This window comes from Neoarius graeffei, chromosome 1, assembly GCF_027579695.1.
Source record: "Neoarius graeffei isolate fNeoGra1 chromosome 1, fNeoGra1.pri, whole genome shotgun sequence".
Lineage (NCBI taxonomy): Eukaryota > Metazoa > Chordata > Actinopteri > Siluriformes > Ariidae > Neoarius > Neoarius graeffei.
Window position 1 is genome coordinate 1,536,612 of NC_083569.1, and position 144,179 is coordinate 1,680,790.

The 144,179-nt window shown below is 42.9% G+C and overlaps 1 protein-coding gene and 1 long non-coding RNA gene across 6 annotated transcripts; one reads left to right on the forward strand and one right to left on the reverse strand.

Moving 5' to 3' along the window:
* Positions 1–8,577: 8,577 nt before the first annotated feature.
* On the reverse strand, positions 8,578–11,560 carry LOC132890688 (uncharacterized). Its single transcript, XR_009655229.1, has 2 exons — positions 11,261–11,560; positions 8,578–9,153 (listed from the first exon to the last, which is right to left on the reverse strand). It is a non-coding gene; the product is annotated as an uncharacterized LOC132890688 (long non-coding RNA).
* Positions 11,561–11,684: 124 nt separating this feature from the next.
* On the forward strand, positions 11,685–100,379 carry LOC132890661 (nucleolar protein dao-5-like). Of its 5 annotated transcripts, none has more exons than XM_060927738.1 (36): positions 11,685–11,941; positions 22,373–22,447; positions 22,785–22,865; positions 43,831–43,911; positions 43,982–44,044; positions 47,602–47,652; positions 47,754–47,828; positions 55,825–55,875; positions 55,982–56,071; positions 56,710–56,790; positions 56,860–56,922; positions 60,238–60,288; positions 60,371–60,445; positions 62,367–62,417; positions 62,500–62,574; positions 62,872–62,952; positions 66,390–66,440; positions 66,520–66,594; positions 70,274–70,333; positions 72,442–72,492; positions 72,575–72,649; positions 74,867–74,947; positions 83,271–83,333; positions 83,438–83,512; positions 84,223–84,303; positions 84,380–84,442; positions 84,723–84,782; positions 87,163–87,195; positions 87,428–87,481; positions 87,581–87,640; positions 88,174–88,224; positions 97,524–97,586; positions 97,683–97,722; positions 97,830–97,881; positions 98,040–98,493; positions 98,899–100,379. In XM_060927738.1, exons 1-36 carry the CDS (start codon positions 11,927–11,929, stop codon positions 99,457–99,459), a joined length of 3,162 nt encoding a protein of 1,053 aa, XP_060783721.1. In that variant the 5' UTR covers positions 11,685–11,926; the 3' UTR covers positions 99,460–100,379. The 5 variants fall into 5 exon arrangements, with proteins under 5 accessions (XP_060783721.1, XP_060783739.1, XP_060783731.1 ...); XM_060927756.1 differs by having other exon boundaries at positions 11,686–11,941; positions 55,982–56,056; XM_060927748.1 differs by having other exon boundaries at positions 11,686–11,929.
* The last annotated feature ends 43,800 nt before the right edge of the window (positions 100,380–144,179 follow it).

Below are 144,179 nucleotides of genomic sequence, written 5' to 3' on the forward strand. Positions count from 1 at the left end.
TTTGTCTGGCTGACTGGCGACTTTCCTCTTCCATCACTTCTCTTAACAGGTTCAAAAAGGTAGGGGGATTACTGCGTCGATCCCTGATTTTTAACTGAAGCAACACAAGTTCAGAGGTGGATCCTCTAATAAGCTGCTCTAACCGAGCGCTGTTAGCAGCGCTGACTGGTAAACCACCTCCTTGTACTACTTTGACAAGGGATCTCTCTAATCTTCGCAAGAACTCAGACAGGCGTTCACCAGGCTGTTGGTGGAGAGCTCTGAACGACAGATATAGTTCCTCTGCAGACTCTACTGTACCAAAAATGCTTTCTATAGCCTCTATGTACTCACACGGGCTAGCATCAGGTTGAGTCAGGCGCACAGCTTGAATGATCTCGAAGGCGGGCCCTTTGAGACTTTCCAATATCCGACGTCGTTTCTCTTTGTCTGAGCACTCACCTTCCTCTACTAAGAGTGTGGCTTGCTCCAGCCAGTTGTCTAAGGATTCCTCTCCAGCTGAGGTGGGACGGACCCTGGAAAATGTCCTCAAACGTCTGTAGGAGTGGCTGTCGGACAGTTTATTTGTTCTATTCATTACATCACCGACTGCACGAATGATGGCTTCTGGGTTGCTACTACCCTCTTTTGTGGGGGTGCATAGACCCTGGATGTCCTCTAAGGTTCTCCCCTCACTCTGTAGAAAGGTAAACAATTTATCTTCAAAATTATCGAGCTGGGGCTCAATATAGTATACTGTTTTCCAACTACTGCCACCACTTATGGGCATTATCTCAGGTGGGATTTTGGAAGGGTCTATCTCTTCACGACACTCACAAAACACCATTAGGGATTGTTGTTGAGGGTGAAACATTTTTCCCTTAACTGTAACTTTCCCCAAAGCTTTGATAGTCCCTGCTGTTTCTTCAATATCTTCCCTTGAAACACCTTTAGGCACTCCATATAATAGAAGGGCATGTTTGACATCTACTGACTCTCCTTTACACCAGTTAACTAGCTCAAGTTGTGATGGACTGCTTGTTTGGCCTGCCATTATTATAGTTTGTTTTAATTACTGCTCAGCACGTTACTCTTACGTTAAAGCTCTGCTAAAGTGGTGGGGTCCAGTTACTTTTTAGTTGTCTAGTATTTAGTTTATGTTATGATAATCCCAGCGGTGTGTGGGTGCAATCAGTTAATTATTGATATTAAGTGATCAATCTCGTTAAATCAGTCTCATTAAATTTTGAAGGTCAATAATTAAGATGAATCAATCCCATTGAATCGTTTACTTTGACTCGTTTGAATTGAATCATACCATAGAATCAGTCTCATTCAGTGAATCATTTAGTGACTCGTTCAATGAATCATCTAGTGAATCATTTAGTGAATCGTTTAGTGAATCATACCATTAATCCTGGTGCTTAATAATAAATTACCAAACAGCTAAATTATGGTACACTTCCAAATTATTAAGATCACTTACCATATTATATAACATTTACACCCTTTTGAATTCTTTGAGAAGATTGGGGACTTCAGATATTGTTCACAAATAAACACAGTTTGTTTAATAAATGAATTTATTATACAAAGATAAAAATAATAAATCAATATATACAAGCAGTGAGGTGTGTGTGTGTAGGACTTGACCATGTGTTTAGCCTCGTGTAGCTAACTACATGTGGTGGAGGCCTAGCTTGTTGCTAGCTAAAACAAAAGAATGTTATCTAAGTAGAACAAAGGATTAGCTCTGTGTTTAGCCTCGTGTAGCTAACTACACGTGGTGGAGGCCTAGATTAGCCTTGTGTTGCTAGTATGTGTTTGTGAAAGGCCCTATGGCCTAGCTAAAGTGTGTTTGTTAGGCCTGGTGAGGCCTACTGAGCACGTGTGGCTAAAGACAAAAGGGAAGCTATCTAAAGTGTATCAGGCCTGGTCAGGCCTGTTGAGCATGTGTTCTCAGTAACAAAAAGATTCCACACTCATAGCATTACCAAACTCACTGAAACCTTGATAAAGGTCAAAATGTATGATAAGGAAATGAAGGTGTTAGTCAGAATAAGAGAGAGAGAGAGAGAGAGAGAGAGAGAGAGAGAGAGAGAGAGAATGCACAACCTATCAAACAATTGAGAGAACATAGAACCAAAAATAAATCAACACGCTGCGTGTCTAACAGTGTAACATAAACCTGGGTTTAAATTCACACTATTTCAAATAAAAGCAAATTCCTAAGACTATCCTAATTATGCCCAAATGCCAAAATCTTACTTAATCCTGCCTTTAGCAAGATATGAAGAACTATTCGCCGGTGTAGTTTCGGGCCTCGCCGTGGGAGCACGTGAGCCGCTCGTGATGGAGGCGCAGAAAACTTTCGGGTCCAGCGGAGCACTTGGGTGGTTCCTGTAGACAGCAGAGGATTCTTGGTCCGAACCTCAGCGTTCGTGAGGAAAAGTCTTTGATCAGAATAAGATGCACAGCGCTTTTGAGTTAAAAAGGATTCAATCGCTTCTTAACTTTTAACTGCCTGGGCTGCAGTCGTGACGTCACTTCTAATGCAAGTAAACCGGTTGTAACTCAGGTTGAGTTTAAAGATCGCGCGACTCTAGAGTTTACCTTTGCCAAGGGTAAGAAAATCGCGCTGAGTGATGGATCTTGCAAGAAAGAAGACGTCTTTTTGAGTGGAGAGCGCCTCTTTTGGTGCGTCTAGATTCATTGAAGTCCGGACACGAGAGACAAAGATGGCAGAGCTTCCGCTTGGATTTATGCGTGCATGGCAGACTGACGTAGATGATCCCGCCCACGCGTGACGTAGGTCACACGGAAGTTGCCTGGGAATTGTAGTTCTGACACAAGATGGCGGCATGATACCTACAGTCCCCCTTTTGGTCTCAGGGGTATGACGGAGTCGTAGCACTGAGAGCACCGTATCGTATCATCGCCGTGTCCATAGTCCTTGAGATAGACTTGTCCTGTGCAGTTCATGGTGTCCTGCGAAGACTGTAAACTTGTGAGTTCCAGTAAGACAGTTGGAGACAGAGGCATTTTGGGCATATAATCACTATCTAACTAGATCAATATCACATCAAAAAAAAAAAATTAAACCTTGAACATGAAACATGTAGTGTTCAATTTCTTATGCATAAAGAAAACAAGAAAAGAGAAGAAATGAAGGAAGGAAAGAAGTATTAGTGTTTGGGTTGGCAAACCTAATCTTCTGGGAAGGTGATAGCAGTGGGTGGTCTGGCTAGAAAGCGTGCGCTACTGCGGCTGGCTGTCGGGGACACAGACCATCTTATCTAGCTAGGCGTGTAGTGTTATGTATGGGTTGCCTGGGCAGACCCAGTGGATGTCTTTAGTGAAGGTGCACATCTCTAAGTTTTGTGGATTCACAAAAGTGAGGATAGCACTGCCAAGACTATATGCCAGGTGTATTTGCGATGAATACACACTAGTAATAATAGCGGATTTTAGTATTTTATCTACTATGTCATACTGAAGGGTTATTACTTCATTGGGTTGGTGAAGTCTGACCGGGAATGTTAGTGTACGCTTATGGTTGAGTGATGCGTACAAGCTAAGTGGACAGGATGGGCCTAGCTGTCGTCCACCCCCTTTTGGAGTGAGGACTGTTCAAAAGGTTTGATTCGATTATCATGGAAATCGATATGAAAGCGTTTGATTAGGCCTAGATGTCCTAATGCGATACGCGACGGGGAACGGTTTTCCCACGATCGAAAGGTCTCGACCAGGGTGGTAGGAACTTCTCTGAGATTCGGGCGTAGTAGGCTTTGTGTCCTTCTACTCTCGAATCGAGATTCTTTTGGGCACCTGTAAAGGTTGACTGTAGGTGGCGTCGTAGGTCGGCGACATGTTGATGTGCGGTGTATGCAATCGCGACGCTCATGGCCTCTGGTTTGTATAGGAGATGCGGGGGAAGAACCGACTCTCGCCCAGTCATCATCCCAAAGGGTGTGACTTCAGTGGCGCAATGAGGGGTGGGCCGAATGGCCCTTAGCACCAAGGGAAGTTTCACGTCCCAAATTTTACCATGGTTTGTGATATACTTTCGCAGCATGCTCACAATGGTTTGAATGGCTCGTTCAGCCTGACCAGAGAATTGAGGGTGGTACACGATATGGAATTTCGCCTCGACGCCTAACATGTTCCACAGCGCAGCCATTACACCAGCAGTGAAATGGGTGTCTGTGTCTGAGTCGATGGATAGAGGGAGATTTTTGCCACTAGGGGGAGTCGCGATGTCGGGTGTTTCGACATCGAACTCGGTGTGCAAAGACATGAACTGAGGTTCATACGAAATTTGATCTCGCGTGGTGCTCAGTTGATCGGTGTTCGCACTAATCTCGTCGCAACGGTTTTGTGCATATTTTGTGGGATACAACGACTGTGGGGTGTTGTTTTGTGTGAAGTTGACTAAGTTTATGTCGCAGGGCTTGGTTGGGATTGGGTCGCCTTGTGAGAGCCGTGTGTCTGAGAAATGGTGGTGAAGACTTTAGCGCACATGAGAGGTGCGTCTTGTGTGGTTGCCTTCGCCACCAGGGGGGGCCCTACATCCTGACCCTCGCCTGCTGTTTCAGAGGGATCTCCTCCCCCTTTCACGAGATATACCCGTGGTTCCTGGCCTAGTCATGCCAGCAAATAGCTTTTTGCCATTTTTCTTGGGCTCTTTTGTTTTCTCTGTTGAGGGGTCTGACGTCTCCTGTAACAGTTCTTTAATCTCAGCCAACTGGGCTTTTAAAGAGTCCAGCTCTGAGGGGAACTCACCAGGTTGGTCTGAGTCACTGTGTTGGTCGTCTCTACCCTTACGTTTAGAGCTACGGTCGGAACGCTTCTGCCGTTTCTGGTCAGAGCGGGGATGACGGTTTTGCTGCCAACCGTTTTGTTCCCTACGACCCTTTTCATGTGATGGGCGATTGCCATAGTCACTGTGGACTCGCCCTCGGTCCCTCCTGGCCTTACCTTGTCGATTTTTCCACTCACCCTTGTGATGGTTCGGCAAGGATCGGGCTGGACCGGAATTTTTGCAGGTGGGTCCCCCTTTCGGTGCTTCACCTCCTTCTAAGGTTAGCGGGGGCTTGTCCTCACCCTGGAGGCTAAGGACTCTGGGTTCATCATCATTTCTGTTTGCGGTTTTGACAATGGTCTCCCAGGTCATCTGGGCTAGTCGCCTAATTTCCCTCATCGAATAGCGACCTTGTCGACACGTCAGTGTGACATGGGTCCGCACGCTTGGGTGGAGGTTATGTAAGAAGAGAGATATGAAACCTCTATCTTCTTCCAACCCTGGTGCGCTACTACCTTGGAAATAGGCAGTACGTAGCCGTCTGTAATATTCACGAGGCGCCTCAGACTGTTTTTGTTTGACTTGTAATGCACACAATATCGCGGAGGTTTCGTCCGTGTATGGCGCATATTCTTCCCTCATGTAATTGCGAAGTTTCGAATAACTATCGCGAATGTTTGGGGGTAGTGTCTCTAAAAAGGCACGAACGCTACTACTGGAGGTCTTCCAGATTAGTCTAAGTTTTTCACGTGTTGTGGCGTTCGGCAGGTCCATCAGGCATCGATCAATTCCTCGTAAATAATCATTTACGTTTGTTCTTTTATTATCGGGATCGAATCGCTTGATATCTTGGGCAAGTAGGTCAATTTGCCGTAAGCGAAGGGTTTGGTGCACGTCCTTGTGCAACCTTCTTGGCTCTTCTGAGCACTCACTATCTAAGCTACTCTGGTGTTGTTCCCGTTTCGCACTAGATTCATAGTCTGATTCATCTGGAGATGGATCAGGGAAACTGAAGCGCACTGACCTAGGTGTGCTACGGGCCTGGGCTCGGGATGAGCGCAGGATGGCTCCATCTTGGCTACACAACGACGGGGTCGTGTAGCGAGTTGATGGAGTTTGGCGGGATGTCTGGTTCTCGACCAGATCCTTTATGGTGTCCGGTTCGGACGCCTCTTCCCGCTCTGAGCTTTGGCACATTGTTGGGGGTCTTTCACGCCCCTTGCGCTGCTCTTGGGGGGTCTGCTCCTGGGCAGCCCTCTTAGCAACCATTTCGGCTTTCTCTAGCCGTTCGGTGCAATCATCAAGGGAGGTCTTCAAGAGCTCGCACTCCCTATGTAAATCATTATTATCGGCTGTCAGCTTGGCGTTGCTGGTGGTCAGCCTTTCAACCTCTCCGCGAAGGCATCTGATTTCTGAATCAGCATTTTGGAAGTATGATAGGAATAGCTTACCTAGTGCCGCTTGGACACTAAAAGTTGTTCTTTTTGGATCTTTCATATGTTTGTTTGAGTTATCTAAGTTGTTTTGGCATTCACTCTCACCCGTGTACTTAATGTTTGCCTTTTCGGAGGCAGAGCAGTGAATGAGGTCTGCGATGACCTCAAGGAGAGACACGTCTTGAGCGTTGTCTTCCATTTTTGAGACATGAGGGGATGCCATTTTACTTAGGCTGGATACTAGATAATTAATCAAGTTAATTATTAATTTAATCATTATTAATTAACTATGTAATTAATTAATAAGGTTTATTGGGAAAGGCTCTCTTATCCTAAGTTGAATAGGTTATGAGTATTTGTGATATGGTTATCACGCTACTGTTAACCGTTTTAACACACCTGGGGATATACCTTAGCAGTTGCTGAATCAATTGAGTTTATTTGTTGTTGAACAATATTTCAAGAAGTCAACAAACCAATCTTCCTCACACGGGGCACCAATTTAACTGTGGGTGCAATCAGTTAATTATTGATATTAAGTGATCAATCTTGTTAAATCAGTCTCATTAAATTTTGAAGGTCAATAATTAAGATGAATCAATCCCATTGAATCGTTTACTTTGACTCGTTTGAATTGAATCATACCATAGAATCAGTCTCATTCAGTGAATCATTTAGTGACTCGTTCAATGAATCATCTAGTGAATCATTTAGTGAATCGTTCAATGAATCATTTAGTGAATCGTTTAGTGAATCATACCATTAATCCTGGTGCTTAATAATAAATTACCAAACAGCTAAATTATGGTACACTTCCAAATTATTAAGATCACTTACCATATTATATAACATTTACACCCTTTTGAATTCTTTGAGAAGATTGGGGACTTCAGATATTGTTCACAAATAAACACAGTTTGTTTAATAAATGAGTTTATTATACAAAGATAAAAATAATAAATCAATATATACAAGCAGTGAGGTGTGTGTGTGTAGGACTTGACCATGTGTTTAGCCTCGTGTAGCTAACTACACGTGGTGGAGGCCTAGTTTGTTGCTAGCTAAAACAAAAGAATGTTATCTAAGTAGAACAAAGGATTAGCTCTGTGTTTAGCCTCGTGTAGCTAACTACACGTGGTGGAGGCCTAGATTAGCCTTGTGTTGCTAGTATGTGTTTGTGAAAGGCCCTATGGCCTAGCTAAAGTGTGTTTGTTAGGCCTGGTGAGGCCTACTGAGCACGTGTGGCTAAAGACAAAAGGGAAGCTATCTAAAGTGTATCAGGCCTGGTCAGGCCTGTTGAGCATGTGTTCTCAGTAACAAAAAGATTCCACACTCATAGCATTACCAAACTCACTGAAACCTTGATAAAGGTCAAAATGTATGATAAGGAAATGAAGGTGTTAGTCAGAATAAGAGAGAGAGAGAGAGAGAGAGAGAGAGAATGCACAACCTATCAAACAATTGAGAGAACATAGAACCAAAAAATAAATCAACACGCTGCGTGTCTAACAGTGTAACATAAACCTGGGTTTAAATTCACACTATTTCAAATAAAAGCAAATTCCTAAGACTATCCTAATTATGCCCAAATCTTACTTAATCCTGCCTTTAGCAAGATATGAAGAACTATTCGCCGGTGTAGTTTCGGGCCTCGCTGTGGGAGCACGTGAGCCGCTCGTGATGGAGGCGCAGAAAACTTTCGGGTCCAGCGGAGCACTTGGGTGGTTCCTGTAGAAAGCAGAGGATTCTTGGTCCGAACCTCAGCGTTCGTGAGGAAAAGTCTTTGATCAGAATAAGATGCACAGCGCTTTTGAGTTAAAAAGGATTCAATCGCTTCTTAACTTTTAACTGCCTGGGCTGCAGTCGTGACGTCACTTCTAATGCAAGTAAACCGGTTGTAACTCAAGTTGAGTTTAAAGATCGCGCGACTCTAGAGTTTACCTTTGCCAAGGGTAAGAAAATCGCGCTGAGTGATGGATCTTGCAAGAAAGAAGACGTCTTTTTGAGTGGAGAGCGCCTCTTTTGGTGCGTCTAGATTCATTGAAGTCCGGACACGAGAGACAAAGATGGCAGAGCTTCCGCTTAGATTTATGCGTGCATGGCAGACTGACGTAGATGATCCCGCCCACGCGTGACGTAGGTCACACGGAAGTTGCCTGGGAATTGTAGTTCTGACACAAGATGGCGGCATGATACCTACAGGTGCCTCCATTTATGTAACCCAGGTCTCCTGTTTAAGGATATAACTAAATGCTGAGGGAGACTGGGCCTGAGTTCGTAAAGTAAAAGGTTTACCCCTTATATCTGAAAGTTATTCTAATTTTGCTAACTCACTAATTTACAGTAAGGACCACCACACTGTTTTAGAAAAACCAAAACCTTTACAGGTATTTATTTACAAAAAGACAAAATGAAAGCTGTTATAAAAAAGTAAATAAGAATTTTTTCAAACACAAAAATAAAATAAAGTACAGGGTCTCTTTAAATGGTGTTCCGTACGTCAGGTTCTAGGAACTCTGGTTTTATACCCTACAAACCAAAACTAAAATAAGATGTCCCTGGTCTCAATTTCCTTTAACTTCAATAAACTCAAAATTCACCTGTGGGCCCACACACACACACACACACTCCAAATAACCCCAAACTCAGGTTGCAGGCCTGTGCCGAAGCTCGGGTGCGGTGAGACCTAAAACTTTTTGGTCACTTCACTCAAGAGCATAAACTAAGAAGCACGTGCAAAGTCAGTAATGTACTCACAAATCCAAATGAGGGACAAAAAGGGATAGCAGAGGATAGTTAATGGCGACCACAGAGGCCGAGGGCAGTCACAGTCCACAATGCAGTCCGCATGCAGCAACGAAGTCCGGGAAAGAAAAAACAGCAGGGTCCATCCACCAGCAAAACTCGTCTCAATCTTGTTTTCACAGCGTCCATCTCCTTTAACGGCACAAAAGCGAATTGAGCCACAATATCTGAGCTATAACATTCAGTTATACCCGAACGCCAGGTCATACTTAGCGCTAGCTTATTTTAGCATCGGGAAAACAGCAGACATGGAATGTTACGTTAGCATAGCATGTATCCAAACGCATCTTTTCAACTACAACATGAAGTTACAGCTCAAACTAAAAATGTACATTATATTTACCTTCTGTAATTCACAGAAAAGCACATACACACACAGGACCACGGGTAGTCGCCCTCGATGGTAATTCTCAAATGTTTCCCACAATTCCTTCGCTTCCTTCAGGACTCTGACTGAAAAAACGCTCCGTCACTCTCCGGTTCAACTACGCTTAAAACCACAGCGTGAACTTCCCGCCCCGTTCCAACATAACTGCATGAATTGGATTGGCTGATTACTTGCTTCTGACCAATGACAATGCAGAAATCAAATGACTGACATACAACTTAAAGGAAAAGTTAGATTTCACAGTAATCGCACTCGTGCTCAAATCAATTTCTCATCTTTTATATAACAGACCTTTTTAACCATATATCTATTTATTTATTTCTTATTATTTATTTTTTCTGTAAGTAGCATAACTTATTAAATCATACATATATTTATTATGTTTTATCCAAAACATTTTTTTAACCTAAATATTATGAACTCTTTAACACTCTTTTTAACAAAACTAATATACATATACTAATTTTTATGAACTGACTTTTAAATGTTACACAGGGTTACATATCTATCTATCTATCTATCTATCTATCTATCTATCTATCTATCTATCTATCTATCTATCTATCTATCTATCTATCTAGTGTTCCAAGGCCATGATTATGGTAAAACCATAATAAATTGCAATGGAATTGAATTTATTGACTGGTTATATAATGACCTTTCTTATTTTAACATAAGATACGTATTTTAGCCCTTAATTTGGGAAATAACTGGTACCACTGAAAGCAAATAAAAATAAATGTATAGTTTATTCACAAATGCACTCTATAAACCATAAGCATATTGAGTTTGGGTCTTTGCTATCACCAACATGCACCAGAGTACAGGAAATCACAAATACTAGATAGAAAATTGCCCCCCATTCAACTACACACCCACTTTTGGTGAAGGGTATGACTTTCCGAAATTTTCCCTTATTTTGAGTTAAGAATCTGGGAAATATCCCTTTTTTTCAAACCTCAAAGTTGACAGGTATGACCCACAGTCAATTTAGAGCCAACAATTAGCCTAACCTGCATGCCTTTGGATTGTGGGGGAAACCCAGGCAGACATGGAGAGAACATGCAAACTCCACACAGAAAGGCCCTTGCTGGCTGCTGGGCTTGAACCCAGAACCTTCTTGCTGTGAGGTGACGGTGCCACCCGTCATAAAACCCAATTTAAAAAAAAAATCCAATCAGGTAGTAATTTTTGAATGTTCATGTTTAATTTCTTCAACAAACACTGTGTTATTTTATGACATTCTGAAAATGAAATTTGTATGAGGAAATGTAAAGGATTTGGAAACAGTGACATGAAGTCAGGGGCGATTCTAGCATCTGATCTTTGGGGGTGCTTAGCCCCCAGAGCTGACAGAGGCACCTGGCTTGAACGACAGTGTTCCCACGTTTATTCCGCATTTAGACTAGACTTAACTAGACAAGAAGACTAGACAAGACTAGACTTATGCAATGTTTTAACAGAAACTGACCCAATAAACTATGATATCTACACATTTACAACCACTGACACAAATATTTACGTTATATTTTTAACTAAACAAGACCTACTACTGCATTTGTAATGTTGGAGCTATTCATTTTGAACAGTGGTAATTGTTAATGTGTTTACAATTGTTTACAACAATTAATTAATTAATTAATTAATTAATTAATTAATTAATTAACATTAAATAAAATTGACTAACACACGGTGGTCTAGCATCGTAGCACTCGTACAGCTCTGCACAAAAGTATCTCGATATGGATGATAAATGTCGTTTTTATCATTCTGTTCATAGACCAGGGAACATCAATATTGCATTATGCATATTATTGTGTTGTGTTTAACAATTGTAACTCCAGTCCGTACCTTCACATCTCGCTATGCCAGTAATACTCAGGTGCTACTTCGAGTTCCTCATCGGCGTGGAATCCAGTAAAAAAAAAAAAAACACCATGTCGTAGCAAGCACTCGTGCGGACAGGCAACCCAATCAGAGGGGACGCAAGGAGGAGAGGTATTTTACTGGTCATAGAACTATCACATAACAGGTGAATTCAAGAACACACACACGCCCGCGCACACATTCACTGCGGCGCAATGAATTAAATAAGTGCCCTTGCGCACTGCGCAATGATTGCGCAGTGCGCAAGGGCACTTATTTCTGAAAATTACGTCCAAAAGCAGTGTTTTTGAGGGTGCCGAGCTCATTTTTGGGGGTGCTTGAGCACCCCCAAAAATAGGCTAAACACGCCCCTGCATGAAGTCAAGAAGAATGTGGTCAACACGAGTCCCAGTCAGTAGTCATGATTCGTGGCCTCTTTGGCCTTCCACATGAAACAGAAGGCGTTTTCCAAACCCAAACAGGCGGATTATTTGCACCGTGACATTCTTTCTTCAGTGGGAATTTTCCAGTCAGAGAGAAGGGCTAAGAAGTGCACACCTGCAGGGGCCACACCCAGAGGAAGAGGCGCACTGACTTCCAGCTGAAGCTCACTCCGGTCCTGTTGAACTCGTGGTCAGGAAGAGCTGGAAGATGGTAAGAAGGCGGGTGGGTTTCTCTCTTTTCTCGGCGCTTGTTGTGGGGAGAGTGGCAGTAGTGAGTGGCAGTGGGAGCAGTGGGAGCAGTGGGCGGGCTCAAAGGCTTTCAGTCCCAAACGGAACTCCACATTTAGTTCTGTTTCCTGGCAGCGCGTGCTTCAACCTTGAGGAGTCACAAAACCAGTTTAATGCGGTTTGTTGGCTTTAAGGATTGAAACGATTACAATAAACAGACAGATCAGACACTTTAACCGGAGTTTTAATCCAAAAACAAATCGCTCATCACAAACTTCTCTCTGCCTCACAGTCTCTCGGATGACATTGATATTGGGGCGTGGTCACAACCGGTGTCAAAGCTGCTCTTAGCGGTGTGGCCAACAGCAATAACACTCCCATAAACATATGAAATATACTTTGTATTAAAAATTAAATAAAATTACATTATCATGATGTAACTGAGCCTGTACACAGTAGTGCTTGAAAGTTTGTGAACCCTTTAGGATTTTCTATATTTCTGCATAAATATGACCTAAAACATCATCAGATTTTCACACAAGTCCTAAAAGTAGATAAAGAGAACCCAGTTAAACAAATGAGACAAAAATATTATACTTGGTCATTTATTTATTGAGGAAAATTATTCAATATTACATATCTGTGAGTGGCAAAAGTATGTGACCCTTTGGTTTCAGTATCTGGTGTGACCCCCTTGTGCAGCAATAACTGCAACTAAACGTTTGCGGTAACTGTTGATCAGTCCTGCACACCGGCTTGGAGGAATTTTAGCCCATTCCTCCGTACAGAACAGCTTCAACTCTGGGATGTTGGTGGGTTTCCTCACATGAACTGCTCGCTTCAGGTCCTTCCACAACATTTCCATTGGATTAAGGTCAGGACTTTGACTTGGCCATTCCAAAACATTAACTTTATTCTTCTTTAACCGTTCTTTGGTAGAACGACTTGTGCGCTTAGGGTCGTTGTCTTGCTGCATGACCCACCTTCTCTTGAGATTCAGTTCATGGACAGATGTCCTGACATTTTCCTTTAGAATTTGCTGGTATAATTCAGAATTCATTGTTCCATCAATGATGGCAAGCCGTCCTGGCCCAGATGCAGCAAAACAGGCCCAAACCATGATACTACCACCACCATGTTTCACAGATGGGATAAGGTTCTTATGCTGGAATGCAGTGTTTTCCTTTCTCCAAATATAACGCTTCTCATTTAAACCAAAAAGTTCTATTTTGGTCTCATCCATCCACAAAACATTTTTCCAATAGCCTTCTGGCTTGTCCACGTGATCTTTAGCAAACTGCAGACGAGCAGCAATGTTCTTTTTGGAGAGCAGTGGCTTTCTCCTTGCAACCCTGCCATGCACACCATTTGTTGTTCAGTGTTTTCCTGATGGTGGACTCATGAACATTAACATTAGCCAATGTGAGAGAGGCCTTCAGTTGCTTAGAAGTTACCCTGGGGTCCTTTGTGACCCCATCGACTATTACACGCCTTGCTCTTGGAGTGATCTTTGTTGGTCGACCACTCCTGGGGAGGGTAACAATGGTCTTGAATTTCCTCCATTTGTCCACAATCTGTCTGACTGGATTGGCAGAGTCCAAACTCTTTCGAGATGGTTTTGTAACCTTTTCCAGCCTGATGAGCATCAACAACACTTTTTCTGAGGTCCTCAGAAATCTTTTTTTTTTTGTTCGTGCCATGATACGGTACACTTCCACAAACATGTGTTGTGAAGATCAGACTTTGATAGATCCCTGTTCTTTAAATAAAACAGGGTGCCCACTCACACCTGATTGTCATCCCATTGATTGAAAAGTTTGGACAGAGGGAGCAGGGTTTGATGAATTTCCTGTTCGAGCATGCCTGACTTGACAATCGATTAAAAGTTCGTGTTTTGTAAGTGTGTTCGAGCAGGATGATCACCATTTCAGGTTTGAATTTCCTGGAATATTTTAGAACATTTCCAAAATGCTTATTTGTGCCTGCTTGGCATGACACATACACAGCGGGTTTTTTTTTTTTAAATTGTACACAATGCCCATAAAAAGTCAACCGAGTCATCATCATGAACAGGATTAACTTCTCAAGGTCATACATTTGCCCCATTTGTGTTTGTACGCTATTAACCTATGAGGTCCGCTGAACGCAGTTAACATTTTGAACTAAACTGGTCCATGCTCTTCTGCATGAATGCAATGTGAAGAGGTTTTATAAGACTTGGTATAATTTTAGAACAAAGTGCACCGTGACAGAAAGCTGAGCTGATCGAGGCAACAGCAGGTGGAAGTTTCAATCTGTTGTTTGTGACCTTGACGACTATTACACGCCTTGCTCTTGGAGTGATCTTTGTTGGTGTACCACTCCTGGGGAGGGTAACAATGGTTTTGAATTTCCTCCATTTGTACACAGTCTGTCTGACTGTGGATTGGTGGAGTCCAAACTCTTTTTAGAGATGGTTTTGTAACCTTTTCCAGCCTGATGAGCATCAACAATGCTTTTTCTGAGGTCCTCAGAAATCTCCTTTGTTCGTGCCATGATACACTTCCACAAACATGTGTTGTGAAGATCAGACTTTGATAGATCCCTGTTCTTTAAATAAAACAGGGTGCCCACTCACACCTGATTGTCATCCCATTGATTGAAAACACCTGACTCTAATTTCACCTTCAAATTAACTGCTAATCCTAGAGGTTCGCATACTTTTACCACTCACAGATATGCAATATTGGATCATTTTCCTCAATAAATAAATGACCAAGTATAATATTTTTGTCTCATTTGTTTAACTGGGTTCTCTTTATCTACTTTTAGGACTTGTGTGAAAATCTGATGATGTTTTAGGTCATATTTATGCAGAAATATGGAAAACTCTAAAGGGTTCACAAACTTTCAAGCACCACTGTATGGTTTGTGTATATTTTATCATTAGTGCTATTATTAGTATTTACATGTTTATTAATAAGTATGTAGTAGATTTAACCGTATCAGTAGTAGCAGTAAAATGTTTTCTCATCATTGGCAGGTTGGTTAATAATCATTTTGTATGTTTACATCATCCATCATCACAGCTCAGGGGTGGGTTTCCCAAAAGCCTCTTAACACTAAGAGCATCTTTGTTCATTGTGCTGCTCGCTTGACCATTTAATGACGATCTTTGTGCTGTGATACTTTTGTGAAACTTGGGCCAAGCCAGTCAGTGTCTTTTCACAATACAGAGACAGTTTCAGGTTCCTTTATTTGTATCTGTAGGCAGATTTGGCTTGCAGTTGAAAATAAAAAGGCATCCATTCACACGGTTTCAGAAACCACAGACAACAACAGATCAAACAGGATAAAATGCAACAAAAAGATAAAGGATAAGAATGATTACAGTGCTATTCAAAATGTTAACTACATATTAAATATCAACAACACAAATACACAACCAAACCCTAAAATGAGAACAATCTAAAAATTATGAGCAAATAATATAAGTACATGCTCCATGTGTGCTCATTGCTTCAGATAGGTTAAATACAGAGGAGGAGTTTCACTGTGCTTGAGTGTACATATGGAAAAAATAAAGGCTTTTTCAAAGTGACCTTGTGCAATTTTCTACAGCTCATTTAACAGTGTGATGGCAACTGGAACAAAGCTGTTTTTATACACCTTGGGACTAAAAACCTTTGTCCAGAGGGGAGAAGCTGAAACCTTTGTGTACCGTAAAGGGTGCAGGTTGTCATTGAAAATGGTATTGGCTATCCACTGTAGCTGTCCAGTCCACAGGGACGTCAGGTTCAACTGGGACTCACAGATCAGCTTACTCGACCATTTCACAATTTGATTGAGAGTTCTTGTTCTTTACAGAGAGACTTCTAAACATGACACCAAAGAAAATGATAAAACTGATTCAATAAAAGCATGGGGGGGGGGAAAGGTCATCATGGTTTTATCAACGTGGAAGTACAACAGTTTCCTTGGGCGGTGTAGCCGCTGGTGTCTCTTTTTACACACAGCTTCACAATTTTCTTCAAAGTTCAGTTTTGAATCAATAATTGTCCCAAGGTATTTGTAAGATTCCATTGATTGACCATTGATGGTTGACGTGTGTGGGCATGTTTTTTCTAAAATCAATTAACATTATTTTCTTGCTTTAGATATGTTTAATTGAAGATGTGACTCCTCACACCACTTCACCAGGTCTTCAATGATCAGGCTATGGTTGCTTTAATTGTCCTAGTTACAAACAAAGGAGAAGTCATCCACATACTTTACAATGGTCCTGGCTAAATATTTACTGACACATGTTTGTGTAGAGGATGAAGAATAAGAAGGGTGAAAGCACACATCCTTGTGCAGGGTTCTGACTAGACCAAAATATCAGCATAGTGGCACCAGTCATAACAGCTGGGGGTTCTCATGGGTTCTGCATGCTCGGGGATGCATTCTAATGCATTTCCTGGCATTTGTGGGTCTCCCTGAAAGTCACCCTTTTTTTGGTAATATTAATGAAACTTTTTTTTTTTGCCAAAGTTGCTGTGATTTGTTTTTGATTGAATACTTTATTAATATTCAGTGATATTAGTGACATTTATGGAAGAATAATAATAATAAAACAACCAGTTGATGTTCACCAAATGTCAGTTTTATTTACAGCTTCAGCCATTCAATTATAATACATGACTATCCAGATCTAACTCGGGGACCGGCGCGGATCACATGCATGGCGCGTAAGTGCCTCTTAACACAGATGGCAGTTTACTACAAACACAGCATAAGAAAGAAGGTAAACCGGACTAGCATGATCAGTGACAATCTCCACATGGAACTACTTGGGCAGCTATGCACTGGGCGCTTACGTGGACGGGGAGTGGAATATGTCCGAGTGTAGAACGTTCGCATGGTCATGTGCTGTCGCCACCGTGTGGGGATAACAAGAGAAAATTAAACAAAAGAAAGCACAACTTTATCACACACTTGTGAAATTCCTCTCTGCATTTAACCCATCTGAAGCAGTGCACACATGAGCAATGAGAGCGCGCGCGCACACCCAGAGCAGTGGGCAGCCATGCTAACAGCGCCTGGGGAGCGGTTGAGAGTTAGGTGCCTCGCTCAAGGGTACCTCAGCCCAAGGCTGTCTCATATTAACCTAACCACATGTCTTTGGACTGTGGGGGAAACCGGAGCACCTGGAGGGAACCCACACAGACATGGGGAGAACATGCAAACTCCACACAGAAAGGCCCCTGCCGGTTGCTGGGATCGAACCCAGGACCTTCTTGCTGTGAGGCCACTGTGCTAACCACTTGCACCACCGTGCTGCTCAAAAGACCACATTGTAGTGGCAACTTTTACAGGTGGGTTGGCAATATTGTGGGCATAGCAGTAAGGAAACATTGTGTGTTGGCCCAACACGCTGAAAAGGCCTCATTAGAACCCTGTTGTGAGGAGCCAGTGGAGGAGCAAAGTTGGCAAAATTCCATTCACCCTTACTCTGAGTCTCATCTCATCATCTCATCATCTCTAGCCGCTTTATCCTTCTACAGGGTCGCAGGCAAGCTGGAGCCTATCCCAGCTGACTATGGGCGAAAGGCGGGGTACACCCTGGACAAGTCGCCAGGTCATTGCAGGGCTGACACATAGACACAGACAACCATTCACACCTACGGTCAATTTAGAGTCACCAGTTAACCTAACCTGCATGTCTTTGGACTGTGGGGGAAACCGGAGCACCCGGAGAAAACCCACGCGGACACGGGGAGAACATGCAAACTCCACACAGAAAGGCCCTCGCCGGCCCCGGGGCTCGAACCCAGGACCTTCTTGCTGTGAGGCGACAGCGCTAACCACTACACCACCGTGCCGCCCTTACTCTGAGTCATGTTCATTAAAAAGTCCAGAATCCAACCTACAAGGTTCATATTAAAATCAAATTGTTGTAAAAGCTGATTATCTAGAATGTGGAGTTTGAATTATGTTAAAAGCAGAGGAGAAGTCAACAAAAAGAAGTCGAGCATGAGACCCACTTCCCTTCAAGTGTTTAAAAAGCAAGTGAAGCAAAGTGACTGGCATCCTCTACTCCTGTGTGGCCTGTAAGCAAACTGCATGGGGTCAAGTGTATGCTCAGTTTTTCTTAAGCTTTCTGACTATGCCAGTCTTTCAAAGTTTTTCATTCAGTTCGATGTAAGAGCAACAGATCTAAAATCGTTGAGATTGGGGAACCAGGACCACTACAACATCCTTCCAGACCTTTGGTACATGATGTGTCAGTTACGTGACTTTTGCTTGTGAGTTTACTTCCAGTGAATGAAGTGGTGGTCGGGCAAACCAATTTGGCCACGGTTGTGCAAAGAACTAATGAAACCGTCTCTGACTTTTTTTGCAGTTTAGAGGCCAATGCACAGTCAAGATACCTTCAGAAAGTTGCTCTTTGCAATGCAATAGATCCTTATGTGTTAACAAAGAAGGATTTTTTTTTTCCTAGGAGTTGGAAAATTATCTGCGCTCATACAGCTCACTGTTCAGTCTCCTGTGCTCCTCTTCCATACAAACATACATTCTCACATATATAAAGATCTGTCTGGCATGCATCGTGTCCTGCACGGTCAGGCTCCTCCTGGATTCCTTGTGGTTCTGGCATCTTGAAACTCAAGCAAGGCCTCAGCAGCCTCAGAATGTTTGTGCCTTTCGATTTGTGATTTTGCTCATTCTTCACACTCTTTACTGTCCTCCAATTGCTATTTCACTTTATCATGTCCTAAGTTCAGTGTAGGAGCCCAATGTACATCATCGTCCTTGTAAAGATTGCTAGGACATTCTGATAAACAAAGTGAAAACATGAGCATTAGTTTATAATATGATGATCAAACAGTAAGCAAAAACACATCTGAGGACTTGAGCGTCTCCTGAACTTCAAAACACCACGAAATAACGGAAAACGGTGAGAAAAGTCATTTGCGAATCCAAACTAAATAAATTGGAGGATATCTGTGACGAATCTCAGTCATCCAGGTACATAGTAATCTGTGGTTGGTTGAAGAGAGCAACTGGACTTGCTTGAAGATACTTGAAAATGTTTCGCCTCTCATCCTAAAGGCATCCTCAGTTCGGTCTGACTAATAGGGAGTATCCAGTATTTATTCTCTCATTGATCATCATAGAATCCGAATCAGAATGCTGATGGCTGCATTGTAGGTGGCTGATATGTTTCTACGCACTTTGGGATGAAATCCCTATGAGAGGACTTCCAGAAAACTGGCAGACATCTTAGCCAGAGAGGATCGTTCATTTTTGTCAACCTGGAATGACCATCACTGAACAGAGGTGGGTGTCTATGACATCTTTTAATCAGCCACCTACAATGCAGCCATCATCATTCTGATTCGGATTCTATGATGATCCATGAGAGGATAAATACTGGATACTCCCTATTAGTCAGACAGAACTGAGGATGCCCTTAGGATGAGAGGCGAAACGTTTTCAGGAATCTTCAAGCAAGTCCAGTTGCTCTCTTCAACCAACCACAGATTAAATGAATTGGAGGAATTTACAAACCTTTCACAAAGTGATCACTGCAATTCTTCGACTTTGCTCCCTTCCATCACAGTGAAAGGTTCAAGAGCCACCTTTCTCATGATCTTTTGGTCAAATCCTGTGCTCTTTTCACCCTTTATCACTTCACGGGGAACCCGGAAGAAACTTGAATCAATTTCATGGTTTGTTTGATTCAAGCAGCCCAAAACAATGCAAGTGTAGGGCATTTTAATGACTAGCAAGGTGCCCCATTGATGGTAAAGCTTTGTGAAGAGTGAGCTCAGCTGACCACCACTTCATGTCTTGCATATCTAATAAGGCAGATGTGACATCGGATGCAACCCAGCAATTAAGAGCACTAGCAAACTCTATATCAGACTTAAAACCCTCTAGAGAGAGATGACTGCTGTTTCCTTGCCTCTGAAGGCCCACTATGGTTTTTGTGCTGGACCAGGCTGAGCCAAGGTTGTTTATGAACATCATCTTTTCAAGTTCAGTCTTGTAGTTCTGTTTGGCTTTTAAAATTGAGTTTTCAGTTCCTTGGAAGCTGTATGCAAATCAGAGACTACTCCTTGCTGAAAAGTCAGCCTTTTTTTCCTGTATGCAGGACTTAACAGAATTATTTACTTCTGGTTTATTGTTAGGATGAGTTTTAACTTGTTTACAAGGCATGATCATGTCTTTACAGAAGGCAGCACATGAACATGTTACATCAGCCAGTTCATGAGCAATTCCAGCGTTATGGATGTGACATTTGGACTCAAAATGGCAACAACTGACCTAGTTAATTTTTATTCCTTTCCAGTATTTTAAAATTTGTTGTATATTTTTAAGACCTCTCATATTGGAGAAGTCATAGGAAAAAAAGAATTCCCATAGTACATTTAGAACTCTAGAAAATGCCAAAAAAGACATGCGTTATGGATGTGACGGAAAAAATACCCCATTTCCAGGGTGACTACACATATTCATCAAACTCTGTGAAATTGCAAACAAAATATCCAAATGCAGGCATGCATTTAATAAAGGAGTCTTAGCTGAAAATAAAAAAAGCCTTTGTTTAAAATATTTTCTATTTCAAGCAGAATCTAGGAAGAAAAAATCAGCGTTATGGATGTGACATAATTCCGTTATGGATGTGACGCATCTGAAATAGACATGGCATATGTTTAAAAAATCAGCAATTTAACCACCATAACCCTTTGAAAAACTCTCTAAATATCAGCTAAAACTATCAAAGTTCTTAAATAATATTTAGGATGGCTATTGTTTTGCTGTTTTGTGGATTTTAGCATACATTTCTGTGGCTTGTGGCAATAATATAGAATTGTACATGATCAAAGTTGATTTTAGCTTGGATTTTACATTATAAGAAAGAAAGACTGGCAGTGACAGGTTGGTTACAAATTGGTTCAACTTATTCACATCTGTAAAATACAGGCCTAGGTGATATCTCTGGGAGTGGTTTTGATGTATTACATGTTGCTTTATTTTTGCATGGTGAGGTTGACATTTACATGGAATTGCCCTCATCCAAATCACCACCACAGAACTGTTTAAACATGTCCTAGCTTGTACAGTCATTACAGTCCTGTAGGCACATCATATGGTAGATTTTTCAGCCAAATTCTTTCTCTTTGGTCTGTACTTTCTCCCTGTTTAAGACAGTTGTATAGGTTGGCACACAGTTATGATCAGTTGAGCCTAGCATGGGAAGTAGGATTGACTAATAGGTGTCTTTTACTGAGCCATAACAGAGATCAAGTGTCTTATCATGCCTAGTTGGACAGGAGACATATTGATAGTTTATTAGTGTCTCTTTAAGGGAGACATGATTTAATATCACCCAGTTTGGCACATCTGGTGAAATTGACTGCAGTCTTTGTACCACATCAAAGATTGCACTGGAGGAAGAGACGGCATTTGCCTTCGGGTGTATGTACACTGTTGTCATAAAGATTTGTGGAAACTCATGGGAAAGGTAAAAAGGACGTGGTGATGCAGATAAAAGTTTGATATCAGACATGCAGATGCATTCTCTGACCGTCACAGAGCTACAGTATCATTTGTTAAAATGTACACACATCCCACCACCTTGTTCCGGCCTCTCAGTCCAGACGGAAAGGGGCTCCAAAGTTGTGAATGAACAGGTCGCTGTCCTGATCCATGTCTCCTTGAAGACCAAGATGCAGCATTCCTGAAAATCCTTCTGGAACTGGACATGTCCCTGGGGTTCGTCAACTTTATTCTTCAGAGACTGGACATTCCCCATGATCATTGACGCATAGTCTGAGACCTCTGCATTTGCTTCACTTCCTCTTCACCCTTGTTGAGTGACAGGTTTCATAGGAGTCTCTCCAGATAAAGTCTGGTAGCTGTAGTGTTACATCTATCCTTCTAGGTAGACTCTGAGCTCATTTGCAGCAGCACTTCTCTGGTGTACTGTATTCTGGCTCCGTAAACTGCCCTGCCACCATTGTAGGTAATTAGTAGGCATAATAAAACCCACAGTGTGACAAGGTAAAAACAATCCATTTTGGATTAGCAGCATAAGGAGCACTCGACATACATTAAAACACTAAAACCAGTTTAAAATACCAAACGCAAGGACGCCAAAAGTCTCACTGCTAGTCGTTGCATGCGTATAGGCAGTTTCAGCTCTGCTCACATTTACATCACTTGTGATATGCAGGAAGTCTGTAAAAGTTGAAAAATTAATTTAAAAAAATCTGAAAATGAATAATGGGAAGCAAAATGGATGACTTTCGTCTCTTGGTATAAAGCACACTTCCCCCTGTTTTTCATCTTTAGAAAAAAAAGAGGAGTGCTCAGTTAATAGTGCTTGCTATCTGTGAGTGCATGGTACCTACAGTACACTGCTGTGTGTCTGATGGCATTCGTTTCTCATCTACAGGAAAAGTCAGGAGGAGTGCTGAGTGGCATTTTCAGACGCTCTCCCAAACCTGCTCAGAACTGCGCTGATGGCCAGGTAGGAGAAACATCTGTACATCAGAAAAGCAGAGAAAACGCACACTCTACCTGCATTTCACTGGTCAGAAGTGCACTTAAGAGTGGAACTGAAACAACAGAATTTAGTTTCTAAGTGTGGTGGTTTTTAATTTTATTTGCTGACCGTTCAACTCAACCTCTTTTTAAACTTTGAATATTAAATGCATTTAAAAATAATTTAACAGAACTGATCTTCTTCTTCTTATTCTTCTTCTTCTTATTATTATTATTATTATTCTCTTCCTCTTCCTTTCACTTCCCAATTTCATTCTCTTCTCTTTCCCGTCTGTGAATAGCACTGTGTGTGTTTTGTTCAGGGTGATGGGAGCTCAGACATCACAGAGAAGAAAGAGAGAGCAGATGAAACCCCTTCCATCCCTCCAAGACCCAGTGAGGAGGTACAGTGTGTTACAGTATAACAATGAAAAACATTGTGATGTTACAGATTTCTATTCATCAGGAGTTCAGAAACTCCATCACACTCCATCTGAGTGTGAATCCAACTGACACTGATCATAATCAGGTGCAGCAGATACAGTATTTACTCAGTTTCTTCAACGCTCTCTCTCGCGCCATGTTCACACTAGCAAGAAACAAAACTGTGTGTGTGTGGGCGGGCGGGCGAAACAGAGCTGCGATTTCAGTGACATCGGCGTACCATTCCAAATTCACTATAATGCTGGAAAGAAGAAACAAATCAAAACAGTTGGCTTTAATGTGTCCTTGGATGAAACCTATGGCACATGGTGCAGCGTTTCTTCAGCTCCCTGTTCACAACTTTAGTTCCTACCTGCAGTTAGTTCCCATTTATTTATAAGCGTGATTTATTCTCCTCCTGTCTTCTATGACCTCTCACTAATGTGTCCGGAAACATTATGAAGAAAAATGAAGTTTGGAAGGAAGTAGCAGAGATCATTGGTGTCTCTGGTGACTGGATTTACGAGTTAGTTCACTTTGCTAATCTAATCTGAGACTGTAGCGAATACGAAGTTATGCATATATCACGTAAATTAAAAAAAAAAAAATCACGCTGATTAGTGATTACTAATTTTGTGTTTAACTAGTTAGTGCTTTAAATCCATATAGCTCCTACTGTTTCTCATTGGAACTAAAAATACATGATCTAGGCCACACCTACAAGAAACAACCAACATGAGTAACATCAGCTGGCCAGTGATGATGGTTTGTTTTGCCATAGTTGCACTTAACAATTGGTAAAAAGCTGCTATGTGAAACTCCAACAGAACTACTGGCCTGAGTTAAGGTTAGCATAACGTAATGTAGCCTACCATCAGTCAACAAATCTCAGAGGGGAGGTTGTGATCGTCCCTGATGGGCTGCTGATCACGTTCTGATTCTGAAATGCAGTTAACACACTAAGCAATTCCTACAGCATGCCTGCAAGACACCACTCTAACTTCCCCTTCTCCATTTATTAATGTACCTTTGATTTGAATGAATTATTGAGTGCATTCTTGTAATGTGCAGTGCTTTATACCTGTTATCCAATAAACCGGACAGCGAGTGCTCTCGCTCCACACACCCTAGTGCTGCTTAGGCAAGTCAGTTTATTTGTATAGTGCTTTTAACAACAAACAATGTTGCAAAGCAGCTTTACAGAAAAATAAATACTTTAAACATATGAGCTAATTTTATCCCTAATAAATGTATTCATCCCTGATGGTAGCAAGGAAAAACTCCCTCAATCGACATGAAGAAACCTTGAGAGGAACCAGACTCAAAAGGGGACCCATCCTTTCACTGGTGCGTCATTTGCAAGCGAGTTGGCCTTTTTTTTTTTTTTTTTTGAACGTTGAGTGCGGAGTCCTTTGTGAGTCTTTTTTTTTTTTTTTAAATGCTACACATCTGCACAAAACTTTCTTTAAAGCATATACGCAGAACCATGACCTCACTTTCATTTATAAATGCCTTGAGACCTCAAGAATGGCACAGGAATAGTTTTAAGCATTAACAATAAATCTAATATAGTAATTTTTACAATTAAAGTGATTTTATATCGGTAGCGGTCTGAGTGAATGACCTTGACATCCGTAACGTCACAGCAGGAAGTCTATCGGTCTCATCGCCATTTCCGCTATACTAAAAAACACAGCGCTGACTGCAACTCCGATCCTCCATTTTGAGCTAATTTATCGCCATGCCATGTAGATTTGTTGCTGGCGGGTGCAGCAACACAACAGAAGGTGGATTTTGCGAGAAGTTCACAGGCACATTGGGCACCTACGAAGTGGTCTCTCCTCTGCTCTGCACATTTTACTGAAGACTCCTATGAGGCCTCTGATCTGTTGAGGAGCGTTGGCTATAAGCCTGTATTGAAAGAGGGTGCAGTACCAACAATTAAAGGAAAACTACAAGAAAAGGAAAGTATTTATTTATTTTTAAAAAAGGAAAGTAAGTTCAGTTGCACCAGTTCTACTGGAGCGTGAGCCGAGGGTTGTTGCTAAAACACGGAACGGAACGGGATGTGACCTATTGCTCGGGCAATGACCTCCCTGCGGTTGTTGCTAAAACCGGTGACGTCCCGTCCCGGGTTTTAGTAATTGCCTGAGCTGAGCAGTAATAGCGGAGTACTCAGTATGGTGAATGAATGGACCAGCTGTCTGACTTCTCCGCTGGATATTGCTGCCATCTCGCTCTTACGTGAAAGAAGCGAATGAACGGAGAACTGAACAAACAACTGAAAGTCAGATTGTTTCAAAACAATTGGCCATAAGATTGGCCTTCAAGAAGCGAAAACACAGACGGGTGAGCTCTGACTCTCATTTGGATACAAAACAACAAAAACATGTTTACCTGCATTTAGATTAATACATGTGTGACGCCCCAGTTTGCCTGTGCTGGGTTCGTCACGTTTCCAGTTCCGTTTGCCAGTGTTATTGGCTCTGTGTTGTGTCTGTCTTTAGCTTGCAGGGGGAGCTTTCCAGTCCAAGTGACATAGGCTAATTGATGGCATGATTGGGAGGTGGATAAATATGGGCCTGGCAGTCTACTGGGGGCTCTCCTACTCTCTCCTGGCTATATCATGTTGGGGGCCAGAGCAGGCTGCGCTTGACCCTTTTTGCTTTACTTTTGCAATACACTTCATTATGCTGATATACACTACAGTTTTGCTTTATCTTTCATGTACTGACTTTTGTATATAGTTACTTTAATAAATGTCTTTTGTTAATTGTGCAACGGCGTGGTCTCCCCTTTATGTTGTGGCTGCCTTGAGCCAGGCGGGCATGACATATGGGGGCTCGTCCGGGAGTTGATCCAGATAATAATTTTTTTTTTGGTAGGCTATGATTGGTACTTTGGTGGTTACGGAACGCATAGTGAGGTACGTATTACGTAACCGACGTATTTTGTGAAGGAAACGCATAGGCATGAATTCGTCCTGCCTGTTGGTGGGGAACCACGCATGTTGCATGGTGTCTTTTGTGTGTGTGTGTCGTGGTAATTTGGCATGGTTGAGTGCAGGTAGAGTTAAATGGTCCAACCTTGTTTTTTTCCCCAGTAGTGTTGCAATTTGCGTAGCAGGATAAACATTTTTGGAGCCATCAGTTATCTCCGGCTTAGAGCGCCGTTGCACTGGGGCTTAGGCTGCAGAACCACTGTGCCTGGGCCGAGGACATCGCCGTGGAGATCCGGGCTGAATTGGCTTTGGTTGGGGCAGCTCGTCTCCAGCGATATCGGTGAGTAAAGATCTTGGCTTTTGGGCATAGTGTGAAGACAGGTTAGTATATTGGGGGGGTAAATGTTTAGACACGGGGAGGCTCCTTAGTTTGTTTGTCTTGTTGCGTAGGCTGTAAATGGTATTTCCTTCGTTGGGAAGGGTTTAGGTTGGATATTCTGGAAGATCGATTTGTAGTTTCTGTGAGTGTTTGTTTGCTAAATTGGTGAAGTAGATGAGGTTACACGTGAACTTTATGATGAGCGCAGTGGAGGCGTTTTTGGAAGCTCCATCTGAGCGATTGTTGGTGACCTTAACAAAAAATCAGCTGTTTAGCGTGGCTGATCATTATGAGGTAGTAGTAACACTTCCAAGGTCTGCTAAGAAAGAACAAATATTTGACTTTATTCTTGGCGGGTTGAAAGAGCGACAGGTGATCTCAGGGGAAGCTCCAGTCGAAACTAGCAAGCAGTTAATTGGTGCAGAGATATCTGTAACTTCTAGTATGTCGACTGAACTTACGTTTGCGCAACAAAAAGAGCTGATCGAGATGCAACTCGAGCAAAAGAAACTCGAAGCACAGGAGAGGGAAAAGGATCGGTTATTAGAGTTGGAAAAACTTAAACATCATGAGTTGTTAGAGAAGGAAAAACTTAAACAACAAGAGCTGGAGAGGGAGCTTCAGTGCACAAAGCTTAACCTGATCGCTGAGGGAAAAATGTCTGCTCGTGGGAGTAGCAGGGGGTTTTCTGAACTTTCAAGTTTATCGAGCATGATTTTAAGTTTTTACCCAAATTTAATGATCGTGATCCTGATGTATTTTTTTCGTTGTTTGAAAATGTTGCAGCAGACAGAGAGTGGAGTGACGAAGACAAAACCCTGCTATTACAAACCGTGTTGGTTGGGAAGGCTCAAGAGGCATTTATTGCGCTGCCTCCTGCCGATAGGAAAAATTATCAACGTGTCAAAGACGCTGTTTTAAAGTGTTATGAGCTGATCCCTGAGGCGTATCGCCAACGTTTTCGAAACTGGCGGAAAGGAGATAAACAGAATCATGTTGAGGTGGCTAGAGAGTTGACAACTTTTTTTTTTCATCGGTGGCTTACTGCGGAAGGTGTGGGTACATTCGATGATTTAGGTAATTTAGCTGTATTAGAGCAATTTAAAAACATCTTACCTGAACGTATTGCCACCTATATAAATGAGCACCCGGTTAAAAGTTTAGCAGATGGATTTGTGTTAACTCACAAAAATCAACTGCGTGAATACGTTCCGTGTTCTGATTACAATCGTCAGGAGTATCGCTCTCGCTGATTTAACTTGAGCACTCCAGTGAGGTCTGAATCCTTTACTCATAGTCGAGCACGGGAAAGTGATTCTCAAACCAAGTGTAACTATTGTTTTGAAGCGGGCCATTGGAAATGAGATTGTCCACTACTGAGTGCTCGCAACAAGTCTAAACTACGTGGCAAATTTGCTGGTTGTGCAGCAAAGAGTAGACCAGTTCCTGCAGTTCACGTTAAAGATGTGGTTAAATCAGAGGTGGTTTCAGCCATTACTCAAAAAACCTTGGAAGGTGAAAAGCCTAATGTTCCGGCGGAGATAGTTGGGAGAAATAGTGCATCAGATAATGTCGATTATACTCCTTTCATTTCTGATGGCTTTGTCTCACTAGGAGGCAGTGCCGAAAAAGTTCCAGTGAAAATTTTGCGGGATACGGGAGCTTCAGAGTCTTTTTATTTGTAAATCCGTTCTGCCTTTTTCTTCTGCGACAGACATAGGTAGTGTTGTTTTGATTCGTGGCATTGGACTTCAGTCGTTTTCAGTGCCCTTGCATAAAATCTGTCTGTACTCAGGTTTTGTAAATGGTCAAGTGACACTTGCTGTTCGCCCATCTCTTCCCATAGATGGTGTTGATATTATTATTGGCAATAATCTGGCAGGTCATTGTGTCTGGCCAAATCAGTCACCAGCACCGCCTCCAGTGGTTAGAACAGAGGTTAAGCCATGGGCGGAGCCTGATGAGTCACTCAAAGATTTTCCAGAGGTGTTCACTGCCTACGCAGTTACTCAGGCTATGGCTTGTGCGCAGTCAGGGGATACCGCTGATGTATCGAAGTCTGCAAAGTTCCTTGTCCCTGAATTACCAGTGCCCTTGTCTCACAGTGAAATTGTTGATGCCCAGAAAAGTGATCATGATCTTGTGAAGTATTTTGATATAGTTTCTGATTCTGATATGGGTTACGTGGTTCAGAATGGCTTGCTTTTTCACAGATGGTTACCACATGACACAGAGGTGGCAGATCCAGTGTTTCAGGTGGTGATGCCTGAGAAATTTCGTAGCGTAGTTTTTGAAAACTGTTCATGGGGAGGTTGATGGTCATTTCGAAGTGAAGAAAACCTACAATAGGCTGCTTCAACATTTTTATTGGCCGCAGTTAAAAAGGGATGTAGCGAAGTTTATCAAGTCATGTCACGTATGTCAGATGGCAGGTAAACCAAATGCTTCCATTAAACCTGTGCCTATGCATCCTATTCTGTCAGTAGGCACTCCATTTGAACATATCATTGACAGCGTAGGTCCGTTACCTCCGTCAAAATCTGGCAGTATCTACATGTTCACCATAATGTGTCAGGCTACGTGCTACCCTGCAGCGTATGCTCTGAAGAGCATAACAACAAAGTCCATTGTGAAGTTTTTATCTCAGTTTATATCCAGATTCCAAAGGTAATCCAAAGTGACCGTGGTTCTAATTTTACATCCAAGACCTTTGCTGAGGCGTCGAAACATCTATATATCAAGCATAATCTGAGCAGTGCGTATCACGTACAGAGTCAGGGAGCGCTCAAGCGTTTTCACGCTACACTGAAATCTCTGTTGCGGGTGTACTGCGTGGAGATGAAAAGGGACTGGGAAGAGGGCCTTCCATGGCTCTTATTAGCAGCACAGGCAGTTGTTCAGGAGAGTACGGGGTTTTCTCCTAATGAGCTTGTGTTTGCACATGAGGTGCGCACACCTTTGTCGGTGTTGAAGGGGGGACTTGGACAGCTCTGAGCCACCAGAGAATTTAGCTGAGTATGTGCAAGGGTTCCGACGTAAATTATTTTTGGCCTGGAAAATGGCAAGCGAGAACTTAACTGAAGCTCAAAAGAAAATGAAGCGATTATATGATCATAAGGCAGAAGTCAGAGTTTTTAGTCCAGGCAATCAAGTGGTAGCTCTACTTCCCATTCCAGGTTTGCCATTTGGGGCTAAATACTCTGGGCCATACTCTGTGGTTCAACAAGTCTCAGAGACCAACTACTTGGTATCCACTCCTGAACGGAGGAGATCGGTGCAGCTTTGTCACATCAACTTGCTCAAACCGTATTACTCTCCAGCATCTCAGGGGGAGGGTGATAAGGGTGAGAGTAGGCCTATGGGGGTTGCTGTGGGAGACGCATTGAGCATGTCTCAGATGGCAGCTGAGGATGTTTGTGGTCCGGATGATGCAGTCCTACAGGGGCGGTTAAATAATACTGAGAAGCTGGCTGAATTGGACAGCCTTCTGAGTCATTTGGAAGGGGAACAATGTCAACAGTTGAAGTCTTCAATTTTTGAATTTTCATCTTTATTTTCAGACACACCGACTTGTACCAGTCTAATCGAGCATGATATAGACATGGGAGACGCACAGCCTATCCGGCAAAGGTTCTATCGGGTCGCTCCGGACAAACATAAGTGTTTGGAGACCAGTGTTCAGTATCTTTTGGATAACGGGTTAGCTAAGCCATCATACGCCAGCTGGGCTTCACCGTGTTTGCTTGTTAGAAAAACGGATAACACCTATAGATTCTGCACGGATTATAGGAAGGTCAACGCAGTTACTAAACCAGACTCCTTTCCCTTACCCCGGATAGAAGACTGTATTGATCAAGTCGGTGCAGCACGATTCGTTAGTAAATTTGATTTATTGAAAGGCTATTACCAAGTACCACTCACATCTAGGGCTCAAGAGATTTCAGCTCTTATCACTCTGTCTGGTCTCTATTCTTATAATAGAATGAGTTTTGGGTTACGCAACGCCCCCTCCACTTTTCAACGGCTGATGAATAGGGTTGTTGCGGGGTTGGAGGGGTGCGCAGTCTATATAGACGATGTGGTATCATATGCAGACACCTGAGAACAGCACCTCGCTCGCATTCGTGCACTGTTTGAGAATTTGGTGGCAGCAAATTTGACAGTGAATTTGGCAAAATGCGAGTTTGCCCAGGCCACCGTGGTCTATTTGGGCAAAGTGGTGGGCCAAGGCCAGGTTAGGGCGGTAAGAGCCAAAGTTCTAGCAATTGATGCATTTCCTCCTCCGTCTGCAAAGAAGGAGCTTATGCGATTTTTGGGGATGATTGGTTACTATAGGAATTTTTGTTGTAACTTTTCTACTGTGGTCGCTCCTTTAACCAACCTACTTAAGGGGTCTGTGAAGTTTGATTGGTCTGCTGAATACCAACGGGCATTTGAGAATGCAAAGATGTTATTAAGTTCTGCTCCTGTTTTGGCTGCGCCAAGGTTAGATCAGCCCTTTCAGTTGCAGGTGGATGCAAGTCATGTCGGGGTAGGTGGCGTTCTGCTTCAGGGGGATGATGAAGGGGTCGATCGGCCCGTGGGGTACTTCTCACGGAAATGTAACAAACGCCAGTTGAATTATTCAGCTATAGAGAAGGAGGCCTTGGCTTTGATCTGGGCTCTCCAGCATTTTGACATCTATGTGGGGGGTGGCTTACATCCTGTTGTGGTCTATTCCAACCACAACCCCCTCACATTTCTTCAATCACTTCAGAACACTAACCAGCGCCTTATGCGGTGGGCACTTTTCCTGCAGCCCTATCGACTGCTTATTCGGCACATCTGGGGCAGTGAGAACGTGATGGCGGATGCACCGTCTCGGGCTCCGGGTGGGTCAATGTAATGTCATGTCTCTCTCTGCCTTTGTCTTGTCTTTTGTCTCGATCCTTCCTTAAATTGCTGTCCAGTAGAGCGTGGAGGAGGCTGGGGGTGAGCGTGTTCAGTCTGGGTTAAAGGGTGTCCACTTTTGTCCACTGAGTGTATGTTCACGGATGAATGTTGGAGTGAATGGGTCTTCCAGAGTGGATGTGTTTTCATGTTTGATTGTTTTGAAAGTGTTATTCATTGAGTTTATTATTTACTTGTTATGCTGTGGTTCTCCTATGGTTAAGCAGAGTCCCATGACTGTGGACCTCTATTCTTTTAGGGGGGAGGTGTGACGCCCCAGCTTGCCTGTTCTGGGTTCGTCACGTTTCCAGTTCCGTTTACCAGTGTTATTGGCTCTGTGTTGTGTCTGTCTTTGGCCTGCAGGGGGAGCTTTCCAGTCCTAGTTTTGTAGGCTAATTGATGGTGTGATTGGGAGGTGGATAAGTATGGGCCTGGGAGTCTACCGGGGGCTCTCCTACTCTCTCCTGGCTATATTGCATTGGGGGCCAGAGCGGGCTGCGCTTGACCCTTTTTTGCTTTACTTTTGCAATACACTTCATTATTCTGATATACATTACAGTTTTGCTTTATCTTTCATGTACTGACTTGTATATAGTTACTTTACTTTAATAAATGTCTTTTGTTAATTGTGCAACGGCATGGTCTCCCCTTTATGTTGTGGCTGCCTTGAGCCAGGCGGGCATGACACATGTAACTTGTATTGTGTGTTTGTTACCGGTATAAGATTATTTCATTTGCTTCAGAATGTGATTCTCAGTTCATCTGATTATTTAATTAGCCTTTTACGTTTTATCAGTGAAAATGCATGTACATGTATGTTGCGTAAGTTATAACAGCCATCCTGTTTTAATGAGGGTCAACCCACAATCAGTGAAGTCAAATCAGTCTTAGTTGAGCAAGTCGGTAACGGGATTTCTTCTTTCACCATAACTATTTATATGACTTTGGTCTATAGCTGTAAAAGGCCTCAGCCTTAAAACCAGTTACTGCAGTGATGTCACGCACTCAGGGCTGGCTGGCTCAGTGGGCCAGCTTGAATGCCAAATTTGCAGTCAATTTTAACTCTCAAAAATATATATATATTTTTTTATTCCTATTTATGCAACATACAAGAGTCAAGGATGGAGATGCTATCCACTCAGACCTTTATTTAAAAATAAAGGTTCTACGTATCTCCTTTAAAGTATCTGGAATTTTAAAATTAACTTAATTACCTCACCAAATACAGCCGAATTTCAGCAAATGCAACAGACACCAAAATATTAAGGAATGCTTACTTATGAAAGCACACACAATGCATTTCTGATTAAATTAGATTTACAAAACAGTGCCAAAAATGTCATTTGGTTAACTGGAAGGAAAAGTGTGATTTCATTAACCAGTAAATGTGATGGGGAGCAGGGCCGTAACCAGGATTTTTCAAATACCGAGGTCAAGCATGGCTGACAGCACCGAAAGTGAGGACAAAGGCCCTAAAGTTAGGACACTGTCATGTTACGGGGGGGGACTTTATTAAAAAAAAGTATGAAGTCAATATATATTTATTAACTTGGAACACCTATCAAAAAGAGAAATGTGGAAAATGATGGTCAAGACCATGTCAACAAGAAACAAAACATCACTGTAAAGTCACTGTAAAGAGTTGTGTCCATCTATAGACACTGAAAAAACAGTCTTTGCCATGCCATAGGCCAACATATTTATTCACTTGAAAATGACCATCAAAATGAAAAAAAAAAAGAAAAATCGAAAAATGAGTCAAGAAACATGTAGGCCTACTGTCATTTAGAGAGAATTTCTCTCTGTGGCGGTCTGTGTCCGCGTGTCTGTCTATCGCACCTTTCCCTCTGCTCCCCACATCAATGTCAATGCGACAGAGCTTGCAGAAGGCCAAGTGTTCTCCTTTTTGGCTCTTGCCGACAAAACGATGCTCTAAGCACCAAGCATTTTTAAAGGATGTCCTTCGTTTCGGCATGAGTATTGTTCAACAGCACGCGTGCCAACATTCATGGGTTTTTCCGTACAAACATTCGCACTGCGCGCGCAGCTCGGAGGAGCAAAAATCAGTCAATCGTGCGAGCGCAGCTTCTGAGTGACAGCAGCTTCCAGCCAATCAGAGGCTGCAGAGGCTCCATCAGCTGCGCGCGCAGCGCGAATGTTTGTATACGAGAAATCCCTGTAGGCTATCTTTGCCTGTATGTCATCGCAGAATAGCAAGTGTAAATAATGGGCGGGGATTTGTGACGATTGATGCAACGGTGGCGGCTGAGGGTCCGAAATGAGGACAAAATGTAAAAAGTGAGGACGCGTGACAGACGTCCGGACAGACGGCTCTAAAACCGGACTGTCCGGACGAAATCCGGACGAATGGTCACCCTAGAGAGCGTAGACTACACCCTGCCTGTTTTATCCAAAACCCAACTTCCCCGGCCGACACTAGTATAGGCTACGTCGCGTGACGCTGCGTTAGACACGGCAACGATATAGAGGCTGAGAGATTTCCGATGACATTAGACAAATGTGAATTTTATTGGGGGGAAATACAGATGACATGTGGATGTGGACGCTGCGTTTTACATTGATCACTGCTCGAATTCAGCGTAGACCAATTTTAAATTTCTGAAAAAAATACCGAGGACATGACCTCGGTGTCCTCAATGGTATTTACGGCCATGATGGGGAGGCAAGTATGAACAATCAGTGGTCAAAATATCACATATTAGTGATATGCTCCCATAGCAGTGGGAGGGGTATTCAATGAGAAGAGTAAAAAATTCAAATCCATTCAATGAGAAGAGTGAATACCCCTCCCACTGCCAACTCTTAATCCCAAAACAATAGGGCATACATTTTTTTTTTTTTTTTTTTTTTTTTTTTTTTTGATGGCCAGTTAATTGTCCAAATCAGTGGAGCAGATTTAAGTTTTTGTGCTTGATGCATTCCTACGATTTAACAGAATCACCACAAGTGACCAAAACGGTTTGTCACAATGGATAAGGTAATTTTTTTTTCACACGTTCTAACATGGTTCTAAAACTTCTCTTTGCAATATCTGTGTGTTTTTTAATTAAGAGTACAATCATGAACTACATACTGCATAGATATTATTGTAACTGAACTTGTGCTAAATACAAAAGTCATATGACTTTGAAAATACTGCTTAGATTTGTTGAAATTGATATCAGAGCATGCCAAAATCATTAGGGTGCCAGAAAAACAAATGAAGAAGAAAAAGGGGCCGGTGCACATTTTATTTACTCGAGAAGCATGCAAAGATTACACCACACGCATATCAACCAATATGCTCATAAATATTTACACTTACTCGAGTTGATCTTAGGCTGGATCGAGTTTAAGTTCAAAATGACACCACTCATCAGTGTCGCAGTCCTCAAGATCCAATGAACTGCTGAAATTGTCATTTGCTGTCCTGAATCATCCAAAGTGCCTCCTGAGCATCAAATTAGCGTGCCATCTCGTGACAAATTTTACCTCCAAACAGGTAGCCTAAACTATGACTGATATATTGTATCCTGTTTACGGTGGGCATTCCCACTGTGAAAGAGAAACCAATCGAAAGAGTGAAAGTGATTATCATGCTGTTACCATGTGAACAGCTTTTTTTTTTTAAATGAATGCATAAGTGGGCACTTAGCGCTCCAACTCCGGTGTGACTGAGTAAGGTGACAAGTTTTATCTCATCTCATCATCTCTAGCCGCTTTATCCTGTACTACAGGGTCGCAGGCAAGCTGGAGCCTATCCCAGCTGACTACGGGCGAAAGGCGGGGTACACCCTGGACAAGTCGCCAGGTCATCACAGGGCTGACACATAGACACAGACAACCATTCACATTCACACCTACGGTCAATTTAGAGTCACCAGTTAACCTAACCTGCATGTCTTTGGTCTGTGGGGGAAACCAGAGCAAACCCATGCAGACACGGGGAGAACATGCAAACTCCGCACAGAAAGGCCCTCGCTGGCCACGGGGCTCGAACCTGGACCTTGCTGTGAGGCGACAGCGCTAACCACTACACCACCGTGCCGCCGACAAGTTTTATGTTTCATCTAATTTAGGTAATTAAAAACCAAAACATTATTTAGCATTGGGCACATAGGAAAGTATCATCGTCGGCATCCGTCCGTCTTACTAGACGATGTGTCATCTCGCCTGTTGTGGACTTGTAGGGTTGCAATGTCTGCTGTGGCTGAACAAACCAATGCGCGAGTGGCAGTCCTTCCCGCACTTCTGACAGGTGAAGGTGGAGCATTCCTGGGCTGTTATAGCCAGTTTCCTCAATCTTTGTGTGACAGTTCGTATGGGTGGGTGGAGCACAGAAGGACGGCAGGCCAGAACTGAGTTCACAAAAACTCTTTTTATTGTCACTTTTCAGCAGCACACTCTCCCAGACACTCAGACACACGCACACACATCAGTCGTCTGGTTGGGGAGAGAGCTCCCTCTGCTCTCGTTCTCTCTCCTTAAATAGGGTGTGGTCACTGGGGAAGACACACAAACACATTAATTGACATCAGGTGCAGTGATTCTGCCACTTACCTTCCCTGACTCCGCCCTCCAGTCACAGACCGATGCTTGACCATGCCCCCGCTGCCACATACCCCCACTGCCCGACTCAGGCCGGGCGGCCGTCTGGCCTGCAGCCGACTCCCCCCCCCCCCCCCCCCTTTGACGGGAGAGGAAGTCCGCCACGACCATCTGCGCCTCCGGCCTGTGGATCACCTTGAAGTTAAAGGGTTGGAGTGCCAGATACCAACGGGTGATCCGTGTGTTGGCATCCTTCATGCGGTGGAGCCACTGGAGGGGCGCGTGGTCTGAACAGAGGGTGAAAGGGCATCCCAGCAGGTAGTAACGGAGGGCGAGGACTGCCCACTTGATCGCCAGGCACTCTTTCTCAATGGTGCTGTAGCGCCCCTCACGCACCGACAGCTTCCGACTGATATACAGTACTGGGCGATCCTCCACCTCCTGGGACAAAACAGCCCCCAGCCCTCTGTCCGACGCATCCGTCTGTAACATAAAGGGGAGAGAAAAGTCAGGGGAGTGTAACAGTGGCCCCCCACACAGTACAGCCTTTACCTCAGAAAAAGCCCGCTGGCATTGCTCCGTCCACTGGACCAGATCTGGTGCCCCCTTTTTAGTCAGATCAGTCAGCGGGCTGGTGACGTCCAAATAATTGGGTATAAACCTACGATAATAGCCAGCCAGCCCCAGGAACTGTCTCACCCCCTTTTTGGTCTTGGGCCTCGGGCAGGCCGCAATTGCTGCTGTCTTGTTAATTTGGGGACGCGCCTGCCCGTTGCCCAAGTGGAAGCCCAGATACTGTACTTCCACCCGCCCAATCGCACACTTCTTCGGGTTGGCTGTGAGACCCACTCGTCTCAGCGACCTAAGGACGGCCCTCAGATGTTCGAGGTGCCTCAGTCAGTCAGAATCTCTTTCGGGATTCCAACTCGGGAGATAACGCAGAAGAGTGCCTCCGCAATACTGCGTGCTGAGATATTGCGAAGAGGCACTGCTTACGGGAATCGCGTTGCATAGTCCACCAGAACTAATATAAAGCGGTACCCTCGTGCTGACCGATCTAATGGCCCGACGAGATCCATCCCAATGGCCGCTGGATTTACTAACTGGCATTCGCGGCATGCCGTACACCACCTACGGACATCGCCGTGAATCCCTGGCCAATAGAACCGGGCCATTATTCGGGCTAGTGTTTTATCCTGCCCTAAGTGTCCAGCCATGGGATTAAAGTGAGCCGCCTGGAATACCAATTCCCGACGGCTCTTCAGAATTAAAAGCTGCGTGACTCGCTCTTTAGTTTGAGTGTCCTGCGTCACTCGGTATAATCTATCCTTCATAATTGCGAAGTAGGGGAAGGACGGGGTGGCGTTTGGCTGGAGCGTTTGACCATCGATTACTCTCACTTGGTCAAATGCATGCCGCAGAGTCTCATCTTGTGACTGCTCTAATGGAAAATCCGCGAGGGATTCCCCAATAGAGAGGAGGAGCCGGCGGCTCCTCACTCTGACGCGGAGATGATGTAGATGGCTCTGTGACAGCTGCTCCCACCAAAGCGACACCGGGACCTCCCCCTGTTAAACTATGGCAGGACCCACTCTTCACTAGATGACTCATTAACTCCCCAAATCCCAGCCAATCAGTCCCCAAAATTATCAAGTGGGTAAGGTGAGGATTAACCGCCACCTTCACTATAAATTTTTCCCCTTGAAAAAGAATGTGGACCGACACTAAAGGGTAGTTATGAACATCCCCATGCACACACAACACCTTCACCAGTTGTGCTCCCCCCAATGCCTCGTCTTGCACCAGGCTTTGGTGGATTGAGGTCTGATTACAACCAGAATCCACCAATGCCTGATATGTATCCCCTTGGATACTCACCGGTATGCGATGCACTCCGGCCCGATCGAGGGCGGCCCCTGGCGCGTCGGGGATCCGAACCACCATGCCCACCTCCATTACCGAGCACTGTTGTTGGAGGTGGCCCGGCTCCCCGCAGCGCCAGTAAACCGGCCCGGGCTTCCTCTCTGCACTGTTGCTCTGGGGCTCACTCACCTGAGGGGGGAGAGACAGACACAGAAGGGAGAAACGGGCCGGCTGAGGTGGCACCGGCCCCCGCCTCCACGGTGGGGGAACGGGGTGAGGATGAGACACAGGAGGAGAGGGGGAAAGAGAGAGGAGAGGGAAGGAGAGGTTGTCTGCTGTCCTGCCATCAGGACAGCTGCCAAATGGCCCTCCGCCAGCTCGATTACCTGATCCAGCGATGCCAGGCAGTGGCACTGGACCCACTCTGCGGTTCCTGCTGGTAGGCAAACGATGAACTGCTCCAGTACCACCTGATCGATGATTCCCTCAGCGTTGCGGTTGTTGACCCTCAACCACCGCCAGCAGGCGTCCCGGAGTTGCTGGCCAAACGCGAACGACTGGCCGACTTCCTCCAAGCGCAAAGCGCGGAAGCGCTGTCGCTATTGTTCAGGGGTGCGCCCCATACGCTGGAGGACAGCCCGGCGAAGGTCTGCGTAGGCCAGCCGGCGGTCGGCGGGGAGCTGTAGCGCAGCTAGCTGCGCCTCGCCCATTAGCAGGGGGAGGAGGTGCGCTGCGCGCTGTTCCACCAGCCATCCCGAGGTCTCTGCTACCTGCTCAAAGAGCGTGAGGAAGACCTCGGGGTCGTCCTGCGGGCCCATCTTCGTTAGGGTGAGGTGGGAAGGGCCCGAGGTGGTGGACCCCGCCGACACGAGGAGGTGCCGGAACGCCTGTCGATCTTCCTGCTGTGCCAACACCAGGGCCTCGAACCATTGCTCTTGCTCCTTCTGGAGGGCAACTAGCACCTGGTGCTGGCTCTGCTGGGCCATGGCGAGGGCGTGGACCAGGTCGGCAAAAGGGGAGGACTCCATGGGGCTGTTCTTCTTCTGCACTCCACGTCCCGGTTTTTGGCACCACTGTGGCAGTTCGTAGGAATGGGAGGAGCACAGAAGATGGCAGGACAGAACTAAGTTTTGTAATCCTTTTATTTTACACACTTTTCAGTGGTCTCTCATAAACACATAGACAGACACTCGCGCGCACACACACATCAGGTGTCTGGTTTGGGAGAGAGCTCTCCTCTGCTCTCGCTCTCTCCTTAAATAGGGCGTGGTCACTGGGGAAGACACACAAACACATGTTAATCAACATCAGGTGCAGTGATTCTGCCACTTACCTTCCCTGACTCCGCCCTCCAGTCACAGACCGACACTTGACCACGCCCCCACTGCCACACCACTGTTCCCGGCATTTCTCCTGGAGTTGCCTGAGGGAGAATACCATGTCTATGGTCGACCTTTGGGCTCTGAAACCACACTGTGACTCTGGGTATATATGAGCAGCAATAATCTGTAGTTTTCCCAAGGCTACACGTGCGAACACTTTGCCAACTATTGCCAGCAAGGATATACCTCGGTAGTTATTGTAGTCCATTCAGTCGCCTTTGCTTTTATACAGGTTTATTGTGTTCGAGTCCTGCATTTCTTGAAGCACAGCACGTTCAGACCAGCAAAGTTTTAATAGGTTGTGTAGATGTTGGATAAGAACTGGTTCTCCAGACTTGATCACTTCGCCAGGGATACCATCACTTCGTGCAGCTTTTCCACTGGTGAGGCTGTTTATGGCTTTTGTGAGTTCATCTACTGTTGGTTCAGCATCCAGCTCTTCAATGACATCAAAACTGGGAAGCGAGCTGAGTGCTGCTTCCGATACAGTGTTCTCAGTCCCATATATTTCCAGGTAGTGTTCCACCCATCTATCCATCTGCTTGGATGTGTCCGTGATCAGCTGTCCAGTCCTGGATTTTAGGGGGGCTGTTTTGGTGTGGACTGGTCCAAAAGCTTTCTTCATGCCATCCTACATCCTTCGGATGTTGCCTGTATCAGCACATGTCTGTATCTCCAAGCTGAGCTTTGTCCAGTATAGGTTGGCACATTCATGGGCAGTGCATTGAGCTGTACCCTTGGCTGTCCTCAGTCTTTCCCAATTTTGCCTTGTTGGATGGTGCTTGAAGTTTAGCAGGGGCAGTTTGTTTGGCTTCTGTGACTTTGGACATCTCGGGCCAGGAGGCTTCAAACCAGTTGGCATTCTTCTTATTTCTTTTTCCAAACACCTTGACTGCAGACTCATGAGTGATGGTCTTGATAGAATCCCATTTGTCTGATGCAAGGTCATGATGTAAGTCTTCTGCTGAGAAGGCATGCCTCAAGGTGTCTAAGAATTCCTCTGCTTTAGCTGGATCTCTGCAGCTACGTGTTGATACGAGGGATTGCATCTCTCTTAGAGTGATGCATCTTCAGCTGTAATCTTATCTTGGTGCACACTAAGGAATGGTCTGTGTCACAGTCTGCACTGTGATAAGGTCGGGTTCTGAGAACACTGAGTGTCTAGCGTCTGGTGACAATGAGATCTAATTGATGCCAGTGACCTGATCTGAGGTGTCTCCATGACACTTTATGACCATCCTTGCTCTGGAAGAAGGAGTTTGTTACAAATAGGTTGTGGAAACAGCAGAGCTCCATGAGCCGTTGACCGTTTTCATTCATTCTGCCAATACCATGGTGACCTAGACAAGTTGGCCAAGCAGCTTGATCGCTTCCTACTCTTGCATTAAAATCACCAAGGAGGAGGAGGAACTCATTTGCTGGTACATTTTTGATAGCTGTGTCCAAGTCATCATAGAATTTGTCTTTGGTTTTTGGAGTGGCTGAGAATGTTGGAGCATAGATGCTCATGATGGTGGCAGGGCCTTGTGTTGTGGTCAGGAGAATCTGGAGTAGACATTCAGTACCATTTGCTGGGGGTTCTGTCATCTTCAGGAGGGAGTTTCTCACTGCAAATCCCACTCCATATTCTCTTGTTTCCTCCTCGGGTTTACCCTTCCAGTAAAAGGTGAAGTTTTCCTCTTTGACTGATCCGCTGTCTGCCAGCCTGGTTTCCTGAAGTGCAGCTATGTCCACTTGCAGCCTTGAAAGCTCCTTGTCAATGATGGCAGTTTTCCTAAGACCGGCAACTTCACACAAGTTGGTTGTTTGTCCAGGTTGCATAGTCCTAACGTTCCAGGTTGCAAACCGAAGATGTCTTTCTTTTCTTTATGTCTGGTGACTGGGTTTTATGGCCAGCTTGTCAAATAACAGGTTCTTCTGAGCTCCAATCACCCATTGAAGCAGGCTAGCCGTGGCAAGACAGCACCTAACTGACTGGGGGCTGCCCAGCTTGAGGCAGGCGGTAGCTGTCCAGTGGAATGCAATAACCCCTCCCACCGTCAGAAACGACCCCTGGCGCTCTTGTCCTACGCCAATTAGACTAGAGCTTAGAACCAGTAACTGCCGCTTCTCATGTTGTTTCTTTGTCCCAAGTGTGGTTTGAAGCTGGAGTGTCCTCTCCAGGTGACGAGCCTGGGCAGTGATGAGGAAGCTCTGGCCTGCCCAGTTTCCAGGACTTCCCTCTCGGCCTTCCTGATGATACCCAATGGAAAGGAGTAGACCGGTACAGATTAGCACCAGGTTGGCTGCAGGAGTTGCCAGGAGTTGTCTCTGTTGACTTCAGCCGTCTGTGGGGCTCCACTCCGGATTTTCTGTTGGGGTTTTCTCCCTTAGTCTGGTTCTCTCACCGAGTGACCTGCTAGGCAACGGGGCTATGTAACCCATAGCTGGGGACCTGGTACATGTGCATCAGGACATGTCCACACGCTGGTGGGCCTGCATGCCACATGTCTGGGGGCCAGATCTCCTCCGAGTCCTTTGCAGTTTAGCCTGGGGCTGCAGGGTGTCCAGTTACCATGTGTCGCCACAAGGAGGCACTACATAAGGCTTACTAATGGAGAGGCTATATACTGGCACAGGAAGGCTTACACACACTGCTCCCTGGTTCGCAGAACACTGCTAGCCATTTACGCGTCACATCAGTCATTGAGACACATCAAGTATAAAGTTTGTCAATATGTTAATCATGCTTGTATGATGATAACTTGAAGATGTTTACCTAAATACATGACCTCCTCATTCTAAACCTGCCAAGCTTTGCTAGTGAAGCTCTCGACCCCAGAAGGTTACACTCCTGCTGCTGTGTGCAATTGGCTGGGTCCACCCTGTGTCTACACTGTTTCTTATGGTCCAAAACACTGGTGCTGAAACAAAACTGTCTTTTCAGCACCATTGGGGTGGTAGAGCAATTAGCAACGCAATGTAGAAGCAGGGGGGATTCGTGAGCTACTGTCAGTCCCCCTACCTTAGCTTAGAGACCACCCTCTGCCGAGGCTTAGTCCAAAGGCTGTTTGCATCCCAAGCATTGGTGTCTTTGGCTATGGCCATCCACTGTATGGGTACGTGATCTGTGATCAAGGTAAAGTGGTGACCAGATAGATATTACCTCAGCTCAGTGATCGCCCACTTTATGGCTAGGGTTTCTCTTCACACAGCCACATGCTTCTTTTCTGTCTCTGAGAGTTTGCAGCTTTTGAGTAGCATGGGATGCTCCTCACACTCAAAGGCCTAGGGGAGTACCGTGCCCAGGCCTGTCTCTGACACGTCCATGTGGACAATGAGCAGCTTGTCAAAGTCCAGTTTATGGCGGACGGGGGCGGTAGTGAGGGCTTTCTTCAAGGCCTGGAACACATGCTTGGCTTGGCTGATCCACTATATTTTCTCCATATGTAGTTTTCTTGCTAGGTCTGAGAGGGGAAAGGCTACAGAGGAGGAATTGGGCACAAGCCAGCAGTAGTAACCAGCCAGCCCTCAGAAAGTACGTACCTGTTTTTTGGTCATGGGCTGGGGGGGTAGTCCCGAACTGCCTTGATTTGATTTTTCGTCTCCTGGGGTTTTAGTAACCTCTGGCCAATGCGATATCCCAGGTACTGTGCTTCAGTCAGCTCCAGGTGGCACTTGTGAGGGTTGGTGGTGAGCCCGGCCTTCCTCAGTGCCTCTAAGACAGCTTTCGTTCATCGCTGTAGGTGGATGAGTGTATGATGACATTGTCAAGATACACCGCAACAAGCTGTGTATTTTGGTGGAGGCAAAGAACAATGTCCATGAGATGCCAGAATGTCACTTGTGCCCCAAGGACGGCAAAGGGGGGGGACCCGGTACTGCCAGTGGCTGGACGTGGTCGAGGTGGTGGTTTTGGGTCAAGTTTCTGGCATCAGGGTTACCTGCCAGTATCCCTTTGTTGAGTCACAGGTCAAGATGAAGCAGGCCCTCCCCAGGTGGTTGATCAGCTCATCCTCTCTAGGCAGATCATAGGTGTCAAAGTCTGAGATCTCATTGAGCGTGCTGAAATTGTTGCAGAGTCTCAGACTTCCATTGGGCTTGGGCACCATCATGATGGGGCTTGACCAGGGGCTGGTGGACTCTTCGATGATGCCGTCTTGTAGCATTCTAGCCACCTCTTACTCTATAGCCTGGAGGATGTGATAGGGGCACTGTCTGACCACCCCCACCCCCAGCACACGTTGTGGGATGGTGTTGCTGTTGATGTCTCGTCCAGCTTATGGCAAGCAGCAGTTCGGGGAAGCTGGGGCAATCTCGCCTTAGGAGGAGAGGGACAGGGAGGTCAGAAATCAGGCCTACAGTCAGTATCTACTCTCCTCGTTCATCATAGACCCAAATGTTGGTGGTGGCCACCTCAACTGTGCATGCAGATGACCCTTGATGGTGCCGCTGTATCCCACACCCTCAGGAAGGAAGGAGGGGCAGGCTAGGGTGATGGTACTAACAGAGTCATGCAGGGCTCGCATCGGATGTCCCTCCTCCTGTATAGGGATACTCAGGAGCTGGGTGATCTGGGGGGGGTGTACCACACGGTAAATGAGCCAAGGTTTCCGGGCCAGGTCTGGTGATGGTGTGGTGAGAATGGGCTGTTCTTGCAGGGGTGTAGACGGGTTAGATTGGGCTGGAAACTTTGGAGCATCTAAATTTACCCAGATGGGGGTATGATGAGATCTACAGGGAAGCCAAGTGGCCTTGGGAGCCTTGGACTGGGTGATTCTCTGTTGTGGTGAGGGCACACTCCAAAGCCTCAACCAACTTCGGAGTTAACTGAGGGGGCCCTCAAGCCAATGGCCATGCACAGGACACTTGTCTTCCTTTTTTTTTGTGAATAACACTCCTGGGTTTGTTCTTGTGTGTTTCAGGGTGCTGGGAGCTCAGACAGCACAGAGAAGAAAGCCAGAGCAGATGAAACCCCTCATGTCCCTCCAAGACCCAGTGAAGAGGTACAGTGTGTTACAGTATGAAAAACAGATTGTGAGATTTCTGATGTTAATCAGTTTTTCTGTTCATCAGGAGCTCAGAAACTCCATCACACACTGTCCGAGCATGAATCCAACTGACGTGGATCATAATCAGGTACAGCAGAGATTTACTCAGTCTCTTTATCCCTCTCTCTTTTACCCCACACTCACACTAGCAAGAGTCAAAGTGACATTTTCTGCATGCGTGTGCAACACAGAGCTGTGGTTTCAGTAACGTCTGAGTACCATTTTCTTAATTCTATCCAAATTCACTATGATGCAGAAAAGAAAAAACAATCAAAGCAATCAGCTTTAATGTGACCTCCTATTATGGCACATATGGTGCGATGTTTCATCAGCTCCTTGCTCACAACTTTAGTTCCTACCTGCAACTGGTTTCCATTTATTTATAAGCGCAATTTCATCTTGTCCTGTCTTTTGTGACCTCCCGTTAAATGTGTACAAAGACATTATGAATTACTTTGCTAATTATAATTGAATTTTCAGCAAATGCAACAGGCACCAAAAAATTAAGGAATGTGTAAACTGTGGGTGGTAGAAATGGGCAACTGGACTTGCTTGAAGATTCTTGAAAACGTTTCACCTCTCGTCTGAAAGGCTTCATCAGTTCTGTCTGACTAATAGGGAGTATCAGATATTTATCCTGTCCTGGATCAGAATTAGAATTCTGATGACCAGCTCATCTAAGTTGTCATTGAGGCATCATGTTGGTGTGGGTCACTGGAGGCTGGGTGTGAATGGCGAGTCATTAGGGTGATTAAAGGATTGCCCGTTAGGGTGATCAATGGCAAGCTGACTCTCTCTGTCCTCCTGTGAGTCACCGAAAACAGCTGGGTCCTGGCGTACACCCAGCCGTCTGGGAAGAGTGTCCAAGACCACATTGTAGATGGTTGATAAATGATGTCTTAGACCCCCACCTCTGTTCAGTGATGGCCGTTCCAGGTTGACAAAAATGGCTTCTTTAACTCCTCGCTCATACCATAGGGAGGATCGTTGGTATGAGCGAGGAGTTAAAGAAGCCATTTTTTAAGAAGCCATCAGATTAACGTTTTTAAAAACGATTAGCGTGCACACAGCAACGCCAATACACGATTCGCGTGCACACAGCAACGCCAATACACGGATACGCTAATCACATGACTAATTCGGCACGTAAGTTGAGAAATGTGTCAGTGCGGCTCATCGCTTCCTCCTCAGCGGCTGCACTCAAATCACTCCGCCCTGAACAGCGAGTGCCCTCTGGAGGGTGCGCACTCCGGCCCTGAGCAGCTCACAGAGCGCGCGAGTGAAGTGCACGAGCAGTGATTCGGGACTAAGCTGCTGTGCGCAAGTCACTTACCACTTGCAAGTGGAAGGATGGCAAGCCTAAAGACAATCATAACTACACAATGGGCAGTATTTGCATCAGTATTTGCAGTATTTTCGTACTTTTATACTCTTTAATGAAAGGTGATACAAGGCGGAAGTCCGCGCCATTTTTCAGCAGTCGCGTCACATGACCAACGCCAGCGAATCAGGAAGGTGGATGTCACAGTGACGTTGTCCAATGACGACGCCAGCTAGAGCTCAGCACAGCGTATCCGCGTATTCTCAATGTTTACACAGCACCGGACCAGACACGATCTGGATTGAATACGTGGACCCTGGCGGATTCCCGTTTCCCGGCGTTTCCAGGCGTTTTAATGTAAACGGACAGTGCATCCGCGAAGAAAACGAGACAGATACGGTCTAATGTAAACTTGGCCTCAATGACACCTTAGATGAGCTGGTCAGCAGAATTCTGATTCTGATCCAGGAGAGGATAAATATCTGATACTCCCTATTAGTCAGACAGAACTGAGGAAGCCTTTCGGACGAGAGGTGAAACGTTTTCAAGAATCTTCAAGCAAGTCCAGTTGCCCATTTCTACCACCCACAGTTTACTATGACCTGGATGATTGAGAATCTTCACAGACATGTTTCCACACATTTTGGGATAAGGAGTGTGTATTTGTGAAAGCACATGTGACACATTTGCTGTTTAAAAACACATTTTAAAAAATCCAAAATGTAATTTTGTTGATTTTAAAAGGAAAAAAGTGTAACTTTATTAACCAGTAACTGTGATGGGTAGGCAAGTATGAACAATCAGTGGTCAAAATATCACATATGTCTGGTTTCTGAGAGAAATTATTCATTGGGGAGTCAAAACAGACAGCTTTTATTACTGAGCTCAGACAAATGATCTGACTCCCTGAAAAGAGCTGAAATTCCCATCAGCGAGTAGCCAACATCAAGTCGGCATTTATGCCAGAAGCAAACACGCTAATTTAGGATATCTATCTCATGAAACTATCTAGTATTTTAAGATCATTTGGATCGTTATCTTAGGGTGTTTTCACACTTGGTCCCTTTCAGCCATCTAACCGAACTCAGATCGATGACTCAGCATTTTTTGCGCATATGTGAACACTCCAACCATACCCAGACCCCTTTAAAGCGAACCGAACTGAGACCACCTCAGGAGGTGGTCTCAGTACGGTTCGCTAAAAATCAACAGTACGGTTCGCCTAATCTGCGCATTGTGAACAAAAAGCGCACCGGGTTCACTTCGCCTTTTTCACTGTAGTTTAACCTTCTTCGTTTGCCGTAGTTGGTCACGTGACTGTAGCAGGGAAACTCAACTTCCTTTTGGAACTTACCACAGCCGCTTTACAGTTCTCTGAACTTACTGACTAATGAGTCGGCCACAATAAAAAAGTGATAAATTTAATAAATAAATAAATTTATTTTCCTTAATCCGCACTATTTTGATCAAAGAATACAGCAGGGCAAGCATGGCAGCAGACATTTTGATTCAAGAGAAAATTACCCAGAATTCCGTGCACTGGGGGTCTGAGGGCTCTAGAGGACCTGGTGTGAACAGAAAGAGGACTGAGGCCCCATCAAAGCTTAACTGGACCAGAAAGAGAACCCAGTCCTCTTTGTAATAAATTCACAGTGTGAACACAAAAAGAACTGAGTTCTTTTTCTGTTGGTCCACTTTTTGGTCCACTTAAAGAGGACTGAGTCTGGTTCCTTTAAAGGGGGCCAGGTGTGAAAACACCCTTAAAGCTGACCAGGTGTGACTCTGCAATACCACACTTTAATTCTTGACGAAAAGAATGAATTAATGTGTCTCTTTTTTTGATGAAGGGACTGTCCATGATCTAACGAATTAACTTTTAGGTGTGTGTGTGGAATGATGGGAGACATGATGGATGGGATTCTGCAGGAAGGAAGCAAATTGCAAGATGGTTATTTGACAGATGATTTAAGCATAACCAGAAATTCTCTGGTATAAAACTGTTATTGTTGAAGGAGTTGAGGATTTACAGAAAGTAAAGGGGGGGGGGGATACGATAACGCACACTTTTTTGGGGGAAGGGGAGGTGGAGCTGATACATCTACCGGGGGGGCATAGCCGTTTCTGTTTGCTCTCTGCCTCTCTCAAGTGACGGGACAAGACCAGGCTGGCTGTCTCCTTAGACAATACAGTACGTTTTTACTTACTGTTTACAGAACAGCTTGGCAATTGCATTCTGTTCTAGATTTATTCAGAATTTGCTGACTTTTTAACTTGGTTTATCTTTGTCTTTAATGCATTTTTCTCTCTCTCTCATATAAAATCAGGACAGTCTCTCGGTTGATGGAGAGTCACACAGCAGCAGTGCTGATTTTTCTGTAAGTCTGTTCCTTACTTCTTTCCCTTCTCTTTCTTGTTCTCACTTGTGTATCTTGTTCTCACTCCTGTGTGTCTGATAGCATTCGTTCCTCATTTACAGGAAAAGTCAGGAGGAGTGCTGAAAGGTTTTTTCAGACGTTCTCCCAAACCAGCTCAGAACTACGCTGATGGCCAGGTAGGAGAAACATCTGTACATCAGCAGAATGGAGAGAACAACGTTTTTGCCTCCATTTCACTGATCAGAAGTGCACTTAAGAGTGGAACTGAAATAAACAGAATTCAGTTTCTATTCTGTTATTTTAAGTTTGTTGACTTTTTAATGAAACCTATTTTATCTTTACTTTTAACCCCTTCAATGCCCTTGGACGAGTCACATACGTCATGAAATCTTTTACCACTGTGCCTTATGACAGAAGAATGTTTTAGGCATTGACTGTAATTCATATGTGCCACTGTGAAGTAAAAGTAATGTGCCATGTAAGGTACATAAAAGGAGGTGTTTGTGACAAGTAGGGATGAGCGAGTACAGCATTATCTGTTAACCATATGAATTATCTGTATCCATATCCGTACCCAGGAGTGGGCAGGATTTAATCCGGAAGTGGGTCTGGTTGTCTTGAAATGGGCGGGGCTTTAACCAGTATGGTTTTTTTTTTGTTTGTTTTTTGTTTTTTTTAAGCATGCAATTGATATGGGTTGATCAGAAATTGTTTTATTTATTACTGATTAGAAAACTATTTACAGGACAGCATCAGCATTGAGCTTCAGATCAATGGTTTTGATCACGATAGCAAACGAACTATTTACAGAACAAGTTTTGCAACAGTGAATACAACACATGCGGTTGCAATTATGAAATGTAATGAACAAGAGTTTTCATACTCAACATAACACAACTTTTTTTTTTAAACTTTTTTTATGATCAGTGTTTTTTGGTTCTTTTTTTTTTTTTTTTTAATTTCCACACCAGGTGTGTGTGTGTGTGTGTAGCTTAATTTGTAATACTTATACCACTACTACCTTTTATTGTTTACATGAATTACAGCAAGAAAGTGTCACTCAATGCGTGAAGTAAAAAAAAAATGTTTTTAACCAACGGTTAAAAAAAGAAAAAAAAATCTCCGACAGGCAGAGTCGCTTTCTACCAAGCACCACGTCTGAATGAACCCACGTTTACCAGAACTCTACTGGTTATAAGTAAGTACAAACTGAAATAAAAACAAACTTGAAGCAGAAGAAACCCGAAACGTTAACGGAAAAGAGCCGCGAACCTGAGTGACTGGGGGAGAGACAGAGAGCTGTTCTCTGTGTGAGTGAGCAGAGCGGTGTGTGTAGGGGAGGGGCGGTGTGTGTAGGGGAGGGGCGGTGTGTGTAGGGGAGGGGCGGTGTGTGTAGGGGAGGGGCACTGTGTGTAGGGGAGGGGCACTGTGACGCTGTGTGAGGATTTTCATTCAGTCCGAGCACAGATATTGACTCGTATTACTCGTATAATACTCGTACTCAGCAAAAGTGCTTTATCCGTACCGGATACTCGTTTCAGCCGAGTATCCAGCTGAACTCTAGTGACGAGTAGCATATGTCATAAGGCACAGCGGTAAAAGATTTCATGACATACGTGACTCGTCCAAGGGTATTGAAGGGGTTAAATGTGCCTCAAAGACTTGGAGAGCACTGCACCTATGCCTGTCTCTGATGCATCTGTATGGACAATGAACTTGTAAAAGTCTGGGTTATGGAGGATGGGGCGTTGGTGAGGGCTTTCTTCACGGCCTGGCACGTGCTTTGCTTCAGTGGTCTGCTGTACTTTCTCTGGGTGTCCTTTTTCGTTTGGTCTGATAGGGGAGAGGTTAAAGAGGAGACCGTGGGCACAAACCTGCAGGAGTAACCAGCCAGTTCTAGGAAAGCACATACCTAATTTTTTGGTTGTGGGATTGAGGTATTCCTAAACTGCCTTGATTTTCTTGTCCTGAGGTTTTAGTAACCCCTGGCCAATGCAATATCCAAGGTACTGTGCTTCAGGGTTGGTGGTAAGCCCAGCCTTCCTCAGTTCCTCCGACAGTTTTAAGTTGGTACAGGTGGTCGCTCCAGATAGATGAGTGTATGAGGATGTTGTTGAGAGATGCCGCAGTTAACTCACAGTGGAGGCATAGAACAATGTCCATGAGGTGCTGTAACATCACTAGCGCCCCGTGGAAGCCAAAGGGGAGGATCTGGTACTTTCAGGGGCTGGATGTGGTTGAGAAGGCAGTTTTGGGCAGAACTTCTGGCATCAGGGTACCTGCCAGTATCTTTTTGTCAGGTTGAGGATTGAGACAAAGTGGGCCCTCTGCAGGCAGGCAGTCAGCTCCTCCACTGTGGGCAGAGGCTAGCTGTTAAAGTCTGAGATCTCACTGAGCTTCCTGAAGACATTGATTGATTGATTGATTGATTGATTGATTGATTGATTGATTGATTGATTGATTTCTGTTGAGCTTGGGCACCGCCACGATGGGGTTTGACCGGGGGCTGGTGGACTCTTCAAACATGCCATCTCACAGGATTCAAGCTACCTTTTCCTCTATACCCCAATGGCATGCCTCTGGGACATGATCGGACCGCTGTCTGACCACCACCTGGGGGAGGTTTTGAGGTGTTTTGATTAGGTGGTTCTGACCTGGTTCTGCTGAAAAGATGTCCTCAAACTGAGCCAGCAGTTCTCCCAATACTTGTCACTGTCTGGTGGTGAGGTCTTTACTCTGTTTGAGAAGGATGTGCTTTCGAGGTTCTGTGAGGATATTGGGCAAAGCTGAGATTAGCAGAAGTGGTTCTATCTAGTGTTTTAGAAGGTTGACATAACACATGAGTAGGCTTTCACTTACTGGTTTGCTACAGGTGGTAGTTGATTGGGGGGATGCACTTCACCACTCTTAAGGACCCTTGCCTTGCGAGCATGCCAGGAACTTGCTGTTGGCAGATGGGAGCAGGCCTGGCTGAAATTCATGGGGCTTGACAGAGTGGTTGTATATTCTGCTTTGCTTGGCGTGGGCCTCAAGCATGTGCTGGCAGATGATTGGCACCCCCTTGTAGATGCAATTGCACTCCTCACACGAGGCACCAAAATTATGTAGGTACAATAACAGTCCTCACATGAGACACCAAATTATGTGGGTGCAATTACATTTGTATGCGCATGCGTGTGATCTCCAGTCACTAATGATTCTTCTGACTGCTGAGAATCCCCGGTCACAAATGCTACTTCATAAGTGGATGGTAATCACTATATGCACCACTTTAAGAACACGCGCACACATGTGCATGCACCTGAAGCGAGCCAACCAGAATCGCCATTACAAATCGGGAAGAAAAAGCCAAAATGATGATCACAGGGGAGGTGAGGATGCTGGTTAATATGTCTTGTTTTTTGTAAAATGCTCCTTGAAAATAATTTTTGTGCTTAAAGAAGCCGACCATAGGTGTGCCTGAATGGGCCTAACTCGCTAAAATATTTCTGCCCGAATGTCTTGGTTGGGCAAATCAGGCAATACCTGGCGTAGAGGCTAGGAGGTACCTTTAACCATAGCCAGTGGTCCGTACACAATGCATGTTCGTTGCTTTGTTTCTTTGCTTCCATCTGCAGGCCGCAGTGTCTCTCCTTTTTAATACCGATGGAGCATTGGTCAGAGTGCGTCAATCAGAGAGAGCACGCTGGTCAGAGAGAGCCAAGGCGCATCTGGTTTTGGGAGGACAGAGGCACGGGGGACTGGCAACTGGGCACGGCTGTGGCGAGGTGTTCGCATGGTGGGACACGGAAGAGAAGTGATGGGAGGTTGAGCAGAGAGAGGTCAGAGAGCAGAGAGAGTGAAACTTGCTCAATCTGCTCAATTTATGGGCAAGTTTACATCACGATTTACAATAGTGCACTACCCAACTGTGGCACAGTGAAAGATAAGATGAGCCAATCATGGCGCAGTGAAAGATGAGATGAGGCGGATATTGTCTGGGGCAGGAAGTGAGGGGAATTATGGGAGACGTAGTTGTGGAGATGTGCTATACCTACACCCTTGTTGACTCCCTCTTGTATCTGTTGCATATGCTGAATGGTAGTGTGAAATGGAGAGGTCTGTTCCTCCCAAGTATTGTTAACTAGAAATTCTTTGACATAATGTCATTGTTGGAGGATTTAAAGGTAGACTGCCTTTCAGATGTTTCAAGTTTAGGTCATAAAAAGAATTTTCCCTGACACCCGTTTATTTTTGTTTAGTGGACCGAAAGCTATTGAATTCGAATCACAGACTTCCAATTGTATTAGCTTTTTTTTTAACCCTTTAATGCGCAACATGGGTCACAAGTGACCCGGCTGCGTTTAATTTGCTTTTTATCTCTGCAATAAATTATTTTCATGACCCCACACTCCATGAATTCCTCAATTAACTTGTTTTTGTTCATTTCAAAACTTTTTTAAATTTATATCTCTAAACAATTTTAAATAAAAATACTTTTTTTGTCACTACCCCTCTAATGCACAACATGGGTCACAAGTGACCCGCATTCATTTTCTATGGAGTTTTGTTGAAGGTTTAGTGTTTCTTAGCTAGTTTTTTTTTTTAAATTAATTTTTCATTTAATTTACCAAGTTTCCATCACTTATTCAGTTTTTTTTCAAACATTAATTATTCTTTTCATTAATTTATGGTTACCCATTGAATTATAACACTTTTTATGTAGCTATATTATATTTGCACACATGGGTCACAAATGACCCGCATTAATTTCCTATGTAAAAGAATCAGAATTTATTTGCAGTAATAGAATAAGAATCAGAACAAGAATAAGAATCAGAATTTATTTGCAGTAATATTTGAAATTAGTTTATTTCATCATTTAATATCAAAATTTATCATTACATATTCAGCTTTTAAAAAACAGCAATAATTATGTTCATTCCACTATGGCTACTCCATGAATTGGAATACATTTTGTGAAGCAGTACAGCGGTTGAACACATGGGTCAGAAATTACCTGTGTTGGCTAAGTGATCGTGATTAAAGAAGTCCCAGACAGGGGCCATTTGGCCTTTTTACCTAGAAAACCCACAAGAGGGCCAATTGGCCCCAAGTCCTCCCTGTAGACATTCATTTTGTTATGGAAATGTGGCTGTTAGTTACCTTACAGCTTAGAAATGAAATCTTACAATGCCTGTTGAATGTTGAATCTCTGCATCTTCGTTCCTTGGAGAGGAGCTTCTTTCACCACAAAATTCTTGAGGGAACTGAAGCGATAGTCCATGTGCACTGAGGTATTTATCCATCAAACAATTGTCTGGTTGCAGTCACATGAGTCGTTATGGTCACATGGGACATTCACATGTTCACATTTTAGAATAGAATGTGTTTTTATTCCTCATTCTCACATTCACACAGAAGTAGCCAACATGACTTCACCACTGAAGTGTGACCCCCTCACCCCACACACTGCCACTAACAGCCTCATTACCATAACAAAATGAGTGATTAGTGTATTAGGGAAAAGCGGTCGGGCCAAATGGCCCCTATGTGGGTCTTCTAGGTAGACAGAAAAATGCTGGGACTTCTGGTGTTAAGATAAAAAATATTATGCGAACCGGCGGCACGGTGGTGTAGTGGTTAGCGCTGTCGCCTCACAGCAAGAAGGTCCTGGGTTCGAGCCCCGGGGCCAGCGAGGGCCTTTCTGTGCGGAGTTTGCATGTTGTCCGCGTGGGTTTCCTCCGGGTGCTCCGGTTTCCCCCACAGTCCAAAGACATGCAGGTTAGGTTAACTGGTGACTCTAAATTGACCGTAGGTGTGAATGGTTGTCTGTGTCTATGTGTCAGCCCTGTGATGACCTGGCGACTTGTCCAGGGTGTACCCCGCCTTTCGCCCGTAGTCAGCTGGGATAGGCTCCAGCTTGCCTGCGACCCTGTAGAAGGATAAAGCGGCTAGAGATAATGTGATGTGATATTATGCGAACCATTTCACTACAAATAACAAAAAAATAATATTCTAAAAATCTAAATCATTTCTAATAGTAATCTGATTAAAAAGGTTGTTGGTATATTTAAAACATTAAACATTGTACATTATGTACAGCAACTAACACTGTAAACACCAATACTGAACTTCACTGCATTAGTAGCTATAGTGAGCCATGGACAACTGGAATATTAACTTTCAAACTGTGGGGAAGTGGTAAATGTAACTGAATAAAACTGATTGGGTAAGATAATATTATATTGGCATGGGCACAGGCATGTATACATTGAGAACGCGCCGAGACAGCAGTCTCAGTTCTTACATGTATCACAAATGACCACAGTAACTGAATGGTCCTTGCATATAGGCCGTGTGCATTTGGAGCAGGAGAGGGTGACTTTCCTATCTCTGGCAGTTGGACAAAGGCTGCATCTCTTCCTCTTGGATTTTCCTCCCTGTCTTAAGTCCTCTTGTGGATGGGTGGTCTCAGCACTCCCCCTTTTCACACCACATGTTGCCATGGCCTCAGTAACATTCCTCCGGAGATGAACAGAGGTCTCCATGCGCCTGTTCATGTGAGGCATGATGAGCTCTTTGGCCAACTCCTTGATGAAAAGCTGCCGTGCATTTGGCACACCATTCATATAGTCAGGGTGTTGTGCAGTAAAGATGGTGAAGGCGTTCAGTGCTCTGGCATGTTTTGCCAGAGCACTGTACAATTATCTTCAATAATAACTCTGTAACAGTTGTGTAATAAATATGTAATATTACAACTGAAAATAAATACTTACACGTAGTTTTGCAGAAGCAGCTTTGTAAACTTCTAAAATGAGTGTCAACAGTCAGCGATCAACAGTGGTCCGACTTTAAATGTTTTCCTGACAGGAAACACTTGCAAATATCATAGTTCCTCAGAACACCAAATCTAGGTTAAATTAAAATAAACTTAAGTAAAAAAATTTTTTATGCTTCAAACATTACCTACTTTATAAACTTTTTAAATATTGTAGGTGAAAGTATTGATTTTTTAAGGTGTAAGTGAGAAAACCATATCCATGCTTGGAATTACATTAGAAATGAATGCGGGTCACTTGTGACCCATGTCTGCGAATTAATGGAGAAATTACAAATACATGTTTATTTATGAGATACAAAAGTAAAAATGATAAAAAATAGTTTTTGTGCATCAAACCCTACCTAATCTGTCAATTTATAAAATATTATAGGGTTAAATGCATTGTTTCAAGAAGTTGTAAGAGAGAAAACCATGTCCTTGCTGGAAATTACATTAGAAATGAATGCGGGTCACTTGTGACCCATGTTGTGCGTTAGAGGGGGTTACAATAGCTTGCGCATTAAAGGGTTAAATGGAACAATTAATGAGTTTAGAGCCACATGGTCCTAAATTCTCCTTTTTTTTTTTTTTTTTCCTGCTTCACCGTGACCCAATTCAAGATACTATGCCATGCATCACATGGTGGGCTTTCCCCATTTGTGCAAGGCATTGTGGGATACAAATTTCAAACAGGAGAGAAAAATGAACCACATGAATGAAACATTAAAAACTGACTACAGTAACAGAAAGTGAGAAGAAAATACATTATGTTGCGAAGGAAAGGAAACGTAGGGCCAAACTAATAAATATCTGCGGTCAGTGAGCACCTCGGTGTGATCAGCTGTTTGTTTAGCGACAGAATGATGGAACTGTCAGTGCACGCTCAAAGGTAAACCTGTAGATGGCAGTAATGCGACACTAGATGCCAGCTGCCGTAAAACCCAAAAGAAGAAGGTAATCCTGCGCACACCAGACTTCATCTGTCTGCTTGACTTCATTTGATTTCATGCACATTTTATTTGTTATGGAATCCCCTCAAATTAAATAACTTCCCAGCCACAGAATGGCCTGGGTGTTTTTTTTTTTTTTTTTTTTTTTTGAGATATTAGAGAAATAAACGTATCACAATGACCATTTCAGCGGGAACTCAATTTCACAGATTTTATGAAATCAAAAGCCCATCTACGGTAGCTTGAAGGATCTGCATAAAGTAAATAAAAACATCCTAAAAGATGTACGTTTTTTAGGAGAAAGGGAGGTGGAGAAGATGGAGCTGTCGACGGGGGGGCTTAGCTGCTGCTGTTTCTGGCTGCTGACTTAAAACAAGTTGTCTTCAAATGCTTTTTTTGTTTTGTTTTGTTTTTAACCAGGACAGTCTCTCAGTTGATGGAAAGTTGCACAGCAGCAATGCTGATCATTCTGTAAGTCTGTTCCTTACTACTTTCCTTTCTTCTATTTTTTTAAACTGTCTGGGTGTTTCTTGTTCTCACTGCTGTGTGTCTGATGACATTTGTTCCTCATCTACAGAAAAAGTCAGGAGGAGTGCTGAGTGGCATTTTCAGATGCTCTCCCAAACCTGCTCAGAACTGCGCTGATGGCCAGGTAGGAGAAACATCTGTACGTCAGAAGAGTGGAGAAAACGCACTCTTTACCTGCTTTTCACTGATCAGAAGTGCACTTAAGAGTGGAACTGAAACCAACACAAATCAGTTTCTATTCCAAGTATATTTTAAAGTGCTGATTTTTTAAAAAATACACTATTTTGCCGGGCGGCACGGTGGTGTAGTGGTTAGCGCTGTCGCCTCACAGCAAGAAGGTCCGGGTTCAAGCCCCGTGGCTGGCGAGGGCCTTTCTGTGTGGAGTTTGCATGTTCTCCCCGTGTCCACGTGGGTTTCCTCCGGGTGCTCCGGTTTCCCCCACAGTCCAAAGACATGCAGGTTAGGTTAACTGGTGACTCTAAATTGACCGTAGGTGTGAATGTGAGTGTGAATGGTTGTCTGTGTCTATGTGTCAGCCCTGTGATGACCTGGCGACTTGTCCAGGGTGTACCCCGCCTTTTGCCCGTAGTCGGCTGGGATAGGCTCCAGCTTGCCTGCGACCCTGTAGAACAGGATAAAGCGGCTACAGATAATGAGATGAGACACTATTTTGCCTGTTTTTAAATGTATTTAATAAGTAATTTATTCTTATTATTCTCATCATTATTCTCTACCTGTGAATAATGTGTGTGGGGTTTTTTGTTGTTTTTTGTTCAGGGTGATGGGAGCTCAGACATTACAGAGAAGAAAAACCAAGCAGATGAAACCCCTCCTGTCCCTCCAAGACCCAGTGAGGAGGTACAGTGTGTTACAGTATAACTATGAAAAACAGAGATTGTGATGTTCATCAGTTTTTCTGTTCATCAGGAGCTCAGAAACTCCATCACATACCGTCTGAGTGTGAATCCAACGGACACGGATCATAATCAGGTACGGCAGAGATTTACTCAGTCTCTTCATCAATCTCTCTCTCTGTGTTCCGTTCACACTAGCAAGAGATAAAGCAACGTTTCCTGTGTGTGCGGGCGAAACAGCGCTGTGATTTCAGTGACCTCGGCGTACCATTCCAAATTCACTATAATGCTGGAAAGAAGAAACCAATCAAAACAGCTTTAACGTGTCCTTGGATGAAACCTATGGCGCATGTGGTGTGACGTTTCTTCAGCTCCCTGCTCACAACTTCAGTTCCTACCTGCAGTTAGTTCCCATTTATTTAGAAGCGTGATGTTAATCTCCTTCTGTCTTCTACGACCTCTCACTAAATGTGTCTGGAGACATTATGAACAAAAATGAAGTTTGGAAGGAAGTAGCAAAGCTCATTGATGTCTCTGGTGACTGTATGTATCTAGTAGTTAGCTTACTTTGCTAATCTAATTTGAGAATGAAGCTAGTACAAAATCGAACATGGAATATAAATAAAACTATTTTCACTTTGATTAGTACATTTAACTAAAATTAAATAGTGCTTTCACACACCATAGCGCTGCTTAGTGATGCATCATTTGTGAGCAAGTCTGCTCTTTTTTTGTCGAACGTTGAGATGCAAGTCGTTTGAGAGCATTTTTTTTAAACTGATACACATCTGCACAAAACTTTCATTAAAGTAGCTAGAATTTTTAAATGAACTTAATACAACCCCGATTCCAAAAAAGTTGGGACAAAGTACAAATTGTAAATAAAAACGGAATGCAATGATGTGGAAGTTTCAAAATTCCATATTTTATTCAGAATAGAACATGGAGGACATATCAAATGTTTAAACTGAGAAAATGTATCATTTAAAGAGAAAAATTAGGTGATTTTAAATTTCATGACAACAACACATTTCAAAAAAGTTGGGACAAGGCCATGTTTACCACTGTGAGACATCCCCTTTTCTCTTTACAACAGTCTGTAAACGTCTGGGGACTGAGGAGACAAGTTGCTCAAGTTTAGGGATAGGAATGTTAACCCATTCTTGTGTAATGTAGGATTCTAGTTGCTCAACTGTCTTAGGTCTTTTTTGTCCTATCTTCCATTTTATGATGCGCCAAATGTTTCCTATGGGTGAAAGATCTGGACTGCAGGCTGGCTAGTTCAGTACCCGGACCCTTCTTCTACGCAGCCATGATGCTGTAATTGATGCAGTATGTGGTTTGGCATTGTCATGTTGGAAAATGCAAGGTCTTCCCTGAAAGAGATGTCGTCTGGATGGGAGCATATGTTGCTCTAGAACCTGGATATACCTTTCAGCATTGATGGGGTCTTTCCAGATGTGTAAGCTGCCCATGCCACACGCACTAATGCAACCCCATACCATCAGAGATGCAGGCTTCTGAACTGAGCGCCGATAACAACTCGGGTCGTCCTTCTCCTCTTTAGTCCGAATGACACGGCGTCCCTGATTTCCATAAAGAACTTCAAATTTTGATTCGTCTGACCACAGAACAGTTTTCCACTTTGCCACAGTCCATTTTAAATGAGCCTTGGCCCAGAGAAGACGTCTGCGCTTCTGGATCCTGTTTAGATACGGCTTCTTCTTTGAAATATGGAGTTTTAGCTGGCAACGGCGGATGGCACGGTGAATTGTGTTCACAGATAATGTTCTCTGGAAATATTCCTGAGCCCATTTTGTGATTTCCAATACAGAAGCATGCCTGTATGTGATGCAGTGCCGTCTAAGGGCCCGAAGATCACGGGCACCCGGTATGGTTTTCCGGCCTTGACCCTTACGCACAGAGATTCTTCCAGATTCTCTGAATCTTTTGATGATATTATGCACTGTAGATGATGATATGTTCAAACTCTTTGCAATTTTACACTGTCGAACTCCTTTCTGATATTGCTCCACTATTTGTCGGCGCAGAATTAGGGGGATTGGTGATCCTCTTCCCATCTTTACTTCTGAGAGCCGCTGCCACTCCAAGATGCTCTTTTTATACCCATTCATGTTAATGACCTATTGCCAATTGACCTAATGAGTTGCAATTTGGTCCTCCAGCTGTTCCTTTTTTGTGCCTTTAACTTTTCCAGCCTCTTATTGCCCCTGTCCCAACTTTTTTGAGATGTGTTGCTGTCATGAAATTTCAAATGAGCCAATATTTGGCATGAAATTTCAAGATGTCTCACTTTCGACATTTGATATGTTGTCTATGTTCTATTGTGAATACAATATCAGTTTTTGAGATTTGTAAATTATTGCATTCCGTTTTTATTTACAATTTGTACTTTGTCCCAACTTTTTTGGAATCGGGGTTGTAATTACTTCGCTAAATATAATTGAATTTTCAGCAAATGCAACAGGCAGCAAAAAATTAAAGAATGTGTATTTGTGAAAACACCTGCTACACATTGCTGTTTTAAAAATATATTTAAAAAAAATCCAAAATGTCATTTTGTTGATTTAAAAGGAAAAGTGCAATTTTATTAATGACTAACTATGATGGGTAGGCAAGTATGAACGATCAGTGGTTAAAATATCACAAATATGTCTGGTTTCTGAGAGAAAAGATTCACTGGGGAGTCAAAAGAGTCAGCTTTTATTAGTGAGCTGAGCCAAATGATCTGACTCCATAAAAAGAGCCGAAATTCCCACCAGCTAGTTGCCAACATCAAGTCGGCATTTATGCCAGGAGCAAACACGCTAATTTAGGATATCCATCTCATGAAACTATCTAGTATTTTAGGATCATCTGGATCGTTATTCTTAAAGCTGCCCAGGTGTGACCCTGCAATACCACACTTTCATTCATTTTTTGTGGTCAAGAACGTATGTCTCTTTTTAATGAAGGGACTGTCCATGATCGAATGCATTAACTTTTAGATGTGTGTGGAGGGATGGGAGACATGATGGATGGGATTCTGCAGGAAGGAGGCAAATTGCATGATGGTTATTTGACACAATTTAATCATAAACAGAAATTAGCTGACATAAAATTGTCATTGGTGGAGGAGTTTAGGATTTGCAGAAAGTAAAGGGAAAAAATACCACATATACTTTTTTGGTGGAAGGGGAGGTGGAGATGATGGATCTGCCAATTTTTTTTTTTTTTAATTTAAAATTTTTATCTATTTATTTGGGGGAGGGGCATAGCTGCTTCTGTTTCTGGTTGCTCTCTACCTCCCTCTAGTGATGAGACAAAATCAAGCCAGCTGTCCACTTACACAATGCAGTATGTTTCCTCACTGTTTACAGAGCGGCTTGACAATTGTATTCTCTTCTAGGTTTATTCATAATTTGCTGACATATATATATTTTTTTATCAGGACAGTCTCTCGGTTGATGGAGAGGCACACAGCAGCAATGCTGATCTTTCTGTAAGTCTGTTCCTTACTTCTTTCCCTTCTTTTTCTTGTTCTCACTCCTGTGTGTCTGATGGCATTCGTTCCTCTTTTACAGGAAAAGTCAGGAGGAGTGCTGAAAGGCTTTTTCAGACGTTCTCCCAAACCAGCTCAGAACTGCACTGATGGCCAGGTAGGAGAAACATCTGTACATCAGCAGAGTGGAGAAAACACCCTTTTAGCCTGCATTTCACTGATCAGAAGGGCACTTGAGTGGAACTGAAACAAACAGAATTCCATTTCTATTCTGTTTATTTTAAGTTTGTTGACTTTTTTTAATGAAACCTCTTTTATTTTTACTTTTAAAACATGCCTCAAAGACTTGGAGAGCACAGCACCTATGCCTGTCTCTGATGAGTCTGTGTGGACAATGAACAACTTGTCAACGGTCTTCTTCACGGCCTGGCACATGTGCTGTGCTTCAGTGGTCTGCTGTACTTTCTCTGGGTGTCCTTTTTCGTTTGGTCTGATAGGGGAGGGGCTAAAGAGGAGACCTTGGGCACAAACCTGCAGGAGTAATCAGCCAGCCCTAGGAAAGCACATACCTAATTTTTTGGTTGTGGGATCGAGGTATTCCCAAACTTCCTCAATTTTTCTTGTCCTGAGGTTTCAGTAACTCCTGGTGGCATTTGTGAGGGTTGGCAGTAAGCCCAGCCTTCCTCAGCTCCTCCAAGACAGCTTTAAGTTGGTACAGGTGGTCGCTCCCAATGGATGAGTGTATGATGACATCAAGTCAAGTTTATTTTTTTCATCATTGAGATGCTGCAGCGAACTCACGGTGGAGGCATAGAACAATGTCCATGAAGTGATGTAACATCACTAGTGCCTCGTGGAACGCAAAGGGGAGGGCCCGGTACTTTCAGGGGCTGGATGTGGTTGAGAAGGCAGTTTTGGGCAGAACTTCTGGCATCAGGGTACCTGCCAGTATCCTTTTGTCAGGTTGAGATGAAGTGGGTCCTCTGCAGGTGGTCAATCAGCTTCTCCACTGTGGGCAGAGGGTAATTGTCAAAGTCTGAGATCTCACTGAGCTTCCTGAAGACACTGATTTCTATTGAGCTTGGGCACTGCCACGATGGGGTTTGACCGGGGGCTGGTGGATTCTTCGAACAAGCCATCTCACAGCATTTAAGCTACCTCTTCCTCTATAGCCCAATGGCATGCTTCTGGGATACGATAGGGGCGCTGTCTGACCACCACCTGGGGGAGGTTTTGAGGTGTTTGATCATGTGGCTCCGACCTGGTTCTGCTGAAAAGATGTCCTCAAACTGATCCAGCAGTTCTCCCAGTACTTGTCACTGTCTGGTGGTGAGGTCTTTACCCTCTTGGACAAGGGTGTGCCTTGGAGGTTTTGTGAGGATAGTGGTCAAAGCTGAGATTGGCGAAAGTGGTTCTATCCATTGTTTTTAGAAGTTTGACGTAACACTCGTGAGTAGACTTTCACTTACTGGTTTGCTACAGATGGTAGTTGATTGGGGGTGTGTGCAATTCTTCACTGTTAAGGGCTCTTGCGAGCGTGCCAGGAACTTGCTGTTGGCAGATGGGAGCAGCAGAAGGATGTGGTCACCTGGCTGAAATTCTTGGGGCTTGACAGGGTGGTTGTAGATTCTGCTTTGCTTGGCCTGGGCCTCAAGCATGTGCTGGCAGATGATTGGTGCCCCCTTGTTAACCCCCTCCTGTATCTGTTGCATGTGCTCCATGGTGGTGTGAAATGGAGAGGTCTGTTCCTCCCAGGTATCTTTGACTAGAAATTCTCTGACATAATGTCATTGCTGGAGGATTTAAGGATCTGCATAAAGTAAAGAAAAAATATACTTAAAGGTATACTTTTTTTTTTGGGAGAAGGGGAGGTGGAGATGATGGAGCTGTCGATGGGGGGGGTATAGCGGCTTCTGTTTCTGGCTGCTCTCTGCTGCCTCCTTGAGACACAATACAGTACATTTTTACTCACTGCTTACAGAGAAGTCTGGTGTTTGTATTCTCTTCTCCATTTATTCAGAATTTGCTGACTTTTTAACTTGTTGTCTTCAAATGCATTTTTTTTTCTTTGTAATCAGGACAGTCTCTCAGTTGATGGAGAGTCGCACAGCAGCAGTGCTGATCTTTCTGTAAGTCTGTTCCTTACTTCTTTCCCTTCTTTTTCTTGTTCTCACTGCTGCGTGTCTGATGGTATGCATTTCTCATCTACAGGAAAAGTCAGGAGGAGTGCTGAGTGGCTTTTTCAGACGCTCTCCCAAACCAGCTCAGAACTGCGCTGATGGGCAGGTAGGAGAAACATCTGTACATCAGCAGAGTGGAGAAAACACACTCTTCATCTGCTTTTCACTGATCTGAAGTGCACTTAAGAGTGGAACAGAAACCAACAGAAATCAGTTTCTATTCCAAGTTTATTTTAAGTTTGCTGATTTATTTTTTTTAACTCTCACTATTTTATCTTCATTTTTAAATGTATTGAATATTCAATTTAATAAGTGATTTTTTTTTATTATTATTTATTATTATCCTCTACCGGTTCCTTTCTCTTCCCTTCTGTGAACATGCGCGCACGTGTCTGTGTTTCAGGGTGATGGGAGCTCAGACATCACAGAGAAGAAAGAGAGAGCAGATGAAACCCCTTCCATCCCTCCAAGACCCAGTGAGGAGGTACAGTGTGTTACAGTATAACAATGAAAAACAGATTGTGATGTTACAGATTTCTATTCATCAGGAGTTCAGAAACTCCATCACACTCCATCTGAGTGTGAATCCAACTGACACTGATCATAATCAGGTGCAGCAGATACAGTATTTACTCAGTTTCTTCAACGCTCTCTCTCGCGCCATGTTCACACTAGCAAGAAACAAAACTGTGTGTGTGTGTGGGCGGGCGGGCGAAACAGAGCTGCGATTTCAGTGACATCGGCGTACCATTCCAAATTCACTATAATGCTGGAAAGAAGAAACAAATCAAAACAGTTGGCTTTAATGTGTCCTTGGATGAAACCTATGGCACATGGTGCAGCGTTTCTTCAGCTCCCTGTTCACAACTTTAGTTCCTACCTGCAGTTAGTTCCCATTTATTTATAAGCGTGATTTATTCTCCTCCTGTCTTCTATGACCTCTCACTAATGTGTCCGGAAACATTATGAAGAAAAATGAAGTTTGGAAGGAAGTAGCAGAGATCATTGGTGTCTCTGGTGACTGGATTTGCGAGTTAGTTCACTTTGCTAATCTAATCTGAGACTGTAGCGAATACAAAGTTATGCATATATCACATAAATTTAAAAAAAAAATCACGCTGATTAGTGATTACTAATTTTGTGTTTAACTAGTTAGTGCTTTAAATCCATATAGCTCCTACTGTTTCTCATTGGAACTAAAAATACATGATCTAGGCCACACCTACAAGAAACAACCAACATGAGTGACATCAGCTGGCCAGTGATGATGGTTTGTTTTGCCATAGTTGCACTTAACAATTGGTAAAAAGCTGCTATGTGAAACTCCAACAGAACTACTGGCCTGAGTTAAGGTTAACATAACGTAATGTAGCCTACCATCAGTCAACAAATCTCAGAGGGGAGGTTGTGATCGTCCCTGATGGGCTGCTGGTCACGTTCTGATTCTGAAATGCAGTTAACACACTAAGCAATTCCTACAGCATGCCTGCAAGACACCACTCTAACTTCCCCTTCTCCATTTATTAATGTACCTTTGATTTGAATGAATTATTGAGTGCATTCTTGTAATGTGCAGTGCTTTATACCTGTTATCCAATAAACCGGACAGCGAGTGCTCTCGCTCCACACACCCTAGTGCTGCTTAGTGATGCCATTTGTGAATGAGTTGGCTCTTTGGTGAATGTTGAGCGCCGACTTCATGAGAGCCCCTTTTTTTTTCCCTCTCTCTCTCAACATCTGCACAAAACTTTCTTTAAAGTATCTGGAATTTTAAAATGATCTTAATGACCTCGCTAAATATAACTGAATTTTCGGCAAATGCAACAGGCACCAAAATATTAAGGAATGCATATTTGTGAAAACACGTGACACATTTCTGTTTCAAATATGTTTAAAAACCAATTCAAAATGATGTCATTTTGTTGATTAGAAGGAAAAGTGCGATTTCATTAACCAGTGAATGTGATGGGTGGGCAACTATGAACAATCGGTGGTCAAGCTATCACAAATATGTCTGGTTTCGGAGAGAAACGATTCGTTGGGGAGCTGAAAGAGTCAGCTCGTATTAGTGAGCTGAGCCAAATGATCTCACTCCCTGAAAAGAGCTGAACTTCCCATCAGCTAGTCGCCAACATCAAGTCGGCATTTACGCCAGGAGCAAACATGCTAGTTTCATAAGACAGATAAATTATCTAGTATTTTAAGATTTGGATCGTTATCTTAAAGGGTACCTGTATAGCGTTTAACTGTGATTTGACATTGATCGTACAAGTCCTAATTATAATAATGCACACAAGTGCAGCCACCTGATTTGCTATCATAAGTAACTTTAAGTGCTTAAAAATCCTCAAGCACATCAGGCTTTATTGCACATGGGTAACCAGTATGGTGCCCAGGATGTGACGTCAAGTCGTTGATAGCCAGGTACTGGAAGTGTAGCCGATGTAAACATTTGTTAGCCTGGATTTAGTCAGATGAAAAAGAATCATCTTTGTCAGTATGGATAGCAGAGAAACCAGATATCTGTATGAACCTTGGAAAAAGGAGACTCCGCATTTGGTAAATTAATTGTTTCACAAATGACCCCAGTTAAGAAATGTACTGCATGTTGCTCACAAACCTCCACTGGAAATGACCTTTATACAGGTCGTGATAGCCAGGCATGTGAGAGGGCCAGCACCAGATGGAGAACTCACAAATCAGTACAGCAGCCTATTGTATGTAGAAACTCAGTGTGTACAGGTATAGACATGCAATGTGCCACAATAGTTTATAATCTTTCTCGAATTTCTTCTAGCTAATCGGCTTGCATGGTCCAAATCCCTTTTCTGTGGACAGTGTTGGAATATTGGTGGCACAACATACAGTAGGGTTTGAATCTAACGTGACCTGCGTAGCCCAAGAACTCGGCCTATAGATTCTTTTCAAAGCAATCGGACTCAAAACGGTCCTCACAAACAGAATTTCCACCAGTGGAGAGTGTTTCAAAAATATGACCTGTTCCCAAGTTGTGTAGCCACTGTTAAGCAAGTCATTTATTTTGCTTGGTTGTTGGCAATGGAATACAGAAAAAATGCTTTCCCTTATCACGTTAATAATTTTTTGCAACCATAGGCTTTGCATTCTGGCACTTTTCCACAATGTTTTGTACATCTGGCTATGTCGCGGTGTCAGGAGCAGCGAGCCAATCAAGATACAGGAAACCTATCAACAATTCTACGTTATGCTGACCTTTGACACTGGCCAAAACAATAGTAATATGGTTGTGCCCTTAAGTAAGCAGGAACAGAAATGGAAAAGATTTTATAGCATTTTTTAATGCAATACAGTGTGATAATAGAGGGTAGTCAAAATGTATTTGAGCAAAACATGTAGCATTTCTAGCCTGTGTTTGGTTTTCGGTGCAGGTACAGTTTTAAAGCCAACCAGGTGTGACCCTGCAACACATCACTTACATTCTTGACAACAGAGAATGAATGAATATCTCTCTTCTTAATGAGAGGACTGTCCATGATCTAACGTATTAACCTTTAGACGCGTGTAGAACAATGGTAGATGTGAGGGATGGGATTTTGGAGGAAGGAAGCAGGTTCTTTGATGGTCATTTGACACAAATTAATTCTAACCAGAAATTCTGACAATATTGTAATTTTAGGATTTGCATGAAGTAAATAAAAAGATGGCATATGTATACACACTTTTTTTTTTGGGGGGGCGGCGCAAAGTGGCAGTAGCTGTTTGTATGTTCTCTGCTTCCCTCTATTGACTGCAAAAGACCGAGCTGGCTGTCTACTTGCACAATACAGTACATTTTTATTCACTGTTTACAGAGCAGCCTGGCAGTTGTATTCTCTTCTCAGTTTATTCAGAATCTGCTGACTTTTTAAATTGTTTGATCTTTATCTTTTTTTTTTAAATCAGGACAGCCTCTCAGTTGATGGAGAGTCGCACAGCAGCAGTGCTGATCTTCCTGTAAGTCGGTTCCTTACTTTCCCTTCTTTTTCTTGTTCTCACTGCTGCGTGTCTGATGGAATTCATTCCTCGTCTACAGGAAAAGTCAGGAGGAGTGCTGAAAGGCTTTTTCAGCCGCTCTCCCAAACCAGTTCGGAACTGTGCTGATGGGCAGGTAGGAGAAACATCAGAAGAGTGGAGAAAACGCACTCTTCACTTGCATTTCACTGATCAGAAGTGCACTTAAGAGTGGAACAGAAACCAACAGAATTCAGTTTCTATTCTCAGTTTCTTTTAAGTTTGTTTGCTTTTTAGCTTTTTAACTAAATCTTTTATCTTTAAATGTGACTCAAAGTCCTGGGAGAGCACAGCACACAAGTTCATCTCTGTGTGGACAATGAACGGCTTGTTGAAGTCTGGGTTACAGAGGACAGGGCATTAGTGAGGGCCTTCTTCAGGGAATGGAACATGTGCTCTGGTCCACTGGACTTTCTCCATGTGTCCTTTTTTGTTGGGTCTGAGTGGGGAGAGGTGACAGAGGTCATGGGCCAGAGGTACTCCCATACTGCCTCCGATTTTCTTGTCCTGGGGTTTTAGTAACCCATGGCCAATGCAATATCCCAGGTACCGTGCAGTGGTCAGCCCCAGGTGGCACTTGTAAGGGTTAGCAGTGAGCCCAGTAGAACAATATCCATGAGGCATTGTAAGATGGCTGGTGCTCCAAGGAGGCCAAAGGGGAGGACCTGGTCCTGCTATCGGCTGGATGTGGTTGAGAACGTGGTTTGGGGCCGAGCTTCTGGCATCAGGGCTAGCTGCCAGTATCTTTTGTCGGTTCACGGGTTGAGACGAAGCGGGCCCTCCGCAGGTGGTCGATCAGCTCATCCACTATGGGCAGAGGGCATCTGTCAAAGCCCGAGATCTCACTGAGCTTCCCGAAGTCATTGCAACGTCTCAGACTTCTGTCAAGCTTGGGCACCGCCATAATGGGGCTTGACAGTGGGCTGGTGGACTCTTCGCATATGCCAACTTGCAGCATTCTAGCTACCTCTTCCTCTATAGCCCAGTGGCATGCCTTTGGGACACAATAGGGGCGCTGTCTGACCACCATTTGGGGGGTGAACTGAATGTTTCTTCAGTTCCTCAGTCACAACTGCTTGACTTGATTTAAAGTTTAACTTGTTTAAAGCTATATGGCCTTTTGGTTTCATAAAATCTGTGAAATTTAGTTCTCTCTGAAATTTGGTCATTGTGATATGTTTATTTCTGTAATATCTTAAAAAAACCCACGCACAGGTTATTCTGTGGCTTGGAAGTTATTTAATTTGAGGGGATTAAAGCAAATAATGTGCATGAAATCGCTCGCTTCGTGCAGTCAAGCAGACAGACAAAGTCCGATGTGCGCATGTGCAGGTTTACCTGCTTCTTCTTTTGGGTTTTACGGCAGCTGGCATCCAGTGTCGCATTACTGCCATCTACAGGTTTACCTTGACTGTGCATTGACCGTTACATCATTCTGTTGCTAAACGACCAGCTGATCACACCGAGGTGCTCGCTATCGCTAGTATTTATTAGTTTGGTCCTTCGCAACATATCTTTTTCTTCTCACTTTCCATTACTGTAATCGCTCTTTCACATTTAATTCGCACGCTCACATCCTCCATGTTTGTCTCCTCCTGTTTTTAATTTTGTACCCCACAATGCCTTGCGCAAATGGGGAAAGCCCACCACGTGATGCAGTGGTGGCTGGTAGTCTTTCAAACAGGGGAGGCTGGTCGGTTACGATATTTCCAGATTTTAAAAGAAAAAACACATCAATTTTGCCCATACTCTTGCCTCTGATCTGGCTGATTGTTGGCAGCGTCACAAACTGTGAAATAACAGGTTCTTTTGGCCCATTAGCCTACTGTCCAATATACATGATGGTGGTGTTGGGGGGGGTATTTTAACATTTTATATTTTAAAATTGTGGCATGCTGTTTAAAAATTGACCTCGGCTGTGTTTTTGTTTAAAAATGTTTTCCAAATTGTAGCTGTGTTTAATTCATATCCAGAAAAACATATATTCCAATATAATATACTCGGCATAAACATTTTAAATAGATTCTATATTTTTGGTCCATCCATGACATATTACTAAAGTAGCCTATTTACTGTTGTTGATGTGGGTCACTTGCTGTTAGCCAATTCACTTTCTCGTACCAGGAGAGCTGAAAGGAACGAGTATTATTCCCTACCTTTTTCACCAAGTCAATTTGAGGCGTTGGTCTACCCTGCTCTTTAATTTTAATTTTTTCCTCGAAAGGAAGACTGGCAAATGGCTTCGCCAAAATTAAATCAGCAATGCTTGGCATCCGTGCGCAGCTTTCTTGCTAGCTGACTAGCCCCCTCAAGTTCAAGTTCAGTCACTCAAATAAATGAAATTTCTGGAACTAAGATAGCAAACTTGACAACACTATATTTACACTTTATTTACAATGAAAATATATACAAACTAAAAAAGCTGGTAGAAACCGTATGTAATGAATGAAATCGAAATGTAAGCTGATCTCTTACAATACACCATAGCACTTGCGAATCCGCATGAGACTGAACTGATGTTGCCGGATACTGCTGACGTTATCCAGCCCAAAATATGTTCAAAACCCACCAAAATGCACTTAAAACCGCCCAACTGGGCAGGAAACCCCCCAATCTGGCAACACTGTACCGCTACTTGTCTATAGTTCAAACGAGCTGTCAATCAAAGAAAATATCTGGCCGCTTTCACCAATCACCAGTCTCCTCACGGAAACTGCCATGTCCCTCCCATGTGAGGCTCGGAGTCCGTGGGCGGGCATTTTCGCAGTATTTGTCCAATAACCGTCTTGCATTTTGAGATTGAAAAGCGCATAGCTCCCAAATGCCATTGAAGTCCACTGAGGCTGGGAGTCCGTGAGACTCCGTGGGCGGGCATTTTCGCAGTATTTGTCCAATAATCGTCTTGCATTTTGAGATTGACAAGCACATAGCTCCCAATCCACTGAGGCTGCGCTGCATCGCGCTGTCACGAGGGGGAAAAACTCACGCACACATTAGGCGAACTGGGGAAAGTTATAACGGAATGATTTTGCACTGTAGTTGGGTTGAGCACATATATTTCTATTATTCTGGATCTGAAATAGCAATGTTATAAGGTCGGCTATAACATAAGCCTAGCACAAGTCATCCTACACGATGTTCGTCATTTTTAGAGGAGGCTGAGCCTCCCTCGTTGTCTTAGAGCAATCGCCCGTGACGTGATGCATGACGTAGTATCTTGAATTGAAGCAAGAAAAAAGTAGTGGAAAATTTGGGGCCACATGGCCCTAAATTCATCAATTGTTCTATTTTTAAAAAAACCTAATAAAATTGGAAGTCTGTGATTCGAATTCAGTAGCTTTCTATCCACTAATCAAAAATAATTGGGTGTCAGGGAAAATCCTTTTTATGACCTAAACTTGAAAAATCTGAAAGGCAGTCTACCTTTAACTTGCTTCAAAGTTGTTACACTAACACTCGCTCATTTATCACCTTGAAAAGAACCAAACACAATCTAAACAATAAACGAACAACACAAGGACAACTCTGCAGTGATGCAGACTGCTTACAATAGCAAATGCTCAGCAACTAAGGAAGGAAAATAATGAATTTATAAATAGGAAGTAATCAGTAGAAACACAACACGGGTGTGCACAAGTACAGGAAATAAGTGCAACAACACAGGAAGAAAGGAGGCTGCCCTCTGCTGGCTTGGGGGTGAACATGTAGAACATGACAGTGTGTGATTCCTAATATGAATCTTGTTTTTTTTTTTTTTCCTTTTTTTTCCCGGCTAGGATTCTGGTGCATCAGTCAACAAACAGCAGGTCAAAGAAGGTGAAGATGAAGGACGTCAGGTAACTAAACATTTCATAAAAAGATGAGTATGAGGAGAAGATATGAAGAGCAGAAAGGAAGATGAGGGGATGGCTACATTTAATCACTCTGTCTGATAGTGTGGTGAACAGATTAATACACCAATAGAAAGTGTGTCGCATATTTGATGGTCACAGAGGCACAGAAGAGACACAGATATACTGGGTTTCTCTGACTGCTGCACGGAACCTGAGGAGCCTGGTGAACTACAAGAACCCAAGTGGTTTAGACCTCAACTGCATGTTGAGTGACCAGCGCTCAATAACGGACTACAAATGGAAGAAAAACAGTGATGTATGCAGTGATGACCACCTCATGAGCAGATGAGTTTAACGGGCACACTGCTCACTTTGAGGTGAACAGTACCTACCCAGTTGTAAGGCTTCCTGTAGCGCAGAACAGCTGTACCAGATGTGTCCACTTCTTCCAGAGCGACTTATAGAATTGAAAGTTATTTTGAATTATTTTTACATTAATCTAATTTAATACATAGGGCCATGATAGGGGAGAGGCTAAAGAGGAGACCTTGGGCACAAACCTGCAGGAGTAAATCAGCCAGCCCTAGGAAAGCACATACCTAATTTTTTGGTTGTGGGATCGAGGTATTCCCAAATTGCCTCAATTTTTCTTGTCCTGAGGTTTCAGTAACTCCTGGTGGCATTTGTGAGGGTTGGCAGTAAGCCCAGCCTTCCTCAGCTCCTCCAAGACAGCTTTAAGTTGGTACAGGTGGTCGCTCCAAATGGATGAGTGTATGCTGACATCAAGTCAAGTTTATTTTTTTTCATCATTGAGATGCTGCAGCGAACTCGTGGTGGAGGCATAGAACAATGTCCATGAAGTGCTGTAACATCACTAGTGCCTCGTGGGAGGCAAAGGGGAGGACCTGGTACTTTCAGGGGCTGGACGTGGTTGAGAAGGCAGTTTTGGGCAGATCTTCTGGCATCAGGGTACCTGCCAGTATCCTTTTGTCAGGTTGAGATGAAGTGGGTCCTCTGCAGGTGGTCAATCAGCTCCTCCACTGTGGGCAGAGGCTAGCTGTCAAAGTCTGAGATCTCACTGAGCTTCCTGAAGACACTGATTTCCATTGAGCTTGGGCACTGCCATGATGGGGTTTGACCGGGGGCTGGTGGATTCTTCGAACAAGCCATCTCGCAGCATTCAAGCTACCTCTTCTTCTATAGCCCAATGGCATGCTTCTGGGATATGATAGGGCTGTCTGACCACCACCTGGGGGAGGTTTTGAGGTGTTTGATCATGTGGGTCCGACCTGGTTCTGCTGAAAAGATGTCCTCAAACTGATCCAGCAGTTCTCCCAGTACTTGTCACTGTCTGGTGGTGAGGTCTTTACCCTCTTGGACAAAGTTGTGCCTTGGAGGTTTTGTGAGGATAGTGGTCAAAGCTGAGATTGGCGGAAGTGGTTCTATCCATTGTTTTTAGAAGTTTGACGTAACACACGAGTAGACTTTCACTTACTGGTTTGCTACAGATGGTAGTTGATTGGGGGTGTGTGCAATTCTTCACTGTTAAGGGCCCTTGCAAGCATGCCAGGAACTTGCTGTTGGCAGATGGGAGCAGCAGAAGGATGTGGTCACCTGGCTGAAATTCTTGGGGCTTGACAGGGTGGTTGTAGATTCTGCTTTGCTTGGCCTGGGCCTCAAGCATGTGCTGGCAAATGATTGGTGCCCCCTTGTTAACCCTTCTTGTATCTGTTGCATATGCTCCATGGTGGTGTGAAATGGAGAGGTCTGTTCCTCCCAGGTATCTTTGACTAGAAATTCTCTGACATAATGTCATTGTTGGAGGATTTAAGGATCTGCATAAAGTCAAGAAAAAATACACTTAAAGGTATACTTTTTTTTGGGAGAAGGGGAGGTGGAGATGATGGAGCTGTCGATGGGAGGGGGGGTATAGCGGCTTCTGTTTCTGGCTGCTCTCTGCTGCCTCCTCGAGGCACAATACAGTACATTTTTACTCACTGCTTACAGAGAAGTCTGGTATTTGTATTCTCTTCTCCATTTATTCAGAATTTGCGGACTTTTTAACTTAAAACTAGTTGTCTTCAAATGCGTTTTTTTTTCTTTGTAATCAGGACAGTCTCTCAGTTGATGGAGAGTCGCACAGCAGCAGTGCTGATCTTTCTGTAAGTCTGTTCCTTACTTCTTTCCCTTCTTTTTCTTGTTCTCACTGCTGCGTGTCTGATGGCATGCATTTCTCGCCTACAGGAAAAGTCAGGAGGAGTGCTGAGTGGCTTTTTCAGACGATCTCCCAAACCAGCTCAGAACTGCGCTGATGGCCAGGTAGGAGAAACATCTGTACATCAGAAGAGTGGAGAAAACGCATTCTTCATCTGCTTTTCATTGATCAGAAGTGCACTTAAGAGTGGAACTGAAACCGACAGGAGTCCGTTTCTATTCCAAGTTTATTTTAAGTTTGCAGATTTTTTTTTTTTTTAAAACTCACACTTTTATCTTCATTTTTAAATGTATTTGTGAAACTTGGAGTGGGTGGGTGGAGCACAGAAGTACGGCAGGCCAGAACTGAGTTTCCAAAAACTCTTTATTGCGACACTTTTCAGCGTTACACTCTCCCAGACACTCAGACGCGCACACACATCAGTCATCTGGTTGGGGAGAGCTCCAGTCCCCTGCTCTCTCCCTCCTTATACAGTGGAGCAAAAAAGTATTTAGTCAGTCACCAATTGTGCAAGTTCTCCCACTTAAAAAGATGAGAGAGGCCTGTAATTTTCATCATAGGTACACTTCAACTATGAGATACAGAATGGGGGGAAAGAATCCAGGAAATCACATTGTAGGATTTTTAATTAATTAATTGGTAAATTCCTTGGTAAAATAAGTATTTGGTCACCTACAAACAAGCAAGATTTCTGGCTCTCACAGACCTGTAACAACTTCTTTAAGAGGCTCCTCTGTCCTCCACTCGTTACCTGTATTAATGGCACCTGTTTGAACTCGTCATCAGTATAAAAGACACCTGTCCACAACCTCAAACAGTCACACTCCAAACTCCACTATGGCCAAGACCAAAGAGCTGTCAAAGGACACCAGAAACAAAATTGTAGACCTGCACCAGGCTGGGAAGACTGAATCTGCAATAGGTAAGCAGCTTGGTGTGAAGAAATCAACTGTGGGAGCAATTATTAGAAAATGGAAGACATACAAGACCATCGATAATCTCCCTCGATCTGGGACTCCACGCAAGATCTCACCCCGTGGGGTCAAAATGATCACAAGAACGGTGAGCAAAAATCCCAGAACCACACGGGGGGACCTAGTGAATGACCTGCAGAGAGCTGGGACCAAAGTAACAAAGGCTACCATCAGTAACACACTACGCCGCCAGGGACTCAAATCCTGCAGTGCCAGACGTGTCCCCCTGCTTAAGCCAGTACATGTCCAGGCCCGTCTGAAGTTTGCTAGAGAGCATTTGGATGATCCAGAAGAGGATTGGGAGAATGTCATATGGTCAGATGAAACCAAAATAGAACTTTTTGGTAAAAACTCAACTTGTCGTGTTTGGAGGAGAAAGAATGCCGAGTTGCATCCAAAGAACACCATACCTACTGTGAAGCATGGGGGTGGAAACATCATGCTTTGGGGCTGTTTTTCTGCAAAGGGACCAGGACGACTGATCCGTGTAAAGGAAAGAATGAATGGGGCCATGTATCGTGAGATTTTGAGTGAAAACCTCCTTCCATCAGCAAGGGCATTGAAGGTGAAACGTGGCTGGGTCTTTCAGCATGACAATGATCCCAAACACACCGCCCGGGCAACGAAGGAGTGGCTTCGTAAGAAGCATTTCAAGGTCCTGGAGTGGCCTAGCCAGTCTCCAGATCTCAACCCCATAGAAAATCTTTGGAGGGAGTTGAAAGTCCGTGTTGCCCAGCGACAGCCCCAAAACATCACTGCTCTAGAGGAGATCTGCATGGAGGAATGGGCCAAAATACCAGCAACAGTGTGTGAAAACCTTGTGAAGACTTACAGAAAACGTTTGACCTCTGTCATTGCCAACAAAGGGTATATAACAAAGTATTGAGATGAACTTTTGTTATTGACCAAATACTTATTTTCCACCATAATTTGCAAATAAATTCTTTAAAAATCAGACAATGTGATTTTCTGGATTTTCTTTTCTCATTCTGTCTCTCATAGTTGAAGTGTACCTATGATGAAAATTACAGGCCTCTCTCATCTTTTTAAGTGGGAGAACTTGCACAATTGGTGACTGACTAAATAATACTTTTTTGCCCCACTGTATAGGGCGTGGTCACTGGGGAAGACACACAAACACAGGTTAATTGACATCAGGTGCAGTGATTCTGCCACTTACCTTCCCTGACTCCACCCTCTGGTCACAGACTGACGCTTGACCACGCCCCCGCTGCCACAATATTGAATATTCAATTTAATAAGTGCTTTATTATTATTTATTATTATCTTCTACCCGTTCCTTTCTCTTCCCTTCTGTGAACGTGTGCGCGCGTGTCTGTGTTTCAGGGTGATGGGAGCTCAGACATCACAGAGAAGAAAGAGAGAGCAGATGAAACCCCTTCCATCCCTCCAAGACCCAGTGAGGAGGTACAGTGTGTTACAGTATAACAATGAAAAACAGATTGTGATGTTAGATTTTTATTCATCAGGAGTTCAGAAACTCCATCACACACCATCTGAGTGTGAATCCAACTGACACTGATCATAATCAGGTGCAGCAGATACAGTATTTACTCAGTTTCTTCAACGCTCTCTCTCGCGCCATGTTCACACTAGCAAGAAACAAAACAGTGTGTATGTGTGGGCGGGCGGGCGAAACAGAGCTGCAATTTCAGTGACTGCGGTTTCAGTTTCACCGCAATCATAGGGGTGTTCTCTCGCCTTGTAGCGATTTAATAAGTATCGTTTTGTTGCAAGTATGATACTTAATTAGTGCTTGTGTGCGCTTCTGATTCGCACTGTAGCGTGTTTACTTCAGCTGATTGCTGATTACCTAAACGCGGCTGGGTGAGCGTGTTCGCTCCTGACTCCGCCGCGGATATTTCATTTGGTTGCTTGGCTCTGTATTGGTACTTTGACACTGCTTGTTTACCGTCACCTAATCCATATTTAGGTAAGTGGAATAAACAGCGGTCATGTTTATGTGCTGATTGTCTCAAACCTTTAAGGTAAGTAAAGTATTTTCAACTAAACCGGTTATGAGTGAGTCCACTCGGACTTCGGCAGCCAGCAACCTCTAATTATAAGTTTCAGTTTCACCGCGAGCACATGGGTATTTTCTTGCCTTGTAGCTTGTTTATTTCAGCTTTGATTGCTGATTACCTGAACGCGGTTGGGTGAGTATGTTCGCCTGACTCCGCCGCGGATATTTCGTTTTGTTTGCTTGACGCACTGCTAGGCTTGCTCAGCTGGAAAGCAGTTTGGGCTGTCGACTGCCCCCAGCACCGAGCGACTACGCTCTGCCTCCTAAGTCTAAGAAGCGCCCTAAGCAGCCATCACGGGAGGCTCCCTGTAGGTCCAAGTACCAGAAGGTGGGCACCTTGGCTCTTTTTGTATTGTATTGATTTATTTCGCAATAAAAACATAACATGTAAACATAATATAAATATTACGGAGGATAACACAAAAGTAAAAATACTTTTTTCCATTATGGTCCTTCAGAGCTTGCTGAGATTAAGGCTTTGCTCTATAACCTACAACCGCCTGAAGCACAGCCTGCTGATGCTCTCGCCTCTGCTGCTTCATTTACTCCTCCTGAGCCACAGCCTCCGGTGCTGTCCCCAGCCGCGGAGCTTCAAGAGGAGGACGTGCTTTCCACTATGGTCAAGCCCGCGATAAAAATGGCGCCTGGGGTTGGACACGGCACCATCTGAAGTACGGATGCAGAGTGCCCTTTTTAGACTCCCCCTCTGCTGATTTTCACTGTTCCACCTTCAGCCCCCTTTAATGAGGAGCTGTAGAGATACAGGATGCGTCCAGTCAGGGTCTGGTCAGCATGGAGGCGTTGAGACCCGACGCTCGCTGTCCACGGCCACAGTGTCGTTTGACCGATGACTTCATCAGGAAGAGCTATGACGCTGCAGCACGGGCTGCACGCATAGGCAATTCGTTATCTCACCTGATCCTGGCCCAGTCTCAGGCTCTTCAGTCTTCTGGAGCAGACCCATCACTGCAGAGCCTAAGCGAGGCCTCGCTGCAGGCATTTGCTTTCATGTCCAGGGAGCTGGGAAGACTAATGTCGTCTTTAACTCTCGCCAGGCGTCAGGTATGGTTGGCTCAGTCACCACTCTCAGATCCCTGCAGGAGGGCCCTCCGCACTCTCCCAGTGATTCCGGGACAGCTCTTTGGTGCCGCCGCACAGGCACGTCGGGGTACAATTCCCACTCCGGAATTGACTACTCCACTCCGGCGGTCGGACACTTCACCAGTCAACAACTTGCCTACTAGGAAGTGGTAACATCGGACCCCTGGGTTATATCCACCCTCTCTCAGGGTTACAGCATACAATTCAGATGACGACCGCCGAGATTTCAAGGGGTCAAAATGAAAGCTCTGGCAGTACGCCAGGAGGTCTTGACCCTCCTGGAAAAGGGGGCCATCGAGCCATTAGATCCACCTTCACAAAACAGTGGGTTTTATTCCACCTATTTCATCATCCCCCCCCCCCCCCCCCAAAAAAAAAGGGGTGGGCTTCGCCCCATACTGGATCTGAGACATTTGAACGACCATCTCAAGGTCTTCAAATTCCGTATGCTGCGCACATCCGATGTCTTAAACAGCATCAGACGGGACGATTGGTTCACAACCATCGATCTGAAGGATGCATACTTCCCAGAATCTTTATGAGATTCGTCACGGCAGCACTGTCCCTACTTCAGAGCAGGGGAATGCGTATCCTCCCCCTACCTGGATGACTGGTTGATTGGTTCTCAGTCAAGGGTAGACGGGCTCAGCGACCCAGCCGTGCTGGTTTCTCACATCACCAAACTTGGGCTCAGGATGAACCACGCCAAGAGCTCCCTTACACCCAGCCAGAAGACTGTTTTTCTTGGCCTTCAGCTGGATTCTCAGCTGTTGAAGGCAACCCTGTCTTAGCGACGGGTGAGCGATATTGTCCGACGGCTACATCGCTTCAGGAAGGGACGAACCCTGACCTTCAGGTCTTTCCAGATACTACTAGGTATACTCACCGCAGCCTCGTCGGTAGTTCTGTTGGGCCTCCTCACACTCAGGCCTCTACAAATCTGGATGAACAGCCTTGGGTTACATCCACAACATCACAGGCACAGGCCAGTCAGAATCACGGCCAGTTGCTCCTCATGTCTACGTCCATACCCTCTCGCAGAGAAGTAGTCGCCACCGATGCATCACTGATCGGCTGGGGCACAGTGTGGCAGTGCAGGACTGCCCGGGGCGTATGGGCCCTACAACAGCAGGGACAACACATCAATGGGTTAGAGCTGCGGACCGTTTTCCTCGCCCTGAAACATTTCCGTCCGGTTTTAGCGGGTCGGCATGTCCTTATAAAGACAGACAATACATCTGTGGTCTATCATATAAACCACCAGGGCGGCACCAGGTCACTACCTTCCCTGAAAGCTCACTCGGCACCTACTGACATGGGCTTACCCTCGTCTGGTGAGCCTGAGGGCAATGCATTCACCAGGAGTGAGGAACACTGCTGCGGATCTTCTGTCACAACAGAACCCCGATCCGGGGGAGTGGAAGCTGCACCCGGAAGTGGTGCAGAGTATTTGGCTGCAATACGGCAGGACAGAGGTGGACCTTTTCGCCTCCCAGGCCACGACACATTGTCCCCTGTGGTTTACACTGAAAGAAACGTCAAGCCCCTTGGGCCAAGACGCACTGGCACACGAGTGGCCACAGCAGCTCCTATATGCTTTCCCACCACTCCCGCTAATTCTGCCCACTCTCGAGAGGATCCTCAAGGAGGGTCACAGGGTGCTGTTGATAGCCCCCTATTGGCCGGGAAGAGTCTGGTTCCCTACCCTGTATGGGTTGCTGCACAAGGAGCCTTGGTGTCTCCCTGCACGGATGGACCTCCTGTCACAGATGGAAGGTCAAATTTGGCATCCGAACCCAGTACGGTTGCAGCTGTGGGTGTGGCCTCTGATGGGCCCGACCCACTGCTAGCAGAATGTGAGTCGACCGTTGTGCGGACCATCCAGTGTTCCTGCGCACCTTCCACCAATGCACTCTATGCCAATAGGTGGAAGCTCTTTGTAAGTTGGTGCCAAGCACGCCATCAGGAACCGGCATGTTGCCCGATACCGGGGATTCTCAGCTTTTTACAGTCTCATCTGGACGAGGGCCTTGCACCCTCCACCATCAAGGTGTATGTAGCGGCTGTATCCGCAATGCACAACAGGGTAGACGGGCTGACTGTGAGATCCCACACACGGGTGAGCCACTTTCTTAAAGGTGCTCAGCGCATAAGACCCCCTCAATGCAGTCCAAGACCAGCTTGGGACTTGCCTCTGGTTTTAAGTGCACCGTGTAAACCTCCATTTGAGCCCCTATAGGGGACGGAGCTCAAGTGGCTATCTTTAAAGACAGCCGACGTCATAGCTAAAAGGAATGCTAAGAGAGCGGGTGAACTACATGCCCTGTCTATCGGCCGGGAGTGCTTACAATGGAGCCCGATGGCACGGGTGTAACATTGTGGCCTAATCCTTCGTTTATGCCCAAGAACTTCTCCTCCTCTTCATACACCAATCAGCCCCTCAGCCTGGAAGCCTTCAGACCACCACCTGAGGAGAATGAGCAGGGCCAAGGTCACGTCCTTCTTTGCCCAGTTCGAGCACGGAGGGCATACATTGAAGCGACTGCTGCATTTCGGCAGTCGGATGCACTGTTTGTGGGCCACACTGGACATAGGCGCGGCCATGCGCTGTCCAAACAGACTGTCGAACTGGACCGTGGAGGCCATTAGCAGCAGCCTCCCGGTCCCTCCCCACATCCGAGGCCACTCCACTCGGAATGTGGCTGCATCATGGGCAGCTCTACGTGGAGTTCCACTCTCTGATATCTGCGCCGCTGCCTCATGGGTCTCAACTTGCACATTTGCAAGGTTTTATAGGGCTAATGTGGCCATGCACAATCCACTGGCCACAGCCACCCTTTTCAGCCATTCGTAGGGTAAATAGGTCTTCCTCGTGACCCTGTTGGTATTAGTCATCCGGGTGCTTAAAGCACCGCCTCTGGCGGTCAGGAGAAATGAAATAGAACGATGGTTACGTATGTAACCGCGGTTCTATGAATTTCAGATGACCGCCAGAACTTGGCCATCACTCGGAAGGCTGACGAGAAGACTGCCAAGAGAACGCTTCCGGGGTGAACGCACCTTAAGTACCGGTGCAGTGACATACGTCACCCCCTGTCGCAAGCGACCTTGTTGGTATACACACACTCGAACTGCATGCGCATGTGATGGACATCCGGGTGCTTAAAGCACCGCCTCTGGCGGTCATCCGAAATTCATAGAACCGCGGTTACATACGTAACCATCGTTTTGTGGGTTTTCCATTTGAAAACTGGAAACTCCCTGCTATTGGATTTCTGATTTAACATAAAATACGAAATCAAATAAATGTTATAAATTCAAGTTGGTACACATGCATGGATTAGATGAGGGTTTTTTTAATGAACTGAAATTAAATTTGAGATTTAATGTGGTAAAAGAGGACATGAGGACGGTTGGTATGACAGAAAAAGATCTGGAGGAGATGGAGGGACATTATCTGCCGTGGCGACCCCTAACAGAAACAGCCAAAAGAAGAACAACCACCGAAATGAAATACCAGATTGTTTACTTATGTATAATTATCTATCTTATGAAACTATCTAGTATCTTAAGATTATTTGGATCATTATTTTAAAACTTACCAAGTGTGACCCTGCAATTACCACACTTGCATTCTTGGCCACAAAGAATGAACAAATGTCTCTCTTCTTAATGAGAGGACTGTCCATGATCTAACGCATTAACCTTTAGGTGTGTGCGGCATGTTGGGAGACGTGAGGGATGAGATTCTGCAGGAAGGAAGCATGTTCCATGATGGTTATTGGACACAATTTAAATCCTGACCAGAAATTCTCTGACAGTGTTGTCACATGACTGTGTTGAGAGAACACTAGCGTGTATGTTGCCACTTTTCAAGCTGAGCCAACAACAAAAGAATGCTGCTCAGCATTCGTATAAGTAAGATTAAGTGTGGGGTTTGAATTTCAAAATTTTTTGTCCTGTGTGTCAACTTGTTGGATGGTTGTACTGGTTATCTGTGACCGTCTACTTACAAACCACGGCAACCAGCTAAGCAGTGGTCAGCTTGTTGGTGATTCACTGCGTCTGGACATACTGTGGACCAGTGTTTCTCAACCACTGAGCCGTGGCCCACTAATGCGCCATCTAGTGGGCCGTGAATTTTTTATTTTTTCAAGTTGAAGCAAATTTTTACTCGTAGTAGGGTACAATCACTGGGTTGCATCCCATGTCACGTCTGCCTCATTAAGCTATGGTCACACTACAGCTCGTGATGTCTTGTGACAGGTTATCAATGAAAATGAGGCATTATGGCTGCGATGCTTGGCAATATACACACGAGCTAAAAGTTGTGGTCACGTAGCAAGCGGACATTTGACGGTCACACCTTCGCATGCTTGAGTCTGGCACAGCTCGAGTGGCCACGCTCACTCAGTAGCATGCTGTGCGTGCGCTTGGGACCCAGTTGTTATGGGAAACGCCTGATGCTGATTTGAGTGCAGTTGGCACACGCATATATGTAAGGATGCTGTTTTCAGAGAGTCTTTGTAAAGTACTATCATCATCACTGTCATGTTTATAACACTTAAATACTCTGCTTTATGATTCTAATTCGTTATAAATCTTATCCAACAATTTAGTGACCCATTTGGCTACAGACGGCCCCAAATTAAAAAAAAAAAAATCATGGTGGATGGCCTAGTTGCCCACTATAATGCTGCAGTGTCACATAGCCTTGACTCTTGCCACCTTCAAAACCCAGACTGTTCCTTTTTCCCCATCCTGCCCCTTAGCTTATCTCTGAGCTATGGTCCATGAAGGCCAGGGGTCATCAGCTTGAGAGGCTCTGTAAAAGATCTGGCCTCACAATCCATTGTGAAGCTTTCAAAGATCATGTGAGCGGGGGCGTCGTGGCTCAGGTGGTTAAGGCGCCATACCATGAATGCGGGTGACCCGGGTTCGATTCCGGCCCGAGGTCATTTCCCGATCCCTTCCCGTCTCTCTCTCTCTCCCGCTCATTTCCTGTCTCTACACTGTCCTATCCAATAAAGGTGCAAAAAGCCCAAAAAACTATCTTTAAAAAAAAAAAAAAAGATCATGTGAGGACCTACAAGGATGTTCTCTCTCAGGCCAAAATGGATTATTCTTCCACCATAATTAGTAACCACCATAATCACCCCAGACAACTTTTCTCTACCATCAACCAGCTACTTCACCCCCCTTGATGCTCCTCACCACTCTGATACCCCTGACTTTTGTCCAAGTTTCTTGACTTCTTCCAGGCCAAAGTGGATTCCATCCACCAACAGCTAATTGTTATTAAAGTGATAAAATCCTGGATGTCCTCCAACTTACTCGAGCTCAACAGCAATAAAATTTGAACTCCTGGTTGTGGCTCCCAAGCCACTACTCTGGAAGGCTGGTAACCACCTGCTGGAAGTGGATGGCTGGGTCACCTTTCCATCCCCGGAATTCCACAGCATGGGTGTCATTCTGGACTCCATTCTCTCATTTCAGTCACACATCAACCTCATTACTAAATCTGCCTTCTACCATATCAAGAACATCTCCAGACTCCGGCCTTCTTACTCTGTGACTGAGACCCTCATCCATGTATTCATCACCTCCCGCCTAGACTATTGCAGTGGTGTCCTGTTTGGCCTGCCCAGCAAAGCCCTGGACAAGCTGCAATACATGCAGAACTCTGCTCCGAGGCTTCTCATTCGTACCAAGCACTGGCAGCACATCACCCCCACCCTCATTCATTTTCACTGGCTCCCGGTCAAGTCCCACATCACATAAAATCCTCCTTCTCACCTATGAATCTCTTCATGCTCTTGCTCCCCAGTATATGTCGGAGCTCTTACACCACTACACCCCATCCTGGACTCTGTGGTCCACTGATAAGGGTATGCTCCTTATCCCCCACACCAGATGGTGGTCATTTGCAGATAGAGCCTTCAGTGTATCTGCCCCCCACTCTTTGGAACACTCTCCTTCTGGTGATCTGCAATGCTCCTTCCCTTAGTTCCTTAAAAAAAAAAAACCACCTAAAAACTCATTTGTTCACTCGGACTTTTCTGTATTTTTAATTTGTTTCACTATGTAAAGTGTCCTTAAGTTCCTTGAAAGACGTTATATAAATAAGTTATTATTTTAGGATTTATATAAAATAAAGCAAAAATACTGTATATGTCAAGATCTCATCTCATTATCTCTAGCCGCTTTATCCTTCTACAGGGTCGCAGGCAAGCTGGAGCCTATCCCAGCTGACTACGGGCGAAAGGCGGGGTACACCCTGGACAAGTCGCCAGGTCATGTGTCAAGATGTACTTTTTTATTTTTGGGGAGGTGGAGGTGATGGATCTGATGATGCAGGGTGTAAGGGGGGGGTGAGGGCACACAGGCAGGAGCTGGTCTCTTTCTAGTTGCTCTCTGCCTCCCTCTATTGACGGCACAAACCAGCCAGCTGGCCCCTTACACAATACAGTACATTTTTACTCACGGTTTACAGAGCAGCCTGCAAACTGTATTCTCTTTTCAGTTTATTCAGAATTTACTAACTTGTTTGATATTTTGTCCTTAAATGTATTTAATGTGTTCATTTTATTTGTTTGTTTGAATCAGGACAGCCTTTCAGTTGATGGAGAGTCACACAGCAGCAGCAGCAGCAGCAGTGCTGATCTTTCTGTAAGTCTGTTCCTTACTTTATCCCTTTTTTTTTTTTTAAATACGTGTCTGGGTGTTTCTTGTTCTCAGTGCTGTGTCTGACGGCATTTGTTTCTCGCCTCCAGGAAAAGTCAGGAGGAGTGCTGAGTGGTTTTTTCAGACGCTTTCCCAAACCGGCTCAGAACTGCACTGATGACCAGGTAGGAGAAACATCTGTACATCAGCAGAGTGGAGAAAATACGCTCTTCACTGAGCATTTAAGAGTGGAACTGAAACCAACAGAATTCAGTTCGAAAAGGACTTTAAAAAGATATTTTTCAGTAAGGATATTCGAGAAAGTTCACATTTCAGAGCTGGAGTCATTTCTACAGTAAAGACAAATACATGAATCTTAAATGAAAATAATAGTGTCCGTGTTTTTCTCCCCACATTCAGAGCAGCTGAACATGATCAAAAAAAAGTATAACGCATGGTTCACTAGCAAAGCTTGTTGAAACTTATGTATTACAGGTTGGGTAATTTTACTTCGCTTGCAGGGGAAATGGAATGGAAGTCGCGAGGCATGTTTTTGTCAATAATCATCTGCCTGAAGGTGGTAAAAGTTAAATCCCACCCATATTCACATAAGAGCTTAGATAATGCTACTGAGAGGCGACAGTAACAATAAGTTGGGCATTTAAAAAGCAACACTGCTTTAGTGGGATACAAGTCCACTTTTATCTTGTACCTTGGATTATTGATTTATTTAGAGGAATGTAAAGTACAGTACCCTACCTTTCCCATTTCACTTCCAGCTTTCATTCCCTTCTCTGAATAATTCAGTCCCTTTTCACGAGACTCAGCCTGTCTTCGAATGTCAGTTCTAGCAGTCATGTGGGACTGGGTTAAAACTGGGGTGTGTGTGTTTCAGGGTGCTGGGAGCTCAGACATCACAAAAAAGAAAGCTAAAATAGATGAAACCCCTCATGTCCTGCCAAGACCCAGTGAAGAGGTACAGTGTATTACAGTATAATAATGAAAAAGGGATTGTGATGTTTGTGAAGTTAATCAACTTTTCTGTTCATCAGGAGCTAAGAAACTCCATCACACCCCGTCTGAGTGTGACTCCAGCGGACACTGATCATAATCAGGTACAGCAGAGATTTACTCACCCTTCATCTCTCTCTCTCTCTGTACCTTATGTTCATACTAGTGGGCAGACAATGCGACTGGTGATCGTTCATTTTCTACGTAGATTGTGTACGAGACAGAGCTGCGACAATTTGAATTAAGAATTACTCGTGCTGCGATTAAAGTGACCAATCCAAATGATCAGGAAGAAAGGAGGCTGGCTCAGGGTAGAACATGTAGGACATGACAGTGGGTGATTCCTAATATGAATCTTATTTTTCTTTTCTTTTTCCCTGCTAGGATTCTGGTGTGTCAGTCAGTGAACAGCAGGTCAAAGGAAGTGAAGATGAAGGATGTCAGGTAACAAAACATTTCATAAAAGAGGAGTATGAGGATGAAGAGCAGAAAGGAAGATGAGGGGATGGCTACATTAATCACTCTGTCTGATAGTGTGGTGAACAGATTAATAGACCGAAAGTGTATTTGAAAGTCACTCTGGAACGGCGTGCTATTCCTTAATTACAGCATATCACAAGCACACATTACGATTGTAGTTTAGTATCTTGTGAAAAATTGTCAGAGCATGATGAAGAAAATAAAATGCAAAATAATTATCAGTTTGCCTACTAACACGCTAGCAGAACAAAAGGTGACCTGAGATACGGAACGTACTGGGTTCCTCTAGCTACTGATTAGAACCCGAGGAGCCTGGTGAACTACAAGGACCTACGTCGCTTAGACCTCGATTGCATGTGGAGTGACCTGCACTCAATAACAGACTACAAAGGGAGGAAAAACGGTGACGTCCACCCCACTAGGAGAGGAGTTTAACATGCACACTGTTCGCTTTAGAGCAGTGATTCTCAAACTGTGGTACGCGGGCTCCATTCTAGTGGTACGCCAAAGAATCACTTAATTAAATATAAATAAAATTTAAGAAATAAAATAAAACGTGAAATACTATCCATAATATCCGAATGGATGAAAATATCTTATCAACCGATGACAAGAAAATGAAAGGAGATACAAATTAAGTTAATAACTTTAAAAAGTTTGCAAGTGCTTCTGGGTAGCCATACGTAGCGTACGTACGCATTCCTGCCGGTTCCGCTGACAGACGGTTATCCGCCATTGGTAGACTAGGCTGTGATGGGAAAAGGTGGAGGTGGCTTTGCTAATTATGACGAGTAGGACAAAATTACTGTCGTGGCTTAAATCCGCGAATGGGAGCATGGATCAGGAGAGAGGGAGAACTGAAGAGGACGTGTGTGAGCCGAGCGCGGATGCTAACGACAGTGGCAAAACCAGCCCCAGAACTGCTAGCAAACGGCAGAAACCAGTGAGGAGGAAGTATGACGAAAAATACATAAAACTGGGATTCATCTGGAGCGGGACAGAGGCGCTGCCCAGGCCGCAGTGTGTTGTAGGCGGCGACGTTCTGAGCAATGAGTCCATGAAACCATCGCATCTCAAACGGCATCTTACAACCAAACACACAGCACTAAAGGACAAACCAATGGATTTTGTTTTTAACGAAAACGTGATGAACTGAAGCAGTCCAAGTCCACCATTCTGTCCTATGGTACACCCGTAGCCAAAGCACAGGAAGCTTCATATCGTGCCAGCCTCCTGATCGCCAGAGCCGGTAAGCCGCACACAATCGGGGAACTGCTGTGTTTACCATTAGCCAAAGAGATGACACGTATCATGTGTGGAGAGAAAGCTGCCAGAGAGTTAAACTTGACACCGTGTCAAGGAGAATAAACGACATGGCTGACGATGTTAAAAAGACGCTGATTGAGCGCATTAAGAACAGTAGATATTTTACCATACAGCTTGATGAGACTACAGATGTTGCAGATTTGGCCAATTTATTTGATTCATTATTTAAGTACAGTGTTTTATTTTCCTATATTTAAACACAGTGTTACTGTTCAAAGTACTGTGTGTAATGTTACAGTGGCCAACAATATTAAATATACTTGTTAAATAAAACCTCCGCCTTGTTTTTAATGAATACTTGGGCCGACTACGCTACTGTATTTTAATGTTGGTCATTATGGTGGTACTTGGAGAGCCACGTATTTTCTGAGGTGGTACTTGGTGAAAAAAGTTTGAGAACCACTGCTTTAGGGTGAACAGTATCTACCCAGCTGTAAGACTTCCTGTAGAGCAGAATAGCTGTGCCAGATGTGTCCACTTCCTCCTGAGCAGCTCACAGAAGTGAAGGTTATTACTTCTTATTTTTACATTAATCTCATGTATACACCTAAGCAGTTGAGGGTTAAGGGCCCAGCAGGGACAGCTTGGCATACTGGGATTTGACCTCACAACCTTCTGACCAGCAATCCAATGACCTAATCAATGAGCTACCATGATGAAACATGAACCCTCTCCAGTTTGCGCATCACTCCACAAGATCTATGAAGGACACTATTGCCTTTCCAATACACACTGCTCTCGCACACCTAGAGAGAAAGAGCAAGAAAAATCCTGCAACCTCGGAGGTGTGAACTACATACAGGTGATTTTTATAATCTAAATGTGGAGCCCAGAAAATCCACTTGAGTAGCTGCGTAACCCGACGCAGAATACCAGGAACTTTCCCCATGAAAATACTGATCTAACTTTTGGACTTAAAATCACAGACTGAACACTTATCTGAAATACTAGAAATCCGCTGATGAAATGACTGTGTGTGTGTGTGTGTGTGTGTGTGTGTGTGTGTGTGTTATACCAGATGGAAGATCAGGAAGTCAGCCAGCGCACTGAGGTAGAGCATGTTTACTTTACAAGTTCATCAAATAAGAATAATAATTGGATAATAAATGTGCAGAAACTATAATTTATTGTCGGAATATTTAAATGAACCCAGGTGGTGATGGAGCCTTGACATTTTGCTCAGATCCAAGAAACTTCAGTTTGCTGATAAATAATGCATTAAAATGTTTAGTGTAATATTTATACACACACTCAACACTGCACGTGTGAAATGTGTGTAACAGGACGACAGTGACGAGTGTGTGAACGAAGCCGCTGCTGCAGATGAGAAAGAGAAAGTACTGGTCTAATCATCATGTCTTCTACATTTCTGTTCATTTCTCTTGGAGAACTTAATAATAATAATAATAATAATAATGTTTGTTTATCCACTAAAGCCAAAGAAAAAGAAAGTAAAGAAAAAGAAGAATCCGTTCATGCTTCATGTGACACCTAAGGTAGGGATAAATTCTTTGATTTTTTTTGTGCGTTTTTCATTTGAAAACTGGAAACACCCTGCTATTGGAGTTCTGATTTGGCATAAAATATGAAATTAAATAAATGTGATGAAGTTGATATACATGCATGAAATCAATGAGGTAGTTTTTGATTCACAAATGAAATTAAATACCAGATTGTTTACTTATGTACAATTTAATACACCAAATCATATCGTGGACTGTTTCTGATTTCGAAAAGAAAATCAAATGGTTGTTAGTTATTTACGTGCCGTAGTTTCCTTAACGACAGTAATGAGTAGAAGACTGCGACTATCTGAGCCTGATTTCTGCTGTAAAATAATTTGAGTTCTGTTTCATGTAGAGCATCGTAACACCATCACAGGCATTGAATAGCGCAATATAACTAATTATGTATCAGTATTATGTCTGAATTTATGTTCATTTATCTTACAGAACTGAACTGTACATGCAGCATCGTGTTTGTTTAGTAATTTATTCAGTTCAATAAGTTTTATATTTATTTATTTCAGAGTAAAATGATTCAGAAGATCAGCGGAGAAGACGGCACTGAGGCTTTAGAGGTATTCATAGAGGGGGGATTTTACTGACTTTCAATCTTTGGTTTAACGCAGGGCTTTTCAAAGTGTGGGGCGCGCCCCCCCTGGGGGGCGCCAGAGTTCTTCAGGGGGGGCGCAACGTGAGGAGCCTTTACCAGAGACAAAATGGATTGATTTTTAGTACCTAAAGCTACAGTGAGTGAGGAGACAGAGTTTGGGCCAAGCAAAAAAAAACCAGAGCCTCCAGGATGTTGCGATTTGCAAATTCAACCAATCCCCGCGAATTCAGGGCGGTGTTACAATTATATCCAATCATCGCAACTTTCCCGCAAATTTGACCAATCGTTGGCGTCGTCTTGAGGTGACGTCGACAAACTACCTTCCGCCTTACTTCCGTGTTTACGTTCAAGAGAAGCAGCATGCGCGCAGTGTTGCCAGATTAGTTTTAAGTGCATTTTGGCGGGTTTTGAACATATTTTGGACTGGAAAACGTCAGCAGTATCTGGCAACATTGCATGATGTGCGAGTCAGTGTTTATGTAGGCTTAAATTCTGTTACTGAAAGTGTGTTATGTTTACAGTGAAGCACTGTGTGCACTTTATTATTTTTTTTACTTAATACAAGAAAGTAATGGATACCAACATTTTTGCCAAAATGGTATTTTATTTTCCATTGTTTAGGCAGCTTCAGCATCATACTGTGAGATTCTGTTCAAATTGTTTTTTTTCTTCTATGAAGCCTGAGCCATTTATTTTATTAGTTTATGATTATTGTTTAATTTAGTCTTCAGGAGAGACTGCCTGCACACAGTACTAGTATTAATAGTTTTTTTTTTCTTACATGAAAGCTGAGGCATTTATATTATATTTTAAGGTAACTTCATGTTGTGCTGTGAGGTTCTCTGCACTTTAACTTTTGAACCAACAGGTGCATTTGGATAAGTAAAGCCTATTTTTCTGCATTTTTGTAGTCCTGGTAATCTTTTGTATTGGTAAAGTTGTTTATAGGACCATTTCTCAGTGTCTTTGTTTTTTAATCAATAGTTTTTCAGTAATAACTTAATATTTAACATATCACTCAATTTTAATCACAAAAAGAGAAAATCGCAACAATTTCTCGCAACTTTCACTTCTTCCCGCAATGTAATCGCAACAAAAACCTAAACAACATTAAGTATAGCAACAACAAAAATTGTGGGGGGGGTGCTGTTGTTTATTTGCTCTCCGAGGGGGGCCGACTCTCCCACACTTTGAAAACCCCTGGTTTAACGTATTCTGAATAATGAAAGTAAACACTTAATCATAAATCCAAAGCAGAGACCCGCACTTGATTTTCACCACTATTTTAGTTGACCATTCCTTAATTAAACTAAACTTTCCATAGTGGAGCCAAACCCAGATATCTTTGGGCTGCAAAGCTGCTGAAATTTCCTTTTTTAAAACTTTCTTCTTCTACACAGTGCCACATGCACAGCTGTAAAACATTTATTGATTTATTCTAGGAATTTTTTCTTCCCTCATTTTTTTTCTTTGATTGTTTCTTCCATATTCTGCTTCTCTATGGAGAAGTTAATTACAAACCCTCAGTCAGACTGCACACAGTAAAGTCTTTTCTTTCACATGCAAAGCTATCTTTGCTAATTTGAGCAAAAAATGTGCTGTTTGTTTAGTGCTGAGAATTTAATGAAATGTTTTTGTACAATGAACACAAATTACAGAGCCTGTAAACAACAAGCAGGGTCTATTTTTGTGAAATAAGCAGTAAAAATTAAAATGGTTATTTATTGTCGTATTGGTCCCACATTGTCATTGACTCAGTGTTTATAGGTTTCTTTCTGGTGCATTCTGCTCCGACTTGTTCACTAAAGTCTTCCTATGGATCCCATAAATGGAAATGTAGGCGGGTCATTGAATGTGCATATGTCAAAGGAAGCAATTTCAATTGGCTGTGCTTTTAAGATTATAGCATGTGCATGTGTTTGTGATGTAAAAATGAAATCTCAGTAAATCATAATCAGATCTTTCCCTACCTTTAATGTGATGTAGCAACTAAGATAATTTAAGTAAGAAAAAAAATCACATTTTCGTAACAAAAAGAAACAATGAAGTAATTCCTTTAGATATTGAGGACCATGGTCATGGAGTGCTTTAATTGTGAATAGAATAATTTTATATAGAACAGGAAGCTAGTGGAGGTTCTGGAGGATAGGGTGATGTGTGCTGAACATTTACTGTGGGCGAGGACTCTGGCTGCAGAGTTTTGAATATATCGTAAGCCGAGCAATGTACTTGGCTGGAGACCAATGAACAAAAAAAAATCACAATAATCTAATCAGGATGTAATAAAAGCATGGATGAGTGTTTGTGTCCTTGGTGCTAAGTGCAGGATGGAGACATGCAATGTCACGAAGGTGAAAAAAGGCCATTTTAGACAGGGCATTTGTGATTTTTCAAAAGAGAGGGCAGAATCAAAGATAACACCTTGGTTATGTACAGTAAATGAAGGTTTAATGAACATACCATCAATGACCAGATTAAAAGTACTACTAGAAGAGGTGATTGATTTGGAACCACTCAGAAGAAGGCATGTTTTGCTTGTATTAAGTTTTAAAAAGTTAGCATTCATCCACAGCTTTAGGTTGTGGATGCATTCAGAGAGGGAGGGGGCGGGCCAGATGTAGAAGGTCTGCAGCTGATGTAAATCTGTTTATCGATGAAAAGTGAAACCGTGACAACAGATAATTTGGCCCAGGGGAAGCACATACATAATAAACAGAAAAGGACCTGAGACAGAACCCTGTGGGATGCCACAACTGATGGATACCATGGAAGACTTGTACTTGGCAATGGGAATAAACTGCTGTCTATTTGTGAGTTTGGATTTTAACCAGGAAAAGGCCGAACCAGAAATACCAACAGCAGAGAGACAGGAGAGAAGTAGTACATGACCATGTCAAAAGCACAGCTAAGGTCCAAAAGGAGGAATGAGCCATTCCTCCGAATCGGTGCCATTTCCGTCCCTAGAAAATTATATGTATAAATGCACATAAAAATGTACTTTAAAATACATGTCCTTATTACGCAGAATGTCCTGCACATTGATCTGATTTCAAATTTAAGATATATAATTGTAAGGATTAATAATAACTACCTAAAACACTGAAAAATAGCATGTGTTACCTGTCCCTGCACTCTATACTTAACTATGAAATATTATGATTAAAATCCTTCAGAAACAGTATTTCTTTTGCACTGTTGTGTGACTCCATATCCTATCCATGGTTTAAATATATTTTTTTTTTCATAAGAAATCCACAATATCTTAGTTAAAATACACATTTTAGTCGTGTCCCTGGGTTTTCATTCAGTCCTGTTACCCAAACATATTACCCCATCTGACAAATTTGGAACATTCCATAAATCACATGCTCAACAGGAAGTTACATCAAGTGTGTCTTCTGAAGGCCATGGGAAGACCAAAAGTTAGTTCTCTCATTTACTTTTCTGTATATTTGATGATTTTTTTAACTTCGATAAGGTCAATGTCAACATACTGTCCTGTTACTTAAATTATTTCTTAGATATTTGTTTATTTTAAAAATACAGATTTTTGGTAAATCACTAGAATGTGCTAAGTGTGGTCATGCTATTAGCGATGACACCATGTGGCTTAATTCCATGTGTTAGCTAATCCTAGGCTAAAAACTCAGTCCTGTTACTTTCAGTCCTGTTACTCATATAAAGAGTATGCAGCCATCTTTGACTTCCAAACCTTGTACAAAAAAATAAATAACGTAGCCTGAGGTCGACCAATACACATTTTGAATAGTTAAATATGTGTGTTATTATAATCAGTGTTGAAAAGATATAACAAATTAAGTTTAATTTGGGAGTGGTACAACAAGCAAATGGCACCCATTCGGTGGAATGTCCCGAATATATTAAGTGCCCCCAACATCAGCAGAACACAGGTGGTCATAAACTACCCTAAGAAGTGTAGACTCAGTACTGTGAAATAAACAAAAACCAGATTGAAATAGTTCATAAAGATTATTAGTGGCAAGATGTGACTGTAGCCGGGTGGCAACAACCCTTTCAAGAAGTTTTGCAATGTATGGTAGAATAGAAATCGGTCTATAGTCACTAAAATCAGATAGCTTGAGACCAGGTTTAATTGAAATAAATTTATTCAGATAAAAACAAATCCTATCCATCCATCCATTATCTGTCTCTGCTTATCCTGTGCAGGGTCGCAGGCAAGCTGGAGCCTATCCCAGCTGACTATGGGCGAGAGGTGGGGTACACCCTAGACAAGTCACAAGGTCATCGCAGGGCTGACGTACAGTACCTTGCAAAAGTATTCATACCCCTTGAACTTTTTCACATTTTTCCACTTTACAACCACGAACTTAAGTTTTTTATTGAGATTTTATGTGATAGACCAACACAGAGTAGCACATAATTGTGAAGTGAAATGAAAATGATAAATGGTCTTCAAAATTTTAAACAAATAAAAATCTGAAAAATGTGATGTGCATTAGTATTCAGCCCCCCTGCGTCAATACTTTGTAGAGCCACCTTTTGCTGCAGTTACAGCTGCAAGTCTTTTGTGGTATGTCTCTACCAGCTTTGCACATCTAGACACTGAAATTTTTGCCCATTCTTCTTTGCAAAATAGCTCAAGCTCAGCCAGATTGGATGGAGAGCGTCTGTGAACAGCAATTTTCAAGTCTTGCCACAGATGCTCAATGGGATTTAGGTCTGGACTTTGACTGGGCCATTCTAACACATGAATATTCTTTGATCTAAACCATTCCATTGTAGCTCTGGCTGTATGTTTAGGGTCATTGTCTTGCTGGAAGGTGAATCTCCTTCCCAGTCTCAAGTCTTTTGCAGCCTCCAACAGGTTTTCTTCCAGGATTGCCCTGTATTTAGCTCCATCCATCTTCATCAACTCTGACCAGCTTCCCTGTCCCTGCTGAAGAAAAGCATCCCCATAGCATGATGCTGCCGCCACCATGTTTCACAGTGGGGATGGTGTGTGCAGGGTGATGAGCAGTGTTAGTTTTCCGCCACACATGGCGCTTTGCATTTAGGCCAAAAAGTTCAACTTTGGTCTCATCTGACCAAAGCACCTTCTTCCACATGTTTGCTGTGTCCCCTACATGGCTTCTTATGCCTGTCTTTCAACAATGGCTTTCTTCTTGCCACTCTTCCAAAAAGGCCAGATTTGTGGAGTGTACGGCTTATAGTTGTCCTGTGCACAGGTTCTCCCACCTGAGCTGTGGATTTCTGCAGCTCCTCCAGAGTGATCATGGGCCTCTTGGCTGCTTCTCTGACCAGTGCTCTCCTTGCTCGCTCTGTCAGTTTAGGTGGACGGCCATGTCTTGGTAGGTTTGTAGTTGTGCCATACTTTTTCCATTTTTGAATGATGGATTGAACAGTGCTTCTTGAGATGTTCAGAGCTTGGGATATTTTTTTATAACCTAACCCTGCTTTAAACTTCTCCAGAACTTTATCCCTGACCTGTCTGGTGAGTTCTTTGGTCTTCATGATGCTGTTTGTTCTTCAGTGTTCTCTAACAAACCACTGAGGCCTTCACAGAATAAGTATTTATGCTGATAGTAAATTACACAGTAGGACTCTATTAACTAATTAGACGACTTCTGAAGGCAATTGATTGCACTGGATTGTATTTAGAGGTATCAGAGTACAGGGGGCTGAATACTAATGCACACCACATTTTTCAGATTTTTATTTGTTTAAAATTTTGAAGACCATTTATCATTTTCGTTTCACTTCACAATTATGTGCTACTCTGTGTTGGTCTATCACATAAAATCTCAATAAAAAACTTGTAAGTTTGTGGTTGTAAAGTGGAAAAATGTGGAAAAGTTCAAGGGGTATGAATACTTTTGCAAGGCACTGTATTCAACATTCAAAAAGAGACAAACAATTCACACCTAATTTAGAGCCACCAATTAACCTGCATGTCTTTGGACTGTGGAGGAAACCAGAGCACCCAGAGGAAACCCACGCAGACACGGGGAGAACTTGCAAACTCCACACAGAAAGGCCCCCATTGGCCACTGGGCTCGAACCCAGAACCTTCTTGCTGTGAGGCGACAGTGCTAACCACTACACCACCATGTCACCCTAAACAAATCCCTCATGAAGAAATTTTTCATCAAAAACGTGTCACTATTATTGGTGCCTCTGTAGTTAATATTTTATACAACCTCTCTTTGCCAGTAAAACAGTACTGAGTCTCTCAAATAACACTATAAAGTTGGAGATACAGAACAGGGCATCTGAGACCATTCCTCTTTACTCAATCTCTCCAGATCATCCAGGGTCCTCAGCCCTCTCTTGTGCTTGCTCCTCTTCAGGCTCACCCCACAAGTTTTCACTGGCGTTCAGATCAGGGGACTGAAATGGCTAAGGCAGAAGCTTGAGTCTGTGCTCAGCGAACCATTTTTGTGCTGATTTGGACATGTGCTTTGGATTATTGTCCTGCTGGAAGGTCCAATGACGACCCAGTTTTAGTCTCCTGACAGAGGCAGCCAGATTCTGGTTTAAAATGTCCTGGGATTTCATGGAGTCCTTGATTGCCATGTACCCTAACAAGGTTTCCAGAGCCTTTGGAGGAAAAATAGCCCTCAAACATCACAGAACTTCTGCATATTTTACAGTTGGGATCAGGTTCTTTTCATTATAGCCATCCTTCTTTTGACACCAAACCCACCTTGAGTGTTTATTGCCAGAATGCTCCATTTTTGTTACATCGGACCATAGAACATGGTTCCACTCAAAGTTGTAGCGTTTCACAAACTTCAGGCACTTTTCATTTGCTTTTAACTGACAGAAAAGGCTTTTTTTTTTTGTCATACCATCCAAATGATTTGTTGGCATGGTGGTTTTAGAAACTTAGAAACCCCAAGATGTTACTTTTTCCTTGTGATTCATGAACAGTGATTCTTGGATTTTTTTTTTTTTTTTGGCCTCTCTTACTCTTCTTGCTGTGCTTGGGAGTAAAATAAACTTGGGCCTTCTTTTAGGCATGTTTGTAACCATTCTAGTTGGTGTCCACTTTTTAAATTAATCGCCCCAACTGTGGACGTTTTCAGGCAAGTAGTTTTTTTTTTTTTTAAATAACCATTCTGTGACTTATGAAGGTCAACGCACTTTTCTCCCTTATTTAGTTTGTGTTCTATCTTTCCCATGTTGATGGATGACAAAGGGAATTTGGCCTTTGTGTCACCTCATATTTGTTTCCCAGTTAATCAGGAAGTCGTGGATTACAGCTTGAAAGTTCCTCATCTCATTATTTCTAGCCGCTTTATCCTTCTACAGGGTCGCAGGCAAGCTGGAGCCTATCCCAGCTGACTACAGGCGAAAGGCGGGGTACACCCTGGACAAGTCGCCAGGTCATCACAGGGCTGACACATAGACACAGACAACCATTCACACTCACATTCACACCTACGGTCAATTTAGAGTCACCAGTTAACCTAACCTGCATGTCTTTGGACTGTGGGGGAAACCGGAGCACCCGGAGGAAACCCACGCGGACACGGGGAGAACATGCAAACTCCACACAGAAAGGCCCTCGCCGGCCCCGGGGCTCAAACCCAGGACCTTCTTGCTGTGAGGCGACAGTGCTAACCACTACACCACCGTGCCGCCCTTGAAAGTTCCTAAACACTCCAATCAACTAAAACATGTACAATTTAAATGGGAAACATGCTTCAGTTACATTGTGTTCACAATCATTTCAGGGGGGCCAATAACAGTGGCACATGTGGTTTTTGTTAAAAATAATTTGAGAGATTTGTTTTTCTCTGTATATTTTTTTCCAATTAAAGTTTGGATTTTTCTCAGTGTGAGATGAAGCTATTTTACCAAAAGGTGGAGTTTTTTTCTAACCCCTTTTTACTAATCTTTATAAGGGGTGCCAATAATTGTGGAGGGCACTGTTGTCCCATAGATAGGCAACAGACGGATGTAAAAGCTGAAAGTGCTTATTCAGGCAAACAAATCCAAATCATAAGGCAGAAAGCATAATGAAAAACAGGCAATGGTCAGGCGAGACACAAGATATCACAGGCAATATCAAAAAGGCCAAAGTCCAAAAACAAAGTGGCACAATAATCAAAAGGCTTTGTAAAGTCAGACACACGAAACTGAGCATATACTTCGCAACTGGTTGTGAAAGCTAGAGTCCTTAAATAGTGTGCTGTGGTAATTGTGCACTGGTGAATGTACTCAGGGTGACTGTGAGCGGTGGATTACTAGCCTGGCTAACGCGACTTCAAAGCTCTCCGAGCATTTGGTCTGGCCAAGCTATTAAGCCAAACCGTTTCCCAGAGCCCATGGTTGACCCGCCTCCCTGAAATGCCTCAGTTTGCTACTGGTCGAAGCCAGAAAAGGCTGTGACGAAGCTTAAACCAATCACATCACTCTTTCCTCTGACACATGCGACGCAACAGGGCTAACTGGTAGATTAAACTCTTACCGAAGCCGGTCGGGAGCAAGGCGAAAACGTCCTTCCTTTCAATAAATACCTCCAGGGCTGCTCTTTGCTCCGTTTTCAATGAGAACTTCCCGTTGAATGCTTTCAATACAGCATCTACCGCTGTGTCAAAGGCTTGCCGCTGCTCCATGTTCGTAATGTTTCTAGTGAATGAAGCGCTTCCGGCATAGATTCTGTAAACAATCTATGGCTTCCGGTCGCAGTTCTACTACGTCACTGCCTTGAACACGCCTCTACCCAGGGCCGTTGGAGATGCTCAAAGTTGATTGGTTCCCAATTTTTCGGGAGCTTGGAAATGCTGTAGATAGCCTGCCTGGCCAGACTAAGCTCGGAACAGGCCCTCGTGTTGCGTCACGCTTAGGATGGGCGGGCCCAGGCTAGTGGATTACAGGATGGAGGATGATGTCTGTGGCAGCCATATTTGAAGGCTGCAGTGAATTCTGGGAAGTGGCATCTTGAGTGCAAGCAGATGCAGAAGTGACAACTGTTGGGCACCACTGTTGGGTTGCCACACCTTGCAGTTTAAAAAAAAAAAAAAACATGCAAAAATCATTCTTGTTTTCCATTGTTATTGTGAGATCACTGTCCTATTTAGTACTCATATGATATGAATAGTATAGATGTAGTCATAGCTCTTTTATTAATATTATAAATATCTCAGTCATGAAAAATGAATATCTGAATTTGAGAATGTATTTAAAAATTATTTGCAAGCATTAAAAAACATGCAAACTGAGGACAGTCTTATCAGTGGGGTTGTCTAAATATTTTGTCTTTTTTCCTCGTTGAAGAAATCCCTCATGGAGCAGCTGAATGAGTTTGGTCTTAATCCAGTTCACAGTGAAGATGAGGAGGTTTTTCAGAAATGCATCTACATATACACATGTATAATTCTTTTTTTTTTTTTCTACAATTGGTTTAAATAAAGAAAAATGACTTTTCTGTCATAGGATCTTGACAGCCTCATGGAGTGGTGGAGCACGGTCGAACGTGAGTGTTTTTTAAAGCAAATATAAAGATTTTAGTTGGGGAACAACAATGAAGCTGAGAAAGTCTGACATAAATGAATAGTAAGATGACCTGCTTGTGTTGTTCAGAATGGGAGCCGACGTCCAAACAGGAAGATATGACGGAAAAAGAGGAGGCTAGGTAAGCTGCTTAGCGGCACGTTAGTAAAGTATTGTATCTCTCTGATCTACAAACATCATACAAAGGCTTTGTGTTGCAAAATTATTATTACTACTTTTTGCCCATTCTTGTGCAAATTTTAAAATATTAGAAAACTACGGTCATTTTCCTCTCTTTAGGGCATTTGCTTTAACAGCTGAAAAAGTGCAACGAGGCATTCGGGTGTTTAATCAGCTGTTTTCAGAGCGAGCAGAAGCTCTTTGGCAGCACATCATCGACCTCAACCACATCGCCGATGGTCTGGACCGTTTCAACAAAAGGACCAAAGTTGCCCAGATCACAGGAGGCTCCACCAGTGCTGTTGGGGGTGTGGCCACTATAACGGGCCTTGCCCTAGCACCCGTCACTATGGGAACATCCTTGATTGTCACAGCAGTGGGTCTGGGTGTGGCCGCAGCAGGCGGGTTAACGTCGGCCACGGCTGGTATCTCCAACACCGTCCATGGCTCGATAGACCGCAAGAAAGTGGAGCACATTGTGAAGGACTTTCAGAGCAAGATGGCCGACATTGACAAATGCACGAGGTTCATCAAACGAGGCATCGAGAACCTGCGAGAGTTAAATGCTCCCAAGGTGAGGACGAGTTCTGTGAAACCTAATGACAGTCCTTTCAATAAGATTTCCATTTATGTAATGAACATTAATTGTATTTGACCTTTTAACAGATCTGACTTGAAACCTAAGTAACTTGTAGCCTTCGTTAGTTAGCTAGCTTACACTACTTTTTTTTTTTTTTTTTAAAGTCTAGTTGGACAGATGGCTAAATATTGCATTCACAGCGCCTCTGAGCACAACATACTGGTGATAAATTAATAACGACGTGAATGTTTTAAAAATTGATTGCTTTATTCCGAACAGTAAAGAAGAAAGATATAAAAAAATTAAAATGCAATAATCAAAACATCATAAACAAATAGAGTAGCGTAGCCACAAGGCTTTTAATATTGTAACCTATGATTGATCTCATTTTGACTAAAGGTGAAACAGCTAAAGCGGTACGAGAGTGATGTCTCTGGAGTCAACGATATCTACGAGGACGGTGCCATGGCAGGCAAAGCAGTGCTCATCAATGCCAATGAAATCACCAAGTTCACACAAGTCGCCATGACAGCGGGTGGCACAGCTGCCAGAGCAGTGCAGGTTGCAGCCATGGCAACTGGCATCCTCACTGGTCTCTTTGTTGCCATGGATGTTTACTTCGTGGCAAAGGATTCTAAAGAACTTAAGAAAGGAGCCAAGTCAGAATTTGCCAAAAAGATCAGGGAGGTGGCAGAGCAGCTGCATCAAGGACTGGTGGAGCTCAATGTTATCCGAGAGGAGCTGCAAAGTTCAGAAAGCTCCGAAACCTCCATGAGCTCCATATCTAGCCCCTCAGCCTCCACTTGCACCACCTCCTTGACCTCCTCTTCATCCACCTCTGGCATCTCTAGCTCTTCTACCTCCATCTCTTCACTCTCCTCCACTTCTACCAGCTCCTCCAGTTTCTCTTCTCCTTCACAGAACACTGAAGCACACATAGAACCTCAAGCTCAGTCCTGACACAGTCCTGTCTTAAACAAATTGTACGTCCTCCTCTTCCATCTCCAAATGATTCACCTTCATTTTATCAACATCCTTATCTAAAACCTGCACCTTCTTATTCTCCTCTGAGATTCACCTGAAACACACTCCCATATCAATAATTAACAATGCTACTACCACAATTCTGTGCCTTTTCCTGCACATGCCCCTGAATCTCTTCCTTTTTATCCTCCACCTTACAACCTCAAGCAGAAATAGTGCCAGAAGTAATGTGATTCACAAATGATGGGGGGTGGGGGGGTTGGATTTGTGAAATTGATGACAGACATACAAAAATGTTGCTGATTTATTTGCATTCTGTCTTTACAGTTGTGGAACCTGCCCTGTATTTGTCAGTAGCGTTTCTATCTGCAAAAAAACACACTTTTTTTTTTTTTTTTTTGATAGCCATGTTTTGTATTTGCAAAGCACATTGTGTGTTTGAGCGGTGTGTATATTTGCAAATCGTGTGGCATTTGTAAAACATTTTGGCAGCTTTCTAACGCCATGTGTTCCAGTTCTACCCTTTTAAACCTCCTCTACTTGTCTTCCTCTTCTCATCACCTCCTTATACTTCTCCTCCTCCACCTTTCTTCTCTCGTACCTCTGTATCCACTCCCTTCAACACCTCCTGAACCTCAGTCATGCATACTCTCATCCTGTACCTCCTCCTCTCCCCCACCTCCTGAATCTAATCCACTTTCTTCTGCACCTTTTCCTTGATTACAATCATAGTAGACCATTTCCTCCTCAACCTCTTTAACTTCTCCACTCAGTGATGAACCCAACCGAGACATTCCCGCTGTTCTCTTGTTAGACACTGACAGTAAGCATAAGTCAGATGTTCATGGATAATTCCTGTAGAACATTTTATTAAAGTCTTGATTTGCCTTCAGCAATATTGATTCTCCTTTGATCACTATTTGTGATTGATTTGCAAACACATACTACCGTTCTTAAGTCTTATTTTTTTATCATTCCCTTGATTTTCTAACCATTTCTTCATCAACAGTTTTTGAAAAATTGTCCCCAAACCTATTTTAACTCCTCGGTCTTGTGCGCCAGTAGTGGTTTTGTATACAACTAAATGACTGGTTTGCTAGTTTTTTTTAATTGCCATTTTAATCACTAGTTTTCCCATAGAGAACGCCTTGAGAGAATTTTATGTCCCCCTAGGGGCAAGGACCACCTTTGGGTATTTTGGTAAACATTTTGGCTCAAATGTAATGGACAGTTACCCATGTCATATGTTAAGAGCTCTGCTTTGGCTTAACCCTTTGGGGTTGAGCACTTCACCAGCAAAGCCCAACAGGTTTAGAATGAGTAGGTCATGTATTTGGATAAATATTTAAGTTTTTTATCAGACAAGCATGATAAACATATTGACAAACTTTATACGTTATACTTTCCTATGTGCCCACTGCTAAATAATATAGTTTTTAAATTACCCAAATGAGATGAAACAGAACTTGTCACCTTACTCAGTCACACTGGAGTCAGAGTACCGAATGCCCGCTTACGCATTTATAACAGATTATTCACATGGTAACGGCATGATAATCACTTTCACTCTTTCGGCTTCGATTGGTTTGTCTTTCACCATAGGAACCCCCACCGTAAACAGAATAATATCTGTCAGACATAGTTTAAGCTATTTGGAGGTAAAATTTGTTGTGAGATGGCATGTGGATTTTATGCACTTTGGATGATTCAGGACAGCGATTCAATTCAATCTTGAGAACTGTGACACTGATGATGAGCAGCGCCCCCCCTTAAATAAATAGCTGGATCGAGTCAAAGTTAAGATGAACTTGAGTAAGTGTAAATATTTTTATTCTACGTCTGATGAGCAGATCGGTTGGTATGCGTGTGCTGTAGTGCATACACGGGAAAAAAATGTCTGAGCAATTTTTTCCAGAGTTAAAAGTATTTTCCTCAAAAATAGTTAATTTTACTCCATTTTGAGTTTAGAAAGTAAAATTTGGAGTGGGAGCAAAATTACAGTAATTGTGTAACGCAGTTGGTTGTGGCTCTGAACTGAGTAAAATAGTACAAGAGTTAATTTCAAGACACCCTGAATCGAGTCAAATACCAAAATGAAGTCAAATACCAGATAAATGAAGGTGTTGTAAAAATCAGTTTTAGAACTGTGTTGGAATGTGTGAAAAAACATGACCTTACCCATTGGGACTTGACCTGATGGGATTAAGAGTTGGCAATGGGAAGAGTTTTCACTCTTCTCATGGAATGGAAATTTTTACCCTTCTCACTGAATACCCCTCCCACTGCCAACCCTTTATTCCAAAACAATAGGACACACATTTTTTGATGGCCAGTTAATTGTCCAAATCAATGGATCAGATTTAAGTTTTTGTGTTTGATCCATTCCTCAGACTGAACAGAATCACCTCAAGTGACCAAAACGGTTTGTCCCAGTGGGTCAGGTCATGTTTTTACACACATTCCAACAGTTCTAAAACTGCTTTTTACAACATCTTCACTTATCTGGTATTTGACTTTATTTTGGTATTTTGCTCTGTTCAGTGTGTCTTGAAATTAACTCTTGTACCATTTTACACAGTTCAGAGCCACAACCAACTCTGTTATACAATTACTCTGTAACTTTGCTCCCACTCCAACTCCAGATTTTACACTCTAAACTCAAAGTAGAGCAAACTTAACTATTTTTGAGGAAAATACTTATAACTCTGGAAAAAATTGCTCAGCCATTTTTCCTGTGTTTGCACTACACCGCAGGCACATCAACCGATATGCTTATAATTAATAGAAGAAATATTTACACTGACTTGAGTTGATCTTTGGCTGGACGAGTCAAAGTGTAGGAAAAAAAAAAGGGCACCGCGTTGCAGTTCTCAAGATGGAATTGAATCGCCGTCCTGAATCATCCAAAGTGCATAAAATCCGCGTGCCATCTCGCAACAAGTTTTACCTCTAAATAGCTTGAACTTTGTCTGACAGGTTTTATCCTCTTTACGGTAGGTGTTCTCACCGCGAAAGAGAAGCCAATCAAAGCCAAAAGAGTGAAAAGTGATCACCAACGTTCCACGTGTCCTGCCTGATAAGTGGTTATGGATAACAGGATTCCATAACCGCTTATCAGGCAGGACACGTGGAATGTTGGTAAGTGACGTTTGTGCTAGGGCAGGTCTAACCTGTAGGTGACACCACTGACACGCTGGAAAACCTTGAAAGGGCTGATATACCTTCCACTAAGTTTCTGACAAGCTTGAGGACTCCTGATGTCTTTGTTTGATTACCACAGTCTGTCACCTGGGCTATAGTGGGGAGTTTCTCCTCTAGGACAGTCAATGAAGTGCTTGTAACAGTGGTAATGACCCAACTATTCAACATTTAAATTGAGTGTTTTATGGAGGAAAAGTGAATATCTTCTAAACATGATCTATTACGTACAACCCCAATTCCAAAAAAGTTGGGACACTGTGTAAAATATAAATAATAACAGAATGTGAAGATTTGAAAGACATGGAAAACCTACATTTCATTGAAAATAGTATAAAGACAATATATCAAATGTAGAAACTGAGAAATGTTGTTTCTCGAAAAATATATGCTCATTTTGAATTTGATGTCAGCAACATATTTCAAAACAGTTGGGACGGGGCAACAAAAGACTGACAAAATTGTGTAATGCTAAAAAAAAAAACCCTAATTTGGTTAACTGGCAACAAGTCAGTAACATGATTGGGTATAAAAAGTACATCTCAGAGACTCAGTCTCTCAGAAGTAAAGATGGGGCGGGGTTCACCACTCTGTGAAAGACTACATGGGCAAACAGTGCAACATTTTAAGAATAACGTTCCTCAATGTAAAATTGCAAAGAATTTGGGGATCACATCATCTATGGGTACATAATATCATTGAAAGGTTGAGAGAATCTGGAGAAATCTCTGTATGCAAGAAATAAGGCTGAAAACTGACATTGGATGCCTGTGATCTTCAGGCCCTCAGGTGACACTGTATTAAAAGCAGACACGTGTCTGTAGTGGAAATCACTGTATGGGCTCAGGAACACTTCAGAAAACCATCGTCTGTGAAAACAGTTCATTACTGCATCCACAAACGCAAGTTAAAACCATATATACACAATATCCAGAAACACTGCCACCTTCTCTGGGCCCGAGCTCTTTTATGATGGACTGGGGCGCAGTGGAAAATTGTCCCGAGGTCTGACGAATCAAAATTAGAAATTATTTTTAGAAATCCTAGACATCACATCCTCCAGGCTAAAGAGGAGAGGGACCATCTGGCTTATCAGTGCACAGTTCAAAAGCATTCAGCATCTGTGATAATATGAAGGTGCATTAGTGCACATGACATGGGTAGCTTGTACATCTGGGAAGGTTTCATTAATGCTGAATGATATAAACATGTTTCAAAGCAATATGCTGCCATTCAGACAAAATCTTTTTCGGGGAAGGCCTTCCTTTGTTCAGCAAGACTATGCCAAACTGTGTTCTGCACATATTAAAACTGCATGGCTCCGTAGTAAGAGAGTCCAGGTGCTAAACTGGCCTGCCTGCAGTCCAGATCTGTCTCCCATTTAAAACATTTGGCACAATATGAAGCGCAAAATACGACAAAGGGGACCTCAAACTTGAGCAACTGAAACTGTATATCGGGCAAGAATGGGACATTTGTCTTTCAAAACTACAGCAGTTGGTCTCCTCAGTTCCCAAATGTTTACAGAGTGCTGTTAAAAGTAGAGGTGATGCAACACAGTGGTAAACATGCCCCTGTCCCAATTTTTTTGAAATGTGTTGCTGGTATTAAATTCAAAATGAGCATACATTTTTCAAAAAACAATAACATTTCTCAGTTCCAACATCTGATATGTTGTCTTTGTACTATTTTCAGTAAAATAAAGGATTTCCATGATTTGCAAATTATCGCATTGTTTTTATTTACAGCTTGCACAACATCCCAACTTTTTTGGAATTGGGGTTGTAATTTGTCCAATCCTTAAACATCCATCCATTATCTGTAGCCGCTTATCCTGTGCAGGGTCGCGGGCAAGCTAGAGCCTATCCCAACTGACTATGGGTGAGAGGCGGGGTTCACCTTGTACAAGTCACTAGATCATCACAGGGCTGACACATAGAGACAAACAACCATTCACATTCACACCTACGGTCAATTTAGAGCCACCAATTATCCTAACCTGCATGTCTTTGGACTGTGGGGGAAACCAGAGCACCCGGAGGAAACCCACACGGACACGGGGAGAACATGCAAACTCCACACGGAAAGACCCCCACTGGGCTCGAACCCAGAACCTTCTTGCTGTGAGGCGACAGTGCTAACCACTACACCACCATGCCACCCCCAATCCTTAAACAGGTACTCTGAAATCACACATTGTTAATTTACATATTACAATATTCAATATCGATTATCAGACTGAATATATAAACATCAATAGAACATAGACATGCTGACACAGGCTTGTATTTAAAACCCGCAAACAGGAAAACTTACATTAACTTTAATTTCAATTATTCTTTGATATTTGAGTAATTAATGCTGAGGTAATTTCAAACAGTTCACAAACAAGATTATCCCTCACTAGCAAGACTGTTTTTCCCCCCCACTTACACTTACTTTGATTTTCTCTGTCTTAGGAAAAATCCTTCTTTGTTAAGGTGTAAGGATCTATCCCCTTGAGTGGCTTCTACTGTATATTCATGTCTTTTGAGTGTACTTCTTGATTTTAATAACCTGCTTGTTTGCTGAACACAAACATAGCAATAAGTCCTTGTGTTAATGGACCAGACTCCACTTTTGCATCATTAATCCCTTTTGGTGGAGAATGATCCGCATGCATGGTTTTATGTTGGCTTCTGGCACACCCATACAGTTTTAAATACAATACCTACAATTAAAAACAGTTTGTTTTTGCATTTATTTAATTCCTAGGCTCCCATCTGTAACAGGGAGTGATGTTGCATTCCATTAATACTCTTTACAATAGATGATTAGATTCTGATAAATGACCCAAAATAATTGAGGATCTTTTTTAATGGGCCCCGGCTCATTTACAAGTATGAATAGGTGGGCCTCAAAGCAGAAAAGTTTGAGAACCCCTGATCTAGGAGATCATGATGTGTGAGTAGGTTGCAAATCCTGGTGCTTTTAACACTGAGTCATGGAAAACTGGAAACAACCCATCATCAGATATGTTTTTTAAAAATAAAATAAAAATAATACATAACATGCACTGCCTAGCCAAAAAAAAAAAAAGTTGTATACCCTAATATTTCGTTGGACCGCTTTTAGCTTTGATTACAGCATGCATCTACCGTGGCGGTGTCATATATTTACAGTGGTGCTTGAAAGTTTGTGAACCCTTTAGAATTTTCTATATTTCTGCATAAATATGACCTAAAACATCATCAGATTTTCACACAAGTCCTAAAAGTAGAGAAAGAGAACCCAGTTAAACAAATGAGACAAAAATATTATACTCGGTCATTTGTTTATTGAGGAAAATGATCCAATATTACATATCTGTGAGTGGCAAAAGTATGTGAACCTTTGTTTTCAGTATCTGGTGTGACCCCCTTGTGCAGCAATAACTGCAACTAAACGTTTGCGGTAACTGTTGATCAGTCCTGCACACCGGCTTGGAGGAATTTTAGCCCGTTCCTCCGTACAGAACAGCTTCAACTCTGGGATGTTGGTGGGTTTCCTCACATGAACTGCTCGCTTCAGGTCCTTCCACAACATTCTTATTGGATTAAGGTCAGGACTTTGACTTGGCCATTCCAAAACCTTAACTTTATTCTTCTTTAACCATTCTTTGGTAGAACGACTTGTGTGCTTAGGGTCGTTGTCTTGCTGCATGACCCACCTTCTCTTGAGGTTCAGTTTATGGACAGATGTCCTGACATTTTCCTTTAGAATTCACTGGTATATTTCAGAATTCATTGTTCCATCAATGATGGCAAGCTGTCCTGGCCCAGATGCAGCAAAACAGGCCCAAACCATGATACTACCACCACCATATTTCACAGATGGGATAAGGTTCTTATGCTGGAATGCAGTGTTTTCCTTTCTCCAAACATAATGCTTCTCATTTAAACCAAAAAGTTCTATTTTGGCCTCATCCATCCACAAAACATTTTTCCAATAGCCTTCTGGCTTGTCCATGTGATCTTTAGCAAACTGCAGATGAGCAGCAATGTTCTTTTTGGAGAGCAGTGGCTTTCTCCTTGCAACCCTGCCATGCACACCATTGTTGTTCAGTGTTCTCCTGATGGTGGATTCATGAACATTAACATTGGCTAATGTGAGAGAGGCCTTCAGTTGCTTAGAAGTTACCCTGGGGTTTTTTGACACCCCTACCCACCCCCCGACTATTACATGCCTTGCTCTTGGAGTGATCTTTGTTGGTCGACCACTCCTGGGGAGGGTAACAATGGTCTTGAATTTCCTCCATTTGTACACAGTATATCTGACTGTGGATTGGTGGAGTCCAAACTCCTTTAGAGATGGTGTAGCGGCGATTTCCATTGTTAAATCCATGGGGATGAAAATGCTAGGCCTGGTCCGGATTGAACACATACTCCGGGAAATGTTAACAAAAATAATTTATTGCGTCCATTTGGGAAGAAAACTCTGAATGAAAACTGGTTGTAAATTAGGCTGTAATGCCACACTTAACGAAAGATTGTGAAATGATTGAAAAGTAACATAAAGCATGGTCAAAACAGTGTGTGAAAACTGGCTGCATTTTCCATCGCCCCACTCAACTCCGTCCCCGCCCATATGACCTTTCACCTATGATGATACCATGACATCATTATGACAATGGGCATTACAACATAAAGAAAACAAATTAAATCTTAATTCATATCCTTATTTCTTCATGACGCTACTTAAAGCAATTTCAATTTTCGAAACCAAAATATTAACTTTTCCAAAAACATAAAATATCAAAATGGCTGTAACAGATGGTTTTCTAACCTTTTCCAGCCTGATGAGCATCAACAACGCTTTTTCTGAGGTCCTCAGAAATCTTTGTTCATGCCATGATACACTTCCACAAACGTGTTGTGAAGATCAGACTTTGATAGATCCCTGTTCTTTAAATAAAACAGGGAGCCCACTCGCACCTGATTGTCGTCCCATTGACTGAAAACACCTGACTCTAATTTCACCTTCAAATTAACTGCTAATCCTAGAGGTTCACATACTTTTGCCACTCACCGATATGTAATATTGGATCATTTTCCTTAATAAATAAATAAATAAATGAGCAAGTATAATATTTTTGTCTCATTTGTTTAACTGGGTTCTCTTTATCTACTTTTAGGACTTGTGTGAAAATCTGATGTTTTAGGTCATATTTATGCAGAAATATAGAAAATTCTAAAGGGTTCACAAACTTTCAAGCACCACTGTAACTTGTGTTTCTTGGTTTAGGTTTTGATGATAGCAGGGAATGCATGTTTTGTGGGCTTTAAATATTAGCTGATTGTTGGACAACAGAAAACATGCCAAAAAAAGCTTTTTTTGACAATGTACAACCCTGATTCCAAAAAAGTTGGGACAAAGAACAAATTGTAAATAAAAATGGAATGCAATGATGTGGAAGTTTCAAAATTCCATATTTTATTCAGAATAGAACATAGATGACAAATCAAATGTTTAAACTGAGAAAATGTATCATTTAAAGAGAAAAATTAGGTGATTTTTAAATTTCATGACAACAACACATCTAAAAAAAGTTGGGACAAGGCCATGTTTCCCACTGTGAGACATCCCCTTTTCTCTTTACAACAGTCTGTAAACGTCTGGGGACTGAGGAGACAAGTTGCTCAAGTTTAGGGACAGGAATGTTAACCCATTCTTGTCTAATGTAGGATTCTAGTTGCTCAACTGTCTTAGGTCTTTTTTGTCGTATCTTCCGTTTTATGATGCACCAAATGTTTTCTATGGGTGAAAGATCTGGACTGCAGGCTGGCCAGTTCAGTACCCGGACCCTTCTTCTACGCAGCCATGATGCTGTAATTGATGCAGTATGTGGTTTGGCATTGTCATGTTGGAAAATGCAAGGTCTTCCCTGAAAGAGACGTCGTCTGGATGGGAGCATATGTTGCTCTAGAACCTGGATATACCTTTCAGCATTGATGGTGTCTTTCCAGATGTGTAAGCTGCCCATGCCACACGCACTAATACAACCCCATACCATCAGAGATGCAGGCTTCTGAACTGAGCGCCGATAACAACTTGGGTCGTCCTTCTCCTCTTTAGTCCGAATGACACGGCGTCCCTGATTTCCATAAAGAACTTCACATTTTGATTCGTCTGACCACAGAACAGTTTTCCACTTTGCCACAGTCCATTTTAAATGAGCCTTGGCCCAGAGAAGACGTCTGCGCTTCTGGATCGTGTTTAGATACGGCTGCTTCTTTGAGCTATAGAGTTTTAGCTGGCAACGGCGGATGGCACGGTGAATTGTGTTCACAGATCATGTTCTCTGGAAATATTCCTGAGCCCATTTTATGATTTCCAATACAGAAGCATGCCTGTATGTGATGCAGTGCCGTCTAAGGGCCCGAAGACACTGTCGAACTCCTTTCTGATATTGCTCCACTATTTGTGGGCGCAGAATTAGGGGGATTGGTGATCCTCTTCCCATCTTTACTTCTGAGAGCCGCTGCCACTCCAAGATGCTCTTTTTATATCCAGTCATGTTAATGGCCTATTGTCAATTGACCTAATGAGTTGCAATTTGGTCCTCCAGCTGTTCCTTTTTTGTACCTTTTAACTTTTCCAGCCTCTTATTGCCCCGTCCCAACTTTTTTGAGATGTGTTGCTGTCATGAAATTTCAAATGAGCCAATATTTGGCATGAAATTTCAAAATGTCTCACTTTCGACATTTGATATGTTGTCTATGTTCTATTGTGAATACAATATCAGTTTTTGAGATTTGTAAATTATTGCATTCCATTTTTATTTACAATTTGTACTTTGTCCCAACTTTTTTGGAATCGGGGTTGTAACTTTTAAATAGTTTTTCTGTTAACAGTCAAGAATAAGGTTTGTTATGGAGCTACGTATAGGTTTAATGTTACGCTTGTGGCATCATGCTTCTTTTTACTGGGATAAGGTTAGTTTTGTATGCAGACATTCAGATATTTCTGGTTGGCAGCTCATGAACAACACTCCAAACTATTGTAAAATTACACCCATTTCATTAAGTCAGGAAACTTGAACGAATAAAAAATGTTTTTTTCTCAGAGTATCTGAATCACTGAATTGTTAGGGACTATCACTAAAGTAGGGCAAACAAGAAAAGTGTGAAAAGTCTGACATTAGCAACCACCTGATTTCAGTAGGATCTTACTGTATACATTGTTGGAACCATGAAATGCAAGTCACTCAAACCAACTCCTGCCAAAGACAAACTGATTCGCTGAATTTTTAGTTGGAAATCATTTGAAAATGTCATTAGAACAGTAGCTCAAAAGTAGTTGTACAACAAAAAGCACCTTCTACAACAATCACTAATTAAGCATATTTAAACTTGTAATAAACGTGATGGAAATTTAAATGCTTATTAGTAATTGATACTGACAGAGAAATAAAAGAAAAATACTCATCCAGTCTATGACAGTGGATGAGCATGACAAGTTGTGCATATTGTGCACACTGCCGAGATTATACAACAGCTCTGTGCACCTTTGGACATTTTCACACTTTCTCAGTCTTGTGTTGTGGTGATCATCAAACTACCTGCAGTCATAATGATGGTCTTATTTTTTGCTTCACATGGTAATCTCTGTTCTTTTTCCCTTTATTTGCATGTGTGCGTGCACACGAATCTAAATAAACTGTTTATTAACTTTATATTCTTGTCTTGCTATGGCTATTAATTATATCTTAATACTTATCCATAGCATGGATCGTCTTGCTCTTTCTAATCTGTCCATAAGGCTCGACTCTATCTTGCTCTGCTCAGAGAATACTCACCGTTTTCATTCGTGGGCAGCCATGGCCTGAAGGTTAGAGAAGCAGCCTTGGGCCCAATGGATTGCCGGTTTGATTCCCAGGACCGGCAGGAAAAATGTGAGGGGAATCTGAGTGAATGAACAGCACTTTCCCCTCCCTCTGTATCATGGCTGAAGTGCCCTTGAGTGAGGCACCTAACCCCCAACTGCTCTGGGTATGTGTGTATTCTCATTGCTCACGTTCACTGCTTCAGATGAGTTAAATACAGAGGAGGAATTTCACTGTGGTCGAGTGTGCATGTGACAAATAAAAGGTTTCTTCATTATAGTAGCTTCTATTCTGTTATAGTAGCCTTGCTTTTTTTCTGGTTTCAGCCATTCATTTTTTAGGTGTGTGTGGTGTGTGTATAGGGCCCCGACAACGGTTCAAAGCCCAGGGGCCTTTTTTTTATTGCTGGTTTTCTCTCTCAAATCACAAGTTGGCTTCTTTTTCATTTGTACTCACTCTTGACTAATTCTTGACCCCCTTAAGATAGGACCTTGGCTCAATCTTGGCTAACCCTGCTCTTGGACTCTATCATTCTTAACTACAGCCCTACTCATTACTTCTCCTGCTGTTTTAGCACAGTCAGGGTATCTGCACATTTTTCAAGTACAAATTTAAAGACTTTTAAGACCTTTTCAAGACCTCTAAATGGAAAAATTAAGACTGTACCATGGCAAAGAAAATGATAAATACGACAACTTAAAACTGTTTTCTGCAATAGTTTTTTTTTTTTACTAACTTTAAGAAGAATGCACACAATTGGTGAACAACAGGGTGCATCAATGGCAACTGTTAGACACGCAAACAGCTGAAGCAAAGTCATGTGTTTTGGGCCTGCAGAACTACTGTAGCAGCAAGGAGAAGACTGGGGTTTACTGGAGAAAACACCATGAATCATTTCAAAAACCAAAACAATAAACAGCAAGTAGAACCAGCTGAACAACCTTAGCCGGCATTATTTAAATCCCCAAAGATTATCTTTGATGAGGTGTGATTTTGTGTCCGACAGCAAAATCAGTCTGCGTGTCGTACAGTATACAGCTGGCTGAGGAAGTTCTCGAGTATCTTCTGCATTATAGCAGGTAACAGCGTAAACCTGTTTATGCAGTCATACAATCATCAGAGCGTCACATTAAACACAGAAAAACAACTGTCACCTTTCATAACCATTATCAATATTAATCAATGTGTTGTAATAACTGTAAACTAATTATCATCAGTGCAATTGTTATATCAATGTTCATTATTCAAAAATAATCATTAATTATTATCTATAATTCATGAATAATTGTTTGTATTACTACTACTACTACTAATAATAATAATAACTACTTTTTAATAATAATTTAAAAAATTAACTCAATTTTATAACATTTTAATAATCACTACTTATTAGCTATATTAATTAATAATAGAGTAGCAATTATTATAATTCAGTATTATTAATTACTACTTAATTAATAAGCAGTGATTATCAAAATGTAATTTAATAATAAGTAGTAATTATTATCAACTACTAAATTATACTAGTAAATAATAAGTAGTGATTATTAAAATGCTATAAAAAATTGAGTTAGTGATGCAAACAATTATTCATGGATTATAGATAATTTGTTTTTAATAGTGAACATTGATATAACAATTGAACTGATAATAATAATAATAATAATAATAATAAACATTTACAACAAGTATTACTAGTAGTAGTAGTATAGTTATTTTATATCAATGTTCACTATTTTAAAAAAAATCTATAATCCATGAATATTTGTTTGTATTCTACCAATTACTACTTTTTAATAATTATTTGTAATAATTAATAACTTAATTTTATAACATTTAATAATCCCTAGTACTTATTAATCACTAATTCATAAGTAGTAATGATTAATAATCAATAATTACTATTACTACTAATTATTATTAGTGGTTGTTAATATTATTCTTATTATTATATTAAAAACACTGTTGTAGATGATAAGTAATAAAACTAAAAAACTTTTTGTACAAATTATATTGTACTATATTTAGAATTATTGTATTTTCTGGAGTTCTTTTTAATTGAGTTTTGAAATAAAGGTTGTTTATATATTTATATTAAACTTAGTACAATAAACAATGTTAATTATGTAAAAAAAATGATGCTAATCACTATTATTAGTAGTATTTCCTATAAGTCCCATTTTCCACCTGACTCTTGTGCGCATGCGCGAACCCCCCTGCGTTTCACTACGGAGTGCTTGACCTCTAACACACACACGCGCACCTCGTGTCCATGAAAAGCCAGTTTCCCAGTCTGCCGTGTCCCCAGTGCTGCGGTACCGTCTTTAAACACAGTTGTGCAATCCAATTGCTTTTTATCGCAAACAATTCTTCTCCTTATTTTGGGGGTATTTGTCATCCCCCAACCACTTGTCATTCAACAGACATCTTCCCATAATTATCAACGCTTTCTAGCGCCCACGTAAGCTACCTACGCATCTCTCACTCTTCATAACCACCGCACCACACCACACTGCCTCCAGTAGCCTCCTTACGTTAGTTCTTGATCTATGGAACGCACATAAGACGCACAGAACCAATGTTGCCCCCAAAAGGTATGCCGGTCACTTTTAAAATTACGGTTAAAAAAATACCCATACCGGATGGAGACATTTCACTTGTTCGGTCCAATATTAAATTTAATACCTCCCTTTCGAAAATTCCAGTCATTCCAAACAATTTAAGACGTTTTTAGGCCTTGAAAACCGAAAGTTGTATTTAAGACTTTTTAAGGACCTGCGGGAACCCTGACAGTGTCTCACTCAGACCTGATTTTGACCAACAACATCTGTAGTTCTCGCCCCATGTTTACATGTTGGTCAACTTGAAAATGAAAATATATAGAAATAAGCACTAGATTGTACCAAAGTACATGTTCGCATTTTTTTTTCACACCCAAAGCATGTCTATGAAGAAAACTGAACTGCAAATTGAGACTTAGATTGCAACCGATTTGTCCGTTTCGTGTTAGACTGCATTCCTTTTGTAGCTAAAATATGTCCTTTCATTTCTGAGTGCTTCAACCACTGAAGCCAAAAAAAACAAAAACATTTAAAGATGTTAGTTTTGTGTTGGAACTTGATGTCCCGACGACTACTGTACTCATCTACTGTCTGTCTGGAATGTGTCATTTCAGGTTTATACCAAAGAATGTTCACAAGAAAAAAAAAAATGCAAGTCCAAGTCAAGTCTCAAGACTTTGTCAAGTTAACAGAATATATATGAGGAGACAACATTGAGAACAGCATAAGTTAGCTCATATGCCACAGAAAGCAGCAGATAGACTTGAAAGAGAAGCACAAAACCGTTAATACGCAAATGAACATGGCAAAAAAAAAAAATCTGTATCTGTTAGTGTTTTGGTAATTAGAACAACAAGATTAACTTTCTTTTTTCTGGTAGGACATGGTGCCAACAATAATATAACGTTAGTAAAGTGGGGTAGTGATGTTACGCCCCATTACCGGGGGAAATGACTCACTCCCCTACAACACAGATGTCATGCCCGACATCTCAACCAACAGGTAAGTAATGTTTAAAGCATTTACACTACCGTTCAAAAGTTTGGGGTCACCCAGACAATTTTGTGTTTTCCATAAAAAGTCACACTTTTATTTACCACCATAAGTTGTAAAATGAATAGAAAATATAGTCAAGACATTTTTCTGGCCATTTTGAGCATTTAATCGACCCCACAAATGTGATGCTCCAGAAACTCAATCTGCTCAAAGGAAGGTCAGTTTTATAGCTTCTCTAAAGAGCTCAACTGTTTTCAGCTGTGCTAACATGATTGTACAAGGGTTTTCTAATCATCCATTAGCTTTCTGAGGCAATGAGCAAACACATTGTACCATTAGAACACTGGAGTGAGAGTTGCTGGAAATGGGCCTCTATACACCTATGGAGATATTGCACCAAAAACCAGACATTTGCAGCTAGAATAGTCATTTACCACATTAGCAATGTATAGAGTGGATTTCTGATTAGTTTAAAGTGATCTTCATTGAAAAGAACAGTGCTTTTCTTTCAAAAATAAGGACATTTCAAAGTGACCCCAAACTTTTGAACGGTAGTGTACCTATTGTGTATAATGTCATCAGCTCAATCACGCAACAGTCTGTATACAATTGGCATAGAGCCAAAGCTACCGCTGAGGCTCGCCCACGGGAGCACCACTCCTCTCCGTGTCACATGTTGAACAGGTTTGCTCTCCTTAGTGATGCACCCACTGAGAAACCTGAAAGAGCTCTGGTTATAGGGGACTCTATTATACGACGTGAGATTAGCTCAGCCTTTAGGGGCACCAGCAGCTTTAATCAGGTGTATACCAGGAGCCAGGGCACTGGACATAGCTGGTAATCTTAGGGTCCGAGGCAAGCACAGGTTCTCAAAGATAGTTATCCATGCAGGAGCTAATGATATATGCCTTCGTCAGTCTGAGGTTACTAAGAGTAACTTTGTAGAGGTGTTTAAATTCACAAAGGCGATGTCCGATGCTGTAGTATGCTCTGGCCCCATCCCAATGCGGCGTAGCGATATAGCTTACAGCAGGTTATGGTCGCTGAACTGCTGGTTGTCCAGGTGGTGCTCTGAAAACAGTGTGGGCTTTATAGATAATTGGGCTAATTTTGAGGGCACTGCTGGCCTGTTAGGGCGGGACGGTATCCATCCCACTCGGGAAGGTGCTGCTCTCATTCCCTGCAGCGTAGGTCATAGTCTCAGAACAGGCCTAGTTAATTTCTGACAATCCAGAGCCAAGGCCAGGGAGCAGACGAACAGGCTAAACCGACTGTCTGCTAGCTGCACAGAGTCGTCACTCAGGGCCCACTACATCGAGACTGTGTCTGTTCCCCGAGCTCAACAAAAAGGTAGAAATATTCAGAGAGTTTGTTCCAGTAACCTAATCAATATAAAATTAGATCATACTGACTGTACAGCTGCTGCCAGCACCTTTGATCTAAAGGTGGGGCTATTAAATATTAGACCTCTTACATCTAAAGCGCTAATGGTTAATGAACTCATTACTAATCAGGAGTTTAATGTACTGTGTTTAACTGAAACATGGATTAAACCAAATGAATATATAGCATTAAATGAAGCGAGTCCTCCTGGATACAGTTATATACACCAGCCTCGTCTAACTGGCAGAGGAGGAGGCGTTGTGGTTATTTCTAATGTTTATCTAGGTGTAACACAAAAACCTGGTTATAAATTTAATACATTTTTTTTTTGTTAATATATTTTTATTGCTTTCACATAGAAACCGTTGTTACACACCAAACAGCAATGCATAATGTATAAAAGACAAACAAGCAAACAAAAAACAAACAAAAAACAAAACAAAGTGTGTGTGTGTGTGTGTGTGGGGGGGGGGGGTTTACACTTCTTGAAACTCAGGTAGTTACAGGGAAAGAACAAAACATAGGCTACATATCATGACATCAGATACATGAAGTATTTTAAGAAAAGAAAGATATGGCAGCTGACCAGTTGTCAATTGTCCGTGGCGTGGCTTTATGATACCTTGCTGTAGCACGCTCAAGAATTAAAATGTCCAAAATATAGGAATGCCAAACCGCTGCCAGATTTATGTCAGACTCAAACCAACCTTTCAAAATGGCCTTTTTTGAGGCAGTCAAGGCCGCCATCAATATCCTTTTCTGTTGAAGGCTAAACATTACATTAGAATCATCAGCAAGTAAAAGTAACTTTGGACATAAAGGGACATCATACCTTAACAATTCAGAGAGTTTTTTGACAACATGTTTCCAAAACTTGACAATAGGTGGGCATTCCCAAAACATATGAAAATAGTCCCCTATGGAGCCTGTGGTGCATTTTTTACAAACTTTATCATCAGTTAATTTCATTAAATAAGCTCTGCAAGGAGTTATATAGACCCTATGAGCAAACTTAAAATGTATTAGCTGATGGGCCAGACATTTAGAAGATGAGAAAATATTGGTCCAGATAGTTTCCCAGTCAGGCTCCACACCAAATCTATCAAACTCCCTGAACCAAACTGAAACAGCACCTATGGGAGGATGCTTTTCTGCAGTAAACACATCATATAAATATGACACCAAACCCTTGGTTGACTTAAATTTCTGCAAATGTTCAAGAAGGGGATGATTATTCAAGTGTCTATCCCATGGAACCCCATATGCCTTAAGAGCAGAGCGTAATCTTAGGTAAAAGAAAAAGGATGTGCCAGGGAGAGAAAAAGAGTTACAAATGTCTTGAAAAGAACGTAAGCCATCAGAGTCAAATATATCACTCAGAGTATGGATATTTTTATCTGACCAAGAAGGAGAAACAAAAGGTTTAGAGCCTGTTAAGAGGTGGTTGTTGTGCCATAAGGGGGAGGATTTATGAAATTTATGATTATAACCCAGAAACTTACAGGACTGTTTCCATACTTCAAGAGAGCAGTTGATAATTGGACCCAGTCGTAGTAATGAGCTTCTTTGAGTGATACCTGAAAAAGGCAGATCCTGTAGTCGGAGGGGATGAACTAATCCTTGTTCTATGGATCTCCAGGAAATTTTGGAAGAAGGATCAAACCATACTTTTAAAAATCTTAACTGAAAAGCCCAAAAGTAATGCTTAAAATTAGGTACAGCCAGACCACCATAAAGTTTGGGAAGCTGCAATGTCTTTAAACGAATTTTGGATCTTTTGTTATTCCATATGAAATTAGAACAAAGCCTGTCAATGTCCCTAAAAAAATGTGGTGGAGGAGTCAGTGATATAGCAGAAAACAAAAAATTAACCCTGGGAAGAATATTCATTTTCAACACAGAAATCCTACCGCAGACAGAAATTTGGAGTGGGGACCATCTGTTCAGATCATTCTTGATTTTTTGTAACATCACATTGAAATTGTGCTTGCAAACCTGAGTGAGGGAAGGATGAATACTTACACCTAGATAAGTGAAACCAGAGGTTTGAATCTGAATAGGTGAAGACACAGGGGGATTAAAATGAGGAGGGGTTGAATCAAGAGGCATTAATATAGATTTACTCCAGTTAATTTTGTAGCCGGAAAAAGAACCAAATCTTTGGAATAAAGCTAGGGCTTGAGGAACTGAGTTAGTGATATCAGACAGGTAAAGAATAATATCATCAGCGTAAAGTGAAATATGATGCGTGGTGTTTTTAATGTGTATAGGAGAAATGAATGGACTCTGCCTGACTGCTTGAGCTAAGGGTTCTAGGGATAAAGCAAACAAAATTGGAGAAAGAGGGCAGCCTTGTCTAGTGCCCCTCTCCAGACAGAACTGTGAAGACAATTTATGACCTGTAGAGACACACGCAGTGGGTTTATTGTAAAGTGTTTGAACCATATGGATAAATGTGTCTCCAAATCCAAATCTCCTAAGCACAGTCCACAGATAACGCCATTCCAGCCTATCAAAGGCCTTCATAGCATCTAGACTAAAGACTGCATAGGAGTCAGCTTCATCTTTGGGGGCGTCTATAACATGCAAAAGCCGTCTAACATTGTCTGAGGCCAGGCGACCCCTGATAAAGCCTGTCTGATCCTCATGTACTAAATGAGAGATGTATTTGTTTAGCCTGTTGGAAAGAACTTTGGCATATATCTTAATGTCTGAATTTAACAATGACAAGGGCCTATAGTTTCCACAGTCCAGTGGGTCCTTCCCAGTCTTTAACAACAAGGAAATCAGAGCTGTTCTTTGGTCTCTGTGAAAGTAGCCAGCATCTAGTGAATGTTGGATGGATTTAAGTAACAAAGGCCCAACCAAGTCCCAGAGTTCTACAAATAGCTCTGGAGGTATCCCATCCAACCCTGGTGACTTGTGCCTAGTCATGGAAACAGCTGCTGATCTAAGTTCTTCTAAGGTGAGTGGGGCATCTAATTGGTCAGCTTCCTCTGCTGATAGAGACGGGAGCTCCAAAGGACTAAGAAAGGCATGCATATCGGTCAAGTCATCCGGTGTTTCAGACTTGTAAAGTTCAGAATAAAATTCCCTGAAAACATTATTCACTAGAGGTGGCTGGGTAATGACTACGCCAGAAGAATCTTTTACTGCATCCACTGAGGCAAGACGTTCTGACTGTTTAAGGCGCAATGCAAGAAGTCTATTTGGTCTATCTGACTGCTCGTAATAAAGCTGCCTAGTTCTAAGTAAATTAAACTCAGCCCTTACACTAATAACATCCTTATATTGTGCCTTTAAAGAATTCATTGCTCTAGCTCTGGCAGCATCATACTTATTTTTCTGCAATATTTCTATCTGCTGAATTTCTTTTTCCAGGTCACAAATTTTCCTCTTACGGTCTGCGACTATTTTGGAGGCATATGATATACAACTGCCTCTGATTGCACATTTTGTAGTCTCCCAGAGAACATGAGGGTTTACATCATCTGAATTGTTTAGGGAGATAAATTCGTCCAAATCTTTCCTAATATGTTCTAGGAATCTTTCATCCTGTAGCAGGTACACATTAAAGCGCCAACGCTTAAAACGAGAAGATGAGTAAGCTTTTGATAAAGTGATTTTGACAGGAGAATGATCAGAAATTAGCATAAATAGGATTTCTGTGTTTAAAACCGACTCCAGCAGGGCAGCTGAAACAAAAATGTAATCAATTCTAGAAAATGTTTTATGGCGTGAAGAGAAAAATGTGTAGTCCCTTTCATTAGGATTCCTGATACGCCAGCCATCCACCACATTCAAGTCTTTCATGAAATCTGTGATGTAGTTAGATGACAAGAGCTGGTTGAAAGTAGGCGGGGCAGAGTTGGACCTATCCAGGATATCAATTGCTAAATTGAGATCACCACCTAAAATTATAGGAACGTTTAAATGTATGAGTCTGGCTTTGATATCATCAAAAAGCTGTGGCTCAAAGACATTTGGTGCATATATGGAGACTAAACAATATTTAACTGAATTTAAGGTAATCAAAGCAAAGCAAAATCGACCATCAGAATCATTGCCAAGCTCATCAACATGGAGATTCAGCTTTCTGTCAACTAAGAGTAGAACACCCTTTGTTTTATTTGGGGCACATGAAAAAGAAAGGATTTTATAAAACTTATTTTGAAATCTATGCACATCCTGTTTCTTTAAATGCGTTTCTTGCAAAATTCCAAAGTGTATTCTTTTCTTACGTAGAAATTCAAGGCACCTAACCCTCTTAACAGGCTCATTAACTCCCTGCACATTCCATGAAATGAAATTATAGTTGTCAATTATTAACTGTTATGAGCATACACAATGATAATTTGAAGACAAAAGAAAATGTAGCCATGTGAAAATATGCAGCCATGTAACTGACGTAAAAATGAGCAAAAGCCCCCCCAGGCTTGAAGCATTGCATTAAAACAAGAACAAGAACGCTGCTAGCCTGCCAGGGAAAAACACTAACATCCCTGCATGGCCTAGCCAAAACAAAAGTAATCATCATTCCTTGGATTCGAGCTAAGACAGTCTTGCAAAACCACGTTCAGTTTGGTTGCTTTAACACGAGTCATTGTTTATGAAAGAAGTGACCCAACGAGTACAATAGCGGAAAAACACACGTTACAATCCATGTTGAAGACAACGTTACTTTCGCATTCAAAATACAGTATAGTCAGGTCGCTAACCAGTGCAATAACGGATGTTTTCGTAGGAGAGGCAAGTGCTGAGATCAAATGTCTTTAATGTGATGCTGAGCCTCTTCGGGAGAAGAGAAAATGCGGGTGTTGTTTGAGTCGAATGTTACCTTCAGGCTGGCAGGGTAGAGAAGGAAAACTGGATCCCTTTCTGTTTGAGCGAAGCGATGCAGGATGAGAAAGCTTTGCGTTTCACGACGGTGGCATTGGAGTAGTCAGCAAATAGCATGAGCTGGGACTGACCATGTTGTGCCTTCGTGCCTGCTTGTCGGTACGCCTTCATGATAGCCTGGCGATCGTTGTACCTCAGAAGTTTGAAGATGAGGGTTCTGGGCTTGCTTGATGAGTTTTCACCTCTCTTGTAGACTCGATGAGCTCTCTCAATTTCGATGATCCCTCGATCAGCCAGTGAAGGGAACCAGATAGGGAGCTGGCGTTGTAGGAAAGCAATAGCGTCGTCCCCCTCTTCATTTTCTGGAAGGTTAACAAGACGCAGATTGTTTCGTCGGTTTCGGTCTTCCAGCTCCGCCACGCTGGATTGTAATTTAGCAATCGTTGAGGTAGCTTCCCTAATTTGTGACCTGTCCTCGCGCTGGGCAGCTTGGATAATGTCAGTACGCTTGTTCAAAGTCATTAAAGAGGCGTTCATTGCTGAGACCTCAGTCTCCACATTGGAGAGTTTCTTTCAAAAAGTGTCCATATCACCCCGTATAGCTTTAACATCAAGGGAAAGTTCGCGTAGAGTTCCCCGCATCTCATAGATTAGCGTGGCTAACACAGGGCTCTCAGCGCTGCCATCCAAAATGGAATCCGTGTGCTCACCAAAGAGCTGTTTCTTGGCTTTCTTCTTTGCCGATTTAGATAGCGGAGAAGGGGTTTGGGGGTCTAACTCCTCCACAGTTCTCTTCTCCGCCGATCCCATTATAATTGTCAACAAATAGAATTGCCGTTAAAGCACTTTTGACTCAGTTTGAAAATGAAATATTGAAGGTGGCCTTGCAAGTTCAAGTTTAGGCGGCCATCTTAGCTGGAGCCCAACCGGAAGTTCAAATTTAATACATTTGAAGTTCTTCATACTAATATAATGTATGTAGCCTTGAAAAATAGGTCTACCCAGTTAATTCCATTACTTGTTATTTACAGGCCCCCGGGGCCATATTCTGAGTTTCTTTCTGAATTTGCAGATTTAATGTCAGATCTGGTTATTTCCTTAGACAAAGCTTTAGTTGTCGGAGATTTTAATATTCACTTCGATAACCCAGAAGACCCTTTGAAAACAGTGTTTGTGTCCATTTTAGAGTCAGTTGGGATTAATCAGAATGTCATAGGACCGACCCATAATGGTGGTCACACCCTCGATCTAATACTAACATTCAGATTAAACGTAGAAAATATAGTCACACTTCCACAGTCTGAAGTTATCTCAGATCATTATCTCATCTCATTCAAAATCTGAGTAATAATATATGCACCTCACCACGCTACTGTATTAAACGTACTTTCACATCAACTACTGCACAGAGCTTTATAAATGATCTCCCAGAGGTATCAACTTTGATTGGGTCACTGTCAGCCCCTGCAGAACTCAATCAGGCAACTGAATGCTTAGAGTCAACATTCCGCCATACTTTAGATAATGTAGCTCCTCTTAAAAGGAAAATGGTCAGAGACAAAAAATTAGCACCCTGGTATAATGATGACACTCACACTTTAAAACAGACCACTCGAAAATTGGAACGTAAATGGCGTCAAACAAAATTGGTAGTGTTCAAATTAGCGTGGAAGGAGAGCTTCGTGAAGTATAGAAAAGCTCTTAGTGCTGCGAGATCAACATATCTCTCCTCCCTAATAGAAGATAACAAAAATAATCCTAGATTCCTATTTAATACTGTAGCAAAATTAACCAGGAATAAGTCCACTATAGACACATGCACACCTGCAGTATGTAATAGTAACGATTTTATGAATTTTTTTAATGACAAAATTGTGAATATCCAACAAAAAATTCAAACTACTAATTTAAGGTCAGACAATGTAAGTCACCCTGTAGTTAACAATATAACTGTATCAGATCAGCAATTAGAATGTTTTACTCCCCTTAGAGAAACTGAATTACTTTCATTAATCTCAGCATCAAAAGCCCCGACTTGTGTACTAGATCCCTTACCGACACGTCTATTCAAACAGATAATACCTGAAGTAATTGAACCGCTTTTAAAAATAATAAATTCTTCTCTTACGATTGGCTATGTACCCAAATCCTTTAAACTAGCAGTTATCGAACCCCTGATTAAAAACCCTGACCTTGATCCCTGTCAGCTGTTCAATTATCAGCCAATATCAAACCTCCCCTTTATCTCCAAGATCCTTGAAAAAGCTGTGGCACAGCAGTTATGCTCATATTTACATAGGAATAACATCCATGAAATGTATCAGTCAGGATTTAGACCTCATCATAGCACAGAGACAGCTCTGGTTAAAGTAGCAAACGACCTACTGTTGGTGTCTGATCAGGGCTGTGTCTCGCTACTTGTGTTGCTTGACCTTAGTGCAGCATTTGATACCATTGATCATTCCATTCTTCTGGATAGACTAGAAAATGTTGTGGGAGTTAAGGGAACGGCCCTCTCCTGGCTCAGGTCTTATTTAACTGATCGTTATCAGTATGTTGATGTAAATGGTGATCTTTCTAGATGTACTGAGGTAAAGTTTGGTGTTCCACAAGGTTCTGTCTTGGGTCCACTGCTTTTTTCTTTATACATGTTCCCTCTGGGTGATATTATTTGTAAACATTGTATTAGTTTCCATTGATTGATTGATTGATTGTAGTGTTTATTTCGAATATGAAAACCAAAATAATAAAAAGAAAAATAAAACAAAACATATAAACATAATACATAGAAATACATATTTGAAAAGTAGTGAGAAGTAAAACTTAAAAACTCCCACCCCTTCTCCTTAAATAATGAATAACAATAACAAGCTTCCTTATTACCTGTCTAGATGCTCATGCCTGATACTTGTAGATAAATAAAATGTATTTTTGACTTTGTATTGAGAAAACCTAAATGTAATTTACAGATATCCATATCTCTAGCCACTGGAGGTACATGAGTGTACTCTTGGTGCCGGTCCCAAGCCCAGATAAATTGGAGAGGGTTGCGTCAGGAAGGGTGTCCGGCGTAAACCTGCCAAATCTAACATGCGGAATGAAAAGAAAAATACCATACCGGATCGGTCAGGGCCCAGGTTAACAACAACCGCCTCCGGTACTGTTGGTCAACAGGGTGCCGGTGGAAAGTGTGCTACTGTTGTGCCAAGACGGAGAAGGAGAAAGAGAGGGGGGAGGCGTGTTAGGAGAGAGCATGAAAGACGAAAGGGAAGGAGCTTAGAATTGAGGGTAGGAACACTGAATGTGGGAATGTTGACTGGCAGAGCGAGAGAGTTAGCAGGTATGATGGAAAGAAGGAAGTTGGACATTTTGTGTGTGCAGGAGACGAGGTGGAAAGGAAGCAAGGCCAAGAACATTGGAGATGGATGCAAGTTGTTTTATTATGGAGTGGATGGAAAGAGAAATGGTGTTGGTATTGTTTTGAGGGGAGAGTTGGTCAACAGTGTGATTGATATGAAGAGGATGTCAGATAGAGTGATAGGCATGAAGTTGGAGATTGAAGGAGTGGTAATCAATGTTGTGTATGCGTACGCCCCATAGGTTGGATGTGAGAATGAAGAGAAAGAGTCTTTCTGGGAAAAGATGGATGAAGTGGTAGAAAGTATCTCGCGTGCTGATAGGAATAGATTTCAACGGACATGTTGGCGAGGGAAACGGAGGAGATGAGGACGTGACGGGCAGATATGGTGTAAGAGAGAGAAATGTAGAAGGGCGAATGGTGGTTGATTTTTCAAAGAGGATGAATTTGGCAATAGTCAATACATACTTTGAGAAGAAAGAGCAGCACAGGGTGATGTTTAAGAGTGGAGGAAGAGCTACACAGGTGGCCTACATACTCTGCAGAAGGGGTAACCTGAAGGAGATTGGAGACTGTAAAGTGATGGCAGGGGAGAGTGTAGCTATGTAGACATCAAGTGGTCGTGTGCAGGATGAGCTTGAAAGTGAAAAAGAGAAAGCGTGAAATACTGGAGCCGAAGATTAAGTGGTGGAAAGTAAAAGAGGTTGAACATCAGAAGGAGTTTAGGGAAGAAATGAGACGAGCATTGAGTGGTCATGGAAGTCTGCTGGAAGATTGGAATACTACTGCTGTACTAGTAAGAGAGGCAGCAAGGAAGGTGCTAGGGTGGTCATCGGGAAGGAGGAAGGAAGACAAGGAGACATGGTGGTGGAACAAAGAAGTGCAGGAAATTATAAAAGAGAAGAGACTAGCAAAGAAGAATTGGGATGATCAGAGAGACGAGGAAAGCAGGCGGTTATACAGAGAAACGAGAAAGAAGACAAAAAAAACGGTAGTGAAGGCGAAAGCAGATGCATACCAGGAGTTGTATGAAAGACTGGAGACCAAAGAAGGAGAGAAAGACCTGTACAGACTAGCTCGGCAGAGAAACAGGGAAGTGAGGGATGTACATCAGGTAAGGGTGATGAAAGATGTAAATGGAAATGTGCTGACAAACAAAGAGAGTGTATTAAGAAGGTGGAAAGAGTACTTTGAGGATTTATTAAATGAGGAGAATCCAAGAGAGAAAAGGTCAGATTCGTTGGAGACAGCAAATCAGGAAGCAGAGTTGGTTAATAAGGATGAGGTGAGGGCAGCCATGAAAAGAATGAAGACTGGGAAAGCAATCGGACTAGATGGTATCCCGATTGAGGCTTGGAGATGTTTGGGTGAGACGGCTGTGGAGTTCCTAACGAGATTGTTTAATAAGATCCTAGAGAATGAGAAAATGCCAAATGAATGGAGTGTGTGCTAGTCCCAATATACAAGAGTAAGGGAGATGTACAGAGCTGCAGTAATTACAGAGGAATAAAATTGATAAGCCACACCATGAAGCTATGGGAAAGGGTATTGGAGGCGAGATTGAGAAGAGAGGTAGCAATCTGTGAACAGCAGTACATGTTTATGCCAAGGAAGAGCACGTCGGATGCAATTTTTGCTCTAACAATGTTAATAGAGAAGTACAGGGAAGGCCAGAGAAAGCTACATTGTGTGTTTGTAGACCTGGAGAAGGCATATGATAGAGTGCTGAGAGATGAGTTATGGTATTGTATGAGAAAGAGTGGAGTGAATGAGAGAGTGGTGCAAGATGTATGAGAACAGTGAAACAGCAGTGAGGTGTGCAGTTGGAACGACTGAATGGTTCAAGGTGAAGGTGGGACTCCATCAAGGATCTGCTTTGAGTCCTTTTTTGTTTGCCATAGTGATGGATAGCTTGACAGACGAAGTGAGGCAAGAGTCACCATGGAACATGATGTTTGCGGATGATATTGTGATATGTAGTGAAAGTAGAAAGGAGGTTGAGTTGGGTTTGGAGAGATGGAGGTATGCATTGGAACGAAGAGGAATAAAGGTGAGCATGAGCAAAACAGAATACATGTGCATCAATGAGAATGGGGATGAGAGTGTAGTGAAGATGCAAGGAGTAGACGTAAAGAAGTTGGTGAATTCAAGTACCTGGGATCAACTTTGCAGGAAAATGGGGGCCGCAATAGTGAGGTGAGAAAGAGAGTGCAGGCAGGGTGGAGCAGTTGGAGAAGGACTTTGGGAGTCATTTGTGATAGGAAAGTCCCAGCAAAAGTGAACGGTAAGATGTACATATGAGAGAGTAGTGAGACCAGCTGTGAGGTACGGATTGGAGACCATACCCTTAACGAAGAGATAGGAGGCAAAGTTGGAGGTGGTGGAGTTGAGGATGTTAAGGTTTGCAATGGGAGTGACAAGGTTGGACAGGATAAGGAACGAGTACATCAGAGGGACAGCACATGTGAATTGGGAATTAAGCTAAGAGAGATGAGACTGAGATGGTATGGGCACATCCTGAGAAGAGATGCAGAGAATGTGGGAAGGAGAATGTTGAGGATGGAGCTGCCAGGCAAACAAAAACGAGGAAGGCCAAAGAGGAGATACATGGATGTGGTGAGAGAGGACATGAAAGCGGCAGGTGTGGTAGAGAAGGATGCGGAAGACAGGGAGCAATGGAGACGAAACATCCACTGTGGCGACCCCTAATCGGGAGCAGCCAGAAGAAGAAGATATATATATATATATATATATATATATATATATATATATATATATATATATATATACACACACGTGTGTGTTTTATCTATCTATCTATCTATCTATCTATCTATCTATCTATCTAAAATATACCCACATACATATACCTATATATAAAATATCTATTATAAGCATACACCTTCACATACAGTACGCACGCACAACACGCACACAGACATGAAAAGTAACAGAAAAGTGTTCTCATAACACTTAGTGCTACCCATCACCTCCCTCATCCCTGTACCTCTTGAAAATAGTGTCTTTGAACCTCATTTTAAACTGTTTCATGTTTGGACACTGCTTCAACTCAATGGTGAACCTGTTCTATAGTCTCACTGTTCTGCTGATGACACAGTTGTATGTTTCTGCAAAACCTGATGAGAGACACCAGCTTAATAGAATTGAGGAATGTGTGAAGGACATTAGACACTGGATGCTTATTAACTTCCTTCTGCTTAACTCTGACAAGACTGAAGTACTTGTACTCGGACCACATGTAGCTAGAAGTAAGTTTTCTGATTCCACAGTAACTCTGCATGGCCTTTCTGTTTCTTCACGTGCAGCAGTAAAAGACCTCGGAGTGATTATTGACCCCAGTCTTTCATTCAAAACTCACATTGATAACATTACCCGGACAGCTTTCTTTCATCTCAGAAATATTGCTAAGATAAGAAATTTAATGTCACTACACGACGCGGAAAAACTAGTCCATGCTTTCGTTCCCTCCAGGTTGGATTATTGTAATGCCTTACTGTCTGGATGTTCCAATAAGTGCATAAACAAGCTCCAGTTAGTTCAAAATGCAGCAGCAAGAGTCCTTACTAGAACTAGAAAATATGACCCCATCACCCCTGTCTTATCCACACTGCACTGGCTCCCAATCAAATTTCATATTGATTATAAAATACTACGATTGACCTTTAAAGCACTGAATGGTCTCGCACCACAGTACCTGAGTGAACTTCTGCTCCTCTATGACCCGCCACGCCTACTTAGATCAAAAGGTGCAGGCTATCTGCTGGTACCTCGTATAGTGAAGGCTACATCAGGGGGGCGGAGCCTTTTCTTACAAAGCCCCATAGTTATGGAACAGCCTTCCAAGAAGTGTTTGGGAATCAGACACAGTCTCAGCGTTTAAGTCTTGGCTGAAAACATATCTGTTTAGTCAAGCCTTGTGTTAATGGTGTTTGAGGTAAAGGAGTAAATCTGGAGGATCCTCAGACAGAGTGTTTTGGTAAACTGGGATGTATGGATGCTGTCAGTCCCCACTCGCTTGCTCACTCGAGTTTGTTGACGGTGTCGTCAACAATATTAGGATTTTATTTTAGACAAAGAAAGTGTTTTCCATATAAAGCAAGAAAAAGGTTGGTAGAGAGCACCTTCTTATCAGTATTAGACTATGGTGATATGATTTATATGCATTCCTCACAATTGCTATTGAAAAAATTGGATGTTTTATATCATTCTGCCTTGCGTTTTATCACAGGAACAGCAAATAGGACTCACCACTGCTTGCTATATGAAATGGTTCAATGGTCCTCTCTCTCTCTCTCAGGAGAAAGTTTCACTTGTTGATTTTTACTTTGAAAGCATTAATGGGTAAATTACCACAGTTCATCTCAAATCTGCTTTCTTATCACACTAGTATTTATAGTACAAGGTCTGCAAATAAGATACTATTAATCACACCCTCAATAAGAACTGAATTGGGCAAGACCTCTTTTTCGTACTATGCACCATACGTTTGGAACGAACTTCAGAACACACTACACTTAGAGACACTTCCTTCTGTTAATACTTTTAAAAATCTTTTAAAATCAACTCTTACAGAGCAGTGCCATTGCTTTTAAATATGGTGCCCATGTGTCTACGTTTTTTTTAATCCTTTTATTGTTGTTTAGTTTGTGTTTTATCTTAGAATTTATGTGAGTCTTGTCTTCTGCAGTCTCTTGTCTTTAGTGTCCTTGGCTGTACTGTCAATTGTTTTTGTTACGTTTATGAGGTTTGTCTTGTTTTAGTTGTGTTCCTTTGACTTGGTGTATTTAGTGTATGTTACATGTTTAGTTACAGCACATATTCCACTGTTTTGTGTGCTTTGTAGTCTGATTTAGTCTTTAGTGTTTTGGTAATGTTGTTCTCTGTTTTTGTGTTTTTTAACTTTCAACTTGCTGCCACTTGGCCAGGACTCCCTGGAAGAAGAGTCACTGTGACTCAATGGGACCTTTCCTGGTTAAACAAGGGTTAAATAAAAAAAAATAAAATAAACTCAAGTTTATTGACGGTGTAGTGGCTGCTGCTTTATGTCCCGGGGCTCCCTCATGCCTGTGTTACCTTCTGGCTCTCCCTTTTTAGTTATGCTGTCATACGTAGTTAGTTGCTGGAGTCCCTGCTTGTACTCAGTGCAATATGTATACTGTTCCTTCTTATTCAGGTGACATTGGGCCTACCTAACAACCTGTATTCCCCCCCCCCCCCCCCCCAAAAAAAAAAAACTGTCCCTCTGAGTTACATGTCGGTCCTGGGATCGAGATGCTGAACTACTTCTGCTCCTCGGACCTGCCTGATCCATCCTGGTGCCCTGTGTCTGGTTGGAGCCTCATCACATCGCTCCTGTGGAGGACGGCCCCATGTGGACAGTTGAAAGTCACACCTGGAGGATGCTCTGGACTCTTACAGTAATGCTTTTATGGCCGAGGACTACAGTTGACTTGCTAACTTTAGGACTGCAGTTGTCATGAACAGTTTTGCACTCAAGTTTCCATCAATGAAGAGTTTATAACATCAACGAAACTGACTTCATGTTAAAACTGTTAATGTTATAGTCATGTTGACTGTTGTTGCCCAAATGAGGATGGGTTCCCTTTGAGTCTGGTTCCTCACGAGGTTTCTTCCTCATGTCGTCTGAGGGAGTTTTTTGTTGCCACAGGCTTCATCATTGGGGATAGATTAGGGATAAAATTAGCTCGTGTTTTAAGTCGTTCAAATTCTGTAAAGCTGCTTTGCGACAATGCTTATTGTTAAAAGCGCTATACAGATAAACTTGACTTGACAATCACTCGGCTTATTCAAAGTCCAGGAGTATGTGTGGCACATGTGTATCAGCACTCTGCTTGTCCATCAGTCCATTCATGATTGTATAAGGTATGTATGTGCATGTATGTCAAAACTCAGTTTGTGAAGCAGTCCATCCATGAGTGTATGTGTGTGTGTATTATTATTGCATCAACACTCAGTGTTCAACAGTCCATCAATGAGTGTATAATGTGGAGGTGTAAGTGTATCAACACTCAGTTTGTGAAACAGTCCATCAATGAGTGTATGATGTGATGTATGTGTAAGTGTGTGTTCTTCATTCAGTAGCCTGGTGCAACAACAGGCTGATAATTTCAGTGCTGTACTGGAGCTGTCCATGTACTTGCTACTTGCATGGCTCCATATGATGTTGGAGGATAGCAGTGCATAATATTATCTGGAAATCCAATGCCACAGCAACTGGGATAGCCTAGCTGGTCATATGTGAACACTCTTGAGGGTCGTCTCTCTCTAACTAGTTGCTGGTACTGTTGTTCATTCCCACGGTGATCTTCACTTTGAACAGGTGACCGTGCTGCTGGTATTCTCTCCTCCAGTGCAATCTCCTCTTGAAGTGACATGTCCTCTTCTGACAGTGGATCTCTTGTGTCCTGCTCCCGCTGGTGCATGTCCTGGTGCTCAGGCTCAACATCCTGCACGAGCTGTGTGACACCTTCATCAGCATCCTCCCTGTCTGTGTGTACTTGGGACTGTGGCACAGGCTGATGTCTGAGTGGATAGTGAGTCATTATCATCACTATCATCATTGTTTGTCTCTTGGTCTGTTTGATCTTTGTCTCGAGGAGTCTGAGCTATGATTTGTCTTTTCATTTTCAGAATCACTTTATTAATCCCTGGAGGGAAATTCAAATTTGCTACCAAGCTCCTGAATCAAAGTAAACATGTCTAAAAATAGAAGATAAAAAGCTGAATTTCTAGGGGTAAATGGTCACGTAGTAACAGAAGGTTACAGTGCAGGATCCTACGTCCTCTCGCTTTACCTTGCTCAGGTATCACTTCATATATGGGCATGTCTTTTCCCACCTGACAAATTACTTTGTGGATGCAATCTTCCCAGTGATTCCTGAGCTTTCCTGTTCCCCCTCTAGATGTCATATTCCTAATGAGAACACGGTCGCCCTCATGCAAAACTGAACTCCTAACTTTATCATGATTCCTCTTGCTCTTCTCAACACATTTTTTTTTTTGCATTTGCTGTTGTGACCTCATATGCCTCTTGCACTTGCTGTTTCCACTTTTTCATATACTCTTGATGATCAGCAGTTCCAGTCTCGGGGGTCAACCCAAATAACAAGTCAACAGGTAGTCTTGGTGATCTGCCAAACAGGAGGTAAAAAGGTGAAAAACCTGTGACTTCACTTCTGGTGCTGTTATATGCGTAGATGAGCTTGGGCAATGACTCTCTCCAATGTGACTTCTGTTTCTCAGTGAGCGTTCTCAGCATTTGTAGCAGTATTCTGTTTAGCCGTTCCACTTGCCCATTCCCTTGTGGGTGATATGGTGTGGTTCGAGAGCCCATCACTCCACAGTTTTTCTTCAGCTGTGCAAACAATTGATTCTCGAATTCACCTCCCTGGTCATGGTGAAGTCTCAAGGGGAATCCAAATTTCAGTGCATAGTAATTTAAATATTTTATCAGCAACAGTCTTGGCAGATTTTGATGTTGTGCAGTAGGCTTGTGCAAAGCATGTATAATCTACTATTAACAAAATGTATTCATAGCCACCTCTACACCTATCTAGATGCAGGAAGTCAATGGATACAAGCTCGAATGGCTGAGTGGTGACAATCGGTACGAGTGGAGCTCTTGTTTCTCTACAGGGCTTTTTCTGTTTCAGGCATGTACAGCTTTGTGTGACATATAGTGCTCTATCTCTCGCTGCATGTGTGGCCAGAAGAAGCGATCCCGGATGAGCAATGTTGTGCGTTCCACACCTTGATGTCCCATCTCATTGTGGAGCTGTCTCAAAACTGTTGATTTGTATCTTTCAGCCAGAACAAGTTGGGTTCTGGTTGCAGTCTTTCGTTGAAGTATCCCATCTCCATCAAAGGCAAGCTTCTCCCAGTCACGAAGCAAACACTTGGTCTGTACACTGAATGACTTTAACTACTGTCTTGTAGGCTTTTCTTTCGATTATTTACAGGCAATGACTGGGCCAATGGTTTGATCATCTCTCTGAGCTCAACAGATATCTGCTCTTGAAAATGGTGTCGGTGTGTCTTCACCCATTTCTGTGCACTCAAAAGCCATCATGGACCATACTGTGTGTGAAACATCACTTTCGACAGCTTGTACAGTAGCTTGCACTGAAGGGGAGGACATTTCCTCTGTGCATTCTTCCATCATCGTCTCTATGTCACAGGGCATTCTTGAGACCATCAGCATCACAATTTTCTTTGCCTGGATGATATTTGATAATTAGGTCAAAATCTGCTAATTCTGCAACCCACCTATGCCCCATTGCATTGAGTTTGGCTGTTGACAACACATAGGTAAGTGGGATGTTGTCTGTATATGCAGTGCAGCAGGAGCCAATTAAATGGTCTCTGAATCGCTCAGTAACAGCCCACTTCAAAGCTAAAAATTCAAGTTTCCCTGAATGAAGATGATAGTTCTTTTCTGCTTTGGTCAAAGTGTGTGATGCATAGGCTATTACACGTAGCTTACCCTCAAGTTCTTGATATAATACAGCACCTAAACCTTGGTGTGAAACGTCTGTGTAAGATGAATGATTTGTTGAAGTCTGGGAATCTAAGAATCGGTGACTCAACCAGACAGTCAATCAGTCTCTCCAGTATCAGTTGATGTTCATCAGTCCATGTGATCAGTTTGTGTGAAGGTGCTCCTTTGAACTTTCCTTTCACTTTTATTGTCCTTGTGTTACTGTCCTTGTGTTTGTCTGCTCTGGGGTCTGATTCTGTCAGAGCATAAAGTGGGCCAGCGATGTGGGAGAAGTCTCGGATGTACTGATGGTAGTAGCTCAGAAGTCCCATGACTGCTCTCAGTTCTCCCACAGTCTATGGCCTCTTCTCCTTCAAAGCTCTCACTGCTACAGTATCAGCAGGGTCCATTTTGCTGCACTCCGCAGACACTATGCACCCCAAATAGCGAACCTCACATCTGAACACTTCACACTTCCTAGGTTTCAACTTTTATACTATGCTGACGTAGCCACTGTAGCACTGTCCTCACATGTTCGACATAATTCTCAAAGGTTCTGCTGAAGACCAGGGTGTCATCTAAATAAGGGATACAGATGTCATCTCTCAGCCCTTCCAAACAATCCTCCATACTGTGCTGGAAGGCAGCTGGAGCGTTCATAAGACCGAAGAGAATCCTGATCCACTCATAGAGACCCCAGGGTGGCACAAAAGCGGTCAGAGGTCTGCTCTCCCTTGCCATAAAGCCCTGATGGTAAGCATTTCCTTGGTCTAGGAGAGAGAACCATGAGTTGCCTCCTAGGCCATCCATTATATCTTGCACCCTGGGTATAGGCTGACGGTCAGGGAGCGTCTTCCTGTTCACCTCATGGTAGTCAATGCACAGTCCTAGACTGCTGTCTGTTTTTCGGACACACACGACTGGTGAAGCATAAGAGGAGTTAAAGTTCTCTACCCAGCCCTGAGCGATGAAGTCACTCAGGTAGTCCTTCATTTCCTGGTATAGTGGCTTAGGTACAGAGAGATACGTTTCTGCTACAGGCTCAGTGTCTTTCAGAGATATGCTAAGTTGTAATTTTTCTATGCAGCCAATATCATCATCTGTTCTTGAAAAGGAGGCAGACTCCTCTCTTAACATCTGGCAAACTATCTCCTGCTCTGGCTCGCTGAGGTGACTCAGATTTACAGGTGGGTCCCAAACATTGCCATTAGTTTGATCCTCTACAGCAGTGATTTGATTTGTTGTGACTAACTCTGGTGGACGGGATCTCTCTAGCATAGAGGCGGGGTAGACTGCCTGGACATGCTGGACAGTCCCAATAACAGTTCTCCCTGCTAACACCATGTCGTGATCTGTTGGGTTCTGCACACTTACAGTAATGGACGGGTTTTTTTGTGCCTCTGGTTACCTCTACAAGCATGTCGTACAGTTAAAGTCCCTCTGTCCAGCGAGGATTCACATCAGGCTCAAAGATTAGTATTGCATCTTCCTGTGGGGAGTCCATGTGGACATGACACTCAACTTAGACTGACAGGTGTTTGGGTATGTTGATTCTCTCCCTTTTGGCCTTGACTACATACTCATTTGCTTGCTTGACACTGACTTGCTCAACAACAGTAGTTACTTGTTTTCCAAAAGTGTCTATGTGGCCTGGGAATGCTGCCCTCACTGTTTTACTCAGCTGTTCCCTGTGAGTAGTGGCTGATCGTTTCAATTCACTGTCAATAATGATCTTAATTACATTAGAGCCAATGATTGGTTGAGCAAGTTTACCACCCTTCATTACAAGCGTGGGAAGAATTACTTCTGTCTTAGATGCAGCCCAGAAAGCAAGCTCTCTCAATCCAACCTGTATATGGCATGCTCTCCCCGTTTGCTGCCTTTATATCTAGTGCCGGTGTCACGTCCAAAATTTCATAAATGTCTCTGTCTCATGTCTGGTAAGTGCACTTCTTTCCATAACTCGTCAATTATTGTCACTTGGGAGCCTGAGTCCCACAAAGGTTGAATCCTTCAACCTTGGATGAAGCAACTAACCATGTGTTTCTCTCTTACCAACAGGGCCCTCTTAGCCTGTTTTTCTTTTTTTGAGGTAGCACTAGCAGTCATACATGAGAGAGGTTTACAATATTTGTGTTCAGCCCAATTATCAACTTGACATGGTATGGAACAATAAAGCACACTTTTACAGGATGCGCACTGTTTCAGCATTACCCCTTCTTCCCTCTGTCCACAGTGTGCACATTGCTGGGACCTTACTGTGTGATTGGTCACTCCCTGTCCTGTGCAAGTGACCTTCCCCCATTTAAAGGCTCACCTCCAAATTGTCTCTGTCCCCTTGCTCAACATCAAGCAAGGAAATGCTCGCTGCTGCCACACCTGTAACAGTGTGTGTTATAATCTTCAGCTCCACTCTGTTGACAGCCAAAACATCTCCTCAGTCCCCGATTTGATGGAGGGAAGCTGTGTTGTGGGGCAAATCTTTGCTGGTACTGGGCAGTTCCACCTTGGTGTCTGGGGCCTGCATTGAACCAGTAGCTCTGTGACAAGTCCTGCATCTGCTGACCTGAAAATTACAGTCCTGATGTGCCATCTGCACCCCCTGCTGGTGGTTATGTTCTGGGCGCGTGCTGGGGCTGTAGCATGGACTCCCTGATCTGAGACACTTCAACTTTCAGGTCTTTCAGCAGAGCTATCTCAGATTTAATCTCCTCAAGCTGGGACAGAACGACAGAAAACTTTAGGATTTTGGTGAGTGGATGGTTTTTCATTCTTTTCAGCAGGAACATCACTTGACTGTGCTGAGTGAACAGTAACAGATTTCTGTTGCCCTGCCATTTTCTTTTTCATCTGTCTATCTGTCTCATAGGCACATGCTATATTCATCCTCTCAAGTAACAGTTCATCAGAGATGTCAGCTTGCTCCCAATAAGGCTGAAGATCACGCTTAATGTTGTCGTTCTGCAGTCCAGTTAACACAGTGTGAAGAAACATTCTTTGCACTAGCCCAGGATCATATTGAAGACCCGACTCACATTCCTGTGAGGCAAACAAAATCTTTTGTCTCAGGTCGAGAGTGCGGATGAGGAAGTTCTGGGGGGTTTCTTTAAATCCCTGCACCTCAGAAGTCAACTGTGTATAGAGATCGGTTGCACTTCTCTCCTGCTAATGTGAACGGAGGATTCGTTTCAATGTTGGTAAGGTCAAGTTCACTTTGCCCTCCAAATAGCTGTGAAGCTGCATACCAGGCGCTATGGCTCTAATCACTGCATCAACAACCTCCAGTTCTGGAAACCCCTTGCTTAGACCATGTTCAATTTGCCATGCTAAGCTTGAAAAAGTCAATTTGTCTTTTTGACCAGGCTCACCAATTTGTCCAGCAATTTTAAAGTCTTTGTGCCAGTGATGAGGTGGAGGGTTGTGGACTGTGTTCTGTGTTACCTGTCTGTTGTAACTGTTGCTTTTGGTGTCTCTTTTCTCCTTGCTGTCTCTCTCGTTCTGTGTGCTTGCTAGCCGGAGCTACAAGGCTTCAATTTCCTTTAATATTTTTTTCTCCTCTTCATGTTTTTTTTCTGCTGCTCCTCTGCTTGTTTTACTGCACTAGCATTATACACAGCCTGTAGCTCGTAGATTTTGTCTTGAAGATGGAGTAAGTCAGCCATACCTTGATCCTCAAGTGCCCCTTTTCCACCAAAGCAGTTCCAGGGCTGGTTCGGGGCCAGTGCTTAGTTTGGAACTGGGTTTTCTGTTTCCACTGACAAAGAACTGGCTCTGGGGCCAGAAAAAATGGTTCCAGGCTAGCACCAACTCTCTGCTGGGCCAGAGGAAAGAACTGCTTACGGCAGCGGGGGGCGGAGTTGTTAAGACCAACAACAATAACAAGACCATGAAAGATCGCCATTTTTAAACGACGAGAAGCAGCAGCTGTACAAACGTGAAGTCATCCATTATTATTGTTGTTGCTGCTGCTTCTTCCGTGTTGTTTTTGCTTCGATATTCGTGCCAAGGTTTATGCAAACGTAGCGACGTAACTGACGTATACAGCGACGTAATGACGTGGCTTCCCTTAGCACCGCAAGCTATGGAAAAGCAAACTGGTTCTCAGCTGGCTCGCAAGTTGAACGAGTTGTGAACCAGCACCAGCACTGGCCCCGAACCAGCCCTGGAACTGATTTGGTGGAAAAGGGGTAAAGGTCCTCTAACTCTTCTCTCTGGATGTAGCTTGAGATTAGCGTGATGAGAGCCATTTGTCCTCTGCCACTAACATGCTCCAACTCCACTCTGGTGAGGATTAGATAGTCATACAGCTCTGCCAAACTTTCTCTGGGCAGCAAACACAGTTCTCTTATAACTCAGAGTTGTAGTTTCTCTATCTCTGTAGACGCCATCCTTCTAGCAGAATATGGGTGCTAGCGGCGAGGTGGTCCCGATGAATCTCCATAGCAGTAGCTCTCCTGGTATGCAGCAATACCTCAGATCACATGCGGCCAAAGATGGTCGGGGTCCCGTGGCGGCCGACTCCTCATCTGCTCTGATGGTCCGGGTTGTTTTAAAAGGGACGTGTGATGGCTAGGGACACCTCTTGTAGATGTTTAACCATGCTGCACACTATCCCAGCAGTGGCTCCAAATGTTACGCCCCGTTACCAGGGGAAACGATAAAAGGGAAAAAACTACACGAGCACGACACGTTAGCCTTCATTCAGTGTATTCCATTTTTTTCAGTTTTCCACATGCTGCTTTTTCAACACAGAAACAGGCATCAACAATCAATCACTGAGTAGCACATTCACCACAGACGGACAAAAAAATAAAAAGAACAATTGAGGTTTTAAACATAACTTATGCAAATGCATTCTCATAAGTAAGTAAAAGGTTGTAAACAAAAAGTGATATAAAATAAAACTATTTTACCTATAACTGTTGTTACTCCCATACCTGCAAGGCAAAAGCAGTCAAACACAGAATGGATGATCAATCCTCTTTTTAACATTTTTAACTTAGGACATGTGGAAATAATGAATTATTTTTCCCTTTTTTCTTTTTTACCACTTCCTCTATTATGAAATTGTAGTGTTAGAATGTGAACAACATGAATTAAATTTTTACAATCAAGTCTCTCATCTCATTATCTGTAGCCACTTTATCCTGTTCTACAGGGTCGCAGGCAAGCTGGAGCCTATCCCAGCTGACTATGGGTAAAAGGTGGGGTACACCCTGGACAAGTCGCCAGGTCATCACAGGGCTGACACATAGACACAGACAACCATTCACACTCACATTCACACCTACGGTCAATTTAGAGTCACCAGTTAACCTAACCTGCATGTCTTTGGACTGTGGGGGAAACCGGAGCACCTGGAGGAAACCCATGTGGGTCATTCCATGTAAATTCACACAAATGCCCAAAACCTCCCCAGTGACACCTCTTCAATTTGCCTTATTTTTATTTTCTTAGTGCCTTATGATGTCAAATGAAAGAATCCAAAATTTTAGCTTCCTAGCTCGAGCGTTTTTTGAGTTATGGCCCTTCAAAGTTTGGGTGTCACGACCACTTTTGGGGTCCGGGAATTGCGCACTTAATTTGCAAGCATTTTTGGAGGCCCATATTTTTTGTTCTAAGGGGGATATAGACCTGTAAATTGCTATATCTATGTATTCTGGCCCTGTCTATCAGATTATGCACCTATAAATAGCACAGGTTTACTAACTTTATAGATATTAACCCCTTAAAAGTGGATTTTTTAATGACACAATTTTTTTGACATTTTGGGGGTCCATATCTTGGAAAGTTTTTGTGTTGATAGGGTTTCAACTGATTTATCATCATATTTGGGAACTCTACTGTGTACTTAGAGAGTTTCAGGGCACTCAGAGGTTTGGTGGGGGTACAGGAGGGCCCCAACTATGGCTTCGGGACAAAATTACCATTTGGTACGCCCTACTTCAGGCCATTAGTTGGCCATGTGGGCACATGATGACTGGAATGAACCTTTAACCCTATCAACTGACACCTTTTATCAAACTTTTAAGCCAATAAAAACTTTGATTATCCAACTCCTTCAATATAAACTAAACTAATAGTATATGGTACTATTTTTGCATATTTTCTGAAAAATCCTAAGTCCGGAAAGTAGATCAACTGTTGTTTTGACTGCCTATTCATGTTTAAGGTAGTAAAAGCATACCCATATAGTGATTTTAATCTATGGGAAGATTATTTATACCCAATATCCCATTAGTTATATTGACAATTACAAGGGATAAACCCTTTCCCGGCTGTTTCACGATGCTGTTTTTTTTACATTTGACACCTTTCCCTGTATCCAACCAATCTCTGACCACTATACACTTAATAGTTAAATGCATCTTTCAAACAGGAAAGGGAAAGATGCAAACAAGGGGATGATCCCAAGAAAAACATCCTGGTTGCTTTACTACATTTGTTCTGACATCCGATCTGGAAGTTAAACCTAGACTCATCAGTTTTTTTTTTTCAAGAAAAGGGGAAGGGGCCCCTAGCCACTCATGTGGGGGAAATTAGCATATCAATTAGTAAAAAGTGGAAAGTGTGTAGTGGTCAGAGTTTGGTTGGATACAGGAAAAGGTGTCAAACGTCTCATCTCATCATCTGTAGCCGCTTTATCCTGTTCTACAGGGTCGCAGGCAAGCTGGAGCCTATCCCAGCTGACTACGGGCGAAAGGCGGGGTACACCCTGGACAAGTCGCCAGGTCATCACAGGGCTGACACATAGACACAGACAACCATTCACACTCACATTCACACCTACGGTCAATTTAGAGTCACCAGTTAACCTAACCTGCATGTCTTTGGACTGTGGGGGAAACCGGAACACCCGGAGGAAACCCACGCGGACACGGGGAGAACATGCAAACTCCACACAGAAAGGCCCTCGCCGGCCCCAGGGCTCGAACCCAGGACCTTCTTGCTGTGAGGCGACAGCGCTAACCACTACACCACCGTGCCGCCCCGGTGTCAAACGTAAAAAAAAAAAACAGCATCGTGAAGCAGCCAGGAAAGGGTTTATCCCTTGTAATTGTCAATATAACTAATGGGGTATTGGGTATAAATAATCTTCCCATAGATTAAAATCCCTATATGGGTGTGCTTTTACTACCTTAAACATGAATAGGCAGTCAAAACAACAGTTGACCTACCTTCCGGACTTAGGATTTTTCAGAAAATATGCAAAAATAGTACCATATACAAATGCTTAGTTTATATTGAAGGAGTTGGATAATCGAAGTTTTTATTGGCTTAAAAGTTTGATAAAAGGTGTCTGTTGATAGGGTTAAAGGCTCATTCCAGTCATCATGTGCCCACATGGCCAACTAATGGCCTGAAGTAGGGCATACCAAACGGTAATTTTGTCCCGAAGCCATAGTTGGGGCCCTCCTGTACCCCCACCAAAGCTCTGAGTGCCCTGAAACTCTCCAAGTACACAGTAGAGTTCCCAAATATGATGATAAATCAGTTGAAACCCTATCAACACAAAAACTTTCCAAGATATGGACCCCTGAAATGTCAAAAGAAAATTTGTCATTAAAAAAATCCATTTTTAAGGGGTTAATATCTCTAAAGTTAGTAAACGTGTGCTATTTTTAGGTGCAGAATCTGATAGACAGGGCCAGAATACATAGATATAGCAATTTACAGGTCTATATTCCCCTTAGAACAAAAGATATGGGCCTCCAAAAATGCTTGCAAATTTAAGTGTACAATTCCCAGACCCCAAAAGTGGGCGTGGCACCCAAACTTTGAAGGGCCAAAATTCAAAAACCGTTCCAGCTAGGAAGCTAAAATTTTGGATTCTTTCTTTTGACATCATAAGGCACTAATAAAATAAATATCAGGCAAATTGAAGAGGTGTCACTGGGGCGGGTGTGTGAATTGACATGGAATGACCCATGTGGACACAGGGAGAACATGCAAACTCCGCACAGAAAGGCCCTCGTCGGCCACGGGGCTCAAACACTTCTTGCTGTGAGGCAACAGCGCTAACCACTACACCATCGTGCCGCCACAATCTAGTCTTGCCATGAATTATTATTTTTAGCCATAAGATCCTTGGTCTTTTTATCATGCTCAACATTATAACCATGAAAAAGATGTGAAAAGATGGCACGGCTGCATCCAGACGCCGTCGGGGTCGCTCTGTAGATTTTAACCTTATCTAACCTTATCTTTTCTTGTTTTTACCCTTTTTAAGTTTTCACTGACCAGTTTTAAGTATGATCACATACGATCGCGGGACACTTCTAGAAATTAGAAACCAGTGCTTACCTGGCGACATGCCTTTTGATAACAACACGGCGTTTCCATCTGAGATACTCCGGCACAGTGATGGGACTCAAGACGCAAGTAGGCCCAAGCGTCGGACCAAGAAACACAGGGGCAGACGAGCAGGCATCCGAAATCGACTGAGAAGTAAGGCAAACCGTCCACCTCTGCCCAGTATCCTGCTAGCTAATGTCCAGTCATTAGTGAACAAGCTGGATGACTTGAGAGCAAGGATCACCTTCCAGCGGGATATCAGGGACTGTAATGTTCTGTGTTTTACTGAATCCTGGCTGTCATCTTCAATACCGGATCACTCAATCATGCCTGCCGACCACTTTTCCATCCTTCGCATGGACAGAACCGAGGAGTCCGGGAAATTCAAGGGCGGGGGAGTTTGTCTTATGACCAACAACAGGTGGTGTGAGCCGAGGAACATCACTGTTCTCTCCAATGCTTGTACTCCTAATCAGGAACACTTGTCCATCTTATGCAGACCACACTTCCTGCCCCGTGATTTCACAGCAGTTATTATGACTGCAGTTTATATCCCCCCAAGTGCAAGCACTGACATTGCCATATCTGAGCTACAGGAGGTTATAAACAAACAACAGCATCATCACCCTGGGGCTGCCTTCATCGTCCTCGGTGACTTTAACAAGGCTAAACTTTCCCGCGGTCTGCCAGAATTCAAGCAACACATCCACTTTCCAACGAGGGGCGATAACATCCTCGATCATTGCTATACTCCGTTTTTAGACTGTTACAAAGCCCTTCCAATGCCCGCTTTTGACAAGTCCGACCATGTTGCGGTTTTCCTAGTACCAAAATATAAACACAAGATCTTGCAGGAAGCGCCAGTGACGAAAGCAGTACAACGTTGGACTGACCAATCAGAAATGTTGCTTCAAGACGCGCTAGAGAACACGGATTGGGAGATTTTCCGGGTATCCTCAAATGACATCAGTGAAGATGCGGACGCGGTTGGGAGCTACATTCACTTCCTTATCAATGACATCATACAAACTGTCAAAATAAAAGTTTATCCAAATCAGAAACCCTGGGTAGATAAAACTGTGAGGAAAGCACTTTCAGCTTGAACTGCTTCATACAAGGCTGGCATTTTATCAGGGGACATGACGGGCTATAAAGAAGCAGTTTATGGCCTAAGGAGGACTGTGAGGGCTGCAAAGCTCCGCTACAAGGACAGAGTGGAAGCTGACTTCCAGGCTGGTGATCCTGCCAGTGTGTGGAAGGGCCTTCGGGTCATGACAGATTTTAAAAACAAGCCTAGCTCCATGCATAGCTCTGACCCCTCACTTGCTTATGAGCTAAACACATTCTATGCTCGCTTTGACCTTGCTAACCCCATGGTAGCTGTGACTGAAAAGTCTAGTGGTAACGGGACGCCTCCTTTCATTATCAGTGAGAGTGATGTGAGGGGAGTGTTCAGAGGCATAAATGGGAGGAAAGCAACAGTCCCTGATCAGATTCCTGGCAGGATTCTGAGATCCTGCGCTGATCAGCTAGCCCCTGTTTATGCTGAGATCTTCAACATGTCACTGGCTGAAGCCGTGGTTCCATCTTGCTTCAAACAATCAATCATTGTTCCTGTGCCTAAGAACAGCAAGCCAGCAGGCCTGAATGACTACCGCCCAGTGGCCCTTACATCAGCGGTAATGAAGTGCTTTGAGAGGCTTGTGAAAAAACACATATCCCACACCCTGCCCAGTTCTTTCGATCCTCACCAATTTGCCTACAGAGCAAATAGAAGTAGGGACGATGCCATCTCAAGCCTACTGCACACTACATTGGCCCATCTGGATGAGGGGAGGGGAAATTATGTGAGAATGCTGTTCATAGATTACAGTTCAGCATTTAACACCATAATCCCCCTTCGCCTGGCTGACAAGATGAGGGCGCTGGGATTTAACACCCAGTTGTGCAAATGGGTGCTCAGCTTCCTCACAGATCGCCCCCAAGTGGTCAGAATGGGGGGGTGTCACTTCAGGGAAGTTGACCCTCAACATTGGCTCGCCCCAGGGTTGTGTTTTAAGTCCATTGCTCTATAACATCTACACATAAGACTGCACAACCACCAGCAGTTCCACGTCTATCATCAAATTTGCTGATGACACCGTGGTGCTGGGTCTCATCTCACAAAAAAACGAGCAGGCCTACCTGAAGGAGGTGGCTGACCTAGCACTGTGGTGCCAGTCCAACAACTTGGCCCTGAATGACAGCAAGACAAAGGAAATGGTGGTGGATTTCAGGAAGGTGCAGAGCAGGACATATACACCACTCACCATCAGCGGGGAGCCTGTGGAGAGGGTCCCCAGCTTCAAGTACCTGGGGGTACACCTGACTGAGGACCTCTCCTGGTCACTACAGACACAACGCCTCACAGCGAAATCCAGGCAGTGGCTGTACTTTCTCCGCCGACTGAGGAAGTTTAAGGTCTCCCCTTCCATCTTGACCACATTTTACTCCTCAGTGGTGGAGAGTGTCCTAACAGGCTGTATTACGGCCTGGTTTGGGAACTGTACAGAACACGACCAGAAAGCACTGCAGAGAGTGGTGTGCTCTGCGGAATGGACAATCAGAGCCCCCCTACCGAGTCTGATGGACATGTACACAAAGAGGGTGGGAGCTTGGGCCAGGAAAATCATGCGGGATGCCTCACACCCAAACTCTAACCTCTTCACCCTGCTGAATTCAGGCAGATGACTACAAAATCTCCATGCACGAACAGAGAGACTGAGGAAGAGTTTTTATCCACAGGCAGTTAGACTGCTAAACTCAGTACATTTTAAATAATCCCTTTTACTACAGTTTTTATATCAGTGTTAGAGGACTCATTTTCCTCTTTTTAACTGTGCACATTTCATTTTAATCTTGTTGTTATCCTCAGGCTATTTTAACTTACTCATTAGTATTTTAGACTTATTTTTTTTACATGTCATGCTTCAGGAGTCATCTTTTACTTTTCTAGTGCATTTACTTATTTGCATATGTTGTTTTTATATTTATTTATTTATATATATGCTGGGCGGCACGGTGGTGTAGTGGTTAGCGCTGTTGCCTCACAGCAAGAAGGTCCTGGGTTCGAGCCCCGGGGCCGGCGAGGGCCTTTCTGTGTGGAGTTTGCATGTTCTCCCCGTGTCCGCGTGGGTTTCCTCCGGGTGCTCCGGTTTCCCCCACAGTCCAAAGACATGCAGGTTAGGTTAACTGGTGACTCTAAATTGAGCGTAGGTGTGAATGTGAGTGTGAATGGTTGTCTGTGTCTATGTGTCAGCCCTGTGATGACCTGGCGACTTGTCCAGGGTGTACCCTGCCTTTCGCCCGTAGTCAGCTGGGATAGGCTCCAGCTTGCCTGCGACCCTGTAGAAGGATAAAGCGGCTAGAGATAATGAGATGAGATGAGATATATATATGCTGAGCTGATGACCCCTTCAACATTTCACTACATGTAAAATGTATGTGACAAATAAAAGCACTTGACTTGACAGTGACGCGTCGTTCCTTAACAAACTGTTCGTTCTGTATGACTGAGAAGTAACAAGATGGACTGACTAATTCATTTTTCCCCTGGGCCATGCATGCTTACTACTCAGGCTCAGCTTCTTTCACAAACAGATCTTTCAGGTACAAGTCTCTTGTTCACTTGTCACATGACTGCTATGGAGTTTTATTCCTACCTTT

What these genes read in the sequence shown, in the direction of transcription:
- LOC132890661 (XM_060927738.1), top strand. An exon ending in AGAACTGCGCTGATGGGCAG is followed by an intron (nt 62,575 to 62,871) that starts GTAGGAGAAACA and finishes TCTGTGTTTCAG; the next exon opens with GGTGATGGGAGCTCAGACAT. An exon ending in GCAGCAGTGCTGATCTTTCT is followed by an intron (nt 83,334 to 83,437) that starts GTAAGTCTGTTC and finishes TCTCGCCTCCAG; the next exon opens with GAAAAGTCAGGAGGAGTGCT.